Source organism: Pristis pectinata, chromosome 18 (assembly GCF_009764475.1).
Source record: "Pristis pectinata isolate sPriPec2 chromosome 18, sPriPec2.1.pri, whole genome shotgun sequence".
Classification (NCBI taxonomy): Eukaryota; Metazoa; Chordata; class Chondrichthyes; order Rhinopristiformes; family Pristidae; genus Pristis; species Pristis pectinata.
Window position 1 is genome coordinate 206,957 of NC_067422.1, and position 115,793 is coordinate 322,749.

General features: G+C 47.1%; 2 protein-coding genes across 10 annotated transcripts in view; one reads left to right on the top strand and one right to left on the bottom strand.

Annotated features, from left to right (window-relative positions):
• Positions 1–1,086: 1,086 nt before the first annotated feature.
• LOC127579763 (inactive rhomboid protein 2-like) lies at positions 1,087–76,672 on the bottom strand. Of its 2 annotated transcripts, XM_052032665.1 has the most exons (17): positions 75,994–76,672; positions 65,539–65,654; positions 62,281–62,464; positions 61,758–61,958; positions 57,086–57,208; positions 56,890–56,999; positions 47,971–48,174; positions 46,326–46,437; positions 45,669–45,743; positions 45,423–45,584; positions 41,856–41,959; positions 40,345–40,408; positions 33,291–33,385; positions 23,373–23,448; positions 12,001–12,101; positions 7,965–8,118; positions 1,087–4,919 (listed from the first exon to the last, which is right to left on the bottom strand). In XM_052032665.1, the coding sequence occupies exons 1-17, from the start codon at positions 76,039–76,041 to the stop codon at positions 4,500–4,502; spliced, it is 2,349 nt and encodes a 782-aa protein (XP_051888625.1). In that variant the 5' UTR covers positions 76,042–76,672; the 3' UTR covers positions 1,087–4,499. The 2 variants fall into 2 exon arrangements, with proteins under 2 accessions (XP_051888625.1, XP_051888626.1); XM_052032666.1 differs by lacking the exon at positions 7,965–8,118 and having other exon boundaries at positions 4,728–4,919.
• Positions 76,673–104,145: 27,473 nt separating this feature from the next.
• LOC127579752 (phosphoribosyl pyrophosphate synthase-associated protein 1) overlaps positions 104,146–115,793 on the top strand; it is an 81,350-nt gene continuing 69,702 nt past the window's right edge. The window contains exons 1-4 of one of the 8 annotated variants that reach the window (XM_052032641.1): positions 104,146–104,266; positions 105,012–105,120; positions 109,445–109,497; positions 114,202–114,268. In XM_052032641.1, coding sequence (XP_051888601.1) covers positions 105,038–105,120; positions 109,445–109,497; positions 114,202–114,268 — 203 coding nt within the window. In that variant the 5' untranslated portion in view covers positions 104,146–104,266; positions 105,012–105,037. Of the gene's footprint in view, positions 104,267–105,011; positions 105,121–109,444; positions 109,498–111,997; positions 112,068–114,201; positions 114,269–115,793 lie in introns of those variants that run through there. The other 7 variants (XM_052032647.1, XM_052032638.1, XM_052032646.1 and 4 more) reach the window with 7 other exon arrangements.

Below are 115,793 nucleotides of genomic sequence, written 5' to 3' on the forward strand. Positions count from 1 at the left end.
TTACAGACCTCCATGCAGGTAAGACTCATCCACTACTCGTAGTTGGTCTCTGGAGCGAGCTGCCGGTGGAGGTCGGAACAATAATAATGTTTAAGAGACATCTGGACAGTTACTTGAATGAGCAAAGTATAGTGGGATATAGAACTAATGCAGGCAAATTGTAGTAGTATATATAGCCATGTTGGTCAGCATAGACATGGTGGGCCAAAGTGCCTGTTTCTATATTATACAACTCTATGACTCTATCAGGCTTTCAATGGAGATCAGTCACACCACCACAGCTGTGTTGGAGCTTTAACTAATCTGGTCAAATCCATGCTCCTAGCACCCACCTCCTCTACTGTGCATTGTTCCCTTCCCAATATGAGTGTCAGAGGCTGGGGAATAACCTGACAGAAGTGTAGAAAGTTACAAGAGGCGTGGACAGTGTACATAGAGTCTTTTTCCCAGGGTGGAAATGTCAAGATCAGGACATAGCTTTAAGGTGAGAGGGGGAAAATTTAAAGAAGGTTTAAGAGGGTTATTTTTGTTCATGTGCCTGTCTAAATGCCTCTTAAACATTGCTATCAAATCTGTGTCCACCATCTCCCCTGGAAGAGTGTTCCAGGCACCTACCACTCTCTATGTATATAAAAAAACTTCAATCCTTCATGAGTTTTCTGGCACTTATCTTCTGAGCTTGAGTGGAAATGAAAATTTTTACAAGCTTTTCTCCAGAATTATTCCTCTTCTTCAAGGCCCACTTGAATGAACAGTCTCCTTCATCAAGAAAGGATAAACTGGCCTTGGAAGTAGAGTAAGCAATTAGGAAGGCAAACAGTACATTGGTCTTTGTTGTAAGAAGATTTGAGTACAAGACCAGAGATGTCCTACTCCAATATTATAGAGGCCCAGGGAGACCACATCTGGAATATTGTGTACAAGTCAGGTCTCAAGACTACACTTTCCCATAGACCCAAAATCTGTCCATCTCAAATATATTTGACCATTCAGTCTCCAAAGCTCTCTGGGATAAAGAATTCCAAGATTTATGATCCTCAGCGAAATTCCTCCATCTGTATCCTTAATGAGTGATCCCTTTTCCAAAACTATGGCCCCTAGTTCTATATTCCCCCATAAGATGAGACATCTACCTTGAACCCCTCGGAGGTTTATACTTTTCAATAAGATCAATTCTTACTCTTCTAAAGTCCAATGAGTAATAGCCCAAGCTTTCCTTGACAAGACAACCGCTTCATCCAGGAAACAACACAATGCAAGTATATTCCTCCTTAAATAAGGAGACCAAAACTGTATGATACTTCAGGTGTGGTCTCACCAACATTAGGGACAGCTGCAGAATGTTGGCCCAATCTTAATGGTGTTGAGGTAGAAGATCAGCCATGACGGTATTGAATAGTGGAGCAGTCTTGAATGGCTGAACGGCCCACTGCTCCCACCTTCTGTTTCACTTTTCCTTAATATATTTTCTCCTGTCTCAGTCTGTAATGGACCCAAATTAACTTTTGCAGGTCTGTTCTTTTCAACATATCTGCAGAAGGTTTTACAATCTGTTTTTAAGTTTATTATATTCTCTTGTATTTTTTTTTACCTGTCTTTGTCAATGACTTGGACCTTTTGCTGAATTCTGAAATTTTACCAATCCTGAAGCTTTTAAGCAACAAACTGCTGGAGGAGCACAGCAGGTAAAGCAGATTTGTGGAGGCAAAGGGATGGTCGACGTTTCAGGTTGAGACCCTGCATCAGGACTGTTCTTCCAGCAGTTTGTTTTTTCCTCCAGGTTCCAGCATCTGCATTCTCTTCTGCCTCCATCTTACCTTTTAAGCAACTTGATATGCCTTTTCCATGACATAACATGTTAATCTTCTCGTGATAGCTAGTTAGACTGCATTTCTGGTTGGACATTTTTGCCTCAAAGGTATAAATATTACTTGTAAAGAATGTATTAATTCTAATATTTTTGGCCAGTGCTATTTTGCAGTCATACCATTTGATATAGTTTCCCAGTCTTCCAGAGCTAGCTCATGCCTTATACTATACTATGCCTAATGCATAGTTCGCTTTATTAAGATTTAAAAGGTTGGTTTCCAATTGAACAAAATCACTTTCAATCTTTATATAAAATTCTCTCAGAGAGTCATAGAGTTGTACAGCATAGGAACAGGCCCTTTGGCCCACCATGTCCATGCTGACCAGGAAGCCCATCTACACTAATCCTATTTGCCTGTATTGGGCCTGTATCCCTCTACACCATTCCTATCCAAGTACCTGTCCAAATGCATTTTAAACATTGAAACTGTATCTGCCTGTACCATTTCTGCTGTCAGCTCATTCCATATAACTAATACCCTCTGTGTGGAAAAACTCACCACGAGATCTCCTTAAATTTCTTCCCTCTCACTTTAAATCTGTGCCCTCTACCTTTAGACTCCCTCACCTTGGGAAAAAGACTCTGACTATCTACCCTATCCATGTCCCTCATAATTTTACAAATCTCAATAATGGTCACCGCTCAACATCTTCTATGTTCTAGTGAGAATAAGCCCAGCTATCTCTCCTTATTACTACAGCTTTCTATTCCAGGCAACATCCTGGTGAATGTCTTCCATGCTCTTTCTAATGCTACCACATCCTTTCTGTAGTGTGGTGACCAGAATTGACACAATACTCAAAGTGCTGCCTGATCATTGTTTTGTACAGCTGCAGCATGACATCCCAACTCTTGTACTCAGCCGATGAAGGCACGTGTAGCAAATGCTTCTTCACAACCCCATTTACCTGTCTCGCCACTTGCAGGGAGCTATGAACTAGCACCCCAACGTCTTTCTGTATATCAACACTACTGAGGTTCCTGTCATTTACTGTACATGTCTTGGTGATATTTGACATCCCAAAATGCACTACCTCACACTTGTCTGGATTAAATTCCATCTGCCACCATTCCACCCAACTTTACAAAGGATCACTGTTTCCCCAAAGGCCCCTAAAATACCAGATTATTAATTAATCATCAACAATACAAGATCTCAAAGATTCTGTTCCCTGTTGGTTCCTCAACATGCTGCCCAAGAATAACCATGAATTCATCATCTGCATATTGTTAATAATTTGGTTTTCCCATTTTATACATAGATTGAGGTTCCCCTATGATTTCTGTATTACCCTTTTTACTTGCATTATGATTTCCTGATTTATACAATACCCTGTGCAACCATTACCATTTGGGACCCGACATACAACTTCCACCAGTGTTTGCTGCTCCTTGCTGCTTCTTGGCTCCTCCCAAACTGATTCCACTTCTTGATTTTCTGAGCTATGACCCTTCCTCTCTGCTTTAAACCTATTTTTTACTTTCAGGGCTAACTCTCCTTTTCTATTTTGCCTATCTCTTCTAAGTATCTTCGAATATTTTGTCCCCAAGCTTGGTCACATTGCAACCACTTCTCCGTTGCAGCTATTAGATAGTACCCAGTTATAACTATTTGAAACCTATTTTCTCACAAATGCTGCACTCATTCAGGTAAAGAGCCCTTAATTTTGCCCTTGCACAATTTTCCCATTGATCTAACTGGAGATGTACTCTAACACTTGCACCCTCTCTCCCTTCCTGGTAGGTTCTGGTAATCATTACTAATTTCTTTCCTTGTGCTATTGCCTTGTCTTTCCTCTTTAACACCCGAAACCTCCTTCACTATTTGGGCTAAACCCTTCAAGCAAAACAGCCTACTTCTGCTTAGATTGAAGCACATTGATATGTTGTTAAGTCCTTAATCAAGAGGCCAAACACACACACACTGCAGTGCACACCAGGGCTAAATACACACCCACCACAGTGCACAACCTGGCCAAATGCCGACCTGCTGTAGTACACATGGGACCAAACACACGTGCATCCACAGTACCCCTCAGGGCAAACACGTCCCAGTCACAGTGCCACCTCCCCCTATACATACTCTTGCTTTACACCCAACTCCCAGCCTACTCCATGACTTCTCAATGTATTCATTCCAATACAAACCCCTCCCCAGGTTACAGTTCAGTGCACATATTCCTGCACTGAAGCCTACTTAGCAACTGATCAGTGTACTGCCCGCGTTCCTCTTCCCAGCATCGTGCTCTGTTAGCACGAGGGTTGGTTGAAACATGGATAATTAAACAATTGTACTCCCCGGCAAGCATTTCCTGCCAGTGGAGATTCAGCTTCCTCACAGACTGACTTTAATTTCACTTGCCTGATTTTGTAGGGATGAAGGTATTCAATGGGTGCAATCGATAAATTGATCTTATGTAAACATTGAATGGATATTGGTGGAGGAGCGCAGTGTTGAATGATATTCATATACATTCAGCAGGTAAAACCACTCAACATTCCAGTGACCAGTAAGGCACAAATTTCCTGGGTTGATCTGCTATACAATTTTGCAAAGGTCAATATCTGGCTCATTATCATCTCCAGGCAGGCACACACTCAATCATCAGAAGAAACATCAAGTCCTTGTTCAATGTACAACCTTATCCAGATCATACTGCTCACAGAATGTGCTGGTGAATGGGATACAGGTGAGGTATTCACACCACTGACAGTAAATGGGATACGCGTAGAACCAGATCACCAGAGATGTAGAGAGGCCGACGAACACCAGGAGGGAGCCAATAATCAATATTCGTTTCCTGTATTTGTCACCCTGACCAAAGGTAATGTATGGTAAGAAGGCAAACGACAGCAAGAAACCACTGAGGAATCCAAAGATATGAGCAATATTGTCAATCCAAGGTAAAAAGCCAACTGTGAAGAGAACCAGAAGGATTTTGAGCAGCTTCATCAATGCTTTCCATGGTTTCTCCAGAATCTGCCAACTCTGGAACAATTCTACAAAGAGGCAGGCCAACAAACCAAACTGGGAGCCTGCAGGTCCAACCTAATGTGGGAGGAAAAGTAAAGATCATGTTCTAGTGCATCCTGCAATTCTCTCTTCTTCATCATCACTGGTTTTACTCACCCTGCATTTGACAGTTATAACTTCACCTGCCTGGACACAAAGCTCTGGAACTCACTATATCAACCTCTTCCTCTCCCTGTTCTGTAGAACCTACAATTCCCAACATCACTTTGTGGATCAGTGTCAAGATTTGTCTCAAAATGTTCCTAAGATGTTTTACAGGTAAAAGATGTTTTACTGTTTAAATACGAGTTGTTCACGTAATGATGCACTACAAGGCCTGACCCGAGAGCATTGTAAATCATTATCAGATTTGTGCAGGTGATGATATCTTCCATAATTGTGACCATCTACTCCAAATCCTGCTTTTATCTTCCCATTTCTTAATCCTGTGATTTCCTTCCTGCAGTAATTGACACAACTTCAATTGCCATTTGAAGAATGTTATATTCTAATAACTCTTCGTAAAAGTTTTAAACCTTTATATATCTGCTACCAGGGATTGCCAAGGACTTTCTCTATCAAACCCAGCACAGACACAATGAGTTTCTATTTGTGCCATTGCTTTGCGATAACATTCAGCTATTCTTCAAAATGCTCACCCCGTGTCTAGTGACCTCACTCAGGCAGCAGAGGGAGCTGAGACATACCCAGTGCCCATGGTGGGTTGGGTGAGATGCTCCTACTGGGGAACTGGGAATGAAGGCAGGACTACCATGTGATGAAGCAGGAGGTGCAGGAGGTGCAGCAGGTGCAGCAGGTGAGAGCTACAACTGCATGTCTCAGGGAAGTGCATAGAAGAAATGTGGAGGATGTTTAGGGAACAGGTGCAGAGAGTTCTGGATAGGTTTGTCCCACTGAGACAGGGAAAGGACGGCAGGGTAAAGGAACCATAGTTGACAAGAGAGGTGAAATATTTAGTCAAGAGGAAGAAGGAAACATACTTGAGCTTCAGGAAGCAAAAATCAGGCAGGGCTCTTGAAAATTATGAGGTAGCCAGGAAGAAGCTTAAGAAGGGACTTAGGAGAGCTAAAAGGGGACATGAGAAGGTCTTAGCGAGTAGAATTAAGGAAAAGCCCAAGGTGTTCCATACATACATGAGGAACAGGAGGATAACTAGAGTGAGGATAGGACCGCTCAGGGATAAAGGGGGAAAAATGTGCCTGCAGGTGGAAGAGGTAGGGGAGGTCCTTAATGAATACTTTGCTTCAGTGCTCACTAGGTCGTTGACGATGATATTTGTATCCTTCCTGGCTGTAGGAGTGGTACCAGAGGATTGGAGGATGGCTAATGTTGTTCTCTTGTTCAAGAAAGGTAATAGGGATAATCCCGGGAATTATAGACCAGTGAGTCTTACATCAGTGGTAGGCAAGCTATTGAAGAGGATTCGTAGGGACAGGATTTATGAGCATTTGGAGAAGCATAGTCTTATTAGGGATAGTCAGTATGGCTTTGTGAGAGGCAGGTCGTGCCTCACAAGCCTAATTGAGTTTTTCCAGGTGGTGACAAAACAAATCGATGAAGGTAAAGCAGTGGATGTGGTGTATATGGATCTTAGTAAAATGTTTGATAAGGTTCCCCATAGTAGGCTCATCCAGAAAGTCATGAGGCATGAGGGTGGTAGTAGATGGAGAGCATTCTGCCTGGAGGTCAGTGACTAGTGGTGTTCCGCAGGGATCTGTTCTGGGACACCTACTCTTTGTGATTTTTATAAATGACTTAGATGAGGAAGTGGAGGGATGGGTTAGTAAGTCTGCAGATGCCACGAAGGTTGGAGGGGTTGTGGATAGTGTAGAAGGTTGTCGTAGGTTATAACAGGATATAGACAGGATGCAGAGTTGGGCGAAGAAGTGGCAGATGGAGTTCAATTCGGAAAAGTGTGAAGTGATACACTTTGGAAGAACGAACATGAAGACAGAGTACAAGATTAATGGCAGGATTCTGAGCAATGTGGAGGAACAGAGGGATCTTAGGGTCCAAGTCCATAGATCCCTCAAAGTTGTCATGCATGTTGATAGTGTGGTTAAGAAGGTGTATGGTGTGCTGGCCTTCATTAGTCAAGGGATTGAGTTCAAGAGCCGTGAGGTAATGTTGCAGCTCGATAAAACTCTGGTTAGACCACACTTAGAGTGTTGTGTTCAGTTCTGGTTGCCTCATTCTAGCAAGGATGTGGAAGCTTTAGAGAGGGTGCAGAGGAGATTTACCAGGAAACTGCCTGGATTGGAGAGTATTTCTTATGAGGAAAGGTTGAGCGAACTAGACCTTTTCTCTTCGGAGTGATGCAAGATGAGAGGCAATTTGATAGAGGTGTATAAGATTATGAGGGGCATAGATGAAGTGGACAGCCAGCACCTTTTCCCAGGTTGGTAATAGCAAATACCAGAGGACATCAGTTTAAGGGCAGAGGAGGAATGTTCAGGGGAGATGTCAGAGATAGATTCTTTATACAGAGAGTGGTGGGTGCCTGGAACGCACTGCCGGGGGTGGTGGTAGCGGTTGATACCATAGGGACATTAAAAAGACTCTTAGATAGGCACATGGAAGTAAGAAAAATGGAGGGTTATGGGCTGTGTAGGAGGGAAGGGTTAGATTGATCATGGAGGAGGTGTTCATATAGTTTGACACAACATCGTGAGCCAAAGGGCCCGTACTGTGCTGTACTGTTCTATGTTCTATATTCCAGAACATCAGTGGGAACTCTGGCCAACTCAGGTGCAGGGGAGTCTCTTGAGATAGAATCTATAGATTTAGTCTATCAGTTCAATTGCTCTCTGGTTGTCAGAGCTCAGTGATGGCAGAGGATCTCATCTCCCAGCCTGATCCCCCCCCCCCCCCACCTCCCTCTGTTCCATAATTTTGCTCACATTGTTCCCTTCCCTTCCCCACACTCACATCCTCACTACAACCCCCCCACCACACCCCACTACCCACAACACCCTCCTCCTACCCACCCCCACCCCATCCACCTATCCTTTCCCCTCCCCCATCCCTTCTCCAATCACTCACTCCCAACAAACCCCATACCTCTGCTTTGTATGGCAGGAATATTGCACTGGCCAAGTTGCCAATAATCCCACTCAGGATGTAGATGATTGAAATGCGCAGCCACCCAGCCAACATCTCAAGGTCCCGAAGAATAGTCAGATGGAAAAGCACGGAGACCAGGCAGTGGATCATCCTGCAGAACAGAGGGAGTGACAATGGTGAGAGAGGGTGAAGGGAATATGAGAGAATAAAGGGATAAAGTGAGAGAGAGTGAGAGTGGAAGAGGAAGGCGGGTGAGAGTGTGAAAGAGAAAGGAAGAGAGAGAGAGCAATTGTGCGAGAGAATTAATTGACAAAATACATACTCGAGCTTATGTGTGTGGGAAAGAGTGAGTGAGTGAGTGTGAAAGTGAGATAAAGTCAGGGAATGAGGAAGAGACAGAGTGAAACAGACAGACAGAAGAGACAGATCTCTGGGTGTGTACCCAGTGGAGTTCAGAAGGATGATGGGGGATCTCACTGAAACCTACCAAGTACTGAAAGGTCTGGATAGATGGACGTGGAGAGGATGTTTCAGTGGGAGAGTCTAGAATCTGGGGGCACAGCCTCAGAATAAGGGGACGTTCCTTTAAAACTGAGATGAGGAGGAATTTCTTCAGACAGAGGGTGTTGAATCTGTGGAATTTGTTGCCACAGAGGGCTGTGGAGGCCAAATCATTGTGTGTATTTAAGGCAGAGGTTGATAATTTTTAATTGGTAAGGGGATTAAAGGGAGAAGGTAGGAGAATGGGTTGAAAAAAATCAACCATGATTGAATGGTAGAGCAGACGATGGGCCGAATGGCCTAATTCTGCTCCTATATCTTTTGGTCTCATTGGTATTGGTATTGGTTTATTATTGTCACTTGCACCGAGGTACAGTGAAAAACTTGTCTTGCATATCGTTCGTACAGATCAATCCATTGCACAGTGCATTGAGGTAGTACAGGGTAAAAACAATAACTGAATACAGAGTAAAGTGTCACAGCTACAGGGAAGTGCATTGCAGGTAGGCAATAAGGTGCAAGGTCATAATAAGGTAGATTGTGAGGTCAGGAGTCCATTTTATCGTATAAGGGAACCATTCAATAGTCTTATCACAGTGGGATAGAAGCTGTGCTTGAGCCTGGTGGTATGTGCCCTCAGGCTCCTGTACCTTCTGCCTGGTGGGAGAGGGGAGAAAAGAGAATGACCCAGGTGGGTGACATCTTTGATTATGCTGGCTGCTTCACCAAGGCAGCGAGAGGTATAGAGTCCAAGGAGGGGAGGCTGGTTTCCGTGATGTGCTGGGCTGTGTCCACAACTCTCTGTAGTTTCTTGTGGTCCTGGGCAGAGCAGTTGCTACACCAAGCCGTGATGCAACCAGGCAGGATGCTTTCTTATGGAGAGAGTGAGAAAGTAAGAGAGTTAAAGAGTGAGCAAAAGTGAACATGAGGGTGCCCTTGTCACAGAGGAAGGCAGTGGGGTCGCGGGGGGAGCAGGAGACAGAACAAGAACAGGAGAGTCACAGGGAGAGAACGATAGAGGGAGTGTCTTGGATGAAGGCATCAAAGATATTGCTAAATTTGCTGATGACACAAAAGAGAAAGGAACTTAGTCGTATCGAGTACACAAGGAGGTTGCAAAGGATGTAGAGAGGCATAGATCTGACAAATGGAGTGTAACGTGGAAACATGAAACTGTTCATTGTCACATAAAAAACAAAAAGAAGCAAATTATCTAAGTGACGAGAGATTGCAGAGTGCTAAGGTGCAGAGGATCCACATGTCCCAATGCATGCTTTGCAAAAGGCTGGTGTGCAGATACTGCAAATAATTAGGCAAACTAACAGAATCTTAGCAGTTTTTTGTTAGGGAATTCAATATAAAAGTAAGATTATGCTTCAGTTATATGGAACATTAGTGATAACATAATGAGAATACAGGGTACAGTATTGATCTCCTTATTGAAGAAAGGATTTTAATGAATCAGAAGCAGTTTAGAGAAGGATTACTAGACTAATACCTGGAATGGACAGGTTGTCTATGAGGAAGGGTTGGACAGGCTAGGATTGTTTCTGCTGGGGATTAGAAGAGTGAGAGGGGACTGGATTGGTATCAAGATCTTGAGGGCATGGCAGGATAGATGTGGAGAGGATGTTTCCTCTTGTGGGAGAATCCAGAACTGGGATTATAGATTGGGGGAGGTTGTTTGCAGGTAAAGGGAAGTCTGGCAAGTGGGAGTTCAGTCCAGGCAAGTGGGAGTTCAGTCCAGACAAGTGTGAAGTGTTGCATTTTGGGAAGTCAAAACAGGTTAGCACTTTCACAGTGGACGCTAGAGTCCTGAAGAGCATTGTAGAACAAAGGGACATAGGAGTACAAGTACATTGTTCCCTGAAAGTGGCATCACAGGTAGACAGGATGGTGAAGAAGATGATTGGCACACTGGCTTTCATCAGTCAGGGCACTGAGTACAGAAGCAACACACAAGATGCTGGAGGAACTCAGTGGGTCAGGCAGCATCTATGGAGGGAAGTGGACAGTCGATGTTTCAGGTCAAGACCCTTCATCTGGATCATCTGAATCAAGATGCAGGTCTCAACCCGAACTGCCGACTGTCCATTTCCCTCATAGATGCTGCCTGACCCACTGAGTTCCTCCAGCGTCTTGTGTGTTGCTCCACATTCCAGTATCTGCAGTCTCTTGTGTCTCCATTGAGTATAGCAGTTGAGACATTATGTTGTAGTTGTACAAGGCGGTGAGGCCACACCTGGAGAATTATGTACAGTTTTGGTTACCCTGTTATAGGAAAGACACCATTAAGCAGGAAAGAGTGCAGAGAAGATTTACAAGAATGTTGCCAGGACTTGAGGGCCTGAGTTATAGGGAGAGGCTTGATAGCGTAGGATTTTCTTATGGAGTGTAGGAGGCTGAGGGGTGACCTTATAGAGGTTTATAGAGTCATGAGTGGTGTATATGAGGTAAATAGCCACATCTTTTCCCTGAGGTAGAGGAGTCTAAAACTACAGGGCATAGAGTTAAAGTGACAGGGGAAAGACTTTAAAGGGAACTGAGGGGTAACTTTTCCACCCAGAGGGTGGTGGATATATGGAACGAACTGCCAGAGGAAGTGGTTGAGGTGGGTATGTTAACAATATTTAAGACATTTGGACAGGTACACGGATAGGAAAGGTTTAGAGGAATATGGGCCAAACGCAGGTGAATGGGACTGGATCAGGTAGGCACCTTGGTCGGCATGGATGAATTGGCCAAATGGCCTGTTTTTGATGCTATATAGCTCCATGACTCTGTGGCACATGACATGTTTGACACCACAGACTAGCACAGTCTATGGTGATCTCACTTCCACAACAATCACACCTGGACCTTGTAAAGCAAAGTACAAGCTCTCATTCTGAAGTCAAGGCTTCATCTTCTTAACCTCCCACAGCCAAGTATTTCACATTACTGCACCCACACCGCTGCACCCCACACCACTGCCCCCCACACCCCACATCACTGCACCTCATACCCCACACCTCACATCACTGCACCCCACACCCTGTCCCCTCTCACACCACACATCCCACACCCTCACCCTGCCCCCTCACACCACACGTCCCACACCCTCACCCTGCCCCCTCACACCACACGTCCCACACCCTCACCCTGCCCCCTCTCACACCACATGTCCCACACCTTCACCCACATCCTGCCCCCTCACACCACACATCCCACAGCCTCACCCTGCCCCCTCACACCACACATCCCACACCCTCACCCACACCCTGCCCCCTCACACCACACGTCCCACACCCTCACCCACACCCTGCCCCCTCACACCACACGTCCCACACCCTCACCCACATCCTGCCCCCTCACACCACACGTCCCACACCCTCACCCACACCCTACCCCCTCACACCACACGTCCCACACCCTCACCCACATCCTGCCCCCTCACACCACATGTCCCACACCCTCACCCACATCCTGCCCCCTCAAGCTTCACACTTTTCCATCACTCCCTTACCTTTACAACGTGGATTTCGTGACTTACCCAGCATGAAGGAAGAGTGAAAGCCAAAGCCTGTAGATCTGATCGGGAACATCTGGATTCAGGAAAGGCAACAACCCACATACTTCATCCAGGCAGTGGACCTGTGACAGAATTGGTGATCAGTCTGTAGGATCTCTCCAAACCAGCCTTGCATTGGCTCTTTTAATATTTGATTTTATAGTTTTTGATAAGTGCAGAAACAGCATTTATTGTGCAGCCCTAATTGCTCTGGAGAAGGCGGTGGAGAGACATCCTCTTGAACCACTGCAGTCCTTCTAGTGAAGGTACTCCCATAGTGCTGTTGAGGAGGGAGTTTCAGGAATTAGACCCAACAATGTATGTCGAAGTGTGTAACCGGAGGGGAACCTGGAGGTGGTGGGCTTCCCTTCTGCTAGCTGCCTTTGTCCTCCTTTGTGGGAGACATCATGAGCTTAGGAGGTGCTGTGAGAATAGCCCGGGCAAGTAATTGCAGTGCATTTTGTGGATTGTACACACCGCAGCCTTGTGTACAGGCGATGGAGAATGGTTAGGATGGTTGATGGGATGCCAATCAAGTAGGCTGCTTTGCTCTGAATGGTGCCAAGTTGTTATCACTGCACTCATCCAGGCAAGTAGACATTATTTCTTAACACTCCTGACTAGTGACTTGTAAATGGTGGAAAGACCTTGGGATGTCTGGAGGTGAGTCACTCACCACAGGACCCCTGTCTCTGACCAGCTCTTGTAGTACAGTATTTTTGTGGCTGGTCTAGTTGAGGTTTTGGTCAATGGTGACCCCCCCAGGATATAGACGATGGGATCTCAATGATGGTAATGCCACTGAATGTCAAGGTTAATGGTTAGACTCTCACTCTTGCTGGAGATGGTCCCTGCCTTGCACTTTTGTAGCACAAATGTTACTTGCCACTTATCAGCCCATGCCTGAATGCTGTCCACATCTTGCTGCTTCATTTACTGAGGAGTTGCAAATGGAATTGAACATTGTGTAATCATCAATAAACAGCTCTACCTCTGAGCTTACAATTGAAGGAAGGTCATTGGTGAAGCAGCTGAAGATGGCTGGACCAAGCACACTACCTTGAGGAACTCCTGTAGTGGAATGATTGACCTCCAATTACCAGAACAACCTGCAACAAGCACTATTGACGACACTTTCCACCACTTAGCTGATGATTGAGAGCACATTGGGCAGTAATCAACTAGATTGAATTTGTCCTACTTTTTGTTAAAAGACAAACCTGGGCACCTACCACTCTGTGTCAAAAAAACTTGCCCCATTCATTCCCTTTAAACTTTCCCCCCCTTACCTTAAAGCTATGCCCTCAAGTATTCAACATTTCTACTTGGGAGAAAGGTTCTGGCAAAAGTCCACGTGATTGAAGGAAAGTTGGCAAATTGGATCCAAATTGACTTGGTAATAGGATGCAGATGATGATGGTGGAGTTTTAGTGATTCAAAACCTGTGATCAGTGGTGTACCACAGGGTTCAATGCAGGACCCTTCTGATTTGTTATGTACATTGACAACATAGATATGAATGTAGGAGGTAAGTTTGCAGATGACACAAAAATTTCTGCTGTGGTTGACAGTGAGGGGTCAAGTTGTAGGAGACAAGGTGATATTAATCAGTTGGTAAGATGCGCAGAGCAATGGAATTTACTTTAATTTTATTTATACAGCATGGTAACAGGCCCATCCAGCCCAACAAGTCCACGGCGCCCATTTTAACCCATGTTAACCTACCCATACATCTTTGGAATGTGGGAGGAAACCGGAGCACCCGGAGGAAACCCACGTAGACACGGGGAGAATGTACAAGCTCCTTACAGACAGAGACTGGAACTGAATCCCAATCGCTGGCACTATAATAGCGTTATGCTAACCGCTACGCTACCATGCCACCCTGGCCAGAATTTAATGCTGATAACTGTGAGGTGATGTACTTTGGGAGGGTTAATAAGGGTAGGAAATATACTTAAATGGTAGGACTTTAGGGAGTATTGAGGAACATAGTGTGCAAGTCTAAGAATCTCTGAAGGTAGCAGCACAGGTAGACAGGTGGTAAGGAAGGCATGTGGGATATTCATATTCATTGGCCAGGTCCCAGAATACAAGAGCAGGGAGGTAATTGAACCTCTTTATAAAACATTGATAAGGCCAGAGCTGGAGCATTGTGCACAGTCGAGTCACCACACTACAGTCATAGAATCATACAGCACAGAAATGGGCCCGTCAGCCCATTATGTCCATGCCACCATTGTACCTATCTACACTAATCCCATTTACCTGCATTAAGTACATCTAGGAAGGAAGTGACTACACTGGAGAAGATGCAGTGATGCTCCAGAATTTGCTGGGATGGAGCATTTTAGCCATGAGGAGAGAGTGGATAAGGAACATTTCCACCCAGAAGGTGGTTGGAATCTAGAAATACTGCCTGAGGGGGTGGTAGAGCAGATACTCTCACAACATGTAACAAATAGCTAGACAAGCACTTGAATTGCCAAGGCAGAGAAGGCTACAGTCCAAGTGCTGGGAAATGAGATTAGTGTGAGTGGATACTTGATTATCTGCATGGACACGACGAGCTAAAGGGCCTGCTTCTGTGCTGTACATGTCCATGACTCTTTTGTTAAGGTGGAAATTGAATTAGTTCAAAATGAAGTTAAGGCCCAAAGTTTAAACAAAGAAAGCTGTGAAGGTATGAGGAATGAGTGACTATGATAAGATGGGGGAGCTTCATTAAAAGGCATGACAGTGGATAGGCAATGGCGAACACTGAAGGAATCAATACAGGAACTGTAACCATTATAGATTCCTGTCTGCTGTAAAAATACTAAAGGTAAAGCGATCCAACCATGCCTAACGAGGGAAGTAGAGGGTGGTACTTGATTCAGAGATGAGTCCTCTAAGGTTGCCAGACCAGGGAGAAAACCTGATGACTGAAAGCACTTTAGAATTCAGCATAAACAACTGAGAGTTTCATTAAGTGAAGAAAACGAGAGTATGAGTAAACTTGGAAGGAACATAAATGTGGACTGTAAAAGATTCAATAAGTATACATAGAAAGAAAAAGATTGGTGAAGACAAATATGGATCCCTTACAGTCAAAAATGAGATAATTTATAATGGAGAACAAACTTTGTTCTCTCTCTGTGGAAAAGGACACAAATAAATATAGAAATACCAGAGCACCAAGAGTCAACTGAAAAAGGGGAAATTAGGAAACTAGTATTAGTGAACAAAAGTACTGGAGTTATTAATGGGACTGAAAGCCAATAAATCCTCAGGTCCTCATAATCTGCATTCCAATGTACTGAAAGCAGTCACTATGAAAATAGTGGATACACTGCCATAGTCATAGAAAGAGTCACAGAGAGATACAGCAGGGAAACAGGCCCTTTGGCCGCCGTCCATGCCAATCATTAACCATCCACGTTTACTGATCCTACATTAACCCCATTTTTCATTCTTTGCACATTCTCATCAACTCCCCCCAGATTCTATCACTCACCTACACACTGGAAGCAACATATAGCGGCTAATTAACCTCCAAACCCACACGTCTTCGGGATGTGGGAGGAAACCGGAGCAGCTGGGGGAAACCTCGTGGAGAACGTGCAGATTCCACACACACAGCACTGGAGGTCAGGACTGAACCCAGGTCTCTGGCGTGTGAGCCAGTGGCTCTACCTGCTGTATCACTGTGCTCGTCATTGGCTGTCATTTTCAAAATTCTACAGATTATGGAATTGTTGCTGCTGATGGGCAGGTGACAAGTGTAACCCCAGATTTAAAAAAGGAAGGAAAGGAAAAACGGTAACTACAGCAAAAAAAACACGAGCTACTGGAGGAAGTCAGCAGGTCAGGCAGCATCTGTGGATTGTCTTTCCTCTGCCTCCACAGATGCTGCCTGACCCACTAAGCTCCTCAGGCAGCTTGTTTTTTGCTCCATATTCCAGCATCTGCAGTCTCTTGTGTCCCCAGTAATTACATATGGTTATCCAGTATATCAGTGGTAAGGATAACGCTGGAGGCTATTATAAAGGATTTGATATCAGGACAGTTTGAAAATATCGATAGGATTAAAGGTGAAAATGGACTTACGAAGGGGAAATTTTGTTTGACAAACTTACTGGAGTTTTTTGAGGGTGCTTCTGATAGAATATAGGGCAACAGGGTGGCGCGGCAGGTAGTGCTGCTGCCTCACTGCTCGGTGACCCAGGTCAGAATGGAGTTCTGAAGTTGCTCTCCATGTAAATCACATTCAGCTTTCTATATTCTTCATTCTCACACTTCCCCATATTCTGCTCCATGTGCCAAATGTTCACCTGCTTACTTAACCCATGATAGCGCTGCAGTAAAAACAGATAATGCCGGAAATACTCAGTAGGTCAGGCAGCATCTGTTGAAGAGAGGAATTGAGTTAACATTTCGGGTCATTGATCCATCAAATGTGAGAAGACAAGTGTTTATTTTAAGTTGCGGGGGTGGGAGGGGGGTGGGAGTGACATGACAGAAAGGGAAGAGAGAAAGTCGTGGACCTGAATGACTTTCAATAACCTGAAATGTTAACCCTCTCAGCTGCTGACTGCCCTTCTGAGTAATTCCACGTTTCTATCTTTTATTTCTGATTTGCAGTGTTTTGTTTCTCATAGAATCATAGAATCATAGAAAGTACAGCACAATACAGGCCCTTTGGCCCACAATGATGTGCCAACCTTTAAACCACGCCTAAGACTATCTAACCCCTTCCTCCCACATGTCCCTCTATTTTAAATTCCTCCATATGCTTCGCTAGCAACCTCTTGAATTTGACCGATGTTCCTGCCTCCACCACCGCCCCAGGCAGCGCATTCCATGCCCCAACCACTCTCTGGGCAAAAAACCTCCCTCTGATATCTCCCTTGAACTTCCCACCCATTACTTTAAAGCCATGCCCTCTTGTATTGAGCATTGGTGCCCTGGGAAAGAGGCACTGGCTGTCCACTCTATCTATTCCTCTCAATATTTTGTATACCTCTATCATGTCTCCTCTCATTCTCCTTCCTTCCAAAGAGTAAAGCCCTAGCTCCCTTAATCTCTCCTCATAATGCATACTCTCTAAACCAGGCAGCATCCTGGTAAATCTCCTCTGCACCCTTTCCAACGTTTCCACATCCTTACTATAATGAGGCGACCAGAACTGCACACAGTACTCCAAGTGTGGCCTAACCAGGGTTTTGTAGAGCTGCATCATTACCCTGTGGCTCTTAAACTCGATCCCATGACTTATGAAAGCTAACATCCCATAAGCTTTCCAACGTTTCCACATCCTTACTATAATGAGGCGACCAGAACTGCACACAGTACTCCAAGTGTGGCCTAACCAGGGTTTTGTAGAGCTGCATCATTACCCTGTGGCTCTTAAACTCGATCCCATGACTTATGAAAGCTAACATCCCATAAGCTTTCTGTGAGGCAACTTTCAGGGATCTGTGGATATGAACCCCCAGATCCCTCTGCTCCTCCACACTGCCCAGAATCCTGCCATTAACTTTGTACTCCGCATTGGAGTTTGTCCTTCCAAAGTGTACCACCTCACATTTCTTGGGATTGAACTCCATCTGCCACTTCTCAGCCCAGCTCTGCATCCTATCAATGTCCCTCTGCAATCTTCGACAGTCCTCCACACTATCCACAACACCACCGACCTTTGTGTCGTCTGAAAACTTGCCAACCCACCCTTCTACCCCCTCATCCAAGTCATTAATAAAAATCATGAACAATAGAGGTCCCAGAACTATCCTTGTGGGACACCACTAGTCACAGCCCTCCAATCTGAGGGCACTCCCTCCACCACAACCCTCTGCTTTCTACAGGCAAGCCAATTCTGAATCCACACGGCCAAGCCTCCCTGGATCTGATGCCCTCTGACCTCCTGAAGAAGCCTACCATGTGGAACCTTGTCAAAGGCCTCACTAAAATCCATGTAGACCACATCTACTGCACTATCCTCATCAATCTGTCTGGTCACCTCCTCAAAGAACCCTGTCAGGCTTGTGAGACATGATCTACCCTTCACAAAGCCATGCTGGCTGTCCCTGATCAGACCATGATTCTCTAAGTGCCCATAGATCTTATCTCTAAGAATCTTTTCCAACAGCTTGCCCACCACAGACCTAAGGCTCACTGGTCTATAATTCCCTGGACTATCCCTACTTCCTTTTTTGAATATGGGGACAAAATTTGCCACCCTCCAATCCTCCGGTCCCATTCCCGTGGACAACGAGGACTCAAAGATCCTAGCCAACGGTTCAGTAATCTCCTCCCTTGCCTCGCGGAGCAGCCTGGGAAATATTCCGTCAGGCCCCGGGGACTTATCTGTCCTAGTATCTTCTAACAGCTCCAACACATCCTCCCTCTTGATATCTACATGCTCCGGAACATTAACCTTACCAACACTGTCCTCAGCGTCATCAAGGCCCCTCTCCTTGGTGAATACTGAAGTATTCATTGAGGACCTCACCCACTTCCACAGCTTCCAGGCACATCTTCCCACCTTTGTCTCTCATCGGTCCTACCTTTACTCTCGTCATCCTTCTGCTCTTCACATAAGTGAAAAAAGCCTTGGGATTTTCCTTAACCCTACTCACCAAGGCCTTTTCATGCCCCCTTCTTGCTCTCCTCAGCCCCTTCAAGTTCCTTCCTCGCTTCCCTATATTCCTCAAGAGACCTATCTGATCCTTGCTTCCTAAACCTTATGTATGCTGCCTCCTTCTTCCTAACTAGTTGTTGCACCTCTCTTGTCACCCATGGTTCCTTCACCCTGCCTTTCTTTCTCTGCCTCACTGGGACAAATTTATCCCTAACATCCTGCAAGAGATCCCTGAACAATGACCACATCTCATAGTACATTTCCCTTCAAAAATGTCATCCCAATTCACACTTGCAAGTTCTAGCCTTATAGCCTCATAATTTGCCCTTCCCCAATTAAATATCTTCCTGTCCTCTTTGCTCCTATCCTTGTGCATGACAATGCTAAAGGTTATGGAGCAGTGGTCACTGTCCCCCAAATGCTCATCCACTGAGCGATCTGTCACCTGACCCGGTTCATTACCTAATACTAGATCTAATATGGCATTCCTTCTAGTCGGCCTGTCAACATACTGTGACAGGAATCCATCCTGGACACACTTAACAAACTCTGCCCCATCTAAACCTTTGGTACTAAGCAGGTGCCAATCAATATTTGGGAAGTAGAAGTCTCCCATGATAACAACCCTGTTATTCTTGCACTTTTCCAAAATCTGCCTCCCATTCTGCTCCTCAGTATCCTTGCTGCTAGAGGGGGGCGTATAGAATACTCCAAGTAGAGTATCTGCTCCTTTCTTTTTCCTAACTTCCACCCATACTGACTCTAGAGAGGATCCTTCTACATTATCCACCCTTTCTGCAGCTGTAATAGTATCCCTGACCAGTATCGCCACCCCTCCTTCTCTTCTCCCCCCACCCCTATGCCTTTTAAAACACTGAAATCCAGGAATATTCAGTATCCATTCCTGCCCTGGTGACAGCCAAGTCTCGGCAAGAGCCACAATATTGTAGTTCCACGTACTTATCCAAGCTCTCAGTTCATCACCCTTATTCCTGATACTTCTTGCATTTAAGTAAATGCACTTTAGCCCATCCATCTTTCGACTTTTATACCCTACACTCTGCTTCTCCTTCCTCCAAGCCTCTCGATCTGTTAGATCTGACTTTACTTCTTCCACTGACCTACCCCTCCAGTTCCCATCCCCCTCGCAAACTAGCTTAAACCCTCCTGAACCACACTAGCAAACGTGCCTGCAAGGATATTGGTTCCCCTCGAGTTCAGGTGTAACACATCCATTCTGTATAGGTCCCACCTTCCCCAGAAGAGATCCCAATGATCCAAAAATCTAAAACCTTGCCCCCTGCACCAACTCTTCAGCCACACATTCATCTGCCATCTCGTCCTATTCCTACGTTCACTATCACGTGGCACTGGCAGCAATCCTGAGATTGCTACCCTTGGGTTCCTGTTCTTCAGCCTTCTACCTAGCTCCCTAAACTCGCTCTTCAGGACCTCATCCCTCTTTCTACCTACGTCATTGGTACCAACATGTACCACGACTTCTGGCTGCTTTCCCGCTGAAGAATGCTGTGGACCCGATCAGAGACATCCCGGACCCTGGCACCTGGGAGGCAACATACCATCCTGGATTCTTGCTCACATCCACAGAACCTCCTGTCTGTTCCCCTGACTATCGAGTCACCTATCACTAACGCCCTCCTCTCCTCCTCCCTTCCCTTCTGAGCAACAGGACCAGTCCCAGCTCCAGAGACCTGGCTTCTGCTGCTCGATCCCTGTAGGTCATCCCCCTCAACAGCATCCAAAGTGGAATACCTGTTATTGAGGGGAACAGCCTCCAGGGTCCTCTGCACTGTCTGCCTGTTCCCCTTCTCCTTCTCTCCCCTGACAGTCACCCATCTCTCTGCCTCCTGGACCCCAGAAGTATCTGCTCTACAGCATCAATGTAACTCTCTCCCTCCCTGATGCTCTCATTTATATTCTTTTGCAACTCTGTCACCTCCCCACAACTTGTTGAGCACCTACCTTTGTATCATCAACAAACCTGGTACAATATATTTGGTTCCTTCATCAGCACTGACCCCTGTGGTAGCCCCTGGTTACTGATCACCAAACCAACAATGGCCTATACATCCCTTGTGTTAGTTAAACCAATCACGTGTCACCCCCCAATTCCACCGGCACTTTCCTTGTTCACTAACCATTTATTTGATTACTTAGCAAATGCCTTTTGGAAATCCATTCCATCGACTGGCTCCCCTTTATCCACGCTGCTCAATGAACTCTAATAAATTTGTTAAACGCAATTAAATCATTTTTTTCAAAACCTTATCACATTATTGGAATATGCTAAGTTCTTGAAGCTGTGAACTGCAGGGCTATGGACCAAGAGTGGGGAAGTAGTTCTTTTTAGCCGAGATGAACACAATGTGCTGAATGTCCCTGTAACATGAATTTCTACAATTTCTTCCCATCTCTCTCCTCCCAACAACCCTTAATGTGATCAATAATTAATTCCATTTCATTGCACAAATGACATGCTTTCTGGTTCATTTGCCAACAAACTGTTCTTGGAAACTGTCTCGTCTATTCCACAAATTTGTCCTGAAGTCTAACTTTACCAGTTTGGTTTTCCCAAACTATATGTAGATTAATTTTGATTGGGCTGTGACATTACCCTTGTTACAAGATCCTTCTATTTGTTGACTGATACTCAGTCCAATGGTGAAGCCACTGGGGGGGGCCTCAACCCCACTGATAAGCTTTCCTGATTTTCTAAGCCAACTCATTTCTCAGTAGTGTACTAATCTCATCCTTTGCTAACAGAGCTGCCCATCTCCTTTTCCTTTTGCCTATTCTTTCAAATGCCAAGTACTGGAATATTGAGTTCCCAGCCTCAGCGAGGGAACAAGTACATCTCTGTCATTCCCTTTGATCACTCCCAGTGATCTTGCTTTATGCCTTAATTCATTAACTTGTTGTGAATGCTGTGTGCATTTTGATAGACAACCTTTAGCTTCTGAGAAGTCAAATTCTGGTAGGATATATAGACTAAATGGCAGAGAGCTTCAGAGCATTGATGTACAGAGGGACCCAGGTGGTTAGGGTAGTGAAGAACGCATTTGGTCTACTTGACTCCATAAGCTGAGGCACTAAGTATAAGGGTTGGCACGTCATGTTGCAGCTATACAAAAAACTGGTTAGACCGCACTTGGTGTACTGTATACAGTTCTGGTCATCACACAACAGAGGGATGAGATTGCAACAGAGAGAGTGCAGAAGAGATTCACCAGAATATTGCCTGGAATAGAGATTGGATAGGCTGGGTTTTTTCTCACTGGAATGTGAGAGACTGGGGAGTGAACTTAGAGGTTTATAAAATTATGAGGGTCATGGACAGGAAAGAGTCTTTTCCCCAGGGAAGGAGATTCTAGAACTAGAGGGCACATGATTAAGATGAGAGGGGAGAAATCTAAAGGAGATCAAAGGGGTAGTGATTATTTGGAACAAGCTGCTAAAGGAGGTGGTAGAGGCAGAAATAATTACAATGATTAAAAGGCATTTGGACAGGTACTTTTATAGGAAGACATCGAGGGATACAGCCCTAATGTGGGCGAATGGGATTAATGGTTGCATGCTTCATGGTTGAAAGCCCAATTGTCGGACATGGGTTATAGCCCAATTCACATGGTCTGTCTGGAACAGATGTGATGCAGCAACAGAACAGTCTCTGAACTTTAAGTTGAGGAATGTCTGTTACTTTCAGGTTGGCAGATGCATGGCAGATACAGTTTAATGAGGATAAATGTGAAGTTGTTCACTTTGGTCCCAAACACAGAAAGACAGATTATTCTCTGAATTGTGATAGATTGGGAAGAGGGAAGGTGCTTCCATACCTAGGTGTCCTGTTCACCAGTTTTGGCCTCCTTATCCAAGAGGGATGTTCTTGCCATATGGAATACAATGAATGTTTACTAGACTGATTTCTGGGACGGCAGGACTGAGGTATGAGGAGAGATTGAGTAGGTAAGGCCTCTATTCATTGGAATATAGAAGAATGAGAGGGGTCTCACAGAAACCTATAAAATTCTAACAGGATTAGACAGACTAGATACAGACACTAGAGTGGCACAGCTAATAGAGCTGTTTCCTCACTGCTCCAGGGCTCAGGTTCAATCCTGAACCTGTGTGGAGTTTGCACGTTCTCCTTGTGACCACATGGGTTTTCTCTGGCTGCTCTGGTTTCTGCCCACATCCCAAAACTTGCAGGTTGGTGGGTTAATTGGTCATTGTAGATTGCCCCTAGTGTGTAGGTGGGTGGTAGAATCTGGGGGCAGTTGATGGGAATGTGGGGAGAATAAAATGAGATTAGTGTAGGATTAGTGTAAATGGGTGGTTGATGGTCGGCGTGGACTCATTGGGCCGAAGAGCCTGTTTCTGTTCTATACATCTCCATGACTAATGATGTTCCCAACTGGGGAGTCCAAGGTCAGGATATGGGGTATGGGGTCAGCCTCAGGATATGGGGTATGTAATTTTGAATTTTCAGTCATTCTAAAAGTTTGAAACTGTGGATTTCTCTGCCACAGAAGGCAATAGAGGTCTAGTCATTAAATATATTCAAGGAAGAGATAGATGTACTTAATGCTAAAGGGACCAAGGATTATGGGGAGAAGGTGGAAAAAGGTACTGGGGTATGAACATGTTCAACAATGGAGCAAGTCCATTGGGTCAAATAGCCTACTCCTGCTCCTACTTTGCATATTTCTAATATTACCTGTGAACACAAGGTAGCCTCCTCATGAAAATATCCATTCTTAAACTGGCAGTACTCTCTGGTCGTAATCTCACACCTACACAATAAAGGATAGAAATAAAAACATAAGAGGCAGAAGCAGAAGCAGAAGCAGAAGCTCATGTCTGCTGTCTCATTCAACAACAAAAAGGCCTAGCTTTTATCTTAGCATCTCTTTCCCGTGCTATCCCCTTGATTCCAAAATGTTCCATAAATCTCAGTCTTTAATATCTGCATCACATCCTTCTAGGCCAGAAATCTCTCCTCATCAGATGGAGTTGAACCCTGATGCATTTTGGCAGTATTTATGAGGCTGGGACATGTACCATGAATGATGGGGTCCTGGGGTATATTGAGGAACAGAGGGACCTTGGTCTGCAAGTTCAAAGATCCTTGAAGGTAACAGCACATGGAGATAATGTGGTTAAAAAGACATGGGATTCTGGCCTTCATTAGAATGCAGGTTATGCTCCAACTTTATAAAACCTTGGTCAGATTTCAGCTGGAGCACTGTGTACAGTTCTGATCACCATACTTTTGGAAGGACCTGACAGCACTGGAGAGGATGCAGAGGAGATTTACCAGGATGTTGCCTGGGATGGAGCATTTTAAATATGATAGAGATTGAAGAGTCTGGGTCTGTTTTCCCTGCAGTGGAGGGATTAAGATGGGACATTATTGAGGTGTATAAAATTATGTGGGATACAGGAAAATTTTCACCATATTAGAGGTAGATAAAACTAAAGGACATAGATTCCCTAGTTCACTCCTCCCCCACCCCCCACTCATCCCACTCCCAGCCCGGGAACTTCCCACTGCCCCCACCATAGGTGCAACACCTGTCCCTACACCACTTCCATCCAGGGACCTAAACAGTCCTTTCAGGTGAGACAGAGATTCCTCTGCACCTCCCTTAATATCATCTACTGCATTCGGTGCTCCAAGTGCGGCCTCCTCTACATCGGTGAGACTAAATGCAGATTAGGTGACCGTTTTGCAGAACACCTGCTCTCCGTCCGTAACCGCGATCTGCATCTCCCTGTTGCCAGTCACTTCAACTCTATCACTGACATGTCAGTCTTTGGCCTCCTCCACTGCCAGGAGAATTCCAAGCGCAAGCTGGAGGAACAGCACCTCATTTTCCGTCTTGGAACCTTGCAGACTGACGGCATGAACATTGAATTCTCCCGCTTTAAGTAACCACCCCGCCCAAACCCCACCCCCCACCCCCCAACCCCCCAACCCCCACCCCCCAACCATGCCTCTTCTTTTCTTCCCTTTCCACTCTTTTTTCTACGCCTTTTTTTCCTCCTTACCTTTGACCCATCCCCTGGTGGATCTGCTCTCCCCTCCTCCCCCGCACCTGCCCATCACTATCTCTTATCTGCATCTACCTATTACCACCTTATGCCCATCCCGCCTCCCCTCTTTTGTCCACCTATCACTGCTCTGCTTATCCCTCCTATATATTGGGTTTCCCCTTTTCCTATCTTCAGTCCTGAAGAAGGGTCCTGACCCAAAACGTTGATCATCTGTTTTTCTCCACGGATGCTGCCTGGCCTGCTGAGTTCCTCCAGCATCATTGTGTTTTTCATCGAGATTCCAGCATCTGACATAGATTCAGGGTATGGGGTAAGTGATTTTGAAGGGATCTGAAGGAAACCTTTTTCTTCCAGAGAGTGGTGAGTACCTGGCATGCACTGTCAGAGAGAGAAGTGGAAGCAGAGTTGTTGACAACATTCAAGCACCAAGCACTTGAATCGCCTCAGCATAGAAGGTTTTAGACAAGTGCTGGAAGATGGGATTAATATTGATGGGTGCCCACTGGTCGGCATGGACGGGGGGCCGAATGGCCTGTTTCCATGATGTGTGACTCCATGATTCTATCTCTATCCAGTTCTGAGCACCCCAGCCAGGTGAGACATCATCCCTTCATTCAAATTGTCAAGCCCTGTACACTTTGTACATTTCACTCTGCATTCTTCTAAACTCAAGGGAGTCTAAGACCAGTTTGCTTATTCCCTCCTCAAAGGACAAAGCTGCCATCCTAGGAATTGATCTGATGAACCTTCACTCCACTCCCGCTATCTGAAATATATCCTTCCATAGGGAGGGAAGGATATGGACATATATCCTGTACACAATATTCAGATGTGATCTCACCAGAGTCTTCTCTAATTGCAGGAAGATGTCTTTACTCTTGTAGTCAAATCGTCTTGCAGTAAAGCCAAATTACTGATTGCTCTCCCAATTGCTTACTGTGCCTCCTCATTAACTTTCACTGATTTCTAGACAATGGAAACTAGGTCCTTCTGAACACTAACATCTTTCAATTTAAAAATATTCTGCTTTTTCCACAGAAAGGGAGATATCACAGAGATCCTTGCCCGTTCACTCAGCCTGTTTATATCCCCTTGAAGCTTCTCATCATGCTCCCCACAACCCTTACTGCCACCAAGCATTGTATCATAGCAAACTTAGATACAGTATATTACACTTGATCCCTCTATCCAAATTATTGATACAGATTGTGAACGGCTGGCGCTGTAGCACTGTTACTGTTGGATCTCACTGGTCACAGCCTCCCAACTGAAAATTGACCCCTTTATTCCTTCTCTGTTTTCTGCTTTTTAACCAATCCTCAGTCCGTGCCAGTACACGCCCAGTCTCGTTCTAATTTTGTTCAGCAACCTCCTGTGTGACACCTTACCAAAGGCCTTCTAAACATTCAGTCACATCAACTCATTCACCCTCATCTATTCAACTTGTTTCAAACTCAAAAAATCTCTAACAGTTTTGCCAAATGATTGCCTTTACCATTTCATTGATAATAAATGCTAATATTTTTCCCACCGCCAATGTCAGGCTAATTGATCGATCATTCTGTTTTCTCTCTCTCTCCTTTCTTAAATTGTGGGATTACATTTGCAACCTTCCTGTCCACAGCAGCCATACTAGAACACATGTTATTTTAGAAGATCCACCGTTTCTATTGTCACCTCCTTCAAAACCTTGGGGTGCAGGTGATCAGATCCAGGGCATTTATCTGTTGGGGTTAGGCATAGTCCGACTAATTTCTCCAATACTTTCTTCAAAATTAGTGCTAATGTCTTCCAGCTCCTCATTTATTCTGGACTTCAAGCCTCCACCATTTAGGGAAGCTTTCTGTGTTTTCTTCTGTGAGGACAGACACAAGATTTGTCTTAATTTCTCTGCTATTTCCTTATTCCCCTTTACAATACAGGAAAGACAGCTACATTAAACTATTGTTTATTGACAGCTCCACCTTCAGTACTATAATCCCAAACAAAGTCATCACCAAACTCCGAGACCTGGGACTCAACACCCCCCTCTGTAACTGGATCCTTGACTTTCTGACCAACAGACCGCAATCAGTGAGGATAGGTGGCAACACCTCCAGCACGATTATTCTCAACAATGGTGTCCCACAAGGCTGCATCCTCAGCCCTCCACTCTACTCCCTATACACTCGTGACTGCGTGGCCAGATTCTGCTCTAACTCCATCTACAAATTTGCAGATGATACCACTGTATTGGGCCGTATCTCAAATAACGATGAATCACAGTACAGGAAGGAAATAGAGAGCTTAGTGACATGGTGTCATGACATAGCAACATAGAAACATCGAAAACCTACAGCACAATTCAGGCCCTTCAGCCCACAAAGCTGTGCCAAACATGTCCCTACCTTAGAAATTACTAGGCTTACCCACAGCCCTCTACTTTTCTCAGCTCCATGTACCTATCCAAAAGTTTCTTAGAAGACCCTATCGTATCCGCTTCCACCACCGTTTCCGGCAGCCCATTCCACGCACTCACCACTCTCTGAGTAAAAAACTTATCCCTGACATCTCCTCTATACCTACTCCCCAGCACCTTAAACCTGTGTCCTCTTGTGGCCACCATTTCAGCCCTGGGGAAAAGCCTCTGACTATCTACCCGATCAAAGACTCTCATCATCTTATATACCTCTATCAGGTCCTCCCCATCCTCCATTGCTCCAAGGAGAAAAGGCCGAGTCCCTCAACCTGCTTTCATAAGGCATGCTCCGCAATCCAGGCAGCATCCTTGTAAATCTCCTCTGCACCCTCTCTATGGCTTCCACATTCTTCTGAGGCGACCAGAACTGAGCACAGTACTCCAAGTGGGGTCTGACCAGGGTCCTATATAGCTGCAACAATACCTCTCGGCTCCTAAATTCAATGCCATCTTAACCGCAGAGTCAACCTGCGCAGCTGCTTTGAGCATCCTATGGACTCGGACCCCAAGATCCCTTTGATCCTTCACACTGCCAAGAGTCCTACCATTAATGCTATACTCTGCTATCATATTTGACCTACCAAAATGAACCACTTCACACTTATCTGGGTTGAACTGCATCTGCCACTTCTCAGCCCAACTTTGCATCCTATCTATGTCCCCCTGTAACCTCTGACAGCCCTCTGTACTATCCACTACACATCCAACCTCTGCGTCATTAGCAAACTTACTAACCCATCCCTCCACTTCCTCATCCAGGTCGTTTATAAAAATCACAAAGAGTAAGGGTCCCAGGATAGATCCCTAAGGTACACCACTGGTCACCGACCTCCACGCAGAATATGACCCTTCAACAACCACTCTTTGTCTTCTGTGGGCCAGCCAGTTCTGGATCCACACTGCAATGTCCCCTTGGATCCCATGCCTTCTTACTTTCTCAATAAGCCTTGCATGGGGTACCTTATCAAACGCCTTGCTGAAATCCATATACACTACATCTACTGCTCTCCCTTCATCGATGTGTTTAGTCACATCCTCAAAAAAATTCAATCAGGCTCATAAGGCAGGACCTGCCCTTGACAAAGCCATGATGACTATTCCTAATCATATTATACCTCTCCAAATGTTCATAAATCCTGCTTCTCAGGATCTTCTCCATCAGCTTACTAACCACTGAAGTAAGATTCACTAGTCTATAATTTCCTGGGCTATCTCTACTCCCTTTCTTGAATAAGGGAACAACATCCGCAACCCTCCAATCTTCTGGGACCTCTCCCGTCTCCATCAATGATGCAAAGATCATTGCCAGAGGCTCCGCAATCTCCTCCCTCGCCTCCCACAGCAGCCTGGGGTACATCTCATCCGGTCCTGGTGACTTATCCAACTTGATGCTTTCCAAAAGTTCTAGCACCTCCTCTTTCCTAATATCTACATGCTCAAGCTTTTCAGCCTGCTGCAAGTCCCCACTACAATCCCCCAGATCTTTTTCCATAGTGAATACTGATGTAAAGTATTCATTAAGTACCTCCGCTATTATTTCCGGATCCGTACACACTTTCCCACTGCTGCACTTGATAGGCCCTATTCTTTCACATCTTACCCTCTTGCTCTTAACACACTTGTAGAATGCCTTGAGGTTTTCCTTAATCCTGCCCACCAAGGCCTTCTCATGTCCCCTTCTGGCTCTCCTTATTTCCTTCTTAAGCTCCTTCCTGTTAGCCTTATACTCTTCCAGATCTCTAACATTACCTAGCTCTCTGTATCTTTTGTAAGCTTTTCTTTTCCTTTTGACTAGATTTATTACAGCCCTTGTACACCACAGTTCCTGTATCCTCTCATGACTCCCCTGTCTCATTGGAACATGCCTATGCAGAACTCCACACAAATATCCCCTGAATATTTGCCACATTTTTTCCGTACTTTTCCCTGAGAACATCCGTTCCCAATTTAATCTTCCAATTTCCTGCCTGAGAGCCTCATAATTCCTTTACTCCAAGTAAACACCTTTCTAGTCCGTCTGTTCCTATCTCTCTCCAATGTTATCGTAAAGGAGATAGAATTATGATTACTATCTCCAAAATGCTCTCCCACTGAGAGATCTGACACCTAACCAGGTTCATTTTCCAATACCAAATCAAGCACAGCCTCTCCTCTTGTAGGCTTATCTACATATTGTGTCAAGAATATTTCCTGAACACACTTAACAAACTCCACCCCATCTACACCCCTCACTGTATGGAGATGCCACTTGATGTTTGGGAAATTAAAATCTCCCATCACAACAACTCTGTTATTATTACACCTTTCAAGGATCTGCTTCCCTATCTGCTCCTCGATATCCCTGTTACTATTGGGTGACCTATAATAAACACCTAGTAAAGTTATTGACCCCTTCCTGTTCCTAACCTCCACCTACAGAGACTCCGTAGACAGTCCCTCCATGACGTCCACCCTTTCTGCAGCCGTGACACTATCTCTGATCAAGAGTGCCACTCCCCCACCTCTTTTGCCTCCCTCCCTGTCCTTTCTGAAACATCTAAAACCCGGCAGTTGAAGCAACCATTCTAGTCCCTGAGCCATCCAAGTCTCTGTAATGGCCACCACATTGTATCTCCAAGTATTTATCCAAGCTCTGCTTATCTGCCTTTGGAAAAACACCTTTGCTACATCCATCTACATGTTTGCAGATGATACCACCGTTGTAGGCCATATCTCAAACAATAATGGGTATGAGTACAGGAAGAAGATAGAGAGCTTAGTGACATGGTGTCATGACAACAACCTTTCCCTCAATGTCAACAAAACAAAAGAGCTGGACATTGACTTCAGGAAAGGGGGCAGTGTACATGCACCTGTCTACATCAATAGTGCTGAGGTCGAGAGGGTTGAGAGCTTCAAGTTGCTAGGAGTGAACATCACCAATAGCCTGTCCTGGTCCAACCACGTAGACGCCACAGTCAAGAAAGCTTACCAGCACCTCTACTTCCTCAGGAGGCTAAAGAAATTTGACATGACCAACTTTTATCAATGCACCATGGAAAGCATCCTATCTGGATGCATCATGACTTGGTATGGCAAGTGCTTTGCCCAGGACTGCAAGAAACTGAAGAGAGTTGACACAGCCCAGCATATCACAGAAACCAGCCCCCACTCCATGAACTTTGTCTATACCTCTCGCTGCCTTGGTGAAGCAGCCAGCATAATCAAAGACCCCACCCACCCAGGTCATTTTCTCTTCTCCCCTCTCCCATCAGGTAGAAGATACAGGAGGCTGAGGGCACATACTACCAGGCTCAAGCACAGCTTCTATCCAACTGTGATAAGACTATTGAACGGTTCCCTTATGTGATGAGATGGACTCTTGACCTCACAATCTACCTTGTTTGACCTTGCACCTTATTGTCTACCCGCAATGCACTTCCCTGTTGCTGTGACACTTTACTCTGTATTCTGTTATTGTTTTTACCCTGTACTACCTCAATGCACTGTAAAATGAATTGATCTGTACAAACGGTATGCAAGACAAGTTTTTCACTGTACCTCGGTACAAGTGACAATAATAAATGAGTACCAATATTTCCTGTCTCAGTCCCACAATAACTTTTGCCAACCTTTTCTTTTTTAAGTATCCATGGAGGATTTTACTGCCTTTTTATATGTTTCTCCTGAATACCTGTGTGTTCCGCTTCCCCCTTTACTGGTCTAAGATGTTCCCAGTACTTGGGCTGACTGCTCATTTGACCCTTTCCTCTGAGCTAATACCATCTTCATTCCTCCTGTTAGTTGAAACCAGGCCATTTTCCTGTTTTAATGCCTCAAAGGGATATATTTTATTGTAAACTATAGACCATAAGATATAGAAGCAGAATTGGGCCATTCGGCCCATCGAGTTTGCTCTGCCATTCAATCATTGCTGATTTTTTAACCCCATTCTCCTACCTTTTCCCCATAAGACTGGGTTTTAAAAAAATATATGTATTGGTTCTTAACAAAACAAAGCTGCTGGAAGAACAGCCATCAAGTAGTATTTATTCTGTGAAATTCTGGTCACCTCATTACAGGAGGGATGTGGAGACTTTGGAGAGGGTACAGAAGAAATTTACCAAGATGCTGCCTGGATTAGAAGGTATGAGCTAGAAGGAGGGATTGGACAACTTGGATTGTTTTGTCTGGAGCAGTGGAGGCTGAGGTGAGACCTGATAGAATTTTATAAAATTATGAGAGGCATACATAGGGTAGGCAGTCAAAATTCTTTTCCCAGGATCGATATGTCAATACTAGAGGTCATGCATTTAAGGTGAGAGAGGGCAAGTTTAAAGGAGATGTGTGGGGCAAGCTTTTCCCCCCACAAGAATCTACCCCCGTTTAGTTCAAAGCTTATCTCCAGTCCTGTATTCAGTTTTCTAGCACACAGAGCCCAGCCTGATTCATGAAGCCCATCCCAAAGGAATAGTGGGGACACAAGAAACTGCAGCTGCTGGAATCTGGAGCATAAAACAAACTGCTGGAGGAGCTCAGTGGGTCAGGCAGCATCTGTGTGGGGAAAGGAATTGTCAATATTTCAGGTTGAGACCCTGCATCTGGACAGCTCCCTCTTTCCCCAGTATTTGTGCCAGTGTCCTAGGAATTAAAAACCCATCTCTCCCACACTGATGTGATGTACATTCAACTCTCTTACCTAATTGACCCAAAGCCAATTTTTACGTGCCTCAGAGATTATTATCTTTGTGATTCTGCTTTTTAGTTTGAACCCCACCTGCTCATCCTCTCTTGGCACAAACCCCCTGCTTTATCATTGCTAATTTATTTGTTCCCAGAGGAGCCACAGCACTGAGTCTGTACCCTCCCACTACCTCTCCAGCCCGCAGGAGATGTAGTTAGGATGCCCACAGCTGCAGAGAACAGTATCTATCCTCTGATCATCCTGACCCCTATTCCACTGAATGCTCTTCATTCCCTCAGCTTGAGTTGCCCCTCGCCAGACTGTGGTGCTGTTGTCTCTGGGCCCCCAGCTCTCATCAACACAGGCTGTAATAACCTTGTACGTGTTGGACAAGTGTATGCAGTGAGGCTATTCTAAAGCACCTTCTCGATCCCTGGATCTGCCCTAGTCATGGTGATAGTCATCCAGCATGGAAACAGGCCATTCATTCCATCACACCCGTGCTGACCAGTGGACATTGGTTCGTATTCATCCCTCCTTCCACCACTTGCCTACAATGCCTAGGCAATTTCAGTGCTTGTAGAGACACTTTTAAAGTGCTGCCAGCAACTCTGCTCCCACCACTCTCTCCCACAGAGTATTCCAGGTTACTCACCACTCTCTGGGTGAAAAATGTCCCCTCAGATCTCCTTGAAATCTCTTCCCCCTCACCCTAAATATGTGCCCTCTAGTTTTATTCACTTCTGATAAGTTTCCTGCAGTCTACCCTACCTATAACCCTCATAATGTTATACACCTAAATCATGTCCCCTCTTAACCCGTTTCACTCCAGGGACAACAGACCCAGCCTCTCTGGTCTCTCCCCATAATTGAAACCTTCCATCCCAGCCATCATCCTGGTGAATCTCCTCTGCAGCCTCTCCAGGTCTTTCACTTCTTTCCTGTGCACAAAATCAACTGCTGTAGGAAACTTGCAGGCACGTTCTCAGTAACGCAGAAAGACACGTTTTACTGTGTGTTTCAATGCTATCTTATGTGACTAATAAGTAAATATCTTATCTAATCTAATCTAAGGAGTGTGACTGCCTCTTAGAACCAAGTGTCCAGGTAACATTCACCCTCTTGATTCAATGCAATGTCCAAATCTCAGACCGCAGCTCGCTGAGCGGAATTCCCTCAAGCTCCAGAAACACACTGTGGATGATGTCACGGTGTTGGCTTCCGTTAGCTTCCACATACTGCAGTTGCAACACGTCACCTGGTAATCAAGCCTGCCTTAATTTAGTGTATTTAATTAATTTAATTCAACTATCTATTCAAATATTAAGTTAAACCACTGTCCTTACCTTATGGAAGTCCCTTACTCACCAAACACCATACTCTGTGGACACTGTACTCAGTGAGAAACCAATGGAAACAACCTTGCCCATGATGCATTCTGGAGAAGAACAACTCACCTTCCCTTTGTGCCAATACAGCATGGTCTCCCTTTGATGACACAGTCCATGTGTTTCAGTCCTGTATGGTTCTTCTGCGACTGGTAGGTACAAATCTGTACAAACAGCATTCATTTAGCTCTGGTCCAATATTACCCCCTAAACTGATGTTCAAGATTATTTCAATCTTATTGACTCACACAGCACAGGAACTGGCCCTTTCACCCACCGTCTCATGCCAACATTATCTATCCATAGTGATCCCATCTACCAGCACTTGGTCCAAAGCCTTCTCTGCCTTAATGACCCAAGTACTGGCCTAAATATTTAAATATTGTGAGAGTCTCTGGCTCCACCACCCCCTCAGGCAGTGTGTTCCAGATTCCAATCCCCCTCTGGGGGAGAAAAGTTCTTCCTCAGATACCTCCTAAACCTCTAACTCCTAAACCTCTGTGCTCTCTGGTCTTAGACATGTCTGCTGTGGAAGAGTTTCCTGCAATCTATCATAACCTGAGGCATCATGTTACCATTGTATAAAATGTTGGTTTGGCTGCACTTGGAGTGTTGTGTGTGGTTTTGATTACCACACTACAGGAAAGAAAGGCATAAATAGGGTAGATAGCCAGATTCTGTTTCCCATGCAGGGGTGTCTACGGCTAGAGGGCACAGGTTTAAGGTGAGAGGGAGGAGGTGTACAGTGGATCTGAGGAGTAAATGTTTCATACACAGAGTAGTTGGTATCTGGAATGATAGAGGAGGTGGTGGAGGCAGGAACAGTAACTATGTTTAAGAGGCATCTGGACAGGTACTTTGATGACCAGGGCACAGTGGGATTTGGAGTTGATTCAGGCAGGTGGGATTGGTGTAGATAGGCAGAATGGTCAGCACAGATGTAGTGGCTGAAGGGCCTGTTCCTGTGCTGTACAACTCTGTCACTCTAACTGTGCCCCTCATAATTTTGTACATCTCTGTCAGCTGCCTCCTCAGCGTTCTCCGCACCAATGCTCAATACAAGAGGGCACGGCTTTAAAGTAATGGGTGGGAAGTTCAAGGAGATATCAGAGGAAGGTTTTTTAACCCAGAGAGTGGTTGGGGCTGGACTGAGCAGGCGCGGCGCGGGCAGTTTAAAAAGCGGGGACAGAAAAAGGAAAAAATCTTCGGAGGCTTCGCTCCGGAGGACTTCGGAGCAGATAAGTTTTTCTTTATCTTTCTCTTAGGGTTTTAAGTATAAGGCTTAGTTTTTAATAGGGTTGTAATTTATTAGGGTTAGTGTTTTTATAAGGTACTTTTATAAGGGTTGTAAAAGTTTTAAGTGGTAGAGTGGGGGCTGGACGGGGCTGGACTGCGCAGGCGCGACACAGACAGTTTAAAAAGACAACCGCCGTATCCAGTGGGCAGCAGAGTGAGAGGGAGCAGAGTGTTCTGGGCTTTGGCTCAAGGGGCTTCGGCGTAAAGGGGCGAGGAAAGGTAGGTGACTTCAGTTAAGGAAGGAGTATGAGTGCGGTTTCCTGTACTCAATGTCAGATGTGGGAGTTCCCGGAGTCTCCCTGCCTCTGGGAAGGCTACATCTGCGCCCGGTGTGTCGAGCTGCAGCTTCTGAGGGACTGTGTTAGGGAACTGGAGATGCAGCTCGATGACCTTCGTCTGGTCAGGGAGAGTGAGGAGGTGATAGAGAGGAGCTATAGGCAGGTGGTCACACCGGGACCATCGGAATCAGGCAATTGGGTCACAGTCAGGAGGGGGAAGGGGAAGGGGAAGGGGAAGGGGAGGGGGAAGGGGAAGGGGAAGGGGAAGGGGAAGGGGAAGGGGAAGAGAAGGGGAAGGGGAGGGGGAAGGGGAAGGGGAAGGGGAGGGGAAGGGGAGGGGGAAGGGGAGGGGGGAGGGGAAGGGGAGGGGGAAGGGGAGGGGGAAGGGGAGGGGGAGGGGAGGGCGAAGGGGAAGGGGAGGGGAAGGGGAGGGGGAAGGGGAGGGGGAGGGGAGGGGGAGGGGAGGGGGAAGGGGAGGGGAAGGGGAGGGGGAAGGGGAAGGGGAGGGGGAAGGGGAGGGGGAAGGGGAAAGGGAAGGAGAAGGGGAAGGGGAAGGGGAAGGGGAGGGGGAAGGGGAGGGGGAGGGAGGAGGGGAAGGGGAAGGGGAGGGGGAGGGGAAGGGGAAGGGGAGGGGAGGGGGAGGGGGAGGGGAAGGGGAAAGGGGAGGGGAAGGGGAAAGGGGAGGGGAAGGGGAAAGGGGAGGGGAAGGGGAGGGGGAGGGGAAGGGGAGGGGGAAGGGGAAGGGGAGGGGAGGGGGAAGGGGAAGGGGAGGGGAAGGGGAGAGGGAAGGGGAAGGGGAGGGGAAGGGGAGGGGGAAGGGGAGGGGAAGGGGAGGGGGAAGGGGAGGGGAAGGGGAGGGGAAGGGGAGGGGGGAGGGGAAGGGGAGGGGGGAAGGGGAGGGGGGAGGGGAAGGGGAGGGGGAGGGGAAGGGGAGGGGGAAGGGGAAGGGGAGGGGAGGGGAAGGGGAGGGGGAGGGGAAGGGGAGGGGAAGGGGAAGGGGAGGGGAGGGGAGGGGAGGGGAAGGGGAAGGGGAGGGGAGGGGGAAGGGGAAGGGGAGGGGAGGGGGAAGGGGAAGGGGAGGGGAGGGGGAAGGGGAGGGGGAAGGGGAGGGGGAGGGGCAAGGGGAGGGGAAGAGGAGGGGGAAGGGGAGGGGAAGGGGAGGGGGAAGGGGGAAGGGGAAGGGGGAAGGGGAGGGGGAAGGGGAATAGTCAGGTACTAGAGAGTACCCCTGTGGCTGTACCCCTTGACAGTAAGTACTCCTGCTTGAGTACTGTTGGGGGAGACAGCCTACCTGGGGGAAGCAACAGTGGCAGTGTCTCTGGCACAGAGCCTGGCCCTGCGGCTCAGATGGGTAGGGAAGGAGTGAGGAGGGCACTAGTGATGGGGGACTCTATAGTTAGGTGGGCAGACAAGCGATTCTGTGGACGCAGGAAAGAAACTCGGAAGGTAGTTTGCCTCCCAGGTGCCAGGGTCCGGGATGTTTTGGATCGCGTCCGAGATATCCTGAAGGGGGAGGGAGAACAGCCAGAGGTCGGGGTACATATTGGTACCAATGACATAGGTAGGGAAAGGAATGAGGTCCTGAAAAGAGACTATCGAGAATTAGGAAGGAAGTTGAGAAGCAGGACCTCAAAGGTAGTAATTTCCGGATTACTGCCTGTGCTAAGCGACAGAGGGTATAGGAACAGAATGAGGAGGAGGTTAAATGCGTGGTTGAGGGATTGGAGTAAGGAGCAGGGATTCGGTTTTCTAGATCATTGGGGCCTCTTTTGGGACAGGTATGACCTGTTCAAAGAGGATGGGTTGCACTTGAATCCCAGGGGGACCAATATACTGGCGGGGAGGTTTGCTAAGGCTACTGGGAAGAGTTTAAACTAGAATTGTTGGGGGGTGGGATCCGTACTGGAGAGACTGGGGAGGAGGTGTTTGACTCTCAAATAGAGGAGGCTAGAAGTAAGTACCATAGGCAGGTGATAGAGAAGGGACATGTTCAGACAGGCTTGAGATGTGTCTATTTTAATGCAAGGAGTGTTGTGAACAAGGGCAATGAGCTTAGAGCTTGGATCGATACTTGGAGCTACGATGTGGTGGCCATTATGGAGACTTGGATGGCTCCGGGGCTGGAATGGTTGATTCAAGTGCTGGGTATTAGATGTTTCAGGAAGGACAGGGATGGAGGCAAGAGAGGTGGGGGAATGGCACTGCTGATCAGAAATAGTGTCACGGCTGCAGAAAAGGTGGACGTTGTGGAGGGATTGTCTACGGAGTCTCTGTGGGTGGAGGTTAGGAACAGGAAGGGCTCGATAACGGTGCTGGGCGTTTCTTATAGGCCGCCCAATAGTGACAGGGTTATTGAGGAGCAGACAGGGAAGCAGATCCTAGAAAGGTGTGAGAATAACAGAGTTATTGTGATGGGGGATTTTAATTTCCCAAACATCGATTGTCAGCTCCAGACAGTGAGGGGATTAGATGGGGCAGAGTTTGTTAGGTGTGTACAGGAAGGGTTCTCGACACAGAATGTAGATAGACCTACAAGAGGAGAGGCTGTGCTAGATTTGATATTGGGTAATGAAACTGGTCAGGTGTCAGATCTCTCAGTGGGTGAACATTTTGGTGATAGTGATCATAATTCTATCTCCTTTACGTTAGCACTGGAGAAGGATAGGAACAGACAGGCTAGAAAGGTGTTTACTTGGAGTAAAAGGAATTGAGACTCTCAGGCAGGAAATTGGAAGATTAAATTGGGAACAGATGTTCTCTGGGAAAAGTACAGAAGATATATGGCAAATATTCAGGGGATATTTGTGTGGAGCTCTGAACAGACATGTTCCGATGAGACGGGGGAGTCATGAGAGGATACAGGAACCGTGGTGTATGAAGGCTATAATGAATCTCGTCAAAAGGAAAAGAAAAGCATACAAAAGGTACAGAGAGCTAGGTAATGTTAGAGATCTGGAGGAGTATGAGGCTAAAAAGAAGGAACTTAAGCAGGTTAAATTAGGAGAGCCAGAAGGGGACATGAGAAGGCCTTGGCGGGCAGGATGAAGGAAAACCCCAAGGCGTTCTACAAGTACGTGAAGAGTAAGAGGATGAGATGCGAAAGGATAGGGCCTATCAAGTGCAGTAGTGGGAAAGTGTGTATGGATCCAGAAGAAATAGTGGAGGTACTTACTGAATACTTTACGTCAGTATTCACCACGGAAAAAGATCTCGGGGATTGTAGTGGGGACTTGCAGTGGGCTGAAAAGCTTGGGCATGTAGTTATTAGAAAAGAGGTGGTGCTGAAACTTTTGGAAAGCATCAAGTTAGATAAGTCGCCAGTACTGGATGAGATGTACCCCAGGTTGCTCTGGGAGGTGAGGGAGGAGATTGCGGAACCTTTGACGATGATCTTTGTGTCGTCCATGGGGATGGGAGAGGTTCCGGAAGATTGGAGGGTTGTGGATGTTGTTCCCTTATTCAAGAAGGGGAGTAGGGATAGCCCAGGAAATTATAGACCGGTGAGTCTTACCTCAGTGGTTGGTAAGCTGATGGAGAAGATCATGAGAGGCAGGATTTATGAACATTTGGAGAGGTATAATATGATTAGGAATAGTCAGCATGGCTTTGTTAAGGGCAGATCCTGCCTTACGAGCCTGATTGAATTTTTTGAGGATGTGACTAAGCACATCGATGAAGGGAGAGTAGTAGATGTAGTGTATATGGACTTCAGCAAGGCGTTTGATAAGGTACCCCGTGCAAGGCTTATGGAGAAGGTGAGGAGACATGGGATCCAAGGGGACATTGCATTGTGGATCCAGAACTGGCTGGCCCACAGAAGGCAAAGAGTGGTTGTTGAAGGGTCATATTCTGAGTGGAGGTCGGTGACCAGTGGTGTACCTCAGGGATCTGTACTGGGACCCTTACTATTTGTGATTTTTATAAATGACCTGGATGAGGAAGTGGAGGGGTGGGTTAGTAAGTTTGCGGATGACACGATGGTTGGGGGTGTTGTGGATAGTTTGGAGGGCTGTCAGAGGTTACAAAGGGACATAGCTAGGATGCAGAGTTGGGCTGAGAAGTGGCAGATGCAGTTCAACCCAGATAAGTGTGAAGTGGTTCATTTTGGTAGGTCAAATATGTTGGCAGAATATAGTATTAATGGTAGAACTCTTGGCAGTGTGGAGGATCAGAGGGATCTTGGGGTCCGAGTCCATAGGAGGCTCAAAGCGGCTGCGCAGGTTGACTCTGTGGTTAAGAAGGCATATGGTGTATTGTCCTTCATCAATCGGGGAATTGAATTTAGGAGCCGTGAGGTATTGTTGCAGCTATATAGGTCCCTGGTCAGACCCCACCTGGAGTATTGTGCTCAGTTCTGGTCGCCTCACTACAGGAAGGATGTGGAAGCCATAGAGAGGGTGCAGAGGAGATTTACAAGGATGCTGCCTGGAATGCAGAGCATGCCTTATGAAAGCAGGTTGACGGAACTCGGCCTTTTCTCCTTGGAGAGACAGAGGATGAGGGGGGACCTGATTGAGGTGTATAAGATGATGAGAGGTATTGATCGGGTAGATAGTCAGAGGCTTTTCCCCAGGGCTGAATTGGTGGCCAGAAGAGGACATAGGTTTAAGGTGCTGGGGAGTAGATATAGAGGAGATGTCAGGGGTAAGTTTTTTACTCAGAGAGTGGTGAGTGCGTGGAATGGGCTGCCGGAAACGGTGGTGGAGGCTGATACAATAGGGTCTTTCAAGAGACTGTTAGATAGGTATATGGAGCTGAGTAAAATAGAGGGCTATGGGTAAGCCCAGTAATTTCTAGGGTAGGGATACGTTCAGCACAGCTTTGTGGGCTGAAGGGCCTGAATTGTGCTGTAATTGATCTATGTTCTATTTTCTATAAGCATATGGAGGAATTTAAAATAGAGGGATATGTGGGAGGAAGGGGTTAGATAGTGTGAGGCAAGGTTTAAAGGTCGGCACAACATTGTGGGCCGAAGGGCCTGTATTGTGATGTACTGTTCTATGAAACCAGACCCAGCCTCTCCGCTGTACTGAAGCTTCCAGGCATTAGCCTGGTGAATCTCCTCTGCAAAATGCTGTATACAAAAAGACCCCACCAACCCCCCGGAACTGTAGCCTCCCGTCTTACCTTCTCACCTTCTTGAGGGCAGTGTGGGATGGGAATTAAATGCTGGTCTTGCTGGCTATACCGGTATCCCAGGGATGAATGTTCCTTGCTGCCTTCACAAGTGCTGGAAAAATTGCTTCCAGCTGGAAAGAGCTCAGCACTGAGTTGTTCATTACTGGTACCAGACCGCTTGTGCTGAGATGTGAGAATAATTCTTGAATTTTTCCCTTAATTATAAGGTACATTGGGAATCCATTTAATCTTTTACCTGGCCCTTCATCCAGGACGGTTTCATTGTGCAGACAACTACTTCCAGTGTACATTTCCAAACAGCAGTTTAGTTTAGTGACTCTTGTTTTGTTAAAATGGATTCACATCGGTTTCCCGAGTGAAAATATTGAATGCCGTCCACAATCCCTCAAACCTTTCACAGAAATACTCACAGGCCATCGAGTGATGTCGTCCTCCCAGATATGTGGCATGGCAGAGGCGGGTTCCTCACAGGTCCTACACAGCACAGCACAGGACAGCACACTCAGTCACACAGGCATTCACAGTGTCAGGGCAAGGCTTGGCTGTTTGAGGAGCAGGTGAAAGGCCAGGCCAAGCAGCAGCAGGAGGTTTTTCCCATAATGGACAGTGGATCACAAATCTCAACAGGCAGGCACAGTAGTACAGTGGTTAGTGCAACGCTATTACACTGCCAGCAACCTGAGTTCAACTCCCGCTGCTGCCTGTGAGGAGTTTGTACGTTCTCCCTGTGTCTGAATGGGTTTCCTCTGGGTGCTCCGGTTTCCTCCCACATTCCTAAGACGTACAGGTTAGGAAGTTGTGGGCATGCTATGTTGGCACCGGAAGCGTGGCGACATTTGTGGGCTGCCCCCAGAACACTTATTACTGCATGCTGATTGGATTATTAGTCCATGTTTTTGGATTACTGTTTCAGTAAAATAATCACAAATCATGGGAAAATAATCCAATTCATGATCGGAATCACCAACCATCTGTTTGAGAATAGGGCAGGTGGACTGTTGTTTGAAAGAGCCAGCACACAACTAATGACCAAATGATTCCTTTCAGTGCTGTTAAATCCTGGATTTTCAATAACATGCAAAATTTTAATAAAAGATAAAGGGAAAGGTGTGAATCTAGGAGTAGATATCTGGAGATGTGGCTACATGAATGTGTTTTGTGGAGGCTTCAAGGGTGGAATCAAAGCGAGGTACAGGTGCAATGTCAAGGGGAAGAGATATTGATGAGAGGTGCAGAGTGGAGTAGACCAGGGAGGGGTGCTGTGAGGTTCTTGGGAGGTGGCGTGGGGTGGGTAGCAGTGAAGGGGGTAATGAGAGAGGTGTGGGAGAAGCATCAGGAGGAGGTTCAGCCAACAATAAGGAAGGCATTGAGTACTTGCCAGTTGCAAGGCCGTAGTACTGGAGATGTTTTGCTGAGATTCTAAAAGGCTTTGATGAGACAACACCTGGAATAGCAATGGTCTCCAAACCTAAATAAGGACTGAGTGCAGCATGGTGACTGGAAGTAATCCTCCCCGGAGGGAACGGTTCTGTGAAGAGACATTGAGGAAGATTGGATGATATGCCAGAACTAAAGATGAGAGAAGTTCTCATTGAGATACAAGATTCAGAAGGGAATAAACGCAATGTGATGCTGAGTGTTTCCTCTCTGTGGATCTAGAACTGGGGCAAGCCTTAGGATAAAGGGTCAGGTGTTTAGGACCAGGATGAGGCCATCTGTATTAACTGAGGGTTTGTGAATCTTCACAAGTCAGGAAAGTAGTCAAGGCATAAGGTCAGCAACAGCTTATTAAAAGGTTGTGTATATATAATCTGCTTCAATGCTTTATCTTCTTGGGTTTCAGGCTGGTGCAAGGCAGAGATGAAGAAGGTACTGAGCTACTGCTCCCAGTACCAACACCCTGATGCAAAGGTTCACTTGCCTTGGATCCTGATGACAGACTGCACCTGATGATCGCTTCTGATAGGTGGAGCCCAGGTCTGGAGCTTGGCTGTTTGGCCATTTAATAAATGTAGCCAGTGTTTCCTGTGTTTGAAAACAGGAAAGGTTAGTAAGCAAAGAGAACTATTTGGTGATTGTACAGCACTACACTGGGGGTGAGTAATAACCTCTCCACCAACAGGGGTGAGGGCTGCATCTTCTCGTCATATTTTGGCAATATTGATCATTAAAACAAAAGCAATCAGCAACAAAGGAATTCAGAGCAGTGTCAGAACAGACAAAAAAAATAAATGAATTTGGGCCACACACACCATACTACTGATGTATACAACACAGGTGGGGATGCAACATGTATGATGATACAACTTGTGTGGGGATACATCACACAAACACCATTTGGTCCAATCTGTTTTTGTGAGGATTTATGCTCCAAAACTTTCTCCTATCTTTCCTCACCTAAACCTATCATCATGTTCCTCTGCTCCTTCTCCCTTTTAGGCTTTTTGTTCTCCCCTGATATGCTGCTGTACTACTTGCCTGAAGCACTCTCTGTTGGAGCACTCTCTTTGCTCTCTGCACAAGGTTTCCTTTGGATTTCTCGGTGACCGTGCTACATTACTGGCCTGTGGGTGTGTGGTTCATCACCAGTGGAAGCAGTTTCTCCGTATTCACGATCAAAACCATTCGTCAATTTAAAGACCTACATAAGTTCACTCCTCAACCATTTTACCCGAGAACTGACACCTGGACCAGTTTTGTTCCATCATATTTCTGGAATCATCCACTCTCCAGGCTTAGAGCCATGGACCTGCATAGCACAAAAACAGGCCACCAGTTCCCTACCTGAGCCAATCCATTTGCCTGTGCTAGGCCCATATCCCTCTAAACCTTTCCTATCCAAGTACCTGCCCAAATGTCTTTTAAATGCTGTAATTGTACCTGCCTCTACCACTTCCTCTGGCAGCTCATTCCAAATACTCACCACTCTCTGTGTGAAAATGTTGCCCCTCACATTCCCTTTAAATCTTTCCCCTCTCATCTTAAACCTATACCCTCTAGTTTTAGAATCCCCTACCCTGGGACAAAGGCTGTGACCATCCAGGTTATCTATGCCTTTCATAATTTTATAAACCTCCACAAGATCATCCCTCAGCCTCCTTCGCTCCAGGGAAAACAGTCTCAGCCTGTCCAGCCTCTTCTTATAGCTCAAGCCCTCCAGTTCCAGCAACATCCTCGTGAATCTTTTCTGTATCCTTTCTGGCTTAATGACATCCTTTCAAAAGATGGGCAACCAGAACAGCACACAATACTCCAAGCGTGGTCTCACCAACATAGAGTCATAGAGCACTTCAGCACAGAAACAGGCCCTTCAGCCCATCTAGTCCATGCTGACCTGATCTTCTGCCTAGTCCCATCTACCTGCACCCGGACTATATCCCTCCAAACCCACCCACCCCCATCCATGTACCTATCCAAACTTCGAGTGTTACAATTGAACCCGCATCCACCACTTCCGCGGGCAGCTCGTTCCACACTCACACCACCCTCTGAGTGAAGTAGTTCCCCCTCAGATTCCCCTTAAATATTTCACCTTTCACCCTAAACCTATGACCTCTAGTTCTAGTCTCACCCAACCTGAGGGGAAAAAGCCTGCATGCATTCACCCTATCTATACCCCTCATAATTTTGTATACTTCTATAACATCTCCCCTCATTCTCCTGCATGCCAGGGAATAAAGTCTTAACCTATTCAACCTTTCCCTATAACCCAGTCCTCAAGTCCCGGCAACATCCGTGTAAATTTTCTCTGCGCTCTTTCAAGCTTATTGATATCTTTCCTGTAGGTAGGTGACCAGAATTGCACACAATACTCCAAATTCAGTCTCACCAACGTCTTGTACAACTTCAACATAACATTCCAACTCCTGTACTCAGTGCCCTGATTTACGAAGGCCAAAGTGCCAAAAGCTCTCTCTACGACCCTATCTACCTGTGATGCCACTTTCCAGGAACTACGGATCTGTATTCCCAGGTCCCTTTGTTCTACGGCACACCTCAGAGCCCTACCATTCACTGTGTAAGTCTTACCCTGGTTTGTCCTTCCAAAGTGCATCACCTCACACTTGTCTGCATTAAATTCTCTGACTGTCCAGGCCTTTTATCATCTTGCACACCTCTATCAAGTCACCTCTCATCCTCCCTCACTCCAAAGAATAAAGCCCCAGTTCACTCAACCTATCCTCATAAGACATGCTCTCCAGTCCAGGCAGCATCCTGGTAAATCTCCTCTGCACCCTCTTTAAAGCTTCCATATCCTTCCTATAATGAGGTGACCAAAACTGAACACAATACTCCAAGTGTAGTCTAACCAGAGTTTTATAGAGCTGCAACATTACCTTACGGCTCTTGAACTCAATATCCCAACTAATGAAGGCCAACATGCCATACACCTTCCGAACAACCCTATCGACCAGAGGGGCAACCTTGAGGGATCTATGAACATGGAACCCAAGATCCCTCTGTTCCTCCACACTGCTAAGAGTCCTGCCATTAACCTTGTATTCTGCGTTCAAATTCGATCTTCCAATGTGTATCACTTCACACTTATCTGAGTGGAACTCCATCTGCCACTTCTCAGCACAGCTCTGCATTCTATCAATGTCCTGTTGTAACCTACAGCAACCTTCCACACTATCCACAACACCACCAACTTTCGTGTCATCTGCAAACTTACAAACCTACCCTTCCACATCCTCATCCAAGTTGGTCACCTCTTCAAAAAACTCAATCAAATTCATGAGATGTAAATATGGTTTGATTCCAATTTCCCACGCACAAAGCCATGCTGACTATCCTTAATCGGTCCTTGCCTTTCGAAAAGTGGGGAGGTCCTGTCTCTCAGAATCCCCTGCAGTAACTTTTCCACCACCGATATTAGGCTCACTGGCCTGTAGTTTTCATATTATAAAAGGGCTTTTTTATCTCTTTAATGACATGAAAACTGAAATCAAATGCAATACTCAAAGTATAATCTCACCAATAATCCATTCAAGTTCAACAGAAAGTTCCTACTTTTCAGTTCTGTCCCTCTCCAAATAATACCGAATTCCTGGTTTGCATGTTCTAGCCTTGCTAACCTGTGGTGCCACCCTTGGTGATTGGTGTGTTGTTCTCCAAGATCCCTTTGTTCCTGTGTCCCACTGAGATTTATGCTGAACAAGTAATGTGACCTCCCTATTCTTCCTAACAAAAGGCACATCTCACATTTATCCATGTTGAAATTAATTTGCCATGTATTTGCCAATTCAGCATGTTTATTTATATCCGCCAGAAATTTGTTGCCATTTCCTCCTCTGCAATAACTACTCCCCTCAATCTGTCAACTTAGAAATGTTGTTTTGATTTGAGTCCAATGGAGAGGAAAGCCACTTGTCTAGAAAGTGGGAAAGTGAGATAAATCTGCTTGCAGGAAGTTGGTCAAACCCCAGAGGTTTGGAAATAAACAGTGGGACACATGAATGGTATGAGCTTGGGTGTTCACACATACCGAACAATCCTCCTTCAATGTCTGTACGCATCCAGAATTATCATTCTGAACACAACAACCCGACTTCCTCTCCTGATCTCTCGCCTCCTCGGTGAGCTTTGAGATTGATTGGTCCTTCCGTAAGCAAGGAGAAAACTTTGCTCCTAGGTGAATGAGAGCGTCCTGCAAGTAGTGAGAGCATTGAGCATCTGCTTGTCCATGCATGATGTCAGATCAGCACTTCCTTATCCCTGAGCAAGGACTCACCGAGCGAGGCCCAATCCAGAAGTTCTCTTGCTGGACATCTTCCACACTTTCATGGGTCCCTTTATTCCTCAGCACCTGAGAAACATGATTAGTTCAAAACTTTTGCCACCATTCTTTCTCCTCTTTTTCACCCGTCAACATTTGATTTTAAGTTTGCTAATGTCCATTTTACAGGGGAAGAGTTATCTTCGAGCAATCTTGTAAAGGGGGTCAACAGAAAGAAGGAAACTATGGGCCAGTCAGTTTAACATCCAACAGAGGAAAATGTTAGGATCTATTAAAGGCATTATAGTAGGACACTTAGAAAATTTCAGGCTAATTAGACAAAGTCAGTGCAGTTTTTTGAAAGGGAAACCATGGTTAATCAATTTATTGGAGCTCTTTGAAGAAATAACATGTATCATGGATAAAGGGGATCTGGTGGATATATTGTCATTAGATTTCAAGAGGGCATTTGATGAGGTACCAAAGGTTATTGCAGAAAATAAAAGTTTACAGTGTGGGAGGTAACGTATTGGAATGTTCAGAATAGTGGCTAGCAAACAGGAAATAGAAAGCAGGCAAGCTGGAGGGGAACGTGAAACTCCAGCAGGAGCAGCTGGAGAACGTGAAACACCAGCAGGAGCAGCTGGTTAATGCCAGAAGTGCTGAACGTACCAGCTGTGTTTTCACACGCTGGGCAAATCCCACTGGTGCGACCCCATAAATACCGATTGCCAGCAAAGTGACCACAATGTGAACAAACGTGATCCAATATGTGAAGTATGGCCTGGAAAATAAACAATCGTTATATGGATAGAGGCACAGAGGAGGGAAGGTTGGGAGGTGGGGGAGTCAAATAGAAACAGAGAGAGACGAAAGAAACGAGACCAAGGCTGAGAGAGAAGGGACTGGGGAGACAGGTGAGAGAGAGGCAGGGAGAGAGAGGGGGGGGACAGGGAGGTCATCAAAGATCCCCACCATCCAGGCTATGCCATCTTTTTGCAGCTACCATCGGGCAGGAGGTACAGAAGTCTGAAGTCACACACCACCAGGTTCAGGAACAGCTACTTCAACCATTCGGTTCTTGAACCAACCGGCACAACCCCAGTTATAGAACACAGAATATTACAGTGCAGTGCTGGCCCTTCGGCCCACAATGTTGTGCCAACATTTTATCCTGCTCTAAGATCTATCTAACCCTTCCCTCCCACATTGCCTTCCATTTCTCAATCATTCATGAGTCTAAGAGTATCTTAAACATCCTTAATGTATCTGCCTCCACCACCTCTGCCGGCAGTGTGTTCCATGCACCCACCACCCTCTGTGTAAAAAACTTACCCCTGACATCCCCCTTATACCTTCCTCCAATCACCTTAAAATTACGCCCCCTTGTGTTAGCCATTGTCGCCCTGGGAAAAAGTCTCTGATTGTCCACTCGATCCATGCCTCTTATCATCTTGTACACCTCTATCAAGTCACCTCTCATCCTCCTTCTCTCCAAAGAGAAAAGCCCTAGCTCACTCAACCTATCCTCATAAGACATGCTCTCCAATCCAGGCAACATCTTGGTAAATCTTCTCTGCACCCTCTCTTAAGCTTCCACATCCTTCCTATAATGAGGTGACCAGAACTGAACACCAAGTGTGGTCTAACCAGAGTTCAAAAGAGCTGCAACATTACCTCGTGGCCTTTGAACTCAATGCCCTGACTAATGAAGGCCAACACTCCATACACCTTTTTAACAAAACTATCGACCTGCGCGGCAACCTTGAGGGATCTATGGACATGGACCCCAAGATCCCTCTGTTCCTCCACACTGCTGAATCTTGCCATTAACCTTGTATCACTACTGTTTAACAACACTATGACCACTCTGATCACTTTGAACTACAATGGACTTTGTTTTTGTTTTGTTCTAATTGTGTTTTTTTCTTGGAAACATTGTGTTTAATTTATGTTTTTCTTGTGAATGCTGCTTATCTGATGCTCTGTGCCTGTGATGCTGCTGCAAGTAGGTTCTTCGTTACACCTGTGCCCACTTGTGCAGATGACAATAAACTCAACTTGACTGACTTTAAATCTTTAGAAGGTTTCTGAGAAGGTGTCACAAGAGGTTGGTCAACAACAGTAGTGCACATTGTGGTAACATACGTGGATGAAAACTTGGTTAGTGAAAGCAGAGAATGGGGGAGATGGGTCAGGTTGCAGGTGGTGACTAGTGTGGCTCAACAAGGGTGGTGAGGAGAGGGTGTGGGGAAGGGGGACGGGGAGGGGTGGGGGTGAGGGAGACAGGGAGAGCAGGGATGGGGTGAGTGTACACCTGTGGTTGCTGAGGTGCTGCAGCTTGTCTCGGGTACTGACACTCAGTGACCGGCGGTACCTCCGGTTCAGCCACCTGCCCACAATCCCCAACCCATACTGACGCCTCCTCCTGTCGAATGCAAAGTGTTCAACCCGCGACAGGATGCGTGTCCCCCTCCGGTGAGTCTCTGGATTGCTCCAGCCCTGTGGCCGCTCCCCATGTCTGCAAACAAATCAACAATAGAACTTAGTATGGAGACTCACAGACAGGCGAATAGAGTCTCACAACACCCTCACACCCTGGCCACAACACCCACACGCCCCGACCACAACACCCACACACCCCTACCACAACGCCCGCACACCCCGACCACAACACCCACACACCCCAACCACAATGGCCGCACACCCCGACCACAACACCCACACACCCCGACCACAATGGCCGCACACCCTGACCACAACACCCACACACCCCGACCACAACGCCCGCACAGCCCAAACACAACGCCCACACACCCCGACCACAACGCCCGCACAGCCCGACCACAACACCCACACACCCTGACCACAAGACCCTCACACCCTGACCACAACGCCCGCATACCTCGACCACAACACCCGCACACCTCGACCACAACGGCCACACACCCCGACCACAACACACGCACACCCCAACCACAACACCCACACACACTGACCACAAAACCCACACACCCTGACCACAACGCCCGCCCTTCTCAAGGATAAGTACAATGGGCAATAACTGTGGCCTCGTCAGTGATGGCGAGATCCCAAGAGGTGATCCCTGGACAGTGAGCTGGAAGAGAAAAACTGGTGTTGTCCCCATGCACTGAACACTGGATTCTCCAACTTCAGGTAACCCATCCCCCATGTTCTCCTCCCACACACTCACCTGTTACCCCCCCCCCCCCCCCCACCTGGTTTCAGATAAATGTGAGGTGTTGCATTTTGGTAAGACAAACCAGGGCAGGACTTACACAGTAAATGGTAGTGCTCTGCGCAGTGTTGTCGAACAGAGACCTACGAGTGCAGGTACAAGTTCTCTGAAAGTGGTTCATGTGACCACCCTCTCAGTGAAGAAATTTATCCTCCTCTGATGTCTTACCCTGTATCCTGACATTGCCCCCTTGTTTACACTCCCCGCTCAGCCAGGCGAAACATCCTCCCAGCTTCCCAAGCCCTGTCATTTCAATGAAATCTCCTCATTTTTCCAGTGATTAAGGGCCTTCTTTACCTTGTCTCTCCTAATGCAGCAAACCCATCATCCCTGGAACCAGCTGAGTGAATCTTCACTGCATTCCTTCTAGCTATTCCTTCTACCCTTTCTTAAGTAAGGAGATCAAGACAGCACATGATACGTTAGATGGGGTCTCACCAAGGCCAATATAATTCGAGTAAGACATCCTTGCTCCTGTGCTCAGAACCTCTTGCAGTGAAGGCCAACATATCATTAATCTTCTTAACTGCCTACTGAACTTGTTGGCTTTCAGTGAATGGTGCACAAAGACATTCGCTAACTCACCCTGGATCTGATGTAGTTTAACCTTCCAGACCAGCCTACCGTGCAGGACCTTGTCACAGGCCTCGCTAAAGCCTTGTCAATCCTCTTTGCTACCTCTTCAAAAATCACAATCAAATTCATGAGACACGATTTCCCACACACAAAGCCATGCTGATTATTCCTAATCAGTCCCCGCCTTACCAAATGCAATTTCTTCCCTGGTTTCCCATTTGGTCACTAGGATACACTTGGTCAGACCCCAGGATTTATCCACCTTTATGCATCTCAGGACAGCTAACACCTCTTTCATAATGTTGATATGTGTCAGGACATCACTGTCCTCTTCCCTGAATTCCTCAGATTTCATCACCGTCTCCACGATAACTACAGGTGAGAAGTATTCATTCAAGACCTCACCCTCCTTCCATGGCTCTACACATCCTTAAGGGATCTATTTTCTCCCTAGTTACCCTTTTGCTCTTAGCAAACTTATAGAATCTTTTGGATTCTCCCGAAACTTTTCTCTTAAGAACATCTCATGTTCCCTTTTATCTCTCCTGATTTCCTTCTTGAGTTTACTCCAACATCCCTTATACTCCTCAAGGAATTCACTTGATCCCAGCTGCCTATACTGTACTTGAAACACAGAAGTTAAGTACTGCAAATAATTAGGAAGACTGATGGAATCGTTGCCTTTATTTTAAGGGGTATGGGATATAAAAGTAGACAGAGCACTGTGGGACCGCACTGAGAGCACCAGGACTGCACTGAGAGCACCGGGACCACACCAGGAGCACACCAGGAGCACCAGGACTGTACCGAGAGCACCGGGACCGCACCGAGAGCACCTGGACCACACCGGGAGCACTAGGACTGCACCAGGAGCACCAGGACTGTACCAAGAGCACCGGGACCACACCAGGAGCACTGGGACTGCACTGGGACAGCACCAGGACCGCACCGAGAGCACACTGGAAGCACCAGGACCTCACTGGGAGCACCAGGACCGCACCAGCAGCACTGTGGACAGTTTGGTTTCCGTGTGTGAGGAAGGATGGAGCTGCACTGGGGGAGGTACAGAGAAGGTTCACCGGGGGTTCCTGGGGTGAAGGGTTGACGTATGAAGAACGATTCAGCAGGTCAGGCCGATACTCAGAAGGACGAGAGGTGATCTGATTGAGACACGGTTTGAGGGGACAGAGGGGGCGGGTGCTGAGAGATGTTTCCCCTAGTGGGGGTTTCTAGAACCAGGGGCAGTTTCAGAACGTCGGTGGCCCACTGCAGACAGAGGAGGAGGAATTTGCCCTCTCAAAGGCCGGTGAGTCTCTGGAATTCTTTCCCCAGAAAGGTGTGGAGGTGGAGTCACTGAATACCCTGAAGGTGGAGACGGACAGATATTTAAACTGCAGGAGAGTTGTTGTGTGGAACTTGTCAATTTTATCACCTTTGCCACCAACTTTAACCCTGTTCAGCAGTAGAGACTACCTCATTAAATATATTTAAGACACAGTTAGATAGATTTTTGCACAGGAGGGGAATTAAGGGTTATGGGAAAAAGGCAGGTAGGTGGATCTGAGTCCACAGCCAGATCAGCCACAACCTTATTGAATGGTGGAGCAGGCTCAACGGGCCAAATGGCCGACTCCTGCTCCTATTTCTTGTGTTGTTATGTCCTCAAATTCGCCTGGACTAATTCTCTTCCTTTTCTGCCTCCAAATCACGAGACAAACTCTCTACCAATATCTACTTTAAACCCACTGACTTCCACAGCTACCTCGAATACACCTCCTCCCAACCGGTCTCCTGTAAGGATGCCTTTCCCTTCTCTCAGTTACACTGCCTCCACCACATCTGTTCTCAAGATGAGGTTTTCTGCTCCAAGACTTCTGACATGTCCTCCTCCTTCAGGAAATGTGGCTTCCCCCCTGACATAGTTGGTGGAGCCCTCACACATGTCTGTTCTCACCCTCCCTCTCCCCAAAGAGAGAGATCGAGCTCCCCTGTTCCTCACCTTTCACCTCACCAGCCTCTGTATCCAACACATCATACTTCGCCACTTCCGCCATCTCCAACAGGATCCCAGCACCAGCCCCATCTTCCCCTCCCCACCCCTTTCTGCAGGGACCACTGTGACACCCTGGTCTGCTCCTCCCTGCCCCTCCCCAGGCACTTTTCCCTTGCAACCGTAGGAGATGCAACACCTGTTCCTACACTGCCTCTCTCACCATCATCCAGGGACCTAAACAGCCCTTCCAGGAGAGGCAGAGTTTCACATGTACCTCCCCCAACCCAGTCTATTGCATTAGGTGCTCCCAGTGTGGCCTCTACTTTGGTGAGAGCGAGTATAGACGAGGTAACGTTTTGTGGACCATCTGTGCTCTCAGTGCAACAGCCATCATGAGCTTCCAGTCTCATGTCATTTCATCCCATCTTCCCATTCCCACGCCGACCTGTCTGCCTTCGACCTTCCCCACTGCTAGGGTGAGGCCCAATGCAAACGAGAAGAACAATATCTCATATTTCCCTTGGGTAGCTTACAGCCCAATGGTATCACAAGATCACAAGATCACAAGATAAGGGAGCAGAAGCAGGCCATTCGGCCCATCGAGTCTGCTCCAAGGAAAAGGGAAAAAGAAATGGGGTGGGAAAAAAAGAGAGAGAAAAAAAAACTATTCTAATCCCATTTGCCAGCCTTATCCCCATATCCCTTGATACCCTGACTATTTAGATATCTGTCTATCTCCTCCTTGAATACCCCCACTGATCTGGCCTCCACTGCTGTGCGTGGCAAGGAGTTCCACAATTTCACCACCCTCTGGGTAAAGAAACTTCTCCTCATCTCTGTCTTGAAACTGTACCCTCTAATTCTAAGATTGTGCCCTCTGGTCCTGGACACGCCCACCAAGGGAAACAGCCTAGCCACATCTACTCTATCCTTACCTGTCAACATTTTAAATGTCGCTACGAGGTCCCCTCTCATCCTTCTGTACTCCAGCGAGTACAGTCCAAGAGCCGACAAACGCTCATCATACTTAAGCCCTTTCATTCCTGGAATCATTCTCGTAAATCTCCTCTGAACCCTCTCCAACGTCAGCACATCCTTCCTAAGATGCGGGGCCCAAAACTGCGCACAGTATTCCAAATGAGGCCTCACTAGCGCCCCGTAGAGCCTCATCAACACTTCCTTACTTTTATACACTATACCTCTCGAGATGAATGCCAACATAGCATTCGCTTTCTTAACCACCGATCCAACCTGGTGGTTAACTTTTAAGGTATCTTGTATGAGTACCCCCAAGTCCCTTTGTACTACCGCACTATCAATCTTCTCTCCTTCTAGATAATAATCTACCCGCTTATTTCTACTTCCAAAGTGTACAACTGCACATTTCTCAACATTGAATCTCATCTGCCATTTCCTTGCCCATTCTCCTAAACTGTCTAGGTCCCTCTGCATTCTTTCTATTTCCTCTATGCTCCCTACTCCTCCACTTATCTTGGTGTCATCCGCAAACTTAGCCACACAACCATTTATTCCATCATCCAAATCATTGATGTACAAGGTAAAAAGGAGAGGCCCCAACACCGACCCTTGCGGCACACCACTAGTAACCGGTAACCAACCAGAACGAGATCCTTTTATTTCCACCCTTTGCTTCCTGCCAACCAGCCAATTCTCCACCCATTTTGCTACCCTGTCCATAATTCCATGACCTCTCATCTTATTAATCAGTCTCTTGTGAGGCACCTTATCGAAGGCCTTTTGAAAGTCTAAATACACAACATCTACCGCCTCTCCCTTATCCACCCTACCTGTGATTTCTTCAAAAAACTCCAATAGGTTGGTCAGACAGGACCTCCCCTTCACAAAACCATGTTGACTAGGTCCTATCTTGCCTTGCGCCTCTAGGTATTCGGTAACCTCCTCCTTGAGGATAGACTCCAATAATTTTCCCACCACTGACGTCAGACTAATAGGTCTGTAATTGCCTTTGTGCTGCCTCCCACCTTTCTTATACAACAGAACTACATTCGCTACCCTCCAGTCCTCCGGAACCATGCCAGAATCTATCGATTCCTGAAAAATAATCGCCAACGCCTCCGCTATCTCCACAGCCACCTCCTTCAGAACCCGGGGATGCACCTCATCCGGTCCGGGAGACTTATCAGCCTTAAGCCCCTTTAGTTTTCCAAGCACCTTCTCCCTATTAATCTCAATTGAACTCAGCTCCAATTCGTGAGACTCCTGACTAATGGGCACATTGCTTATGTCCTCCACGGTGAAGACCGATGCAAAATATTCATTCAATTCCCTTGCCATCTCACTATCATCCATTATAATACCTCCTGCACCATTATCAATTGGTCCTATGTCAACCCGTGTCTCTCTTTTATTCCTTATGTATTTAAAAAAACTCTTAGAATCCTTCCGAATGTTGTCCGCCAGCTTCCTTTCGTAACTCATCTTTGCTTTCCTAATGACCTTCTTAGTTTCTCTCTGCAGATTTTTAAAATCGTTCCAATCTTCTGTTTTCCCACTAATTTTTGCTACTTTGTACGCCGCCCCTTTTGCTTTTATTTTATCCTTCACCTCCCTCGTTATCCACATCTGTGCCTTTTTTCCATTCAAAACCTTCTTTTTTCTTGGAATGTATCTGTCCTGCATTGTCCTTATTTCCTGTAGAAATTTCTTCCATTTTTCCTCTGCCGTCCCTCCAGCTAACTTACTCCTCCAATCAATTTGGGCCAACTCATCTCTCATACCTTTGTAATTTCCCTTATTCCACTGAAATATCGATACACCAGTTATCAGCTTCTCCTTCTCAAACTTGAAACTAAACTCAATCATATTGTGATCACTTGTTCCCAGTGGTTCCTTTACCTTTAGTTCCCTAATCACCTCGGGTTCACTACACAGCACCCAATCCAAAACAGCCGATCCCCTGGTGGGCTCCTCAATAAGTTGCTCCAGAAAAACATCCCTTAGACATTCCACAAACTCACTCTCCTGAGTACTACCTCCTTGCTGCATTTCCCAGTCCACCTTCATGTTAAAATCCCCCATAATTATCTTCACATTGTCACTCTGACATGCTTTTTCTATCTCAATCTGCAACTTATGGTCCACTTCCTGACTGCTGTTCGGGGGCCTATATATGACTGCTATTATTGTTCTTTTACCCTTGCTATTTCTCAGCTCCACCCATAAGGATTCCACCTCCTCTGACCCAATGTCCTTCCTTTCTATTGATTTTATATCGCTACTAACCATCATGGCCACACCTCCCCCTCTGCCTACCCTCCTATCCTTCCTATATACTGTATACCCCTTGACATTCAGTTCCCAATCACATCCATCATGAAGCCACAACTCAGTGATTGCAACGATGTCATATTTATTAACCTGTAGTTGTGCCACTAGGTCATCTACTTTATTCCTGATGCTACGTGCATTTAAATATAGTATGTTTAGACTGGTATCTGCTATTGATTTTATTGTACCTCTATTGATCAGCAGATTATCCTGACTTTCTACCTGTCCATCCTTCTTACTATCTTCGCTACCTACTATCTTAGACATGTTCGTGTAGACCTCATCCCCTATCCTAACATTCGGTATCCGAACATCCTCATCCCCGATCCTAACATTCTGTATCCTAACATCCGGATTTGTTGTACTTCTATTATTCAGTAAATTATCCTGACTTATCACCTGCCTGTCATTCTTGCCATCCTCAATGGATTCGTTTCTATACACTTTCTCCCTCACCTTAGCATCTTGTAACCTAGCATCCTGGTTACCATCCCCCTGCCAGATCAGTTTAAACCCTCCCCTACAACTAAATTAAACATTCCCGCCAGGATATTGGACCCTTTGGAGTTTAGATGCAACCCATCCTTAGCAAATAGGTCTTGCCTCCCCCAAAAAAGGTCCCAGGTATCCAAGAATCTGAAGCCCTGCCCCTTGCACCAGTCACTCAGCCACGCATTTAACTGCCAGAGCTTTCTATTCTTCCTGTCATTGATACGCGACACGGGTAGTAGTCCTGAGATTACTACCCTTGAGGTCCTACTTTTCAACCTTCTCCCTAATGCCTTGTATTCCTCCTTCAGGACCTCTTCTCTTTTCCTACCTACATCATTGGTACCTACATGTACCAAGATTTCTGGCTGCTCACCCTCCCCCCTCAGAATATTCTCGACACGGTCTGTGATATCCCGTACCCTGGCACCAGGGAGGCAACACACCATCCGAGACTCATTATCGCTATCGCAGAATCTCCTATCCGTACCCCTTACTATCGAATCCCCAATAACCACTGCATGTCTCTTCCTCTGCTGGACCACAGTATCAGACACGGTGCCAAGGTCACCACAGTATCAGACACGGTGCCAAGGTCACCACAGTATCAGACACGGTGCCAAGGTATGAAAGTTGAATGTTCCATTTTCAGGTCCCCCACTCCCCCTGTGCTTCCACAGATGCTGATCGACCATCGAGTTCTTCCAGTGTTTCTGATTTTTCTTGTTACATTTGTGCCCCACTTCATGCCGGTTATTTTTCTAAACTGGAGGGGGAGCATGGAATGTCCATGCTCCCCCTCCTTGGAATGTCCAAGGAACATCTGAAGTCTGTCTGCCCCCGAATAGGCACAGCAGGGACCAGAATCCATCCTGGACCCAGAAAACAGTTTAATTTTAAACTTTTTAAATGTTTTAATAAAGAAATTTTAAAATAACATGCAGAAAAAGGGTACACACAAAATAGGCCCTGGGGATAGATGCCAAAGAAAAAAATCAAAAGGCGAAAACAGGTCAGACACAGAGCGAAGCTCCCTCCACACCGTCCCATCACACACTCCTGGGGTCAAACATAGGGTGAAGGTCCCTCCACACTGTCCCATCACACACTCCCGGGGTCAGACACAGAGCGAAGCTCCCTCCACACCGTCCCATCACACACTCCTGGGGTCAAACATAGGGTGAAGGTCCCTCCACACTGTCTCATCACACACTCCCAGGGTCAGACACAGGGTGAAGCTCCCTCCACACTGTCCCATCACACACTCCCGGGGTCAGACACAGAGCGAAGCTCCCTCCACACCGTCCCATCACACACTCCCGGGGTCAAACATAGGGTGAAGGTCCCTCCACACTGTCCCATCACACACTCCCGGGGTCAGACACAGAGCGAAGATCCCTCCACACCGTCCCATCACACACTCCCGGGGTCAGACACACAGTGAAGCTGCCTCCGCACCGTCCCATCACACACTCCCAGGACAGAGGCAGGAGGTGATTCTGGTCCAAACTGTTTGGAGCAAATCCAGGCCATTGTCATTGCAGATTCCCAGCATCAGACCAGTATTTCTCATCATTACTATCAATTAATGCCTAAACTTGCGGTTTTACATGGTTGATGGTGGTGTTTCCCTCTGGATCTCCCTCTCACAGTAAGCTGAAAGTGGTGGTGATTCAAATACGTCATCTGGTGTAGACAAACTTTCACCTTGAGCCTCCACCTGTGAGCAGAATCAGAGGCACTGTCAACTCCTGGCAATACTGCCTTCCACTGGGACCAGCCCACACAGGACAGAAATGTTCTTGCCTTACTAAAGAACGAATAGTCCAGAGCGTCAGCACCATCAACTGGATCTTCCTCCAAGTAACTGGGATACGCAAAGCTTCTTCTGACTCTTCTGGTTCGAGAACTTTCTAGAACAGGTTGGCCCTGTGATGGAAATCAGCCACAGGTTAGAGGAGGAGGATGGATATACACTGTCTGCTCTGCACACAATACTTCAGGTCCCCTGACAAAAACCAGCAGTCAGCTGCACATCAGCAGAGCTGAGCAAATGTTGTCTGGAATAAGATTTTTTGGAGGATTTAGAGAAACTGAGGGTTAGGGAGGGAGTTCCGAGCTCCACCTGAGTGAAGCGTTGAGTCTAGTCTTGGATGAGTTTTCTGCAGCAGTGTCAGGGATGTTCAGGAAATGGAACTAGATGGACTTAGAAATGACCTGAATCCATGGTCCAGCCCCTCACTACCCCACTCCTGACCCCATCCAACTCCCTCAGTGTCTGACCTCAAATCAAGGTCACAGTCAGTCTCTGGTTCAGACAGGAGAGGGATGAAAAGGGTGGTAGGGAACACAGTCTGAGAAGGGAGCCAGAGAAAATGGATCTCATCTTCCCTTCAGGGAAATCCTTTCCCTTCACTGCCCTGACAGTCCGGCTGTGCGCTGCACCATGCCAACTACACCGTGCCAACTACACCGTGGCAACTACACCGTGGCAACTACACCATGCCAACTACACCGTGGCAACTACACCGTGGCAACTACACCGTGGCAACTACACCATTCCAACACCTACACCAGACTACACCATGCCAACTATACCAAAAGATCTTCCCTGGAAGCTTGAATGCAGATGGGGTCCAGAAGAAGATCTCTTAAAACAAAACAATGTAGCAGAAGCTAAATTCTGACAATCTGGAATGCCCCGAGTCAGAAGGACACACAGTGGAAAGGAGTAAGTCGCATGCTTTAAGAAGTCACAAGAGACTTCAAATGCTGTAAGCTAGAGCAAAAAACAAACTACAGGAGGAACTCAGTGGGTTGAGCACTATCTATAGAGAAAAGGAGGTGGTTGATATTTCAGGGCAAGACCCTGTACCAGTCCTGATGCAGGGTCTTGACCAGAGAGGTTGACCATCCCTTTGCCCCTACAGATGCTGCTCAACAACTGAGTTCCTCCAACACTTTGTTTTTGATGTTATATGAAGTGATGGACATGCCTTCCAGGGTCTGACAAGTTGTGAAGAACTGTGGTTGTGATGGTCCAGCTGTGATTAAGGGTGGGAGCTACAAACAAACAAGGAGAGGGGTTTGCGAAGGGGATGGGAACCAGAGGGATAGGTCAGAGGAAGAAGAGGATGGGGAAAAGTCACACCTAACAGGTAGAGAGGCTTTGAGGAAGGAGAAGCAGAATACAGGCTATAAAAGCAGAGAGGTGGAAGGGCTAAAGTGCACTTACTTAAATGCAAGAAGCATCAGGAATAAGGGTGATGAACTGAGAGCTTGGATTAAGTACATGGGACTACGATATCGTGGATATTACAGAGACATGGCTGACATCAGGGCAGGAATGGATATTGAATGTTCCTGGTTTTCAGTGTTTTAAAAGGGATGGGGGGGGGGGAGAAGGGGGGAAAGGGTGGCGATACTGGTCAGGGACACAGCTGCAGAAAGGGTGGATAATGTAGAAGGATTCTCTCTAGAGTCAATATGGGTGGAAGTTAGGAACAAAAAAGGAGCAGTTACTCTACTGGGAGTATTCTATAGGCCCCCCCCGGTAGCAGCAGGGATACCGAGGAGCAGATTAGGAGGCAGATTTTGGAAAGGTGCAAAAATAACAGGGTTATTATCGTGGGAGACTTCAACTTCCCAAATATTGATTGGCACCTGCTTAGTACCAAAGGTTTAGACGGGGCAGAGTTTGTTAAGTGTGTCCAGGACTGATTCCTGGCACGGTATGTTGACAGGCCGACTAGAGGGAATGCCATATTAGATCTAGTTTTAAGTAATGAACCGGGTCAGGTGACAGATCTCTCGGTGGGTGAGCATGTGGGGGACAGTGACCACTGCTCCATAACCTTCGGCCTTGTCATGGACAGGGATAGGAGCAAAGAGGACGGGAAGATATTTAATTGGGGAAAGGCGAATTATGAGGCTATAAGGCAAGAACTTGAGAGTGTAAATTGGGATGACATTTTTGAAGGGAAATGTACTATGGAGATGTGGTCGATGTTCAGGGATCTCTTGCATGATGTAAGGGATAAATTTGTCCCAGTGAGGCAGAGAAGGAGTGGCAGGGTGAAGGAACCGTGGGTGACGAGAGAGGAAAAAGAAGGCAGCATACATAAGGTGTAAGCAGCAAGGATCAGACAGGGCTCGTGAGGAATATAGAGTAGCGAGGAAGGAACAAGAAGGGGCTGAGGAGAGCGAGAAGGGGACATGAAAAGGCTTTGGCGAGTAGGGTTAAGGAGAATCCCAAGGCTTTTTTCTTGTACGTGAAGAGTAGAAGGATGGCTAGGGTAAAGGTAGGTCCGATTAAAGACAAAGGTGGGAAGATGTGCCTGGAAGCTGTGGAAGTGGGTGAGGTTCTCAATGAATACTTCTCTTCAGTATTCACCAAGGAGAGGGGTCTTCATGACGCTGAGGACAGTTTTGGTAAGAGTAATGTTCTAGAGTATGTAGATATCAAGAGAGAGGATGTGTTGGAGCTGTTAGAAAATATTAGCACAGGTAAATCCCCGGGGCCTGACAGAATATTCCCTAGGCTGCTTAGGGAGACAAGGGAGGAGACTGCTAAACCATTGGCTAGGATCTTTGAGACCTCGTGGCCATGGGAATGGTACCGGAGGATTGGAGGGTGGCGAATGTTGTCCCCTTATTCAAAAAAGGAAGTAGGGATAGTCCAGGGAATTACAGACCAGTGAGCCTTATGTCTGTGGTGGGTAAGTTGTTAGAAAGGATTCTAAGAGGTAGGATCTATGAGCATTTAGAGAATCATGGACTGATTAGGGACAGCCAGCATGGCTTTGTGAAGAGAAGATCTTGCCTCACAAGCCTGATAGGGTTCTTTGAGGAGGTGATCAGGAAGATTGATGAGGGTGGTGCAGTAGAGGTGATCTACATGGATTTTAGTAAGGCGCTTGACAAGGTTCCACATGGTAGTCTTCTTCAGGTCAGGGGCCAAGGGATCCAGGGAGGCTTGGCCGTGTGGATTCAGAATTGGCTTGCCTGTAGAAAGCAAAAGGTTGTGGTGGATGAAGTGCATTCGGATTGGAGGGCTGTGACTAGTGGTGTCCCACAGGGATCGGTTCTGGGACCTCTACTCCTTGTGATATTTATTAATGACTTAGATGAGGGGGTGAAGGCTGGGTGAGCAAGTTTGCAGATGACACAAAGATCAGTGGTGTAGTGGATAGTGTGGACGGCTGTCGAAGCATAAAAAAAGACATTGATAGGATGCAGAGCTGGGCTGAGAAGTGGCAGATGGAGTTCAATCTGGAGAACAAGGTTAATGGCAGGATTCTGGGTAGTGTGGAGGAGCAGAGGGATATGGGGGTTCATATCCACAGATCCCTGAAAGTTACCTCACAGGTGGATAGGGTAGTTAAGAAAGCTTATGGGATGTTAGCTTTCATAAATCATGGGATCGAGTTTAAGAGCCGCGAAGTAATGTTGCAGCTTTACAAAACTCTGGTCAGACCACACTTAGAGTACTGTGTCCAGTTCTGGTTGCCTCATTATAAGAAGGATGTGGAGGCATTTGGAGAGGGTGCAGAGGAGATTTACCAGGATGCTGCCTGGATTAGAGATTATGGATTATGAGGAGAGACTAAGGGAGCTAGGGCTTTACTCATTGGAGAGAAGGAGGATGAGGGGAGACATGATGAGGATGAGAGGTATACAAAATACTAAGAGGAATAGATAGAGTGGACAGCCAGCGCCTCTTCCCCAGGGCACCAATGCTCAATACAAGAGGGCATGGCTTTTAGATGGTGGGTGGGAAGTTCAAGGGAGATGTCAGAGGGAGGTTTTTCACCCAGAGAGTGGTTGGTGCAAGGAATGCACTGCCTGGGGTGGTGGTGGAGGCTGATATGTTGGTCAAGTTCAAGAGATTGTTAGATAAGCATGTGGAGGAATTTAAAATAGAAGGATATGTGGGAGGAAGGGGTTAGATAGTCTTAGGTGTGGTTTGAAGGTCGGCACAACATGGTGGGCCGAAGGGCCTGTATTGTGCTGTATTGTTCTATGGTTCTATGGAGTCAACCTTGAAGGCAAAGGTGTAGCCACACACATCCAGGTTTCCATCAAGGCTATAGTGTGGGCGCAATTATCCACAATAAGCTTGCAGCCTCTTATTTCCATAGAATGGGAATTTTGGAGATGCTGGGAGACCAGTGTTAACTGATCCCCTGGCTAATCCACATGTTCAGCACTGGGTGGTGAGTTGGGAGGGCAGGAAATTGGCAAGGTTAGCCCTCAGCAGCTGGACTGGGCAGGAAGGATGTCAAGGTGGTTGGGGTTGTTACTTCTAGAGAGGCCTTGATGGATCCTTTGACAGATAGCCAGTCACACATAACTCAATCCCAGCCCGCCAAATGTGTGAGTGAACATCCTCCCCCCACACACACACAGAATACACACACACACACACACACATACACACACACACACACACACACACACACACACAATGCCCTCTCACCGTAAGGATAGCTGTAGCTGCTCGAAGACTCATCCGGGCAACAGAGTCCCGCTTCCTGGGAGGAAATCGGCGACATTCCGTGTGAGAGCTTCGAAGTGAACCAAGCAGAGTTTGAGGGGTGGGACTCGGGAGCAGAGTGGGATATTGATCCATGGTATTAGAACATTGGGAGCTCTGGCCTTGGCAGAAAGCGTCACCGACCTGAGAATGAAGGAATAGGAGCCATCAACAGGGGATGCGTCACAACCTGCTGATCCCCTTTACCCTTCCCCTGACCCCAACCCCTACACCGACCTCAACCCCAACAACGTCCAGTCCCAACTCTGAGCCCCAGTCTCCACCACACCTTCAGCTTCCCACTTACAAAATAAAGACCAAGGTGGTGGCTGTGGGAGACTGCTTTGGCCACTTGTTAGGCAGCACAAACCCAAAGCGACAAGGCATGGTGTGGAAGGGATGCCACCAATGCAGGATTTGGTGTGGTTGGAGCGCGGACTTGCTAAATTGCGGAGGATGCACGTACCGTTGGTGATTTCTGTGAGTGCAGTGTTGTGACGTAGCCGGAGTCCAGGCTGCAGAGTCGCACATCCCTCTGGTACGGGGCTTTCAGTGTCCCATACCTCTGGCTGCAATGTCTCCAACTCTGTCGTTGCCAGTACAGTAACAGGTCACTGTCTGTTCCCACACCAAACCATTCTGCTGTATCCCTGTCATCAACACAGCAAGCAGTTAAACACAACACATCGCCAGCCTGCATTAGACATGCCACACAGGGCACAGATAGTCCTCGTGTGGGAGTGGATAGGACCTTGCAAGGGAAGGGATGAATAGGCTGTAGCCAGAACCCCAGATCAGAGAGAGTGGAGGGGTCTGGCGATGCCTATATGAAAGAGTTTGACAGGGTTGTCGTGGTGAAGTTATTTCCAATGGTGACCTTCCAGAATTAGCGGCAGCAAGAATCACAAATAAATCCTCAAGTTGAGGATGGAAAATGGTAGCAACACACAGCAGTCCTGGGTGCATCCCTGGAGAGGGGAGCAGAGCCAACCTTCCAGTCAGTGACATCCAGGAGAAACGTCCCCACATGCTCAGTGGTGAAGATGTGGAACTCACTCACATGTGGAGTGACCAAGAATCAAATAGAAGAAACATATAAACTGGGAGGCCGGATTAACATTCAAGGAGGAAAAGTGGTGTTGGGAGCGACGGTGTGGGACGGAGCAGCAACAACGTTAGTGACCTTCAGCTCACAGCCCTGCTGCTACTTGGATAACTCACATGGACAGAAACAGACAGAGAGACAGACAGAGACAGAAACAAATAGATCGAGACAGAGAAAGAAAGGCAGACAAATAGGCAGAGAAAGAGTCACAGAGAGAGATGGGGAGAGTGAGAGAGGCAGATAGAGAAACAGATAGATGGACAAAGACAGACATAGTGACAGACAGATGGGTGAGAGGAGGAGAGAGAGAGAAAGAGAGAATCAAAAGTTGAGGGGTGGAGAGAGGTGGGGGACAGAGAGAGGTAGGGACAGAGAGACGGAGGCTGAGAGAGGTGGGGGCAGAGAGAGGGGAGAATGGGAGGCAGGGGCCTGGATGTCATGGGATAAAGAAAAGCAGATGTTTATGGTAACAATGGAGAACTGAAAACAGGAGAGACACAACAGGAGTATAACAAATGTAGTGGGGGACTAAAGACGAGGGCAAAGGGAAGACTGGTCCACATGTTAGAGCCCATGGATCCAGGGCAAGGTGACAAGTTGGATCCAGAGTTGATCTGGTGATAGGAGGCAGAGGGTGATGGTGGAGGGTTGTTTTTGTGACTGAAAGTCTGTGATCACTGGTGTCCCACAGGGATTGGTGCTGGGACTCTTTACTCTTTGTTGTATATATTAATAATATACAGGTGAATGTAATAGGTATATTTAGTAACTCTGCAGATGGCACGATAAGTGGTGATGCTGTTGAGAGTGAGGGGAATACTCTTAGGTTACAAAATGACATTGATCAGTTGAAAGTTGGGGAAAGGAAATGGCAGATGGAATATAATCCTGATAAATGTGAGGTGATGCATTTGGGAGGAATGATAAGGGTGGGATATACACAATGAATTGCAGGACCAAGGGACCACTGAGGAACGGTGTACAAGTCCAATGATCCCTGAAGGTGCAGCACAGAAGGTGGTGAAGAACACATGTGGGAGACTTGCCTTCATTAGCTGGAGCACAGAATTGAGAGGGAGTTATGTTACAACTTCATGAATCATGAGTTAGGCCATAGTAAATTAATAGCTAATTAGTCGAGCACTTGAAATGCCATGGCATGGAAGATCATGGGTCCTGTGCCGGGATTAGTTTAGATAGATACTTGGCTGACATGGATATGGTGGCCCCAAGGGTTTGTTTCCATGATGTAAGACTCTATGACACCAAAAGATCATATTTCTCTTGTTGACCCTCTCTGTTACTTCATCAAAAATCTCAATCAAGCTGGTTAGACAGGACTTCCCATTAACAAATCCATCCTGGCTTTCTCTAATTAATTCACATTTATCCAAGTGATGTCTAATTTTGCCCTTGATTATTGCTTAGAAACATAGAAAACCTATAGCACAATTCAGACCCTTCAGCCCACAAAGCTGTGCCAAACATGTCCCTACCTTAGAAATTACTAGGCTTACCTATAGCCCTCTATTTTTCTCAGCTCCATGTACCTATACAAAAGTCTCTTAAAAACCCTATCGTATCCACCTCCACCACCGTTGCCAGCAGCCCATTCCATGCACTCACCACTCTCTGAGTGAAAAACTTATCCCTGACATCTCCTCTATACCTACTCCCCAGCACCTTAAACCTATGTCCTCTTGTGGCCACCATTTCAGCCCCGGGGAAAAGCCTCTGACTACCTACCCGATCGATGCCTCTCATCATCTTATATCCCTCTATCAGGTCCCCCCTCATCCTCCGTCGCTCCAAGGAGAGAAGGCCGAGTTCCCTCAACCTGCTTTCATAAGGCTGATCCAATCGTAGTCTCAACTTCACTTGCCCAGTCTACCCCCATTCAAACCACAGACGAAGATGCTGCTGAGGTCTCAGCAAAGGAAGGTGTAGCTAAGATTCTGGAAGGGTCAACTATTGATAAAGAGAAGGTTCAAGAAAGGCTAACTGCATCTAACGTGGATAAATTGCCTGGTCCCGATGAGATATATCCTCGGTCACTAGCAGTCACCGCTCGCTTCTGGAACTTTCCTGTAGTTACTGGGTTTATCCCAACATTCACAGTCCTCCAGCTCTCAGTCACCACCCTGAACCATCCATGTTTGGAAGGTTATGACTGGGGCCTTAGTGACCGAGGATATATCCCATCGGGACCAAGCGATTTATCCACGTTAGATGCAGTTAGCCTTTCTTGAACCTTCTCTTTATCAATAGTTGACCCTTCCAGAATCTTAGCTACACCTTCCTTTGCTGAGACCTCAGCAGCATCTTCACCTGTGGTTTGAATGGGGGTAGACTGGGCAAGTGAAGTTGAGGCTACGAGTGGATCAGCCTTGATCCTCCTGAATGGTGATGCAGGCCTAAGGGGTCAAATGTGATCCTGTTCGATATGTGCTTATGTTCTTATGTAAAGTACTTATTTCTATTTCAGTGTTCGTGAGTGAATGACCCTTTTCCTGGGCCCTGCCTCTCTTGCTGCAACCCTCTTCCTGCCCACAGGCCAATAGAATATTCTCAGCGCCACACCCCACACTCCGACCTGATGCATTGGGTGGGCCCATTTACCTGCTGATAGTCTGTGAGATGGAGTCCTTCCTCCTGAATGTTCGTTGTGGCAGCACTTGAGTGGAGGCTGCATCCTCTGGCACACTGAAACTTTGGAAGAGAGCTGGTCTCCATTTCTGTAAAAGAATCTAATTATTAATTACCAAATGATCACAACTCCCATCAAACCAATGCAACCTCACACTCCATCAGCAGGGAATGATTCACCCTACCAACCTAGGCTGTGATCCCAACCTTGTGGCTGCCAGTGCCATCTGCTCACACTCACACCTCACGCCCTCTCTCCATTGACCCCACACATTCCAAACAGCCAGTCTCCTGGGCAACTCCACTCCATCACAGCTCCTGGGACTCTGCAGCCATGTGCAGCCGACAAGGAAAGAGAATCATGATAAATGGAGGGAACGATATCAAGAGGGATTTTAGAGAACATTGCCACTGATCCCTGAAGGCAGCAGGACAGGTGGGTAAAGTGGTTGAGATACAGAATAATTATCTTTATTGACTGAGAAAGAACATAAGAACAAAGAGGAAGGGTCAGCCATCCAGCCCCTCATCTGTTCTGCCTCAGTAAAGGTCATGGCTGAATTGATCTTGTTCTGTTCTGCCTTCCTGCCTGTTCCCCATAGATTAACGCACTCTTTGCTTCAGTCTTGGATACTGCAATGACTGGGCCTCCACAGCTGCCGGGGGTAGAGAATTACAAAGGTTCAAAGACTCTTAACATTGGAGATAGTCCAGAAGAGATTCACCAGGCTAATTCTTGGGAAGAGGGGATTGTCCTATCAAGATAGACTAAACAGATTGGGTCTGTATTATTTGGGGTTTTGAAGAATGACGTTACCTTATGAAACAGATAAGATCCTGAGGGTCATAACAAAGCCGAATAATGATGTCAAATAACGATGAGTCAGAGTACAGGAAGGAGAGAGAGAACTTAGTGGAATGGTGTCATGACAACAACCTTTTCCTCAATGTCAGCAAAACAAAAGAGCTGGTCATTGACTTCAGGAAAGGGGGCAGTGTACATGCACCTGTCTACATCAATGGTGCTGAGGTCAAGAGGGTCGAGAGCTTCAAGTTCCGAGGAGTGAACATCACCAATAGCCTGTCCTGGTCAAATCACGTAGAAGCCACAGCCAAGAAAGCTTAACAGCACCTCTACTTTCTCAGGAGGCTAAAGAAATTGGTATTGGTATTGGTTTATTATTGTCATTTGCACCGAGGTACAGTGAAAAACTTGTCTTGCATACCAATCATACAGATCAATTTATTACACAGTGCATTGAGGTATTTCAGGGTAAAAACAATAACAGAATACAGAGTAAAGTGTCACAGCTACAGAGGAAGTGCATTGCAGGTAGACAATAAGGTGCAAAGTCATAACAAGGTAGATTGTGAGGTCAAAAGTCCATCTCACTGTATAAGGGAACCATTCAATAGTCTTATCACAGTGAGCTAGAAGCTGTCCTTAAGTCTGGTGGTATGTGCCTTCAGGCTCCTGAATCTTCTTCCCAATGGAAGAGGAGAGAAGAGAGGATGTCCCGGGTGGGTGGGGTCTTTGATTACGCTGGCTGCTTCACCAAAGCAGCAAGAGGTATAGACAGAGTCCATGGAGGGGAGGCTGGTTTCCCTGATGCGCTGGGCTGTGTCCACAACTCTCTGCAGTTTCTTGCGGTCCTGGGCAGAGCAGTTGCCATACCAAGCCATGATTCATCCAGATGGGATGCTTTCTATGGTGCATCAATAAAAGTTGGTGAGTGTCAAAGGGGACATGCCAAATATCTTTAGCCTCCTGAGGAAGTAGAGGTGCTGGTGAGCTTTCTTGGCTATGGTGTCTATGTGGTTGGACCAGGTCAGGCTACTGGTGATGTTCACTCCTAGGAACATGAAGCTCTCAACCCTCTTGACCTCAGCACCATTGATGTAGACAGGTGCATGTACACTGCCCCCTTTCCTGAAGTCAATGACCAGCTCTTTTGTTTTGTTGACATTGAGGGAAAGGTTGTTGTCATGACACCATGTCACTAAGCTCTCTACCTCCTTCCTGTACTCCGACTCATAGTTGTTTAAGATATGGCCTACAATGGTGGTATCATCTGCAAACTTGTAGATGGAATTAGAGCAGAATCTGGCCACGCAATCATGAGTAGATAGGGAGTAGTGTAAAGGGCTGAGGATGCAGCCTTGTGGGGCACCAGTGTTGAGAATAATCGTGCTGGAGGTGTTGCTGCCTATCCACACTGATTGCAGTCTGTTGGCATGTCCTCTTGGACCCTCACCAATTTTTATCGATGCACCACAGAAAGCATCCCATGTGGATGCATCACAGCTTGGTATGGCAACTGCTCTGCTCGTGACCACAAGAAACTGCAGAGAGTTGTGGACACAGCTCAGCACATCACGGAAACCAGCCTCCCCTCCATGGACTCTGTTTACACTTCTCGCTGCCTTGGTAAAGCAGCCAACATAATCAAAGACACCACCCATCCTGAACATTCTCTCTTCTCCCCTCTCCCATCGGGCAGAAGATACAAAAGCCTGAAAGCACGTATCACCAGGCTCAAGGACAGCTTCTGTCCCGCCGTTATCAGACTTTTGAACAGTTCCCTAGTACAAAGGACTCTTGACCTCACAATCTACCTCGTTATGGCCTTGCACCTTATTGTCTGCCTGCACTGCACTTTCTATGTAACTGTAACACTTTATTCTGCATTCTGTGATTGCTTTCCCTTGTACTACCTCAATGCACTGATGTAATGAAATGATCTGTACGAATGGCATGCAGAACAAAGTGTTTCACTGTACCTCGGTACATGTGACAATAATAAACCAATTTACCAAAGTCAACATTGAGGTGCTTTCTTTAGTGGGAGAGTCTCAAAGGAGGGAATATATTATTAAGATAAAGGGTTGGTGATTTAAAATTAAGATGCATAGAAATTTCTTCACACAGAGGGTGGTGAATCCCTGGAATTCTCCACCCAGAGGGTTTTGGAAGTGAGATCATGAGAAGCATTTAAAGTGGAGGTAGATCATGTCCTTCCTGTATTGTGGTGCCTAGAACAATACAGTGCTCAAGCTGCAGTCTAACTGTACAGTTGCAGCATAACCTCCTTGTTCTTAAATTCTGTGCCTTGGCTAATGGAGTCATAGAACCTATTGTGGCCCATTGTCTCTCTGCTGACCACCGTGCCTATCTGTACTAATCCCACCTGCTTGTATTGATTCCTCGTCCCTCTGTGCCCTGTTCTTTCAAATACCGGTCTAGATGCTTCTTAACTGTGGTTACTGTTCCTGCCTCCACCCCCTCCTCTGGCAGCTCATTCCAGACACCAACTACTCTTTGTGAAAAATTTACCCCTCATCCCCTTTAAACCTATGTCCTTTCAGCTTAAGTCTCTGCCTCTAGTTTTAGACACCCCTAGCATGGAAAACAGGATATGACTTTGTGATACTGTCAAGTACATTGTCACACAGACACAGAATTTCTTAATTCTCCTGACTATTCCCAGAATTGTAAAATAAAGGTGTTTCCTCTACCTTTTTGAAAACACAGTAACAGGTTTCATGGTGGGTTAATGAGGGCAGTGTGTGGATCATGACGGTTTACAATAATCCTTCTTACAGTAAAGGAAGATTTTCTAAAGATAGATCTTCACACCATGCCAACAAACACCCAGAGACACACGGCAACCCACTGGTATGGAAGTCCATGCCCACATGCAAGCAAGACAATGTCAGGCACAGGCTGAAAAGTGACAATTAAACATGCACACAACAGTAATGCAAGCCAATGATCATGTCCACGAGAGAGAGACTAACCACCTACCCTGACATTCCATCACTGAGGCCCCCACCATCTATCTCTTGTGGGTTACCATTAGCCAGAAACTCAACTGGACCAGTCACATAAATAACATAGATAGGAGCAGGTCAGAGGCTGGGGATGCTGCGGTGAGTGAATCACCCCTTGACACCCAAAGCCTTTCCACTATATACACAGTACACACCAGGAGCTTGATGGAATACTCTCCCCTTGTCTGATGAGTGTAGCTCCAACAGCTCTCAAGAAGCTCAACACCACACAATATAAAAGTTGGGACATTATGTTGCAACTTTACGAAAACACTGGTTAGACTGCACTTGGAGTAGTGTGTGCAGTTCTGGTCACCACACCCTAGGAAGGATGTGGTTGTGCTGGAGAAGGGTGCAGAGGAGATTCACCAGGATGTTGCCTGGATTGGAGGACTTTAGTTATGGGGAGAGATTGGACAAGCTGGGCTTGTTTTCTCTGGAGTGAAGGAGGCTGAGGGGGTGACCTGATAAAGTTGTGTAAAATTAAGAGATGTCAGAATTTTTTTCCCATGAAGGAGTGTCAAAAACAAAATGGGAGGATGGAGTTTTAAAGAGATCTGAGAGGAAGGTTTTCTACAGAGTGGTTGATATCTGGAACTCTCTGCCAGAGGACGAGGTGGAATTGCATACAATCACCACACAAGAGACATTTAGATGCTACTTGAATAGGCAAGGCAGAGAAGAATATAGATCTGATGCAGGCAAAAGGAATTAGTGTAGATAGGCAAAATCGTCAGCATAACCTGGTGGGCCAAAGGGCCTGTTTCCGTGCTGTATAATTCTCTGAATCTATACAGCCACAAAGAGGAAGATATAGCTTTGACCTTCCTGGGTTCCCATAGCAACTCCTCTAATTTGGCAGAAGTGGGTAAAGTTAAAGGAGAAGTTCCTACAGCTTGAACCTCCTCGCACCCTTCTTCCTTTAAACACTCCGTTCCGTTGTCCCAGATCTCCAGCTCTGACATATCTATTCCAAAGACAACACCTCCCACACCAGCGCTCTCGAGATCTCGTCCTTTCTCCCTAACCATGGTTTCCCTTCCACCATAGTTGACAGGGCTCTTGTTCATCTGTTCCAGTCCTCATCTCTTCTCCTCCTATTTAGAACAATGATAGGATCCATAGCCCTTTAATTCTCCACCCCACTCCCGCTCTGACCTCTCTAGTTATGGCCTCCTCCTGCACTGATCCATGAAGCCCAAGGTAAGCCTAAGGAACAGCACCTCATCTGAGCAGGCACACTACAATCCAACACCAAATTCAATAATTTCAGATAACCAGCCTTTACAGTTTGTCCAGTCCTGATGAAGGGTCACCACTGATAATGTTAATTCTGTTCTTAGACAGGCATGTGGACAGGCAGGGAATGGAGGGAGATAGACCGTGTGCAGGCAGATGGGATTAGTCTAATTTGACATGATGTGCCGAAGGGCTTTTTCCTGTGCTGTACTGGTCCACGTTGGATGTTTCTCTCTCCACAGACACTGGCTGATTTCCTGAGTGTTTCCACTATTTACTATATTTATTTCAAATTTACTGGATCTGCAGATGCTTTGGTCACTGCTCATTGAGCCATGCTGACCAGACAGGAATCAGCTCAAAGGCCATGCATTGTGGCCCGTGGAGTGACACCCAACAATGAAGGAACAGAGAGATCATTCCAAGTTGGGATGATGTGCAACTTGAAGGGGAACCTACAGATGAGGGTCATAGAGTCGTACAGAAACAGACCCTTCGGCCCACCATGTCTATGCCAACCTGTCTGCTCATCCACACTAATCCCATCTGCCCACATTATCAGTCACTCTGGGTGGTTAATACCTCACCCCTCGCATCCTTTCAAAACTCCTTCCCCTCCTTAAACCCATGCCTTCTTGTGTTCTCCCAATGACTGCTGCCCTTGTCCTTCTGGGGGTAAAGGTCATGGACCTGGGAAGAGCTGTGGAGAAGCCTGGGAGAGTAACAGCAGTGCAGTTTATGGACTGTGTGTTACTGTGGAGGGATTGAACTTGGACGGTCAATTAGGCAGACCACCTTGTCCTGGATAGTAGCTACAGACTAACCACAGTAAAAGTTCAAGTTCAGGTTTATTGTCATGGCATTTATACACAGGGTATAAATGCCATGAAAATGCACTCTGGAAGGGGAGGTTGCTGGAAGGGAGGGTGAACAGCCAGTTGTCGTGGTGCATGTAGGTACCAACAATATAGGAAAAAAGCGGATGAGGTCCTACAAGCCAAATTTAGGGAGCTAGGAACTAGATTAAGAAGTAGGACCTCGAAGGTAATAATCGGAAGATTACTACCTGTGCCACGTGCTGGTCAGAGTAGGAATAGCAGCACAGTTAGGATGAAGGTGGCTTGAGCAGTGGTGCAGGAGGGAGGGATTCAGATTCCTGGAGTATTGGAACCGGTTCTGGGGGAGGTGAGGCCAGTACAAACCAGAAAGTCTACACCTGGGCAGGACTGGGATCAATGTCCCGGGGGGGATTGTTTGCTCCTGCTGTTGGGAAGAGTTTAAACTAATATGGCAGGGGGATGGGAATCCATGCAGAAAGACAGAGGGAAGCAAAACAGAGACCAGAGCAAAAGTTAGAAAAGACAGAGTGGAGAACAGAAAAGTCAAATCCAAAGGACACAAAGGTTACTGGATTCTAAAAGGATAATGAGTGTAAGGGCACTTTATCTGAATGCCCGTAGTATTTGAAACAAGGTCAGTGAACTTGTGGCACAATCAGTACAAAGGGGTGTGATTTAGTGGCCATTACAGAAACGTGGTTGCAGGGTGGAGATGAGTGGGAATTAAATATCCAAGGGTATCGGGTAATACGGAGGGACAGGCAGGGAGGTGAGGGAGGTGGGGTAGCACCTTCAGATCTAAAGAGCAGAACGTTGAGATTAGGAACAGTAAAGGGAACAGATCACTGGTGGGAGTTGTCTATAGGTCACCGAATAATAACATTACAGTGGCACAGGCAATAAACCAAGAAATACTTGATGCTTGTAAGAATGGAACGGCAGTTGTCATGGGGGACTTTAACTTCCACATTGATTGGGCGAATCAAGTTGATCGAGGCAGTCTTGAGGAGGACTTCATAGAATGCATCCATGATAGCTTTCCTGAACAGCAGGTTAGTGAACCTACAAGGGAAATGGTGTCTTAGATCTGGTCCTGTGCAATGAGACAGGTAAAATTAACGATCTTGTAGTTAGGGATCCTCTTGGAAAGAGTGACCACAATATGACTGAATTCCTCATACAAATGGAGGGTGCAATAGTTTGATCTAAAACCAGTGTATTATTCCTAAACAAGGGAGACTACAATGGGCTGAGGGAGGAGTTGGCTAGCGTAGACTGGGAACACAGGCTGGATGTGGGACAGCTGAGGAACAGGGGAAGACTTTCAAAGAGATTTTTCACGGTGCTCACCAAAAGTATATTCCAGTTAAAAGCAAGGACAGTAAGGGTGGGGAGAGCCAGCCGCGGATAACTAAAGATGGCTGAGGCTTTGACCGACTATTCTGTGTCAGACTTCATGGTGGAGGATATATCTAATGTGCCAAAGAGAGATGTTATGGATGCGAAGGGAGGTGAGGGCCTCGATACAATTGCTGTCACTTAAGAGGTAGTGATGAGCAAGCTAGTGGGCCTAAAGGTAGACAAGTCCCCTGGTCCTGATGGGAAGCATCCCAGGGTTCTGAAAAAAAATGGCAGAAGTTATAGTAGAGGTGTTTGTGATAATTTACCAAAATTCTCTGGACTCTGGGCAGGTCCCGGCGGATCGGAAGACAGCGAATGTCACGCCACTGTTTAAACAAGGATGTAGGCAAAAGTTAGGTAACTATAGGGCAGTTAGCTTAACGTCTGTAGTTGGGAAAATGCTTGAAGCTATCATTAAGGAAGAAATAGCGAGACATCTGGATAGAAGTGGCTCCACCAGGTAGCCACAACATGGATTCAGGAAGGGCAGGTCCTGTTTGACAAACTTACTGGAGTTCTTTGAGGATATAATGAGCGCAGTGGATAGAGGGGAACAGGTGGATGTTGTATACTTGGATTTCCAGAAGGCATTCGATAAGGTGCCATATAAAAGATTTATCCATAAGATACAGATGCATGGAGTTGGGCGTAATGTATTAGCATGGGTAGAGGATTGGTTAACCAATAGAAGGCAGAGAGTTGGGATAAATGGGTGTTTCTCTGGTTGGCAATCGGTGGTGAGTGGGGTGCCGCAGGATTCAGTGCTGGGCCCACAACTGTTCATGATATACATTAATGATTTGGAAGAGGGGACCGAGTGTAGCGTATCTAAGTTTGCTGATGATACTAAATTGAGTGGAAAAGCAAATTGTGCAGAGGATGCGGAGAGTCTGCAGAGAGATATAGATAGGTTAGCGAGTGGGCAAGGGTCTGGCAGATGGAGTACAATGTTGGTAAATGCGAGGTCATCCACATTGGAAGGAAAAATAGAAGATCAGATTGTTATTTAAATGGTGAAAGATTGCAGCATGCTGTTGTGCAGAGGGACTTGGGAGTGCTTGTGCATGAATCACAAAATGTTGGTTTGCAGGTGCAACAGGTTATCAAGAAGGCAAATGGAACATTGGCCGTCATTGCTGGAGGGATTGAATTTAAGAGCAGGGAGGTTATGCTGCAACTGTACAGGGTACTGGTGAGGCTGCACCTGGAGTACTGCATGCAGTTCTGGTCTCCTTACTTGAGGAAAGATATACTGCCTTTGGAGACAGTGCAGAGGAGGTTCACCAGGTTGATTCCAGAGATGAGGGGGTTCGCCAATGAGGAGAGATTGAGTCGCCTGGGAGTATACTCACTGGAATTCAGAAGAATGAGGGGGGATCTTATAGAAACATATAACATTATGAAAGGGACAGATAAGATAGAGGCAGGAAGGTTGTTTCCACTGGGAGGTGAGACTAGAACTTGGGGACATGGCCTCAAGATGCGGGGGAGTAGGTTTAAATAGAGATGACGAGAAACTGCTTTTCCCAAAGAGTAGTGAATCTGTGGAATTCTCTGCCCAGGGAAAGAGTAGAGACTATCTCATTAAATATATTTAATGCAGTTAGATATATCTTTGCATCATAGGGGAATTAAGGGTTATGGGGAAAAGGCAGGTAGGTGGATCTGAGTCCACGGCCAGATCAGCCATGATCTTACTGAATGGCGGAGCAGGCTCGACAGGCCGGATGGCCGACTCCTGCTCCTATTTCTCATGTTCTTGTGTTCTTAAATTTGATTTTTGCTGCAGCAGCACAGTGCATTACAAACATGACAAACATAAATTACATAAACTTAAATTAACATAAATTATGCATAACTTACACAACAAAAGAAACAAAAATAAACAAAATGACATTAGTACAAGTTGAGGGAAACAGTCCAAGGTGTTGTTGGGGTTTTTCAGGTCAGTTCAAGAACCTGCCAGCAGTGGGGAAGAAGCTGTTGTTGAACCTTGAGGTGTGGGTCTTCAGGCTCCTGTACCTCCTGCCCGATGGCAGCATCAAGAAGAGGGCACGGCCCAGATGGTGGGGGTCCCTGATGATGGATGTCACCTTCCTGAGACACCACCTCCTGTAGATGTCCTCGATGGTGAGAAGAGCTGTAATCGTGATGGTGGAACTGGCTGAGTCCATCACTCTGTAGTCTCTTGGGTTCCTGTGCATTGGGGTTTTTATACCTGGCCATAATGAGACCAGTCAGAATGCTTTCCACCATACATCTATAGGGGTTTGTCAGGGCTTTCAGTGACCTGCTTAATCTCCTTAAACTTCTAAGAAAGTAAAGATGCTGGCATGCCTTCTTCATGGGCACACCTATGTGCTGGGCCTAGGATAGATCCTTCAAGGTGTTGATACTCAGGGACTTGAAGATTCTCACCCTTTCCACCGCAGATGCTTCAATGAGGACTGGTGTGTTTTTGCCTGACTTCCCCTTCCACAGCACAGCGGCACGGTATTATAGCGGTTAGCGTAATGCTATTACAACACCAGCAACCTGGGTTCAATTCCACCGCTGTCAGGAAGGAGTCTGTACATTCTCCCCATGTCTGTGTGGGTTTCCTCCGGGTGCTCCCGGTTTCCTCCCACATTCCAAAGACATGCGGGTTAGGAGCTGTGGGCATGCTATGTTGGCGCTGGAAGCATGGCGACACTTGCAGGCTGCCCCCAGAACATTCTCAGTAATGCAAAAAGACGCATTTCACTGTGTGTTTTGATGTACATGTGACTAATAAATAAATATTTTGTCTTATCTCTTATCTTAACATCCATAATCAGTTCCTTGGTTTTGGTAATGTTCCAAGGACGGAACAGTCTCCTTCTGCACTCATACACTGTAGAGTCCAGTGGCAATAGTGAAGGGAGCCCTGAACGAGAATTGTCAACTTGACAAGACAGAAGGTCTGAGGACTGTACATAAAATCTACACACACACACACACACACACATACACACACACACACCATCAGTTCTGGTCCCTGAGACAAAGAAAACTGGGTGAAACCCCACCCATTGGACTCAACAGCACATTCCCACAAATAGTCCGAGAACAACTGCTCCCAGAAGCCTCACTGCCTCACCTCATTGACGGACTGTGTCGATGATCCCAGCTTGGTCTGGCCATTCATTCTTCAATGGTGGTGGAGAATGTAGAGTGAGGTGAATATTTAGCACATGCTCCAAACAGGCAGGAGTTGAGAACCTCTCCTACAGGAATGGACTGAGCCTATCTTGGCTTTAGACCCTCAAACAGACCAGGAGGCTGAAGAACTTGCTGCTCCCAGAAGTGCCAAGAAAGATAAGAGAATCTGAAGAGGAAGTTTGCCACAGCTGATATGCTTCCGGTAGACAGTGATAAATCACCAACTGAACGCAACACCCTGTTCTCAAGTCTTGCTGTACAGCAGGTCAATCTCCAGAGGTCCCAGTGAACTGTGTGACTCCACAACACTCCCAGCACCAGTAGACACCCCACAGGTAAAGATGGAAAAACATCTGGAACCAGGATTGAGCTCCCCAGCACCGGAAAACCTCAAAAGATGCTGCGCTGAACCAAGTCCTTTTCTGATTCTCTCTCCCCACCCATGTTACACTGAAAGCTACTGGGAGCCTCCTCCAGCCCATGGGCAACTGTACTTTGCCATGGGATATTACAGCCCGCACTCCAAGGCCAGGCTGGGATTGACCTCAGTAAAAGCAGGAGTCACTGGATCAGCTCCAGAGCAAACGGCCACAGCATGGGTCAGAGAGTACACTTATTTCGTGTGTCTGCACCCCGAGCATTCTCCACCCAACACCTCTTACCCAACTCTGCTGTTGCTTTTAGCAAAGGAAGTTACAGCATCGGAACTTTCAACAGAATCAACATTGCTCAACATATCCAGCAGACTCACACTGTTCATTAACCCTTCGATGACTATAATCAGGAATACTTGTCAATATCATTCACATGGTCACAAGCCAACAACCTCAACCATATCCTCATACCATTTAAAAAACCTAAATGAACAATATAATGTAACATACGTTGATGTCACCAGCTGTCTTTGGATTAATGTTTACAATTAGAAAGCAGATGAGGACGTCCACCCCTTTCGTCTGTTTTCCATTTCATTTGGTCATAGCTGATTCTTGTCTCATTTTGTTGCCTCGGTTCCGTATCATCAGTGTAATTGTAATAATAGTAATCTTGGATTGGAAGTTTTCAACTGTCTCTGAATTATAGGGACGAGGGGGAGCAAGAAGATGGGAGGGGAGAGAAACAATCCCCATCGCCCAACTACAAGGAAGTTTCCTGACATCAGCCCAGAATAACAGAGCACCAGTTCGCAGGTCCTGCTCCCTCCAAATAGAGGAAATATACGTACCTTTCTAACCATTTGTATTAAACATAATATTCTGCAATATAAGCATTTTGCTCAGTAACTTATGGGATGTGGACATCACATGCAAGGCTAGGATTTATTGCCCCTCCTCGCTACCCCTTGAGAAGGTGGTGAACTGCCTTCTTGAAGTGCTAATTCTAACCCTAACCTTCTGGTGAAGATGCTCCCTGTGCCATCAGCCTTGCTCCACCATTCATCTAGAACATGGCTGATTTTCTATCCCGTCCTCATTTTCCTGCATTATCCCCACATCCCTTGATTAGATATAGTTAAGTGAAGGTCGTGTTTGACTAACAATTGAATTCTTTGGGAAGATAACAAGGTGAGCCATTGGATTAGACAAAATCTATGGATGTCAGCAAGGTTTTTGATAAGGTCCCACAGGGCAGGCTTGTCAAAAAAGTGAGAGCCCATGGGATCCTACATCGGACAGTAAATTGGATTTAAAACTGTGTCCGTGGGAATGTTTGATGGGTGTATCTGTTAGTGAAACCTGTTACCAGTAAGGATCCATAGGCCTCAGTACTTGGTCTCTCACTTCCTATGAAAGATTTTGACCTGAATGTTGGGAGCATGATATAGAAGTTTGCAGATCATGCAAAAATTGTCTGAGTGGTTGACAATGAAGTGGAATAGTTTGTATTACGGAGAAATATTGATGGTTTGGACAGTTGGGTAAACATGGAATTTAATCTGGAGACGTGTGAGGTTTGGGGAAGTGCAGCAAGGTCAGGGAAGGTACAACAAACAAGAGGGTGTTGAGAGGTGTGGAGGAACCAAGGGAGCTTGGACTGTACATCCACAGATCCTTAAAGGCAGCAGGACAGGGCAACAGGGTGATAGAAAGCCCTATGGAATACTTTCCTTCAATAACCAAAGTACAGAATGCAAGAGCAGCGAGGTTATGCTGGAAGTATACACAACACTGGTTACACCAGAGCTCAAGCACTGTTTACAGTTCTGGTCACCACATTACAGGAGAAATGTGTCTATACTAGAGACAGTGCAGGGTGACTTAGAGAGAGACATTATTGATGTGTATAAAATTAAAAGGGGCCTAATTAAGAAGAACGTATTTCCATTAACAAAGGAGTCAAAAACCAGGAGGCATAGATTTCAGGTAAAAACAGAAAATGTTGGAATACTAAGCACCTTCAACAGAAGACCAGAGAATGCTGTTGTATTGAAGGATCTTCAACCTGAAATGTTAGCTCTGGTTTCCTCTTTCCCACAGATACTGCCTGACCTGCTGAGTATTTCCAGCATCTATTTAGACCTATGGTCATTGGTAGAAGGATTAGAGGGTTTAGAAGAGTGAGAGGTGACCATTTAAAACATGTAGGATATTGAGGAACAACAAGGAATGATGTGGAGAGGATATCTAGAGCTGGGTCACTGTTCACATACAAGGTGAAGCCCATTTCAGTCAGAGATTGAGGTGCAAAGTTTTTCTCTCAGAGGGTGGTGAGAGGAGCTCTCGTCCTTGAAGGGTGATGGGAGCAAAGTCTTTATCCATTTTTAAGGCAAAGGGAGATGGATTCTTGATATGCAAAGGGGTGAGAGATTACTGTGGGGAGACAAAAATGAGCTGAGGTTATAATCAGATATCAATGATCTTATTAAGTGATGGATCAAGTTTGAGGAACCAAGTGGCCTGCTCCTGCTCCCAATTCATATGCTTGTACGTGAGGAAATATGTTTTCACAAAGAGTCATTGAAGGCCTGGATCTCATTGCTGGAATAGGTGGAAGTGACAGCAACCATTACCACATGTAACTGTACTTGGACGTGTAGAACCGTGACCTACAAGTCCACACACCTGCTACTGGAAGTTGGCATCTGACTGGGTAGATTACAACAGACAAGATGGGCTGAATAGCCTTCTTGGTGATGTAAATTTTCTGTGATTCTATGATCTTCTATTGAAGGTCTGTACCAAGTGGTTACTCACCCTCATTATTCGGTTCTTCCTCAAGTTACTCCTATATCATTGTGGGTCTTCAGCTTGGCCCCCACCATCCTGGCTGTGGGTCTTGCCCTCGGTCCAGTTCAGGAGACAATGACCATGTTCATCAACGACCAGTTTATCAAGTTCATGGTAGAGAAGAACACTGTAAGAGAGTTTAGTTGCTCAATACAGCACAGCTCAGACTGATACCAAGGTGACTTATGGTCCCCACTGAGCTCCTGGTGTTGGGGAATCTGAAATTGGTATTGGTAGTGGTTTATTATTGTCACGTGTACTAAGATACAGTGAAAAACTTAGTTTTGCAAGCCAACCATACAGATCATTTCAAAAACATAAGTACTTTGAGGTAGTACAAGGTGAAAGCAGTAACAGAATGCAGAATATAGTGTTACAGTTATAGTTTGTGGCCTCACTGGCACATTTGTAGCTCCAAGCTGAGTGAGCAGGCTTCTGACAGAGGATAGACTTTATCCTCAAAACCAACCCTCGGGCAGTGTGGCTTCTAAAAGATGAACAGCAGCTGAGACCCTCCCTCACTGCTCCCCTCTGTGATCTTTCCTGCTCTTCAACTATGTGCTCCCCTAGTCCTCGCTCCATCCTTTCCCTCCACCTTTTTATACTGGCCATCTCCCCTTTCCTCCAGTCCAGGTGAAGGGTCTCAACCCGAGATGTCGACTATTCATTTCCCTCCCTAGATGCTGCTCGACCCGCTGATTCCTCCAGAGCCTCGTGTTGCAAGCAGCAGCTGTGACTGGCTTTCAGAATGAGCGAGTTGTGGTGCTGGCAGCAGTGGTTGTCCCCCACCAATGGGGTGCTCATGGATTGCATTCCTTTGCTGTAAATGGAGATTTGTCAACAGTGAATGGGAGTATAATGGCCATGCGTGTTCCTGCACTCAGGGGATGCCCACAGTGGCACCAAGTCCTCACGGTCACTCTACCTGTTGCCGTAGAGAAGTCGCTGGTGTCAGTGACCCTAATGCTGTAGTGGGCAGCAACCTGAGAGATGAGGCAAATTCCAGCTGCTGCAACCTGTAACGGTGACTTGGACAGTGAGAGCAGTGCAGGGACGTGTTCCGAACTGGAATTGGTTTATTATTGCCACATGTACCAAGGTACAGTGAAAAACTTGTCTTGGCATACCGTTTATACAGATCAATTCATTACACAGTGCATTGAGGAAGTACAAGGTAAAACAAAACAGAATGCAGAATAAAGTGTCACAGCAACAGAGAAAGTGCAGTGCAGGCAGACAATAAGGTGCAAGGACAAACACGGTAGATGTGTGTTGAAGTTTTACGGATTCACAGGTCTAAGTGAGGATCATCTTGTAGAAATGTTGCGTTAGTAAACATTTCTCTTCTGAGAGGTGTTGTAGAGTGTGAATCCTTGTGAAGTCTTCAGTGAGGAGTCCTCCTAAAAGTGACCACTAAGGGTGTCTGGGAGTCCTCTGGTCCAGCTCCTCCTCATCCATCAGGAGCAATGAGCAGAGTAAACTGTAAGCCTGTGGTATGCTGTAGCAGTATTGGCCGTAAATGCTGTCAAGTGCCACTAGCCCTTTAAATACCCAGTTCTGGGGCTGCCAAATATTTGGACCTTGAGAAAATGATGGCCTGCCTGAACAGACCGATGTAGTCGAAAGTCACGTGACAAATTTTGGGCATTGCATTACTGCTGACAGCATTAGGGAGCAGGAAAACCATGCTCATAAATAAGATGGGGTTGGCACACAGTCCTAACAGGCACAGAGATGTTACTGCGTTGCCCCACAGCAGCACTCATCCCGAATGGATTTATCGATTTCTTGCTCAGAATATCTTAAGATTGAAGTTTTGGGTCCATAATTGCTCATTCGTAAAGCACAAAGTGAGCATGGAGGTAATGCAAATGGAAAGTCAGTCCTTTATTGCAAGAGGTATAGATTATAAAGAGGGGAAATGTGATGCAAGTTTACAGGACATGGTGACACCACAGCTGGAGCACCGCACAGTTTCAGTCACTGTGTTTCAGGAAGGATGACATGCCTTCGGGACCAGAAGCAGCACATCTCTCAGTGGTGTAGTGAATATCTCCCTCCCCCTGAGAGCTGTGGGGACAGGATCAGTGAATACATTCAAAACTGAGATTGACAGATTTGTTAATCCAGGTCTATTGAGAGAGGTGGGGGGGGGGGGGTGGGGGGGGGGGGGGGGGGGGGGGGGGGGGGGGGGGGGGGGGGGGGGGGGGGGGGGGGGGGGGGGGGGGGGGGGGAGGGGGGGGGGGGGGGGGGGGGGGGGGGGGGGGGGGGGGGGGGGGGGGGGGGGGGGGGGGGGGGGGGGGGGGGGGGGGGGGGGGGGGGGGGGGGGGGGGGGGGGGGGGAGGGGGGGGGGGGGGGGGGGGGGGGGGGGGGGGGGAGGAGGAGAGGAGAGGGAGGTTGGGGGGGAGGAGGAGGAGGAGAGGGAGGTTGGGGGGGGAGGAGGAGGAGGAGAGGGAGGTTGGGGGGGGGAGGAGGAGGAGGAGAGGGAGGTTGGGGGGGGGAGGAGGAGAGGGAGGGTGGGGGGAGGAGGAGGAGAGGGAGGGGGGAGCGGGAGGAGGAGGAGAGGGAGGGGGGAGCGGGAGGAGGAGGAGAGGGAGGGGGGGGGGGGGGAGGAGGAGAGGGAGGGGGGAGCGGGAGGAGGAGGAGAAGGGATAGGAGGTGGGGGGGAGGAGGAGGAGGAGGAGAGGGAGGTGGGGGGGAGGAGGAGGAGGAGGAGAGGGAGGTGGGGGGGAGGAGGAGGCGAGGGAGGCTGCGGGTGGGAGGAGGAGGAGAGGAGGTGGGGGGGAGGAGGAGGAGAGGGAGGGGGGGGGAGGAGGAGGAGAGGGAGGTGGGGGGGAGGAGGAGGAGAGGGAGGTGGGGGGGAGGAGGAGGACGAGGGAGGTGGGGGGGAGGAGAGGAGAGGGAGGTGGGGGGGAGGAGGAGGAGGAAGGGAGGTGGGGGGGAGGAGGAGGAGGAGGAGAGGGAGGTGGGGGGAGGAGGAGGAGGAGGAGTGGAGGAGGGAGGTGGGGGAGGGGGGAGGAGGAGGAGGAGGAGAGGGAGGTGGGGGAGGAGGAGGAGGAGGAGGAGAGGAGGTGGGGGGGAGGAGGAGGAGGAGGAGGAGAGGGAGGTGGGGGGGAGGAGGAGGAGGGAGTGGGGTGGGAGGAGGGGGAGAAGGAGGTGGAGGGGAGGATGAGGAGGAGGAGAGGGAGGTGGGGGGGAGGAGGAGGAGAGGAGAGGAGGTGGGGGGGAGAGGAGGAGAGAGAGATAGGTGGGGGGGAAGAGGAGGAGAGAGAGAGAGGTGGGGGGGAGAGGAGGAGAGAGAGAGAGGTGGGGGGAGAGGAGGAGAGAGAGAGAGGTGGGGGGGAGAGGAGGAGAGAGAGAGAGGTGGGGGGGAGAGGAGGAGAGAGAGAGAGGTGGGGGGGAGAGGAGGAGAGAGAGAGAGGTGGGGGGGAGAGGAGGAGAGAGAGAGAGGTGGGGGGGAGAGGAGGAGAGAGAGAGAGGTGGGGGGGAGAGGAGGATGAGAGAGAGAGGTGGGGGGGAGAGGAGGAGAGAGAGAGAGGTGGGGGGGAGAGAGGAGAGAGAGAGAGGTGGGGGGAGGAGGAGGAGAGAGAGGTGGGGGGAGGAGGAGGAGAGAGAGGTGGGGGGAGGAGGAGGAGAGAGAGGTGGGGGGAGGAGGAGGAGAGAGAGGTGGGGGGAGGAGGAGGAGAGAGAGGTGGGGGGAGGAGGAGGAGAGAGAGGTGGGGGGAGAGGAGGAGAGAGAGAGAGGTGGGGGGAGGAGGAGGAGAGAGAGGTGGGGGGAGGAGGAGGGGGGGAGGAGGAGGGGGAGATGAGGAGGGGGGAGGAGGAGGGGGGAGGAGGAGGGGGGGATGAGGAGGGGGGGAGGAGGAGGGGGGGATGAGGAGGGGGGAGGAGGGGGGGGATGAGGAGGGGGAGGAGGAGGGGGGGAGGAGGGAGGGGAATGGTGGGGGAGGGAGGGGGAATGGTGGAGGATGTTGCTAGCTGCTGCTTGATGTTGTTGGGACTCCTTTTTTATTGGCCTTTATTCCCAGATGTGTGTTTATTTTAAAATAATATTTTAATCAAATTAAAAAGTTAACACTTAAAATATTGCACTGAACATCCATGATGCACTCCAGTTCCTGAATGCTGACATGACCCTATGCCACGTGCTGTTGCATGTCACCGGGGTGGGGCGGGATTGCAGGGTGTCACAGGGCAGTGGTTGCAAGGGGTGCCGGGTGTCACAGGGGGGCTGTTAGGGTGTCTGTTGTGGGGGCTGCGGGGTGCCAGAGGAGAGTGCCAGGTGCCACGGGGGGCTGCTGGGTGTCACGGGGTTGTCATGGTGGGGGGGTGCAGGGTGTCAATGGGCAGTGTAGGAGCCCAGCAGGCATCACTTTGAGCTCCTGTCTTGCAGATCTGCCCCCAAACCCTATCTGCCCATTTGCAGCACTGCCCAGCTTGTCAGCCACAGCTCATTGTTGTGGAAAGCCTCACCCTGTCCCTCTGGACCTTGCTGTTGTGATGCACCTCCAGGCAGCCCACCTCCTCCCTCCTTTCTGAAGCTGTGCCACACAAGGGCTCACTGACTTGCATCCACTCCGGTTCAGCAACACTAACTTCACACTCCACGAGAATTGGTTTCAATTTCTTCTGTGGACATACGACTCTACCTCTGTAATCCTCTACTGTAATCCTTCTGCCCTCTCTCCCTCCCTCTGACCTGTTTTCCCACTGCCACCTTCCCTCCCTCCTTGTCTCTATCTTGGGTCTCTCTAACTGGATTTGGATGCACTGAGCTGTTACTAAGTGCATTTGTACTTGGATTAGAAAGATTTAGTTTGTAATCTGATGCGTCAAAGCACCAATTTAGAGTAAATTACTGCAGGGTCACCTTCATAGTTCATTACCTTTATAAGAAAGCTGTGACTCATCCAGGAGCAGGCGAACAAGAGCAGGAATCACTGAGGTTGGGAATTCCTGCAGGTTCAGAAAGTATCCAGAGGGCTTGTGAGAGATCCTTCTCCCATTGGTCACTCAGGCTGTGTTCACAGGACCTGTGACTGCCTGTTCCAGTGGTCATTATGCAGAATACTCCTGGGAAACTTAGACTGAGACACTACAATAGACTCATGAGTTCTACTCCAGCAGTCCTAAAGTGGGTTGAATGAAATGCATGGCTGCATTCAGCTGAGTGCATTCAGAGGACAGAATCAGTGGTCTGACTGCCCTGCATATAATAGATGCAGGGTGCTCCTTACTGTTGCTTGCAGAGGCAAATAAAGGCAGTGACTCAACTAAACGTCAGTGTCTGGTACAACATTGTGTGTAGAGATGCAGCATGTGACGTGACTGGTTCTTAAAAACACCCTACCCATTTACAGGACTGGCCTTTGATCAACATCAAAATAAAGTGAATTGAACTGGTGTCTTTGGAATGTGTCACTTTCAGAGACAGAACTTCCACTATCTTCCCTCATTGATCACTCCTGCTTCCAACTGACAACCCTAAATAATTCCAAATCCCCTCTTCTCACTCTGTAGTTTAAACATCCTTATGAAGATATTCACATAACCCACTTATCTTTGTTGTTAGGACCTGAAATCTGTGCTCTCTCCACCACACAGATCAACACTTTGCTTTTCCCTCAGCCTTTCCAATCGGCCTCTTGTTCCTGAGGATCAATGGGCATAGGTTCACCTCCCACCAAAGCACAAAACCTGGGCTAACACTTCAGTGCAGAAGTCAGAACGCTGCTGCACCGTTGGAGGTGCAGGGCAGGAGAAGGCTGTACTGGAACGGCAGTGCCACACAGAGGGGCACTTTCCAAATCAGACACTATGTCGGAGACATGATGTGCTTTCTCTGTGAAAGTTAGAGATCCCTTAACCAAAGTCTGGAAGAGTTCTCCTTTGTGGCAAGGGCCAACACTTATCAAGCATTATTTCACATGAGCTACTATTTTGGGATCTTGCTGTGTAGACATTGTCTGCCATATTTCCAACATTAAACCAGCGACAACACGTCAGTAAGTCCTTCTTTGCATGCAAAGCATCTGGAACATCTTGAGGTTATGAAATGATAGAAATTTAGATCTTGCTAATATTGGCTTCTCTTCATTACAAACTCAACCCTCGCCATCACCAATTACATGTGGCAGATGCATTGGTCCACATGAGCACTGGTAGAAGTGGCCACAGCACAATCCCTGTGAAGGCCAAGCCCTGTCTTCACAAAGACAGACTCCTGTGTGTTAGAACATAGAACAGTATAGCACGGGAACAGGCCCTTCAGCCCACCATGTGTGTCGACCATGATGCCAATCCAATCTAATCCCATGTGTCTGCACGTGGTACGTATCCCACGGTTCCCTGCCTGTTCACATCTGTCTAAGTGCCTCAAACGTTGCTATTGTTATGCAGTATTAAGAACATGCAACATGGGATAGACACAGCTTCGTCCTGGCAGCTCAGAAATGGGCATCTAAGTAGATCAACAGCAGCAGCGTACACCACGACAAACTGGCCCTGCATACCTTCACCATACCACCAATTATTCACCTGCCAAGGGTGACTGAAGCCGACTCATCACCTGATGCAGCCAGGAACTTAGCAATTCCACAACTAACAAATTAAGGTTCTGGAAACTTGCCACATCCAGTCGTGTATGGCCCTGACATTTAAACTAACACAATACAGGTCCAAGAGCATCCTCATCCTCAACAAGACTGAAGCATTTACGATCATATTCAACCACAAGTTCCAGTCTTCAACCAGTTTGATTCACTCCACAATCAAGAAACAGTTGAGAGCATCATAAACAGCAAGGGTTACAGACCCTGGCAACATACAGCTGTGGTACTGAAGACCTGTACTTCACAACTAGCTCTGCCTCTAGCCAAGCTGTTCCAGTTCAGTTACAACACTGGCATCTACCCAACAATGTGGAAAATTGCCCTGGTACTGTCTTGTTCATCGAAAGCAGGCAATCCAGTTGACCAATTATTGCCCAATCGGTCTGATCTCAAAGTGATGGAAAGCATCATCAACAGTGTACTTCTTCATTTTGCCTGGATTTGACTCCAGACCCCACCTTAGCCCTGGTCCAAACTGAATCCCAGAGGTAAGGCAAGGGTGACTGCCCATAACTGCAAGGCCATATTTGACCAAGTGTGGCATCAAGGCACCCTGGAGAAACTGAGTCAAGGCAAAAAGCACTCCATGGTTGGAGCCAGACCTCACACAAAAGTTGCAGTTCTTGAAGGTCAACCATCCCAGCCCCTGGACATCACTGCTGGTGTTCCTCAGGGTCCAACCGTCTCAGCCACTTCATCAAAGACCTACCTTTCTTCACAAGGTCAGAAGCAGGGATGTTTTGCACAATATTCAATTACATTTGCAATTCCTCAGCAGATGAAGCAGCCAAGCAAGACCTGGACAACAGTCAGGCACATTTGCCAAGCAATGACCGTCACCAAGAGGGAGAGTCTAACCATCTGTCCTTCACATTCAATGACATCACCATCAACATTCTGGGAACCAAATCCAACCAGAAACTTGAGTGAACCAGCCACATAAATTCATACTCATCTATAACAAAGAGGAAATTGGTGAGAGAGACAAGTGGTTGTATGTGAAAACAGAAAATACTGGAAATATGCCACAGGTCTGGTCATGTTTGTGGGAAGAGAAACAGCTGACAAAGTGCTTTCAACCTGAAACATTAACTCTGTCTCTTCCCAGAGGTGTGATCCGACTTGCTAAGTGTTTCCAGTATTTACTGTTTTTGTTTTAGATTTCTAGAACCTGCATTTTTTTTAATTTTCACTGACTGGTTGTGTTGTGACTAAGCAGGACAATGATTGTGATGCGTGTGAAAGTGACTGAGTGGCATGTTATCTGGGGCAGTGACCGGATGTGACCGATAATGCAGATAACTGAAATTGCTGCCTTTACACAAAGCACGGCTCTAGATATGCCCCAGGACGTTAATAACTTTCATGCTGCAAATTTGTCACCTGCAGCTTGCAAGACAGCAGATGGTGATTAAAAAACACCTGAAATCCACACAAAGGATCTTAAGGGATAAAGAATTATGAAATGCAAGTTAGTAGTGGGAGATATTGACGCACTGTCTGTGCTTCTGACCTCAAAGAGTTAGCCTACTGAAGGGAAACCAAGATTAGTGAGGTTTGAAAGGGTGTGGGAGTGAAGGGAGAGTAGCATTAAACTGGGTGAGATTTGTGGGTGGGAGTGCTGGAATTCTTTCCCTAATCCAACCGATGGAATTCTGTGTTCCTGATGTACAAAATTATAGATTGTTAATCAATTGTTGAAAGCTTAATCCATGATCATAGTTAGCAGACATCAAGTCCAGTTCAGTGTTGATCAATGACATTATGAGGGTCTGGGGAAAGGGTCATGGCAAAGGTTCTGCCTGGAGCCCAGGGCCATGCACACTCCACTGTCACGATCACAAAGTCAAAGAAGATGTATTGAATGGACCAAAACATTTAATTCGCAGCATTATAAGACAAGGAGAACAGATGAAGTTTTGAGAAATTAGTTGCAGAGATGTTCACTTCCCAGAGCAAGATGTGACAAGCTGGGGAATTGTCAGCCCTGTCCTGTGATGGCCACGTGACTCCAGTCCATCTGTAGCTCCTCCTCTTGATCCCTCCAGCAGCTTTCCTTGGACTGTGATGGGTCTGGATGAGGTTTGAAAATTGGTCTGTAATATAAATAATGTCTCTAGGATTACCGTGTGTGCAGCTGAGTCAACGTTAAAAATCACTTCACAATAGAACCAGAGGATTGTCAAACCCTCCTCTGTTCTCGTTTCCTTTTACAAAGGAGGTTTAGTCAGTGATGACAGATCACATTGTTACAATAGTTCAATATTCCACAATTCACACTATTTACAATCAAAAGCTTTAAATTACAACACAGTCATCTCTATCCAGAATGCACTCGAGCCCCTGTGGTGCCCACTGGTCCCGGAAAGCCCCCAGTGTACCCATGGAAAACACTCCCCTGTTGTCACACAATAGAATCATACAGCACGAAACCAGCTCTTTCAGCTCACTCTGTCCATGCTGATCGCGATGCCGACCCACACTAATCCCGTAGGCCTGTCCTAACCAAATACCCATCTAAGAGAGGTTCACACCAACAACCTGCATTGACCACCAACATTGCCATCACCCTGTCATACAATCTTCATTCCATGTGCTTCTATCCACCATGCCCTCCCTTTCCCACATGCACTCATACCCACAGTGTCACAGCCAGCCACCCCTCCAGAACTGGATCAGAACATTGCAAATTGCAGTCATAAAATTCTTCACAAGACAGAACAATGTTCTACCAATTGCCCCTCAAACTCACTCCCAGGTGCCTGACTCGAAGAGATAACTCCATGGGTCAATAATTACCATCAGGTTATGTCAGCCAGTTGTAACACTGACCGTTAGCAACCAGCTGTTCAGCTATTAATATCTAAAACTAGAAAGTGCATTGGTCAACATATTCCTTCACCATCAGCTGAAACATCCCCCCCCCCACACCCTTAAATTTCTGCACACACGTTTCTTGGTGAGGGGTGATGGTGCGGAAAACAAACTTGGGCATTAAAGCGGGGTTCAAAATCTATGGGTAATGCAGTGGCGCAGCTAGCAGAGCCACAGCCTCACAGCTCCAGTGACCTGGGTTCGAGGCTGACCTCGGGTACTGCCTGCATGAAGTTTGTACGTTCTCCGTGACTGAATGGGTTTCTGCCCAACTCCCAAACATCATGCAGATTAGTAGGTTAACTGGCAACTAAGTTGGTGTACAAGTGAGGAGTAGAATCTGGGAGGTAGCTGATGGCAACATGGGGAGAACAAAATAGTCTGGGGTCGAATTGGCTGAGGTGGAGTCGGATTGGCGTGGGTGGGTGCCTGATTGTGCTGTATGACTTTCCAACTCTACATTCCCAACATCATGCTGTTCAAAATCATTTCATTTTGAATAATAACCAACCTCAAGAATTTATTTTCATCAATAACTCCTCAGAGACAGGCTCGACCGCCAGTTATGCGTACAGAGTTCACAAGGGCAGAGGACACATTAAACCTGAAGGATTGGAGGATGTGGACACGAGTGACTGAAGGAGCTGGTTCTTGCTGCATGACTCTCGGATAGTGTAGCTCACCTTTCCTCCTGATCAAAGCACACTCCAGCTGAGCCCATCCTGACAGAACAACCACAAACTTCTCAGTGTCCTCCTGCAAAACAACACAAAAAGTGAAATATTGCAAGTCATTTGAAAGAGGAAAACAAAATTCCTGTCCTCTAAGTGGGTCTTAAAGGGAGTACTTTACACAGACAGACCTTCATCAGACTGAGGCATGAGAGATTGGAAACACTTCATAACAAAGCACGAGCTGATTGGCACAGAGCAGCTTACAGTCTCATTGGGATAGCATGAGGAGCAGGAGAACCATTTAAAGAAAAATCAGATTATTAATTTAACCTGCTCCACTCAAGGGAAGACTAGGCCAGAATTAGAATCAGGTTTATTATCATTGATTTATACGTCGTGAAATTTGTTTTCTTGCGGCAGCAGTACAGTCCAAAGATATAAAATGACTATAAATTACAACCTAAATAAAAGGAAAAATGAAGTAGTCTTCATGGGTTCAAGAACGGTTCAGAAATCTGATGGCAGAGGGAAAGAAGATGTTCCTGAATCATTGAGTGTGGGTCTTCAGGCTCCTGTACCTCCTCCTCAATGGTAGTAACGAGAAGAATCAGAATCAGATTTATTATCACTGACATACATTGTGAAGTTTGTTGTTTTGTGGCAGCAGTACAGTGCAAGGTGTAAAAATTACTATAAGTTACCAAAGATAAAATAGTGCAGAAAAGGAATGATAAGGTAGAGTCTATGAGTTCATGGACCATTCAGAAACCTGATGGCAGAGGGGAAGAAGCTGTTCCTGAAATGTCCTCGATGGTGGGGAGGGTTTTGCCCGTGATGGAGCTGGCTGAGTCTACAACCCTCTGCAGCCTCTTGCGATCCTGTGCATTGGAGCCTCCATACAAGGCTCTGATGCAACCAGTCAGAATGCTCTCCACTGTACACCTATAGAAATTTGCAAGAGTCTTTGGTGACATACCAAATCTCCTCAAACTCCTAACGAAATAGAGCTGGTGGTGTGGCTTTTTCACAACTGCTCCAATGTGTTGGGCCCAGGATAGATTCTCCCAGATGTTGACACCCAGAAACTTGAAGCTGCTCACCCTTTCCACTGCTGACCCCTCAATGAGGACTGGTGTGTGTTCTCCCAACTTCCCCTTCCTGAAGTCCACAATCAATTCCTTGGTTTTGCTGATGTTAAGTGTGAAGTTATTGTGACACCACTCAATCAGCCGATCTATCTCACCATCTGAGATTCTGCCAGCGACAGTGGTATCATTGGCAAATTTATAGATGGTGTTTGAGCTGTGCTTAGCCACACAGTCATGAGTGTAGAGAGAGTACAGCAGTGGGCTAAGCACGCATCCTTGAGGTCCGCCTGTGTTGGTTGTCAGCGAGGAGGAGATGTTGTTACCGATCTGCACTAACTGTGGTCTCCTGATAAGGAAGTCAAGAATCCAGTTGCAGACGGAGGTACAGAGGCCCAGGTTTTGAAGTTTGATTAATACTGAGGGGGTGATGGTGTTGAACGCCAAGCTGTAATCGATAAACAGCAGCCGGATGGATGTTCTGCTGTTGTCTAAGTGCTCCAAAGCCAGGTGGAGAGCCAGTGAGATTGCTGTAGATCTGTAGTAGCAGTGGGCAAATTGCAGTGGATCCAGGTCCTTGCTTAGGCAGGAATTATGTCTAGCCATAACCAACTTCTCAAAGCATTTCATCACAATAGATGTGAGTGCTACCAGGCGATAGTCGTTGAGGCAGCTCACCCTGCTCTTCTTGAGCACTGGTATGATTGAGGCCCTTTTGAAGCAGGTGGGAACCTCTGACTGCAGCAGTGAGAGGTTGAAGATGTCCTTGAACACTCCAGCCAGTTGGTCGGCTCCGCCGGTGGGGATTCGCACAGGTGTAGAGTTATTCTCCCTTTCAAAGCATGCATAAAAGGTGTTGAGCTCATCGGGGAGTGAAGCATCACTGTCATTTATGCTGTTAAGTTTCCCCTATAAGGTAATGGCATGCAAACCCTGCCACAGCTGTTGTGCATCTTTACACAGAATTGCTTTTTTATTCTCACGGTGGCCTTCTGTAGATTATACCTGGACTTCTTGTAGGGTTCTGGTTCACCGGTTTTGAACACCACAGATCTGGACCTCAGCAGACTGTGAATCTCCTGGTTCATTCAGGGCTTCTGGTTTGGGAAAACTCGGTATGTTCTCAATGGCACACACTCATCCACGCAGGTCTTGATGAAGTTGGTGATGGCCGTGGCATATTCATTCAGATCTGAAAATAAATCCCTGAATATGGTCCAGTCCACTGATTCAAAGCAGTCCTGTAAATGTTCCTCCGCCTCCCCTGACCATACCTTCATGTCCTCACCACTGGTGCTATGGTCCTCAGTTTCTGCCTATATGTCAGGAGTAGAAGTACAGCCAGGTGATCGGACTTGCCAAAGTGCGGGCGTGGGATGGCACAGTCAGCGTTCTTGGTGGTGGTGTAACAGTGATCGAGTGTGTTGGCCCCTCTGGGTCTGCAGCCTGTCATCACAATTTCTCTCTTTCAGCCCTGGAGGCTGCCCAGAGTTAACCCAGATGAAGTCCAATAAACTCTGTCCAAATGTAGATAATTTTCATCCCACTAGAGAATAAAAGATAACATTTCTGATGTTTAATAACTTCTGCCCTTTGACTCTTGGTAACATACTGATCTCTCTTTCCTGGGCTGAAAGTGGACGAGCTCATACTTGCACACATTAAACTGGACTTGCTACAGTTCTGCACTACTCAACACATCTGTTTGCAACTTTCTGTTCTCATTATGCACTATGCCATTTACAGACTTGGAAATACAGCTCTCTATTCCCTCAACCAAGCCATCAAGGAATAGGGTGAAAAGCAGAGGTTCTAAATATACCCCTGGGTAACTAGTCACCTTGTCTCATCTCAACAGAGAATATACTCTCATTTCCATTCACTTCTATCTAGCAATCAATTTCCAACTTAAGTCAACAAGTTCTGTGCATTGTTTGCTAACTTTAGGAAATTTCAAAAAAAAATACAAGCAGACATTTCTCCCTGATCCAGCCAATTGGGGATCCTCAAAATTCATCCAAATTAGTTAGGCATGACTTGCACTCTACAGAAGAATATCGGCTCATATAAACATATGATTCAGGAACAGGAATAGGTCACTCAGCACCTTGTACCTGCTCTGCCATTTAATAAGAGAATGGCCAAACTGGTTATAACCTCAGATCTGCATTCCTGTCTACCACGATAAACTTTCACTCCCTTGCTCATCAAGAATTTATCTACATCTGCCTTAAAAATATGCAAAGATTCATTTAGGCAGGGTTTAAACTAAAATGGCAGGAGGACAAGGGGAAAATTAGGAGAGAAACAAAGGATAGGAAGGTGAGATCAAGAATGAGAAGCAAACAGGTCCTCAGTGCAAAATAATACTTAGGGGAATAAGGATTAAAAAGTGTTTCATAATGAGAGGAGCATTGGCAATAAGGTGGATGTATTAATTTACAAATAGATATAAATGGGCATAATATAATTGGAATTATGGAGACACAGCTGCAGTAGAGCCAAGGAAGGAAAATGAACAGCCAGGGAAATGCCACATTTAGGATGGACAGGCAAAAAGGAAAAGGAGGCAAAGAGAAGATTAAGACAAGTGAGGAAGGATATTAGCTCGAATGATGTGCTGTGTGGATGGAGCTAAGAAATACCAAGAAGCAGAAAACATTGGTGGGAGTTGTCTACAGACCCCGGAGTAGTGCTGTTGGGGGGATGGCATTAAACAGGAAATTACAGGAGTATGTGATAAGGATACAATTATTATCATTGGTGACTTTAATTTACACAAAAATTGGGCTAACCAAATACTGTGGAGGTGGAGTTCCTACTGTGTATACAGGGTTGTTTTCTGGACCAGTAAGTCAAGGAACCAACTGGAGAGCAGGCCATCCTAGACTGGGAAAGAATGAATTAGCAATCTTTCTATCCGAGGCCCCTTGGGAAGAAGCTCCCATATTACGGCAAAATCGTTCAGCAACTCGGAGAGTGGTGTGGTCGATTCTGAGACTGGAGTCCTATGAGATTAGGAAACATTACTTAGGGGTTGATGAAGGAGCAACAATGGCAAACAGTGCGTGGATGACCCACAACAATTGTTCACTCCTGTCCAGCACACACAGGGGTGGCTTGACAATGACTAATGAGAAAAATTAGAGATAGATCCAAGGAGAAGACATAAATTAGCCCAAAACAGAGTGCAAGAGTAAACATGCCAGGAACATAAAATTAATTGTATAAGCTTCTATTGATATGTGAAGAGAAAAAGATTGAAGACAAATGTGGGTCCTTTCAGTCAGATACAGGGGAAGTTAAAAGGGAAACGAACTAAATGCATTTTTGGTCTGTCTTCACAAAGGAGGACACAAGAAATGTTTGTGAACCTAGGGTCTTGTCGGAGGTATGGCAAGTAAGCTTGCAGATGATATGAAAATTGGTGGTGTATATAACGAGGAAGATTGTTTAAGGCTACAGCATGTTATAGATCAGCTGGAAAGCTGGGTGGATCAATGGCAAATAGAATTTAATTCTGACTAATGCAAGGTGATGCACTTTAGGAGGGGAAATGAGGGTAGATCGTACACAGTAAATGGTGGGGCCCTAAGGAACAGGGAGACCTTGGTTTACAAATCCACAGATCCCCAAAAGTGGCAGCACAGAGGATAAGGTAGTGAAGACGGCATATGGGATACTTGCCATCATTTGCCGTGGAATGGAAGATAAGAGCAAGAGTGTTGTATTACAACTTTATAAGATATTGGTTAGGACACAGCTGGAGCATTGTGTGCGGTTCTGGCCACCACACTACAGGAAGGATGTGATTGCGGTGGAGAGGGAGATTCACCAGGATGTTGCCTGGATTGGAGCAGTTCAGTTAGAAGCAGACACTGGATAGGCTGGGTTGGGCTTATTTCTGAAGGGGAGGAGTGTATGGCATCACCTGATAGAGGTGGACAAAATTATGAGGGGTAGATAGTAGAAATCTTTTTCCCGTGGTGGGACTGTCTAAGGCAAGAGGACATAGGTTTAAGGTGAGAGGTAGGAGGTTTAGAGTTCTCCATTTCCAAGCAACATCCTGGTGAATCTCTTCTGTACTCTCTCTGATGCTACCACATCCTTCCTGTAGTGCAGCAACCAGAGCAGTACACAATGTTCCAATTGCACTGTAACTAATATTTTGTACAGCTGCAACATGACATCCCTACTCTTATACTCAATCCCTTGGCCCATGAAGGCAAACATACCAAGTGCCTTTATCACTACCCTACCCATCTGAGTCACCATTTTCAGGAAGCTATTAACTTGCACCCAAGTTCTCTCTGTACGTCAACACTAAGGTCCCCAAGGTTGACTCTGCACGTCCTACCAGAATTTGACTTCCCAAAATGCATTACACCACACTTGTCTGCGCTAAATTCCATCTGCCAGTGTTCGACCCAACACTCCAGCTGACCTGCACCCACTGTATCCTTGGACAACCTTCTCTGCTATCTATGACCAATTTTCATGCCATCTGCAAACTTACCAAATGAGACCACCTATATTCTCATTCAAGTCATTTATTTATATTACAAACAACAAAGGCCACAGCACTGATTCCTGAAGTACATCACTTGTTTCAGACTTCCAGCCAGAAAACCACTCGTCCACCACTACCCCCTGCCTCTTATCACTAAGATAGATCCAGTTTACCAACATGCCTTGGGTCACTTGTACCTTAACCTTCTGGACCAGCCTGGTTTGAGTCTGGAACGCACTGCCTGAAGAGGTGGTGAAGGCAGACACTGTCACAACATTTAAGAACCATCTAGACCAGTGTATAAACTGCCAAGACATAGAAAGCTATGGACCAAATGTGTGTAAATGGGATTAATGTAACTAACATTTTGTACAGCTGCAACATGATGTGGGTACAACAGTGATCAAAAGGCCCATTTCTGTGCTGTATGGCTACAAGTTTAGTGAAAAGTAACTGAATGCACTCAGTATTGGCGGGGAAATGGAAATTAATGGCATTGGAAGTCAATAAATCCACAGTGCCTGATAGTCTGCGCATCTGCGGAAGTGGCCCTCGGAATAATGGATGTATTGATGGTCACTTGCCAACATTCTTTAGAGTCTGAATTAATTCCTACAGATTAGAGGCTAGCTAATGTAACCCACTGTTTAAACAGAGAGAAATTGGGGGATTCTAGGCCAGTTAGCCAGGCATGGGTGTTGGGGAAAACGCCAGAGTTCATTATTAAAGATGTAACAGCAGAGCACTTGGAAAACAGTGAAGGACTGGTGTTAAACTGGGCGGGTTTACAAAAGGGACATCACAGTTAACAAATTTCGTGGAATTGTTTGTGGACGTAATTAGTAGAGTGGAGGTGGGAGAACGAGTACATGTGGGGTGTACGGATTTTCACAAGGCTTTTGACAATGTCCCACGAAAGAAATTAGAGTGCAAAACTAAAGCAGGTGGGATTGGGAATAATGGTCTGCTGTGGATAAGCAACTAGTTGACCTACAGGAAACAGAGGGCAGCAATCAATGGCAGTAACTAGTGGTGTACTGCAGGGATCAGTGCTGGGATCCCAGCTATTCACAATATATATTAGTGATTTCAGACGAGAGAATTAAATGCTGAATCCAATCGGTTTGTATAGATGCACTTCAATAGACACTCAACAGTCTATCCTTGTGTTCAGTAACCAAGCAGCAGTTCTATGAGGTCTTTGTACAATCCCGACCCAACCTGTGCATCACAGCCTCGTCACTGGTACTGAGATTTACTCAAATTTCACCCCAACTCTCACTCTGAGGGGTCAGAGAGAGTCTGGTGCAAAGCACAGACACCCCCTGCTCATTCCTACTGTCTTTGTCCACCCCAACCCCAACACACCAGCCCCCACCACACCCCAACCTCACCCGCCCCCACCACACCCAAACTCACCCACTCCAACCCCACCCCACACACCAACTCCACTCACCCCCACCCCCACCACACCCCAACCCTTGCACCCACGCCAACCTCACCCACTCTAACAATCCCCACCCCACCCCTGATGGGTTACCTGCACGGTGGGGACCCTGTTGCACCCTCCTCTGAGACTCGGCCACCGCTCCCTCCACATCATCCGCAAACCTGCAGAGAGTCGGCAAAAACTCAGAATGGGCGAGAACTGGGTGGGCGGTTGGGGGAATGTGTCGGGTGGTGGTGGGGGGGCGAAGTGTCGGAGTGACGGGGGGGGGGGGAAGAAATCGGTCCTTACTCTGACTGTTCCCTGGGTGGGGGATAGAAAGGGAGTCAGTCCCTACCCGGCTGCACCCTGTTGGGTTTGGTTGGGGATGTGAGGGGTGTAGAGGTGGGTGTGGGTGAGAGGTGGTGGGTTGAGGAGTGGGGGCGAGGGATGGGGACCGCTGAGTAGTGGGGGGAGGTAGAGGGTTGAGGGGTGGGGGGTGGGCACGAGGGAGGGGTGAGGAATGGGGTGGGGTGTTGTGGGAGAGGATTGAGGGACAGGAGGTCGGGGTGGGGCTGAGGGGTCGCTCCTTACGCCGGCTGCACCCTGGGGTGGGGGGGGGGAAGTGGGGTCGCTCCTTACGCCGGCTGCACCCTGGGGTGGGGGGGAGTGGGGTCGCTCCTTACGCCGGCTGCACCCTGGGGTGGGGGGGAGTGGGGTCGCTCCTTACGCCGGCGGCACCCTGGGGTGGGGGGAGTGGGGTCGCTCCTTACGCCGGCTGCACCCTGGGGTGGGGGGGGAGTGGGGTCGCTCCTTACGCCGGCTGCACCCTGGGGTGGGGGGGAGTGGGGTCGCTCCTTACGCCGGCTGCACCCTGTTGAAGAAGCGCCGCCGCAGCAGCACCGCCAGCGTCCCGAGCACCACCACCGTGGTGCACATCCCGCGGCCCCGCCCGCTCTGGCCGGATTAGCGAATCACAGCGGCTCGGGCCCGGGGGCGGGGCTCTGGGGGGCGGGGCCACGCGACAGCCAATCACTATCCTGATGGCGCCTGTATCCATCTGTCAACGCGTGTCCCTGTGTGTTGTGTCCCGGTGTGTGTGTCCATGTATGTGTGTGGTGTGTGTCCCGCTGTGTGTGTGTATTGTGTCCCTGTGTGTGTGTGTGTCCCGCTGTGTGTGTGTGTATTGTGTCCCTGTGTGTGGTGTGTGTCCCGCTGTGTGTGTGTCCCGGTGTGTGTGTGTCCCGGTGTGTGTGGTGTGTGTCCCTGTGTGTGGTGTGTGTCCCGCTGTGTGTGTGTCCCGGTGTGTGTGGTGTGTGTCCCGCTGTGTGTGGTGTGTGTCCCGATGTGTGTGTGTGTATTGTGTCCCTGTGTGTGGTGTGTGTCCCGGTGTGTGTGTATTGTGTCCCTGTGTGTGGTGTGTGTCCCTGTGTGTGTCCCTGTGTGTGTGTCCCGGTGTGTGTGTGTTGTGTCCCTGTGTGTGGTGTGTGTCCCGATGTGTGTGTGTGTATTGTGTCCCTGTGTGTGGTGTGTGTCCCGGTGTGTGTGTATTGTGTTCCTGTGTGTGGTGTGTGTCCCGCTGTGTGTGTTTTGTCCGTGTGTGTGTGTGCGTGCGTGCGTGCGTGCGTGTGTCCGTGTCCATCACATCTGCACTGATCCCATTCCCCAACGCTTTTTGTCACTGTGTCTTCCAGTTGTGACTCGGGGCTGCTTTAACAGGGGAATGCAGGAATACCTGTAACGGGGTAATATGGGGAACTTTAATGTAGACTGGGCAAATCAAATTAGTTTCCAGATCAGTATATCGAGGAACCTACTAAGAAACAGGTTCTTTTCGATCTGGTTCCAAGCAATGAGAAAGGGTGGTTAATAATTTTCTTGTAAGGTGCACCTGGGAAGACGACCTCAGAAAATGTGGTCATAAAATGATAGAATTTCATCTAAAGATTGAAAGTGATGTAGCTCGATCTGATACTGGGGTTTAAACAAAGCAAGTGGAGTAGGAGGGCAGGTCGGCAGGGTTAGACTGGAAAACTACATCAGAGGGTTTGACAATGGAAGTGTACTGGCTGCCATTTAAAGAAATAAAATATAACATGTAACAGAGATCTGTTCTTTTATGGATGAACAACATGTTGGGAAAAATTGTCCAACCATGAATTATGGGAGAAATTAGAGGTTGTACTACAGCAAAGGAAAAAGGCTAAAAAGTTGCTGAGAAAAGAAATAAGGTTGAAGTTTGAGAAAATTTTACAAATCAGAATGGGGAAATGACGAAGCTGATTTAAAAAAAGGCAAAATAGGATATGAATGTGACTCACAAAAAGTGTAAAACCGGCTGTGAGAGCTTCTATTGATATGTTAAACATAAAGGAACAGTGAAAAATACAAGGCCCCTCAGACAGGAGAATTTAGAACAAGGGATAAGAACATAAGAACAACTAAACAGATACTGTGTTGTAAGTCTTCACAGAGACACAAAAAACAACCTCCCAGAAATGCTGGAAAGCCAAGGATCCATCTCAAATGAGAAAGGGAGAGATTGGTAAAAAAAGATGTTAAAGAGTCTGAAAATTGATAAATCTCAAAGACCTGATGACCTGCATCTTAGATTTTTTAAAGTGGAGGCTTCAGAGAAGGTGAATGCCCCGTTATTATCTTCCAAAACTTGCAACAGCCACTCTGAGACATCCCTGACCCGTGCACCTGGGAGACAACACAGCAACCGGGAGTCCTGTTTGTGGCCACAGAAACTCCTTTCTATTACCCTTACCATGGAACCCCTACCACTATAGCTCTGCCACTCTTTATCCTGCCCTCCTGTGCAGCAGAGCCACTCATGGTGCCATGATCCTGGCTACCATCAGGGAGGAGGTACAGGAGCCTGAAGACCCACACTCAACATTTCAGGAACAGCTTCTTCCCCTCCACCATCAGACTTCTGAACAGTCCATGAACCCACGAACACTACCTTGTTATTCTTCTGTTGCATATTTATTTTTGTAATTTATAGTAATTTTTATGTCTTTATGTACTGCTGCCGCCAAACATCAAATTTCACAAGATATGTCAGTGATAACAAACTTGATTCTGATTCTGATTCATAGGGATGACTCTCCCAGCTGAGTTGTCTACAAGTGGGAGTAGTGTGGAGGGGGGAAGTCAGTCATGATCTTGTTGAGTTGTGGAGCAGGCTCGAAGGGCTGAATGGCCGAATCCTACTCCAATTCCAGACTTTCATCAGAACTGGGACAAGTTAGAATGTTGCCTGAACTGTTGGGTGTAGAATTTTGTGAAAAATTAGTGGCTTCTTTCCAGTTCTTTCATGGATCATAGCTTGGCTACAGCACAGAACTCCCTAATTCCAGCTCCCAGCCCTTTCTCTGAGGCCTTGCAATTTTTCTTCACCACATTTATCCAATTTGCTTCTGAAGGCAACACTGGAATTTTCCTCCACCACATCTGCAGGCAATGTATTCCACATTCCAACCACTCTATGTAAAACGTTTTTCCTCATGTTGATCATGAGCTTTGTGCTGTGTTTGAAGTCTTGATCTTCAAACACTTTTCTTCAAAGTTAAAGACTGAGCTTCTACACTGGAGACAACGGTGAGTTTGATCATCCTGAGGAGAGTGGCTGGTAACAGATTACTTCTTTGTTGAGAAGAATGGTAAATTATAGACTACTTTGTATTTAGGTAGAGTGGTAGATATTAGAGAGGGTCCGGTATTTTTGATAAAGGTTCCTGGAATGAGGGATGACAGTTACAAGAATAGAATACAGGCTGATAGTTTTCTTCGGAGAAGACTGACGGGTGATTTGATAAAAGTATATTCCATTATAAGAGGGTCTGAATAGAGTGGATATTGGCAAGCTGTTCCCTTTAGTGGAGGGGTCAAGTACTAGAGGTCACAGGAACATAAAAAAGGGAAGAGAATTAAGAGTAGTATAAGGATTTTTTTAAGTGCAATGTGTGGTTGGAATCCAAAATACACTGCCTGCAGATGCAGCGGAGGCAAGTTCCAATGTGAGTTTCAACAGAAAATTCGATAATTATAGGGTGAATAAAAGTTGCAAGTCTACAGAGAAAATCTGGTGGGTGGACAGGAGAATTGCTGTGGCTGAGAGCTGGCATGGACGTGATGGGCCAGTGATAGGCTTGTCCACAAGTTGGAACACATGGGATCCAGGGTGAGAGAGCAAAGTGGATACAACATTGGCCTGGTGGTAGGAGTCAGAGGGTCGTGGTGGAAGGTTGTTTTTCAGATTGGAGAACTGTAAACAGAGGTGTGTGGTGGGTCCTTTGTTGTTTATCATACGTATTATCAATTTAACAAGAATGTAGGTGGCATGATTAGTATATCTGCTGATGACATAAAATCAGTGGTATAGTGGACAGTGAAGAAGATTGTCTAAGATTACAACAGGATCTCTATCAGTTGGGAAAATGGGCAAGGGAATAGCTAATGGAATTTAACTCAGACAAGTGCAAAGTAATGTATTTTGGGAAGTTAAACATGGCCAGGACATACACAGCAAGTGGCAGGACCCTGGGGAGTGTTATTGAACAGTGAGACCTTAAGGTACAAGTACACGGTTCCCTGAAAGTGGCAACACAAGTAAACAGAGTGGTGAAGAAGTCTGTGGTATGCTTGCCTTCATCAGCTGAGGCATTGAGTATAGAACATAGAAAACCGACAGCACAATTCAGGCCCTTCAGCCCACAAAGCTGTGCCAAACATGTCCCTACCTTAGATATTACTAGGTTTACCCATAGCCCATGTACCTTTCCAAAAGTCTCTTAAAAGACCCTATCATATCCACCTCCACCACCGTTGCCTGTAGTGAGGTGACCAGAACTGAGCACAATACTCCAAGTGGGGTCTGACCAGGGTCCTATATAGCTGCAAAAGTACCTCTCAGCTCCTAAATTCAATTCCACGATTGATGAAGGACAATACACCATATGCCTTCTTAACCACAGAGTCAACCTGTGCAGCTTTGAGCGTCCTATGGACTCAGACCCCAAGATCCCTCTGATCCTCCACACTGCCAAGAGTCCTACCATTAATACTATACTCTGCCATTGTATTTGACCTACCAAATGAACCACTTCACACTTATCTGGGTTGAACTCCATCTGCCACTTCTCAGCCCAGCTTTGCATCCTATCTATGTCCCGCTGTAACCTCTGACAACCCTCCACACTATCCACAACACCTCCAACCTTTGTATCATCCGCAAACTTACTAACCCATCCCTCCACTTCCTCATCCAGGTCATTTATAAAATCACAAAGAGTAAGGGTCCCAGAACAGATCCCTGAGGCACACCACTGGTCACTGACCTCCATGCAGAATACGGCCGTTCAACAACCACTCTTTGTCTTCTGTGGGCCAGCCAGTTCTGGATCCACAATGCAATGTCCCCTTGGATCCCATGCCTCCTTACTTTCTCAATAAGCCTTGCATGGGGTACCTTATCAAACGCCTTGCTGAAATCTATATACACCACATTTACTACTCTCCCTTCATCGATGTGTTTAGTCACATCCTCAAAAAATTCAGTCAGGCTTCTAAGGCAGGACCTGCCCTTGACAAAGCCATGCTGACTATTCCTAATCATATTATACCTCTCCAAATGTTTATAAATCCTGCTTCTCAGGATCTTCTCCATCAGCTTACCAATCACTGAGGTAAGACTTACTGGTCTATAATTTCCTGGGCTATCTCTACTCCCTTTCTTGAATAAGGGAACAACATCCGCAACCCTCCAATCCTCTGGAACCTCTCCCGTTGGGACATTATGATAAAGTTGTGCAAATCGTTGGTTAGGCCACATTTGGAGTATTGTGTGCAGTTCTGATCGCCCAGCTGCAAGAAAGATGTGATTAAGCTAGAAAGGGTGCAGGAAAGAGATTGGAAAGGTTGGGTCTGTTTTCCCTGAGCAAAGGAGGCCAAGTGGTGATTTTGTAGAGGTTTATAAAATTCTGAGAGGCATAGACGGGATAGATGGTCACAGTCATTTTCCCAGGGTCGGGGAGTCTAAAACTACAGGGCATAGGTTTAAGGAGAGTGGGCAAGTTTGTCCACACAGAGAGTTGTGGTATATGGAATGAGCTGCCAGATGAAATGGTAGCAGCAGGTTTAAAAGACATTTGGACAGGTGCATGGACAGGAAAGGGTTGGAACACAGGCAAATGGAATTAGCATAGATCGGCATCTTGGTTGGCAAGGATGACTTGGGTTGAAGGGTGTATTTCTGTGCTGTATAACTATGAATCTATTCTGTGTTGTAACTGTTCTATCAATCAATGTTTCAAAGGCAGGAGTTTAAAGGTTGTTGAATTTTGTCATAGATTCTAAATTACAGCATTATTCAGTGATGTGTGGTTTCTAAAAGAGTAATGACATCAGGCATCCCAGGCTTTTCACCTCCATCAATAAAGATTTTATTGTGATATGGTCAGTGCAGTTGATGTGGTCCATACAGAATTTAGTAAGGCTTTTGACAAGGGAAACAAGTCCAAAAGATTGTAGCACATAGAATCCAAGACGATTTGCCAATTGTTCCAAAATTGGCTTGAGAGTAAGAGACAGGAGGAAGGTGTCGTGTGATCAGAAGCCTGTGACCAGTGGTGTACAACAGGTATTGGTGCTGGTACCCATACTGTTTATATTAACAATTTGGATGTGAATGCAGTTGGTAGGATTAATAAGGTTGCAGACAATACCAAACTTGGTGGTGGTGTTCATAGTGAAGTGGGTAACCTGAGGCTACAGAACAACATGGGCTTGGGTTACCTGAAATATCCAGGTTCTCCCAACCACCACACTCCCAACCCCATGTCACCCAGTTTCATTCCACTCCCCATTTGACTCGATGCGCCTTTCGTCTCTTTCTTCATCTATGTGCCTGTGATGAAGTTTTGCAAGTAAGTTTTTCATTACCCCTGTTCAGATGTGTCCTGTGCAGTGAAGCCCCCCCCCCCCCCGGTGCAGTGATGCCCCCGCGTGCAGTGGCCCCACCCCGGTGCAGTGAAGTCCCCCCCCCCCGGTGCAGTGATGCCCCCCCGTGCAGTGAAGCCCCCCCCCGTGCAGTGGCCCCCCCCGCCCCCGCCCGGTGCAGCGAAGCCCCCCCCACCCCACCCCCCGGTGCAGCGAAGCCCCCCCCCCACCCCACCCCCCGTGCAGCGAAGCCCCCCCCCACCCCACCCCCCGGTGCAGTGAAGCCCCCCCCCCCGGTGCAGTGAAGCCCCCCCCCGTGCAGTGAAGCCCCCCCCCCGCCCCCGCCCGGTGCAGCGAAGCCCCCCCCCCACCCCCCCCCCGGTGCAGTGAAGCCCCCCCCCCCGGTGCAGTGAAGCCCCCCCCCCCGGTGCAGTGAAGCCCCCCCCCCCCCCGGTGCAGTGAAGCCCCCCCCCCCCCCGGTGCAGTGAAGCCCCCCCCCCCCCGGTGCAGTGAAGCCCCCCCCCCCCCCCGGTGCAGTGAAGCCCCCCCCCCCGTGCAGTGAAGCCCCCCCCCCGGTGCCTCTATCACCCTCCCTCCCCATCGGCCGCCACACCGGACCCCCCTCTGCCCTCCTCCGGCCCAGGGCCGGGGTCCGGGCTCCACGCCCAGCCTCAGCTCCGCCCTGACACACACTGCAGCACCGGGGACTCGCACCGGAAGCAGGCCGGGAGAGAAGGTCCCGCCCTCAGCCTGCCAGCGGCAAGTCCGGCCGCTGATTGGTTCCAGTCGCTGCCACTCAGGGGAGACGGGCTGCGGGATCCGCGGAGCCACTGGAGACCGGAGCGGAGCGGCCGAGGTGGGTCCGGTGTCCGGCGGGGGGTGACGGCGATGGGGCCGGGCCTGGGGATCGGGGACCGGCGGGGGGTGACGGCGATGGGGCCGGGCCTGGGGACCGGCGGGGGGTGACGGCGATGGGGCCGGGCCTGGGACCGGCGGGGCGGTGACGGCGATGGGGCCGGGCCTCGGTCCTGGAGGAGAAGGCTCGGGGGTCCAGGCCTGGGAACCGCGGACGAGTGGAGAGGGGTTGGGGGGGGGGATCCGGGCCTGGGACCGGGGGTCGGGGGATCGGATCCGGTCGGGGGCCTGGGGATCCGGCCTTCGGGGAAGACGGGGGGGGGGGGTGCCTGGGGACCGGAGGGCTCCACCGGGAGGGGTGGCTCCTTCTCCATGGGGGGAGGGGTTGTGGTGGCTCCTCCAGTGGTTGGGGGGGGAGGGGGGCGTGGATCCTGCTCCACCGGGGGGGGGGGGGGAGTGGGTGTGGGTGCTCCTCCTGTCGGGGGTGGGGAGAAGAGGGCTGCTCCTTCTCCCCCCGCCCCCAGCGAGCAGGGGGGAGGGGGGGGCCGGCCCCTACTACTCCCGGGGCCGTGTGGGTCACCCTCTCTGCCCCTGGGGCATGGTTGGGCTGTCCCGCCTCGTCCTTCCAGCCCCTCGGTGGTGGTGGGTGGCGGAGGGTCCTTATCCTGCTGCAGCCTCTGTCTTCGCCCTCAGGCTGAATTCCCCGCCTCTAATTCTCTCTCCCCCCCCCCCCCCCCCCCCCCCAGGATTGAAGAGTTCAGCACACTGCAAAATGAACGTGGCAAAGGGTGGCTACCGCGTATTCTCGGCTAATTCAAATGCTGCCTGCACTGAGTTAGCCAAACGCATCACTGAGTAAGTGGCTCTGATGTTGGCCAACTTCTATTGATATTAGAGCTGAAGTGAATCTTTACAAAGCTCAATCGTATTTCGTAGTTGCTGTGATTTCAACTGGCCAAGCTGGTTCTCTCTGGGTTGCGAGCATTGTCTTACTTCATGATCGGTGAAGATGAATTGTTGAGGTTCTTGGAAGTGGTTGGTGAAAGTTGCAGGGAGTTTATTTTCTGAATTTTCCCAAGCGCAATGCTTTGTAGAGTTTACTCAAGATGGCTAGTGTGGGCATTAAGAGTATAAGGAACTTGAAACAATTTTCCTCATAAAATACTACTTGGTGAACTAATGATAGATCCCTGACCTGGCAACCTACCTAATGAAGTTTCCATTTGCCCACACCCTGCTGTTCCTTTGCCTTGGGCCCCCAGTTCACAATGTTTCAAGCATGCAGTCTGGTTAACCTACTTGCATCCTAGACTTCTAAAAGATGTGCAGGAGAGATTCTGGAAAGGTCCTTGCAGAATCTCATGAAAGGACAGGTCAGTTAACACAATTATAGAATCACATAAAAGAACTATCCAGCCTAATCCCAACTGCCCCCTCTAGGTCCATAGCCCTGCAGGTCACAGTTCCAAGTACGTATCAAGGCACTGTTTCAGTGTGATACCTCCAGGATCCTTTCAGCTATTGTGTTCCAGACCCCACCACTCTGCATGCAGTTTTTCCCCTTCACACTAAACCTTCAACCTATTTCTTCAGATCTATGCCTGCTGGTTTTTGACCTGTCTGCTAGCAGAACATCCTCCCTGGGCTTTTCATTATTTTCTACGCTTCTCCTAAGGCCTTGTCTACTAATCAGGAAGATCGTAGCTGCTCCATATCTTATCGATATCTCGCTGCTTTCCTTCTATAATGATTAATATGTTTCCAGAAAAAATAAATTTTCGAATTTTGAGTTGCCCTACACCCTCAAATTAGACACAGTTGGCATGCTTTAGTTTAGCAGATTTATTAACATTCTTTGAATACGTAAGGAGCAACATAAATAAAGGAGATCCAGTGGGTGTCATATTTTTGAATTTCAAATGGCATTCGATAGGCTATCAAGATAAGGCTTCTGGGTTTGGATAGATAGAGCATTGGCTGACTGACAGAAAACAGTTGGTCAATTTCAGTTTGAGTTGTAACTGACTGTAATTCGGAAATCACAGTGAGGAGCTCAGCTCTTTAAATCCATATTAATGTCTGAGATGAATGAGTATATTGTAGCCAAATTTACTGATGTAAGCACAGATAGATGGGTTGTGAGGAGGACACAGCCTCTGCAGGTAAAGGTCTGCTCGGGTAAAATATTAAAAACTGGACCAAAAACATATTGGCAAATCTGGATCCAACCACAAGGAACATAGTTTTTCCTGACACAACCTGGAGACTTCTCAGAAAAGCAAAGAAGAAACTTGCAGTGATGTAAATGCATTGCTATTGATCAAGAATAGAGGACACATTGGGTATTGCTTGGCAAATAATCCTAACACAGATAAAGAGGCTGATTTAAAATGATCTGGTACAACTCAACAGGCTAAATTGTGTCTCCAATGCTGCAATGTTTCCAATGGGGAATTTCCCTAGGGGTTTTGAACCTTTGGAATTCTCTACCATAAGGATCTATGGATGGTGAATCATGTTCAAGATCTGTAGATTTTGGACTTTAAAGGAATCAAGAGTCATGGGCTCAGGCAGGCAAGCGGAGGCCTAAAATCAGATCAGCACTGATCTCGTTGAAATGGCAGAGCATTTGCTTTCCCTGCAGCCTTTTATATTTTTCTGTTTCAAGGATTTCTACATTTTCTTTGAAATATTATAAAGTGAACTGACCCATCTAGAACATGGACAGCACAGAGTAAAGCTCACTCGATACTCTATCGTCACACACTCCCAGGGCAGAGACTGTGTGGGTTGGATGCAGAGTAAAGCTCCCTGCTAATGTATAATTCTCATGTATGGCTGGGTTAGTGTCTTTGGTTAATAAACAGAGATGTCTTTATGACACATCATCCTTTGGTTGTACTATGACCCTGGAGTTTCAGGAAGACCATTTCACAATAATAAACTTCCTGTTAGGGTTTGCTGTAAGCCTCCACTTGAATCTCGCAGTCTCTCCATTACATTTTTTACAATACCTTTCACACCAAAGCTGCTATGATTTCTTTACCTTCCTCAAGGTTTCCTAATTCACCCCTCTCCACCCACCTACCCAGAGCAACAAGAGGATTCCTCTTGTCCTCGCCTTCCACACACCAGCCTCCACATTCAATACATCATCCGCCTTGATTTACAGAGCCTTCAGTGTGATGCCACCACCAGACACATCGTCCCTTCCCCTTCCCATTCGGCATTCCAAGTGGATCACTGCATCTCTAGCATCCACTCCCCCATGGCACGTACCCACACAAATTAGGCAATGCAGCCCTACCCTTTTACCTCTTCCCTTCCCACCATCCAGGGTCTTTGGTCTTCATGATGTGGTCTTCTGAATGTTTAATAAATTGAAGCTATTCTTTGCAGAATATTGTTCAGTCCACAAAGGTAACCCTGAATGTCCAGTTGCCCATCACTTTATATTTAGTTAGCTGTTGCACTTTCACTCTAATCTCTGCTTCTTACACTTCCAATAAAGCCCAAATTAAACTTGAGGAACAGCACCCCACCTTGTATTGGGCATGTTACACCCCTCAAGACTTGATGTTGAGTTCAGCAGGTCAGATAACCAGACCTTCCAGTTTCTATCAGAAATGGCATGTAGCATTATCTCGGGTTTTCTTCTCCACAGATGCTTCCCGACCCGGTATTCTCCTTTATTTCAGGTTTGCAGCAGACGTAGTGTCTTGTATCTCACAGTTCCAACATTTTCTTTTCTCCTCTGTCCACACTCATCACCTATTTATATCTCCTCTAGGCAGCCCATCACTACTCTGACCAAGCACTGCCATCACGTGTTGGTCAGTCACACTGTTTCCCTGGTTCATTCCTGAGTTTCAAAATTTTAAAAAAACTGTGGATGCTAGAAATCTGAAATTAAAACATGAAATATTGAAGGAAAACTCTGCAGCTCAGGCAGCATGAGTGAAAAGAGAAACAGTTACATTTTAGGTCCCAAGATCTTTCATCAGATCTGAAATATTAACACTCTCCACTTGTGCTGCCGAGTATTTCCGGCATTGGTGTTGTGTGGCAGTGGCCAAGCGAGAGAGGTTATCGTGCAAGTGGGATGAATTGTGAATCCCAGAGCTTTTCCTCATCCAATCTACAACAGAAAGCCTTCCTTTGCAATGTGTGGGTACACATACTGTGTTCAGTTCTGGTCGCCTCATTATAGGAAGGACGTGGAGGCGTTGGAGAGGGTGCAGGGAGATTTACCAGGATGCTGCCTGGATTAGAGAGTATTGAATATGAGGAGAGGCTTAAGGTGCTAGGGCTTTATTCACTGGAAAGGAGGAGGATAAGAGGAGACATGATAGAGGTATATAAAATACTGAGAGGAATAGATAGAGTAGACAGTCACCGCCTCCTTCCCAAGGCACCGATGCTCAAAACGAGAGGGCATGGCTTTAAGCTTATGGGTGGGAGGTTCAGGGGAGATGTCATGGGGAGGTTTGTCACCCAGAGAGTGGTTGTTGCATGGAATGCACTGCCTGGGATGGTGGTGGAGGCAGATACATTGAACAGGTTCAAGAGCTTGTTGGACAGGCATATGGAGGAGTGTGGGATGGGGGGGATATGCGGGAGGAAGGGGTTAGGTAGTGTGAGGGTGGTTTGATGGACAGCACAACATGGTGGGCCGAAGGGCCTGTTTTGTGCTGTATGGTTCTATACCATTACAATGCTGTGCCCTTGTAGGTTCTACAGTGGTAGAGAGTTGCAGGGCTGTCAATGATCAACTTAAATTGCTCTGTTAAGTAGATCTCACCCACTTGGTGTGTTCATATCTTTAGAGCAATTCAACTTTTCAAGAAATATGACTCAACAATGAAAATGTTTACTGTAAGCAGTAAACTGTGTTAATTCAGTTCAATTGAATACAAACTAATCTGCGTGTTTGAAATGGAATTGTGCAATTTTATCTACTTATGCCCACTCGAGTTAATGCAACCACTTCCTGGAAGTTGATTTGAAAGAAATCGTGGTCAGGAGTTGTTTGGCCTTTGGTCTGGGATTGTCTGCTTGCCTTTCTTCTTACAACTGCTATGAGTTACAGTGGGTCCCAGGCATAGGCAATTATTGTATTTGTGGCCACAATATGAGGCTGTAATTCCAGCCAACAGCAATCGTTTCTCTTTTTCTTCAGGCGTCTTGGAGTTGAACTTGGCAAAGCTGTGGTTTACCAGGAGCCAAACCGTGGTAAGTGACTGCATACTGTGTATGTGTATCCGCGTGTAAATTGGGATAAAGATCTTAGCAGAGTGGGGATAGTTGTGTACCATTCCAGTATCCAGTAAAGCACTGCTGTTATGTTCTAGCTCTGGAGAGCGTGAGTGACGTATAGGTACATGCCCTCTGAAGTTATACTGCTTGTTTGGATTAAAGTCCCCACCCAGCTTGTTGGAACTGGTAATTACATTATTCAAGTCTGCATGCATTAGTCAGTTTATCTGACCTCCTGTACACTATTTTTCCCACAAGTGGGTGGGCAGTACTCAGCGCCTTGGAGATCACTTTCCAAATACCATGCTGCTTGTGAATGCCAAGCTACAAATAAACAATGTGCCATAAATAATAAAGATAACCTTTACTAAATTGCTGGATATTGGTGCAGCAGCTGTCCAAGTAGGGGACCTTCAGGTGGAATTGGATTCCTCTTTCCTCCCCTCCCTAATAGCGTAACAGCTGATAATGATCAGAATCTCCTGGACCTCTAACTGCACACACACTATTGCAAAAATCTATATGATCCCGATGCAGGGTCTTGATCTAAGACATCACCCATCCCTTTGACACCTGCCTGATGTTGCCTGACCTGCGGAGTTCCTCCAGCAGTTTGTTGTTGACTCTAGAATCCTGTTAGCACCAGGACTGGAGGCTTGTGATGCACGTAGGGAATAGCTATCTGTTCTGTGACAACTGTCTGCGGCAGAGTTGTTCACAAAATGCTGAAGCAGACTGAGCCAGGAACGAGCTTCCTGTCCACTTTCTGCATCTGCTCACCAGAGGAAACCCCAGATAACCAGAGGTGAGCATAGGGTCAGCATGGGCGGCAGTGATGAAAGAAGGTTGTTCAACTGGGAAAGTGGGCCAAGGAAGGGCAGATGGAATTGAACTCGGACAAGTGCAAAATGTTCCATTTTGGTCAGTTAAACCAGGGCAGGGCTTGCACAGTAAATGGCAGTGCCCTGGAGAGTGTTGTTGAGCAGAGAAACCTAGTGGTACAAGTACACAGTTCCCTGAAGGTGGTGACGCAGGTAGACAGGGTGGTGAAGAAGGCGATTGACACACTGACCTTCGTTGGTCAGGTATTGATACGAGAGTTAGTACGTCATGCTGCAGCTGGTGAGACCACATTTAGAGTAATATCTGCAGTTCTGGTCTCCTAGCTATAAGAAGAATGTTATTGAGCTCAAGGGTGCAGAAAAGATGCACAAGGATGATACCTGGATTGAGTTACAAGGAGATACTGGGGCTATTTGCCCTGGAGCATAGGAGGCTGAGGGGTGACCTTGTAGAGGTTTATAAAATTATGAGAGGCACAGATATAGTGAATGGTCAGTCTTTTTCGCCAAGGTAAAGTAGTCTAAGACGAGAGGGCATAGGTTTAAGGTATGTGGATAGGAAAGGTTTAGAGGGATATGGGGTAAATGGGACTAGCTCAGATGGGACTTCTTGGTCGGCATGGACCAGTTGGGCCGAAGGGCCTGTTTCCATGCTGTGTGACTCTATGGTGGCAGGTGAAAGATTTGAAGAGGAACAGAGGGGCAAGTTTTTTCACAGGTTGGTGGGTATGTGGAACAAGCTACCAGAGGAAGTGGTTGAGGCGAGTACAATTACAACGTTTAAAAGTCATTTAGACCGATGTGTGGATAGGAAAACTTTGGAGGGATATGGGCCAAACGCAGGCAAATGGGACTCCTCAGGTAGGAAACTTGGTCGGCATGTGTGAGTTGGGCTGAAGGGTCGGTTTCTGTGGTGTATCTCTCTATGACTGCTGTTGGTGGAACCAAACACTGGTGAGGTGGAATTGTTGGTGACATTGCTGGGGAAGGACTGCATTCATTACCTGGGGGAGATTGGTACAACAGTGAGTGAGATATGATCATTGTTAGAAGCTCTGTGGGAACTCAGCAGTATTTGGGGGGGGAGGGCAGTGATTGTGAGGGGTTGGAGTGAAGCTATAAGAACCCTGCACCTTTGGGTGTGAGGAAGTCCTACACTGGGGGGAGGTAAGAGAGAATAGCACTGTTTCAGGTGTAGGTGAGGAACCTGCATGAGCGGTGATGGGCAGTGGAAGAAGTGGGTGGCCCCATGTTGGGGAATAGGGTCCGGAGGTCCCAGGGATGGGTGATGGAGAAGTGAGTGACACAGAGGGTGGGTGCCCCGTGTTGGGGAATGTTGCGGGGTTGGGGGGGGTGAGAGAGGGGCCCGCGTGGTTGGAGATGGGGGCAAGGGGGCCCTGTGCTGGTGGTGGGCGGTGGAAGGTAGTCTTGAGGGAGCGCTTTGCTGGGAAATGGGGGTGACGGGCCCTTGATGGGTGAGGGGGCTCGTTGATAGCGTTGGGATGGGTGGGTGGTACCAAAGGAGCACCAGGCTGTCAGTAGGGTGACACAGTGAACCATGTAGGAGTGCCACACTGTTGAAGAAGCCATCTTTCGGATGCAACGTTAAACTCAGGCCCTGTTCGCCTGTTCAGGTGATTGTGGAAGATGCGACAGCCAATAGGTGCAGAGGTGCTTTCCTGGATTTGTCTGCTCCCTCGGCTGGTGAGTTGCAGCTCTTTGGTTGTTTGCCATTAACTTGCTGCCTGCTATATCCAGTACTGTTCTGGCCTTTCCTGACTATACAGAAACTAATGTAACCCAGACAAAGTTGTGCAAGTATCACAAGCTCCCTTCACAGCTTAGTGGAGTCAGCATCAGCTTTGTTGCAGCCAGCAGCGAGTCAAGTAGCTCTGTTGCATTCATGTTTGTAGGACAATGGTGAGATAGTAAATGTCAGCTTTACTGCTTGTCCGGGAAGGATTTCATAGACTCAACCTACATAGATGAAGGCTGCACAGACCATAAGGCCTCTGCTAGCTCTTTGAAAGAGCTCTTCAATAGGTCCCATCCTCCACTTTCACTGAAGCTTTACTATTTCTTCCCTTCAAGTATTTCTCTGCTTGTCCATAAAACCTGTTCCCTGACCTTTACCACAGTGCTTTCTAGATCACACTTTGGTGCAAAAACATTCTCCCCATTTCCTCTGAGGCTGCCACCTTCAACATGTATCTCTGGTCACTGATTCTCATGCCACAGCAAGGAGATGCTGCTTATTTACTTTGCTGAAAACACTAATTATTTTGGACACTACCAAATCTTCAAACTCTGTTCCAAGGGGAGCAGTCCCAGGTTCTCCAGTCTCCCCACAGTACTGGAGTCCCTCCTTCCTGGGACTATTGAAGCAGTGGCACCATTCCTAAAGTGCATTGGATAGAATTGGAAAGTGCACCAGCTGAGGCTTAATCAGTGGTCCATAAAGATTCAGTTTAACCATCTTGCTTTACTCTGATTATAAAGCCTAACATCCCAGTACTTTTGTTTAAGCCTTCTCAACTTGTTACCTTCAGAATTTAGTTGAATGTGCCTGCATTCAATTAAAATTAAACCATTGAATTTATGATCTTCTCCCCTGTTTTAGAAGCACATGGGGAGGTGAACCCTGTTTGCAGAGTGTCCCATGGACTGGATAATGAATCATTTGCTGAGTTTCTGCACTTGATTCATTTTATTTATTCCGCAGACCCTGTCCTCCCTCTTCCTCACCTCAGTTCACCCTCCCAGTGCATGTCCCTTTCCTGACTCCAGTTTAAACTTGGAGCCCATTTACAGGGTCTTTGATATTAATTCAGCCAAATATTTTGTAGAACATTACAGTTCATTAAGTTGCCACTCATCTATCACTGCTCCTGACTGACACATGTATTCTTGAAGTTGCTTACCAATCAGGTATTGATAACCACAGTCTGGTTTTACTGATCTTTAATCCTCATTAACAACGGCCAGAGTACTGGGGTGAATTCCCCTGCTCATCAAGGTAGTGCCGTGGGACCTGTTACATCTCATGAGGACAGACAAGATACTGGCTTTAATGTTTCATCTGAAAGATGCCACTTACCATGAAGTGGCGCTGCTTGATACCCACAACCTTCTGATTTGAGCAAGTACCACATGCCATGATTGCTGGCATACTGCTCGATGATGTTTAACAATAATATTCTGTACCCTGCTGGTGTTTTGCTTCTGATTGACTCAGGTTTGCTAGATACATTGCTAACAATTACTAGTAAGTGAGGTTTCCAGGTTTCTCCTCTTTATCAGTTGCCACTTGATAGTGATGCCGGGTTCCCACTTTGTTGTCAGAAGTGGATTAGCAGGAACGCAGCTGTCTGTAGCAGTGTGACATCCTCAGCTCTGCTGTGCAGGATCACCTGGAAGATGCAGACACAGGATTGTGCCATCGTGATCCAGGTCAAGAAACAAGTACAAACTACTTGATGCTTCCCACTGAGTTTTCAAACTTCAGATCTATGAGGTCCATCCCAGCTTTTGGTAATACTGTGATTTTACTTTAAGCATTGTGACTAATTTTTGAAACGTTAGTTTTCTTTAAGAGCTGATATAGTAGCAGCTCATTTTGTGCACTACAAGATTCAATGGTTGCGCTGAGGGCTTGGGGGGAGAAACTCTTGCTAGTAGGGTGGGGTGTGTCATCTGAGAACAGGACAGGCTTGAGCTGCTGGGTAGATCCAGGCACTAGTTTCTCAGTCAGGTTATTATCATCTGGTGTATCAATGTTTCGCTCCAATTATGGATGAATCAATCTTGACATCTGATTTTTTTGCCTTGTGTTTCACAGAAACACGAGTGGAAATAAAAGAATCTGTTCGTGGCCAGGATATTTTCATCATACAGACCATCTCGCGGTGAGTGAAGCCCAAAATGGGCTCAGAAGTTTGGAGGTGGGGCTGTGGAGAGGTGCATTGTGGTCTCCGGGTGTTTAGTGGGTCATGGTGGGAATATCACAGGATGTAGGGCAGACCTTGTCTGCAGTACCCAGTGTCAGCCTCTGCATCATTTGGGAGTACGTGCTATGTCGCTGAGAAGAGTTGGAAACAAAGTTAACAGGTTGGGAGTTTGCAGTATCTAATCTCAAATCGTATTGACAGTTGTAATCCTGCCTGCTTCTGACCTCCATGCTTTACAAATAAACTTTATTCAGCATCTAACAACAAAATGCTTCACAAGATCAGTAACGGACCTGTTGGTGGCTTTGAACAGAGTACACTTTCCCAATGGCACAGTAAAATAACATCTTCGCAGCACTTCCCGTCAGACCTAGCATTTTTGCAGTGACTACAAGATTGAGGCAAATTCGGGGTTGACTCTGTGTGCCTTGTGCATGCCACCACGTCGCCTGTGGAGTGGAGCTCAGCAAAATTGGTGCTGAAACCAAACAATGATATTTCTACCCAGCGAGTGATTGGAGTATGCAGGATAGTGTTGGGGAGAGCAGTGGGGCAGATTCAGTTGTTGTGTTTTAAAGGGAGCAGGTAACTATCTGAAAGGAATGAATTTGCAACGTGTGGTTGGGAATTATTGCCACTGTTAGTGTTTGTAGCTCACCAGCATTTACCACGCTTTGATTCTTTATCTTCATGTATTCTAAACCTGTCCTTTGCTCCCTGTATTCCTTGTCCTCCTCCCTGGTCTGTCCTATCCAGTAATGTTACTGCTTCCTTCTCTATACCATCCAAAACTCCTACCTGGTTGTGCATCTTACTTTTCTTTTCTACTTGTATACTTAGAGTATTGTGTGCATTTGTGGTCACCTCATTATAGGATAGATGTGGAGACTTTGGAGAGGGTGCAGAGGAGGTTTATCAGGATGCTGCCTGGTTTGGAGGACATGTACCATGAGGAGAGATTGGACAAGTTGGGGCCGATTTCTGTAGAGCAGCAGAGGCTTGGGAGATTTGACAGAAGTTCATAAAATTGTGAGACATAGATGGAGTAGACAGTCAGTATCTTTTTCCCAGGATTGAAATGTCTAGTACTAGAGGGCATGTATTTCAGGTGAGAGGGGGAAAGTACAAAGGAGATGTGCAAGACAAGTTTTTTTACACAGCGGTGAGTGCCTGGAATGCACTGCCAGGGGTGATGGTGGAAGCAGACAGCACAGGAGTGTTTGAGGCTCTTGGACACATAAATATGTGGAAAAGGGAGGGATATGGTCAATGTGTGGAGAGGAGAAATTACTGGTATTGGTTTATTATTGTCACTTGTACCGAGGTACAGTGAAAAGCTTGTCTTGCATACCGATCGCACAGGTCAATTCATTACACAGTGCAGTTACATTGAGTTAGTACAGAGTGCGTTGAGGTAGCACAGGTACAAACAATAACAGTACAGAGTAAAGTGTCCCAGCTACAGAGAAACTGCGGTGCAATA

What these genes read in the sequence shown, in the direction of transcription:
- LOC127579763 (XM_052032665.1), bottom strand. Translation starts at nt 76,041, where the DNA reads ATGAATGGCCAGACCAAGCTGGGATCATCGACACAGTCCGTCAATGAG. An exon ending in CAGCACCTCAGCAACCACAG is followed by an intron (nt 46,438 to 47,970) that starts GTGTACACTCAC and finishes TTTATTTTCCAG; the next exon opens with GCCATACTTCACATATTGGA. An exon ending in ACGACATCACTCGATGGCCT is followed by an intron (nt 33,386 to 40,344) that starts GTGAGTATTTCT and finishes CTGTTTGTACAG; the next exon opens with ATTTGTACCTACCAGTCGCA.